Here is a 144,179-nt window from a genome sequence, read left to right on the forward strand (position 1 = left end):
CCTGAGGGACACTGAGTATCTATGTCTCCATGACACCATGTTTCCAGTAGGATTATGATGTCCTGTCCCTTGATGTTTTTAAGAAATTCTGGATTTGTTTTTTAATAACCAAAATAGGAAGAGTATAGGCCCTGGATATTCCAAGAGCTGATAGTTAATGATCTCAATTATAATAAGATATATAAACTGGTTTGAGTAAAGTACATTGAAAAAAAAAAAAATTCGTATACACACATATATATATATATATATTATATATATATATATTATTATTATAATACCAGTGCCAATAAAATAAAGAATAGTTGTAAACAAATTAATAAGAATGGAATAAGATTGCACAAAAAATAAGTGCAATGCAATCTGCAACCCTGTGTGTGTGTGTGTGTGTGTGTGTGTGTGTGTGTGTGTGTGTGTGTGTGTGTGTGTGTGTGTGTGTGTGTGTGAATTAAAGGGTCTGTCTAGCCCAGTAGTCTGCATATTACATGCACCTCTCCTATCTCTGATTATTCTAGGTGTCTTTTGCCAGAGGTTACCTCAGGCTGATGATCTGAATGATACATGGTGTGGACTGCATCATGTGGTGTACTTCTCTGAAGGACTTCTCTGAAGGTTTTGCAACTGGTAAGATCTGCAAACAGCCATTTATGGTTCTGTCCCATCAATAAACCTTTGAAACTTTTCTTAGCTTTCTCAGTTTGGAAGACTGGTGGGTAAACAATTTCCATAGCAACGCTACAATGTTGCAATAGAAGCGTTGTTTCTTGTATTATTGTCTCTTGTGTCTTTGGAGGACTGTTTTACTTTGATGTCAGCTAGCTAAGATAACTGTACAATTTTATGAAAAATAGTTACTTTTTAAAAGCATATCTTCTTTGTTTGTTGCTCATTTTGTCTCCTACTCAGTCTTGCAGTTTTCTTTAGCGTTTTTCCAATATAATTCATCTCTCTCTCTCTCTCTCTCTCTCGCTCGCTCGCTCTCTGTGCGGGTCTCTCTCTCACTCGCTCTTTGTGCGGGTCCCTCTCTCGCTCGCTCTCTGTGCGGGTCCTTCTCTCTCTCGCTCTCTGTGCGGGTCCCTCTCTCTCTCGCTCTCTGTGCGGGTCCCTCTCTCTCTCGCTCTCTGTGCGGGTCCCTCTCTCTCTCGCTCTCTGTGCGGGTCCCTCTCTCTCTCGCTCTCTGTGCGGGTCCCTCTCTCTCTCGCTCTCTGTGCGGGTCCCTCTCTGTCTCGCTCTCTGTGCGGGTCCCTCTCTGTCTCGCTCTCTGTGCGGGTCTCTCCCTCTGTGTGTGGCTCTGGGTGTGTGTGTGTGTGTGTGTGTGTGTGTGTGTGTGTGTGTGTGTGTGTGTGTGTGTGTGTGTGTGTGTGTGTGTGGGTGGGTGGGTGGGTGGCTCTCTCTCTCTGTGTGTGGGTGGCTCTCTCTCTGTGTGTGTGTGGGTGGCTCTGTTTGTGTGTGTGGCCCTCTCTCTGTGTGTTTGTGTGTATGTGGGTGGCACTCTCTCTCTGTGTGTGTGTGTGTGGCTCTCTCTCTCTGTGTGTGTGGCTCTCTTTCGTGTGTGTGTGTGTGTGTGTGTGTGTGTGTGTGTGTGTGTGTGTGTGTGTGTGTGTGTGTGTGTGTGTGTGTGTGTGGGTGGCTCTCTGTCTGTGTGTGTGTGTGGCCCTCTCTCTGTGTGTTTGTGTGTATGTGGGTGGCTCTCTCTCTCTCTGTGTGTGGGTGTGGGTGGCTCTCTCTGTGTGTGTGGCTCTCTCTGTGTGTGTGTGTGTGTGTGTGTGTGTGTGTGTGTGTGTGTGTGTGTGTGTGTGTGTGTGTGTGCTCTCTGTGTGTGTGTGTGTGTGGCTCTCTCTCTCTCTGTATGTGTGTGTGTGTGTGTGTGTGTGTGTGTGTGTGTGTGTGTGTGTGTGTGTGTGTGTGTGTGTGTGTGTGTGTGTGTGTGTGTGTGTGTGTGGGTGGCTCTGTGTGTGTGTGTGTGTGTGTGTGGCTCTCTCTCGCTCTCTCTCTAAATTCTCTGTGTGTTTGTGTGTATGTGGGTGGCTCTCTCTCTCTGTGTGTGTGGGTGTGGGTGGCTCTCTCTGTGTGTGTGTGTGTGTGTGTGTGTGTGTGTGTGTGTGTGTGTGTGTGTGTGTGTGTGTGTGTTGTGGCTGTGTGGCTCTCTCTCTGTATGTGTGTGTGTGTGTGTGTGTGTGTGTGTGTGTGTGTGTGTGTGTGTGTGTGTGTGTGTGTGTGTGGCTCTGTGTGTGTGTGTGGGTGGCTCTGTGTGTGTGTGTGAGTGGCTCTCTCTCGCTCTCTCTCTAAATTCAATTCAATTAGCTTTTTTGACATGACGTAACAATGTACATATTGCCAAAGCTTACTTTGGACATTTCAAATATTAACATAATTAATAATAATAATTCATGTGTGCTGCCAACCTACAGCTCTCTAAGTCCACCCCCAACAGGACGGGTAGCCTATCCTCATCAGAGAGGTCATAGAAACCTTGAATAAGGGTTTCAAATTTGGGGAAATGACACTCTAATTGTTTTATATTTTTGTCATTTTGTCAGGAAATGCAGCTCTGTCTCGGGTTCTGCTGTGGTGCAGTGGTTTCACATTCTTTCCTCTACAGGAATTCTTTCCATGTTTTCCTGTCTACCCTTCTCAATGGCAAGGCTGTGCTCACTGAGGCTGTACTTTGTCAAGGTTTTTCTAATGTTTTGATCAGTAATCATGGTCAAATAGTTTGCCACGGTGTACTGTCAATTTAGGGCCAGATAGCACTGCATTTAGCTTTGTGTTTGTGTTTCCCAATAAGTAATGTAGTTTTGTTTTGACTGTGTTGTAATTTGGTTTATTCTGATTGATTGGATGTTCTGGCCTTGAGGCTTCAGTGTGTTAGTAGAACAGGTTTGTGAACTCAGCCCCAGGACCAGCTGGATGAGCGGACTCTTGGTAATGCGGGGCTTGGTAATGATATGAGAGGGGTCACTGTATTTTAGATGTTTCCAAAACTTAATTGCTCTTTTTAAAAAAAGTATTATTAGTGGATATTGGCCTAATTCTGTACTGCATGCATTGTTTGTAGTTTTCCTCTGGACATGTAGGATAATCTTACAGAACTCTGCATGCAGGGTTTCAATGGGGTGTTTGGCCCACTGGGTGAAATCTTGTTTTGCAAGTGGACCCCACACCTCGCTGCCATAAAGTAGAATTGGTTCAATGACACATTCAATTAGTTTTATCCAAATCTTTATAGGTATTTCAATTTGAATTAGTTTTTTAATGGCGTAGAATGCCCTGCGTGCTTTCTCTCTCAGTTCATTCACTGCATTATGAAGGTGTCCAGTTGAGCTTATTTTTAAAAGTAATTATAGTGTGTGCAGTACTCTATATATTTTGTACCAATTGAGAACTTGGGTATAATTCCCTGAGATCTGGATCTTCTCTGAAAAATCATTATTTTAGTCTTTTTGGGGTTTACTGCCAGGGCCCAGGTCTGGCAGTACTGCTCTAGCAGGTCCAGGCTCTGCTGTAGGCCATGTGCAGTGGGTGACATCAGGCATAGGTAATCTGCAAAGAGCAGGCATTTCATCTCTGAATTGTGGAGAGGGGGCTGAGGATGTTTCTAGAATAGTGGCCAATTCGTTGTAAATATTGTAAATATTGAAGAGTGCAGGGCTCAGATTGCAACCCTGGCGAAGGCCCCACCCCTAGTTAAAGAATTCTGTTATTTTCTTGCAAATTTTGATGCTGCACGTATTGCCAGTATACATTGATTTCATTATGTCATAAGTTTTACCCCCTACACCACTTTCAATAACTTTGTAGAACAGTCCTGTATGCCAAATATACTGCTCAAAAAAATAAAGGGAACACTTAAACAACACAATGTAACTCCAAGTCAATCACACTTCTGTGAAATCAAACTGTCCACTTTGGAAGCAACACTGATTGACAATACATTTCACATGCTGTTGTGCAAATGGAGTAGACAACAGGTGGAAATTATAGGCAATAAGCAAGACACCCCCAATAAAGGAGTGGTTCTGCAGGTGGAGACCACAGACCACTTCTCAGTTCCTATGCTTCCTGGCTGATGTTTTGGTCACTTTTGAATGCTGGCGGTGCTTTCACTCTAGTGGTAGCATGAGACGGAGTCTACAACCCACACAAGTGGCTCAGGTAGTGCAGCTCATCCAGGATGGCACATCAATGCGAGCTGTGGCAAGAAGGTTTGCTGTGTCTGTCAGCGTAGTGTCCAGAGCATGGAGGCGCTACCAGGAGACAGGCCAGTACATCAGGAGACGTGGAGGAGGTCGTAGGAGGGCAACAACCCAGCAGCAGGACCGCTACCTCCGCCTTTGTGCAAGGAGGAGCAGGAGGAGCACTGCCAGAGCCCTGCAAAATGACCTCCAGCAGGCCACAAATGTGCATGTGTCTGCTCAAACGGTCAGAAACAGACTCCATGAGGGTGGTATGAGGGCCCGACGTCCACAGGTGGGGGTTGTGCTTACAGCCCAACACCGTGCAGGACGTTTGGCATTTGCCAGAGAACACCAAGATTGGCAAATTCGCCACTGGCGCCCTGTGCTCTTCACAGATGAAAGCAGGTTCACACTGAGCACGTGACAGACGTGACAGAGTCTGGAGATGCCGTGGAGAACGTTCTGCTGCCTGCAACATCCTCCAGCATGACCGGTTTGGCAGTGGGTCAGTCATGGTGTGGGGTGGCATTTCTTTGGGGGGCCACACAGCCCTCCATGTGCTCGCCAGATGTAGCCTGACTGCCATTAGGTACCGAGATGAGATCCTCAGACCCCTTGTGAGACCATATGCTGGTGCGGTTGGCCCTGGGTTCCTCCTAATGCAAGACAATGCTAGACCTCATGTGGCTGAAGTGTGTCAGCAGTTCCTGCAAGAGGAAGGCATTGATGCTATGGACTGGCCCGCCCGTTCCCCAGACCTGAATCCAATTGAGCACATCTGGGACATCATGTCTCGCTCCATCCACCAATGCCACGTTGCACCACAAACTGTCCAGGAGTTGGTGGATGCTTTAGTCCAGGTCTGGGGGAGACCATTCGCCACCTCATCAGGAGCATGCCCAGGCGTTGTAGGGAGGTCATACAGGCACGTGGAGGCCACACACACACTACTGAGCCTCATTTTGACTTGTTTTAAGGACATTACATCAAAGTTGGATCAGCCTGTAGTGTGGTTTTCCACTTTAATTTTGAGTGTGACTCCAAATCCAGACCTCCATGGGTTGATAAATTGGATTTCCATTGATTACTTTTGTGTGATTTTGTTGTCAGCACATTCAACTATGTAAAGAAAAAAGTATTTTTGAGCAGTGTAGAATCAATGCTTTTTGGAAGTCGAAAAAGCAAGCATATATTTTGGTATTCTTTTGGAGGACATGTTTATCTACCAGGGTGTGTAGGGTGTAAATTTTTTAAATTTTTTATTTCACCTTTATTTAACCAGGTAGGCTAGTTGAGAACAAGTTCTCATTTACAACTGCGACCTGGCCAAGATAAAGCAAAGTGACACAAACAACACAGAGTTACACATGGAATAAACAAACATACAGTCAATAACACAATAGAAAAAAAGTATATATACAGTATACAGTATATATACAAATAGGCCATAGTGGCGAAATAATTACAATTTAGCAATTAAACACTGGAGTGATAGATATGCAGAAGATGAATGTGCAAGTAGAGACACTGGGGTGCAAAGGAGCAAAAATAAATAACAGTATGGGGATGAGGTAGTTGGATGGGCCATTTACAGATGGGCTATGTACAGGTGCAGTGATCTGTGAGCTGCTCTGACAGCTGATGTGTAAAGTTAGTGAGGGAGATATGAGTCTCTAGCTTCAGTGATTTTTGCAATTTGTTCCAGTCATTGGCAGCAGAGAACTGGAAGGAAAGGCGGCCAAAGGAGGAATTGGCTTTGGGGGTGACCAGTGAAATATACCTGCTGGAGTGCGTGCTACGGTTGGGTGCTGCTATGGTGACCAGTGAGCTGAGATAAGGCGGGGCTTTACCTAGCAAAGACTTATAGATGACCTGGAGCCAGTGGTTTTGGCGACGAATATGAAGTGAGGGCCAGCTAACGAGAGCATACAGGTCGCAGTGGTGGGTAGTATATGGGGCTTTGGTGACAAAACGGATGGCACTGTGATAGACTGCATCCAATTTGCTGAGTAGAGTGTTGGAGGCTATTTTGTAAATGACATCGCCGAAGTCAAGGATCGGCAGGATAGTCAGTTTTACGAGGGTATGTTTGGCAGCATGAGTGAAGGATGCTTTGTTGCGAAATAGGAAGCCGATTCTAGATTTAATTTTGGATTGGAGATGCTTAATGTGAGTCTGGAAGGAGAGTTTACAGTCTAACCAGACACTTAGGTATTTGTAGTTGTCCACATATTCTAAGTCAGAACCGTCCAGAGTGGTGATGCTGGACGGGCGGGCAGGTGCGGGCAGCGATCGGTTGAAGAGCATGCATTTAGTTTTACTTGCATTTAAGAGCAGTTGGAGGCCACGGGAGGAGAGTTGAATGGCATTGAAGCTCGTCTGGAGGTTAGTTAATACAATGTCCAAAGAAGGGCCAGAAGTATAGCCTTCCCTGTGGCTCAGTTGGTAGAGCATGGTGTTTGCAATGCCAGGGTTGTGGGTTCGATTCCCACGGGGGGCCAGTATGGAAAAAAAAAGAAATGTATGAAATAAAATGTATGCATTCACTACTGTAAGTTGCTCTAGATAAGAGTGTCTGCTAAATGATGTAAATGTAAGTATACAGAATGGTGTTGTTTGCGTAGAGGTGGATCAGAGAATCACCAGCAGCAAGAGTGACATCATTGATGTATACAGAGAAAAGAGTCGGCCTGAGAATTGAACCACGTGGCACTGCCAGAGGTCCTCTGATTTTACACACTGAACTTTATCTGAGAAGTAGTTGGTGAACCAGGCAAGGCAGTCATTTGAGAAACAGAGTCTGCTGATAAGAATGTGGTGATTGACAGAGTCGAAAGCCTTGGCCAGGTCGATGAATACAGCTGCACAGTATTGTCTCTTATCGATGGCGGTTATGATATCGTTTAGGACCTTGAGCGTGGCTGAGGTGCACCCATGACCAGCTCGGAAACCAGATTGCATAGCGGAGAAGGTACGGTGGGATTCAAAATAGTCAGTGATCTGTTTGTTAACTTGGCTTTCGAAGACCTTAGAAAGGCAGGGTAGGATATAGGTCTGTGGCAGTTTGGGTCTAGAGTGTCTCCCCCTTTGAAGAGGGGGATGACCGTGGCAGCTTTCCAATCTTTGTGGATTTCAGACGATATGAAAGAGAGAAAGATGATCGCTCGTTAAATGTTTTGGTATGAATTCAATTTGGCTTTTGCTCTCTCTCAAATATTTCTGATATTTCCTGATGGAGAAAGGGTGTTGTCATGCCCTCAACCTGCTCCATTTCTGCCCCATCAAAGTTAATGGGGGCCTGTTTGGCCCTCCTTTTCCTATAGTCCAATATCAGCTCCTTTGTCTTGCTCACATTGAGGGAGAGGTTGTTGTCCTGGCACCACACTGCCAGGTCTCTGACCTCCCTATAGGCTGTCTCATCGTCGTCGGTGATCAGGCCTACCAATTGGAGTCGTGCTTGGCCACACAGTCATGGGTGAACAGGGAGTACAGGAGGGGACTAAGCACGCACCCCTGAAGGGCCCCAGTGTTGAGGATCAGCGTGGCAGGTGTTGTTGCCTACCCTTAGCACCTGAGGGCGGCCCATCAGGAAGTCCAGGTTCCAGTTGCAGAGGGAGGTGTTTACTCCCAGGGTCCTTAGCTTAGTGATGAGCTTCATGGACTCTATGGTGTTGAACGCTGAGCTGTAGTCAATTAACAGCATTCTCACAAAGGTGTTCCTTTTGTCCAGGTGGGAATGGGCAGTGTGGAGTGCAATAGATATTGCATCATCTGTGGATCTGTTTGGGCGGTATGCAAATTGGACTGGGTCTAGGGTTTCTGGGATAATGGTATTGATGTGAGCCATTATCAACCTTTCAAAGCACTTCATGGCTATGGACGTGAGTGCTACGGGTCCGTAGTCATTTAGGCAGGTTGCCTTTGTGTTCTTGGACACAGGGACTAAATATAGTGGTCTGCTTCAAACATGTTGGTATTACAGACTCAATCAGGGACATGTTTAAAATGTCAGTGAAGACACCTGCCAGTTGGTCAGCACATGCCCGGAGCACACGTCCTGGTAATTCGTCTGGCCCCGCAGCCTTGTGTATGTTGACCTGTTTAAAGGTCTTATGTCGGCTATGGAGAGCGTGATCATACAGTCATCCGGAACAGCTGATGCTCTCATGCATGCCTCATTGTTGCTTGCCTTGAAGCGAGCATAGAAGTGATTTAGCCCGTCTGGTAGGCTCGTGTCACTGGGCAGCTCGCGGCTGTGCTTCCCTTTTTAGTCTGTAATAGTTTGCAAGCCCTGCCACATAAGACGAGCGTCGGAGCCGGTGTAGTATGATTCAATCTTAGCCCTGTATTGTCGCTTGTTTGATGGTTCGTCGCAGGGCATAGCGGGATTTCTTGATAGCTTCCGGGTTAGAGTCCCGCACCTTGAAAGCGGCAGCTCTACCCTTTAGCTCAGTGCAAATGTTGCCTGTAATCCATGGCTTCTGGTTGGGGTATGTACGTACAGTCACTGTGGGGATGACGTCCTCGATGCACTTATTGATAAAGCCAGTGACTGATGTGGTGTACTCCTCAATGCCATCGGAAGAATCCCGGAACATGTTCCAGTCTGTGATAGCAAAACTGTCCTGTAGTTTATCATCTGCTTCATTTGACCACTTTGGATTCAAGGCCTAGAAGCTAGAAGCTTCACTTACAGTGCCTTCGGAAAGTATTCAGATGCTTTTATTTTTTCAACATTTGTTAGGGTACAGCCTTATTCTAAAACTGATTAAATAGTTTTTTCCCCCTCATAAATCTACACATAATAAAATATCACATTTATATATGTATTCAGAAACTTTACTCAATATTTTGTTGAAGCACCTTTGGCAGCAATTACAGCCTCAAGTCTTTTTGGGTATGCAAGCTTGGCACGCCTGTATTTGGGGAGTTTCTCTCATTCTCTGCAGATCCTCTCAAGCTCTGTCAGGTTGGATGGGGAATGTTGCGGCACAGCTAGTTTCAGGTCTCTCCAGAGATGTTCAATCGGGTTCAAATCCTGGCTCTGTCTGAGCCACTCAACGACATTGAGATTTGTCCCAAAGCCACACCTGTGTTGTCCTTGCTGTGTGCTTAGGGTCATTGTCCTGTTGGAAGGTGAACCTTTGCCCCAGTCTGAGGTCCTGAGCGCCGCTGAAAACACCCCACAGCATGATGCCACCACCATGCTTTACCGTAGGGATGGTGCCAGGTTTCCTCCAGACGTGACGCTTTGCATTCAGGCCAAAGAGTTCAATCTTGGTTATCAGACCAGAGAATCTTGTTTCTCATGGTCTGAGAGTCTTTAGGTGCCTTTTGGCAAACTCCAAGCGGGCTGTCATGTGCCTTTTACTGAGGAGTGGCTTCAATCTATCCACTCTACCATAAAGGCCTGATTGGTGGAGTGATGCAGAGATGGTTGTCCTTCTGGAAGGTTCTTCCATCTCCACAGAGGAACTCTAGAGCTCGGTCAGAGTGACCGTCGGGTTCTTGGTCACCTCCCTGACCAAGGCCTTTCTCCCCCGATTGCTCAGTTTAGCTGGGCGGCCAGCTCTAGGAAGTCTTGCTTTCGAAATTTCTTCCATTAAAGAATGATAGAGGCCACTGTGTTCTTGGGGACCTTCAATATATAAGGAATGTTTTGGTACCCTTCCCCAGATCTGTGCCCGACACAATCCTGTCTCAGAGCTCTACAGACAATTTCTTCAACCTGATGGCTCGTGTTTTGCTCTGACATGCACTGTCAACTGTGGGACCTTATATAGACAGGTGTGTGCCTTTCCAATCAATTTAATTTACCATAGGTGGACTCCAATCAAGTTGTAGAAACATCTCAAGGATGATCAATGGAAACAGGATACACCTGCAAATTTCGAGTCTCATAGCAAAGGGTCTGAATACTTACGTAAATAAGGTATATCTGTTTTTTTAATACATTTGCAAACATTTCTAAAAAACAGTTTTTGCTTTGTCATTATGGGGTATTGTATGTAGATTGCTGAGAGAAATGTTTTATTTAATCAATTTTAGGCTGTAACATAACAAAATGTGGAAGAAGTCAAGGGGTCTGAATACTTTACGAAGACATTGATTTCTCCAGATGCTGACAGTTTGCACTTGGTGGCCTATAGCAGCACCCTAAAATAAGACGCTTCAGATGAGACAGGTGAACCTGCAACCGCATCACTTCTACTTCATTTGTCATGAGATCCTCTCTGAGCTTTACAGCAATATGCCTCTGAATATATACAGCAACACCTCCCCGTAGACATTCCTGTCTTTTCTATAGATGTTATATCCTTGTATTCCTACTGCTGTATCAAATGTGCTGTCTAAGTGAGTCTCAGAAATGACTAATACATTAATATTAACTAAGATTAGCACATTACTAATTTCATAAACTGTGTTTCTGAGGCTTCATATATTTATGTAAGCTAACTTGAACCGTTTCCTAGGTAGCTTACATAAAACTGGTCATAATTAGGTTGTATTTCTAATAATTCTATTTCTGATAATAACAAAGAAGGAATTCATGGATTTATGAGCAGCTTATGTTCAGCAGATGCCTTATCTGGTTTAACTTGGCTGCACCAGGGTGCTCTACTCTTCATTCCACTTCTGCATAGCTGTCTTGCTGGACTGTTGGGTCTCTTCTGATTGTGGTGTTGTCCTGTTAGTATGGGGGGGGTAGTGGGGTGGGGGGTGATGCTGCCACCACCATGCTTCACTGTGGGGATGATGTTCTCAGGGTGATGAGAGGTGTTGGTTTTGCACCAGACATAGTGTTTTCCTTGATGGCCAAAAAAACTCAATTTTAGTCTCATCTAACCAGAGAACCTTCTTCCATATGTTTGGGGAGTCTCCCACGTGCTTTTTGGCAAACACCAAACGTGTTTGCTTATTTTCTTTCTTTAAGCAATGGCTTTTTTCTGGCCACTCTTCTGTAAAGCCCAGCTCTGTGGAGTGTACGGCTTAAAGTGGTCCTATGGACAGATACTCCAACTCCAATCTCCACTGTGGAGCTTTGCAGCTCCTTCAGGGTTATCTTTGGTCTCTTTGTTGCCTCTCTGATTAATGCTCTCCTTGCCTGGTCCGTGAGTTTTGGTGGGCGGCCCTCTCTTAGCAGGTTTGTCGTGGGGCCATATTCTTTCAATTTTTTTATAATGGATTTAAATGGTGCTCCGTGGGCTGTTCAAAGTTTTGGCAATTTTTTTATAACCCAACCTTGATCTGTACTTCTCCACAACTTTGTCCCTGACCTGTTTGGAGAGCTCCTTGGTCTTCATGGTGCCGCTTACTTGGTGGTGCTCCTTCCTTAATGGTGTTGCAGACTCTGGGGCCTTTCAGAACAGGTGTATGTGTACACTGAGATCATGTGAAACCTAAATGAAGTCCACCTGTGTGCAATCTAACTAATTGTGTGACTTCTGAAGGTAATTGGTTGCACCAGATCTTATTTAGGGGCTTCTTAGCAAAGGGGTGAATACATATGCACACACCACTTTATTGTTTTTTATTATTTAGAATTTTTATAGTCATTTTTTAAATTTCACTACACCAATTTGGACTATTTTGTGTATGTCCATTACATGAAATCCAAGCAACGAAATAGGAAAAATGCCAGGGGGGTGAATACTTTTGCAAGACACTGTAGGGTGGTGCTGGTCTCTCTGGGTGGTGGCTGGTGGTCATGATCTTGGAGGATGTATGGCAGAATTCCTGGTTTTTGCTTTGTCCCAGAGCAGTTTCTTTCAGTTACATGACAAACACCTTGACGCCCTGTTTGTTCAAGTGTACTAGGTCGTACATCAGCTGGGGTTGAACGTCACTGTGGATCGCTAGGCAAACATTGTCCAAGTGAGCACAGCCTCTAGACAGCTCAGTGTTGTTGCTCTGAATAATGTTGAAGGACACGTTGCCACATGGCAACAGGGTGGACATAGTGATTTTGGCATTAGGAAATCTTTCTGCAGCTCTGACTGTCACTTGCTGCATTGCAGTAGTTACATGTCCTCTCATTGCCATCAAATCATTAGTACCTGTGTGAATTATAATATGTTTGGACCAATTTAATTTGTTGCTTGACAGACTTTTGAAGACACTTGCTGTTGTTGGGCACCATATCTTTCTGACTGACATGCCACTGTCCTTCTCTCAGCACATATCAAAGCTGCAGGCTAAGGTTAAATCTAATCTGGTTTCCACTATCGCAGAGTTTCCCAATCCTGGTCCTGGAGTACCCCCACCAGTACACAGTTTCGTTGTAACCCTTGACAAAAAAAACTCAACTAATTTAGGGCTTGATGATTAGTTGACAAGGTGTGCTTGTCCAGGGTTACAATAAAAATGTGTACTGTTTGGGGTACTCCAGGACTAGGGTTGGGACAATCTGCTCTATCGTGATCGCTCCTCATTCACCCCAGCTGCCAAACTAACCCTGATTCAGATGACAATCCTACCCATGCTAGATTACGGAGACATAATTTATAGATCGGCAGGTAAGGGTGCTCTCCAGTGGCTAGATGTTCTTTACCATTCGGCCATCAGATTTGCCACCAATGCTCCTTATAGGACACGTCACCGCACTCTATACTCCTCAGTAAACTGGTCATCTCTGTATACGCGTTGCAAGACCCACTGGTTGATGCTTATTTATAAAATCCTCTTAGGCCCAACTCCGCCCTATCGGAGATACCTACTGCAGCCCTCATCCTCCACATACAGCACCCGTTCTTGCCAGTCACATTCTGTTAAAGGGGAAAAAGGGGGGGGAACAAACAAGATAATTGACAGAAAAAGCAATGGGGAAAGACTTTGGAGCACCTTAAATTATATTATGGGCAGAAAACCCAATTAATCTCCATCGTTCATTGAAGTTGATCAAATCAAATTACACATATTTAGCAGATGTTATTGTGTGTGTTGAAATGCTTGTGTTCTTAGCTCCAACAGTGCAGTAGTATCTAACAATTAAGAACAATACACACAAATCTAAAAGTAAAAGAATGGAATTAAGAAATATATAAATATTAAATATTGTCGGAGTGGCATTGACTAGAATAGAATACAGTATATACATATGAAGTGAGTAAAATAGTATGTAAACATTACTAAAGTGACCAGTGTTCCATAAATTTGTTCAAAACTGTTAAACTATTGTTCTTTTCTCGCTTTGAGTCAACTACTCACCACATTTTATGCACTGCAGTGCTAGCTAGCTGTAGCATAAAATAATTTATTTTTTGTCTCTGTGTTTCATAATTTTCCTTCAATTTGTCCCTTTCCTAAATTAGCCATGTATGGAGATAGGGATTTGAACTTGTAGTTTTACTTAATTCTCCATACTGGCCAGTGATTATAACGGCGATTCTGATCCAACCCTAAATTCATACATCCTGCCCCTGGCCCGAGAGGATGGAAGTTCAATATGTAGCTAAATGTAGATGGCTAATGGTAACTAGCTGACTCATCGTTGCCCGTGAAAAGAAGTTAGGCTAGTGAGCAAGCATTTTAGCCAGCTAGCTAAAATGCTAAGACAACAAAAACAAAAGTGTGTACTGTATGACAGTCATAGACCATTTCGTCAACATGAAAGAGGTTGAATGGCATTGGTGTTTCTCTACAAGTAGGTATTAGACTAAGTATTTGTGAACTAATGAAGTTGAAATGGTGCTGGAATAGTGGAGGCAGCTCCTGTTTTCCTTGTGACTTGCTGTGGTTCTAAATCAATAGTTGTTTAGTAGTACTAAAATGTCAGAAACATTAAGTTGCTTGACCATGCTGTAGGTCAACGTAACAGCAATATGCTTAGTGGACTTCACCGGACAGAGGTTGCTCTCCGGTTTTGTGATGAAACAAAACGGTGTGGTTGAATTTATTTGAATTTATGTTTTATTCCATTCTTAAATGGTTGGTGCCATTTAAGATGAGGGATGACAATTTTTCATTTTTATGAATATGGCCTTATTTCTATTACAGCATATTGAATGACTGTCATTCATATTCCATTCACCCAGTTTAACATCGATAGGTCTAGGCTACCACATGATACTAAAGATTTCCCTATACCCATCATGAGGTTGCTACAACCTAGCCAATTAATTCAATGTAGGTGCACACAGGTTGTGAGAAAGACTTGAGGGGACAGACAGTGACACATTCAATACCTCCTTGTTCACTCTTGCCTGCATCTAGCTGACCTAGGGTGTAATCACTAGTCCAATAGTTGCAAATGAGAGTTTCTATTGGACAAATTCAGGTATGTTTATCCCATGTTTCATTCCATTTAAGAAACATTTTTCAACAGAATCGTCAGAATGACTACACCCTGATCACACGCAAACAGTTCACTTTCATAGCCACATACAAACAGCTCGTCGTATTCCTTCTCGCGCTCTCCTCCTCTCACCTTTTCCTTTCGCTTGTGGACTTCAATGCACAACACCTCAGCTGTCTGTGACCAGGCAAAAAAACCTTTCCAAGCCAAACCTTCATATCATAACCGCTGCTAGCTCACCATATTAGCTAAAGTAATGTCATAGTCAACATAGTTAATAGAACTAACGCGTTAGTAAACCCGCTACAGTTATGCAGTACAGTGTAGCAAGCAGTTTAGCAGTTACACCGGCAGGCCCCGGTGGCAATAAATTAGTAAAACCAAAAGCTTGGTGTGTTGTGTTGGATAGTCATAGCCAGCTAGCTAAAATAGCATCCCCTGTGTTTGAGCCGGGTGTTTGAGTAGGCCAAACTAGCTAGCTGCATTTGCTAGCTAGCTAAGTAAGTGAAAAAAATATGAAATATAGCTAGCTCTCTCTTGCTCCTCCATTTTTTAAGAAATGAATTTGTTCAAAACTGTTCAACTATTGGCTTTCTCTCTGAGTCAACTACTCACCACATTTTATACACTGCAGTGCTAGCTGTAGCTTATGCTTTTAATACTAGATTCCTTCGCTGATCCTTTGACTGGGTGGACAACATGTCAGTTCATGCTGCAAGAGATCTGATAAGTTGGAGGACATCCCCATAATTACTGTGTAAGTCTATGGGAGGGTGTGAGAACCATGAGACTCCTAGGTTTGGTATTGAAGTTTTATGTAAAAACGCTAACTTTTTAAAATGTTTCACCATGTTTATTTTCATGAAAATTCAATGAGGAGGATGGTCCTCCCCGTCCTTCTCTGATGATCCTCCACTGGTGGCAAGGCATAAGAACAGGTTATAGAGCAAACAAAGCAATTATCACAAAACATAGGGGGAAAAGGCCATATTACAACCTGTCTTGGCTTCCCCAGTGATTTTACCCACGCATCGCTACTGTACTCAGGCAAAAACAAGTTTAGCTTCTTTCTAAAGATCGAATTTAAATGTATTGTATATAAGAATATGAATCTTTATTTTTTTATGTTGTTCTTGCCTATTAATGTTCTGTACTTTGTCATGTATTTGTACTTTTTATGTGGACCCCAGGAAGAGTAGCTGCTGCATGTGCAGTAGCTAATAGGGATCCTAATAAACTAAACTCTCTCTCTTCTCCCCCACCCTCTCTGTTTGTCCACAGGCCTTCAGGCCTCTACTTGTACAGAGCAGGGAAAAAGAGCAGGGAAAAACAGCAGGGTGACTTGTATCGAGGGTGTATCATAGTCAACAACACCATGCCAAGTTGCCAACCTAACCGCAGGTGGAAAGAAAAACATGAAAACTTGGTCATGGCGCCAGAATCTGAGGTACTTGTTGAGACAAGTTCTTATATAGTAATCTTTACTGTGCACTTAGTATATGAGGTGTAAAGCCATTTCTATGTATTTCAGAGGTGCAAAACTCCTGTGTTGTGCTGGTTTTCTTTTGTCCTTGGCAATTAATTAGAGTTATGGCAGTTCACATAACTGGCTACCCATCCCGCAATCTGATTATTAGGCAGTAACAAACAAACACAGGCCTACACTCTGGCCCTAGAGAACCAAAGTTATGCACCCTATGCTATATCTAACAATTGTATCACAGACCTTACAGACTTAAAATTCATGATGTGCAAATTTAAGAGATTCTTTTTAACGGAGGTTAAATTATGTAAGACTAGCTCCATCAGACCAATAGATCGTTAGTGTTGATTTTGAAAAGGATCCTTCAGACACTTGGCACAACAAACAGGATTGCTTCAGGATAGCCCACCTAACCTACTACTCAGGTTTCCTCCAAACATATCATGATAACCTTGTTTGGAAGCCAGACAGCGGAGTATTAAGCTTCAACAATGCTAAAATGGGATCCTGTGCCAATATTTCACACCCTATCAATGTTAAAATTGGAGTCTGTGTCACTGGATAAATTATATCCCCCATTGCATATAGAGGACATTTGGGAAAAGGCATCTTTGGAACTTGGCAGAGCCTTTGTCACTCTCATGCTGTGTAGCAGGACATGCTGTGGTGGGGTCAGGGAACCTCCTGGGGAACCGTGGCCTCTGATTTACTGCCCTTGACCCGGACAGTGACCCCAGTCATGGTGCTCATATTTACTAATGGGGCCCTTAGGACAGAGGGAGGCCTTCAGACAACCGCATCTGGGTAACTAGCGGACATTCACTGGTTCTCTGAACTGCAGTGCAACCTTAAGCACAGAGAATCCATTTCCTGCCATTAATTGCAGCACAAGCAGGTTTAATTAAGCTCCAAGATGGAGGCCAAGTTCCCACAGCTTGGGGGCATGAAAGCAAAGCACATTAAATAAGTTAAAAGACAAGAGAAACACAAAAAAAAGGCACAAATACTCTAATTTGCATTGACGCCATGTTGTTCATTAAGATGTTCTGAACTTGTGCTAGCCCAATAACCAGTAAACAACCTGCCTAAAGCTGCCGACTTCCATCCTGTGCAGTAGATGATCAACTGTGTGTGATCATGAGAAGGACATGAAGAATGGGGAATTGAGTGTATATGTCCTCAACATGTGTGTGACCATGAAAGACACAGTGGGAATGAGAAAGGAGCGCTACGGGACTTCAGCCCTAAAAAAAACAATTTCAGACTTTTTGCTTTTCACCAGCTCATACAAATAGCACTGGGGATTGGTCAATGAAATCTAGAACTATTTATTTTCAAAGGTGCAGTTCCCCACGTCGCATATCGGTTGTTGTATATCAGTTTTCCACAATTCCCACTACTCAGCAAAGTGGCAGTGCAAATAGCAGGTGCAAAGAGCGACTGCATGCTGGAGCCACGAGGCAGGGTCAGACATGTTGCTGCTGTTAGGCCCGTTTTTGAGTGATGGGGGGGTGGGGGGTGGGGGTAAAAAAAGAGTTATGACCTCCCTTCTTTAGTAAACACTCCTGTGATGAAGCTGATTAACTGTGTACTCTAGGCTGCCGAAGACAACGCCACTCAATCGCCATAACAGGGAGTTTGGAGCTGAACAACAAACTTTGTTTGGCATTCCAGCAACTGGGCGCAGCGCTTTACCCTGTTATCAGCCACATTGCGGTCGTACTTGGTCTGAGAAGAAATTATCATGTTTATCAGAACTCCCAAAATGCTTGTTTTGCTTTCAGTTGTTGTGTTGGCAGTCAAAATGGGTCACTGCAAAATAAAGCAAGAGAAAGTGGTCACTGGAAGAAATGTAATTTTTTTAATTAAATATTAGGTGCATTATGTTCATAATCAATTTTGGACTTAGGTATGAAATAATCGGATGATTGTATGTTTGGTCAAATAGCCAAGAGAGTTCATGTAGGGATTGACAAACAATGCTGTAATTTCATGACCGTAAAAAAATATATCAAAAATACTACAATAAAACAGCCCACTGACACACCTACGAAGAGAATATGACAACATGTGCAACTCAATATTACGAAGATGTTCCTAATGTTTGGTATACTCAGGGTAGCTGTATATTATTATATCATCGCTGTTGGATGAAATCCTCAACTCCAAATTTTGTCAATTTCATTTTTGTTCATAAATCGATACTATTGGTTCCCCTTTACGTCAGTGTGAAAGTTTCACGACCCCTTGACCAATGAAATGTACTCAAAATAGCTTGTCATCAAAACTCTTAAATCCATTAGCTCTCCGTCAAACCCTGTATCTCCACCAAGGCTCTTGAAGTGAAGGATGTCTTCACTCCTGAGGATATTTTTGTTTGTGGGGTAGTAGCCAGATGTGATCAGAGGTAAGTTGCCAGGGGTGGACTGGGACAAAAATTCAGCCTAGGCATTTCAGCCACCAACCCACATCACCTCCCCCCTCACTTTGTCTTTGCTTCTCCTTGTCTCTCTGTCTGTCCCTCCTGTTATTTGCTATTACATATAGAGCCAACATATTAAGGAATTGGCAGTACATCTGTGTCTCTATTTTCTTCCTTCCTCCACTGCACTCACCTCACACATTTAGCAGCGTCGGCCTCTAGCCCTTTTTTGGTATCTAACTTTTTCGGCACCACCCTTCCGTTTTTTTGTTTTGAGTGAGTGACTCAGAGTCAGAGCGGGTCTCACTCTCTTTGATGATGTGAGTTTGACTTTGAATGTAAATTTCCGCCACCTCAGCTCAGCCAATCAGAAAACCAGGCCAGCCATTGCCCACTGGTCAGCCAAATTATCAATATAGACAATTATGACAGAGAAATAGCGCCCAGCTGTTTTGACCGGCCCACCCTAATAAAAAATGGTCTGGCCCTTCTAGAATTTGCCAGAATTGCCAGACGGCCAATCCGCCCATGTAAATTGCACTTTAATTACCTTCTGCTTTTGTAATATTATATATTTCTGGAGTAAGCTAAGTATTTCTCAGATATAATTCTGCTGTTGAAATTGTGTTTTGAGGGCGAGTTAGCTTTGTCTATCACTCCGTGTGTTGCGAGTAGTGACGGGTTGTTCGCAAACGAACAGCTCTTTTTGAACTGCTCTTTTTGGTGAACATCGGGAACCGAATCACATATGTGAATGAGCCGTTCATTTGGCTCCCTGATTTGCATACTTTTAATATTGCTGTTTGGAGCTCCAGACATAGATTATCTGCAGATCGATTATAAAAAAACACTCTCTGAAGATGGTAATTGCTCAGTGCAGGAACAATCTAGTGAGGAGAGAGCCTCATTCTGGTCTGCACACAGTTTTTTTCAGTGTGTTACATTTTTTCTTAATTTTTTTTGCTTGCCATCTAATAATTTGGTCATGTAAAAATGTTTTTGAACTCACATGTCATTATCTGACATTTCCTGCTTGCAACCAAATACTTTCGAGATATGTTTGCCCTCTGGTTGGTATTGTCATTGGAACACCTTAGTCCTTTTTTAATGGACTAAGGGCGATTTATCTATCTATTTGACAAGCATTCCGCACAATAGAAATAGAGTATTTCCTTGTTTACCATGGCAAATCTACTGTGGCAATTTACCTGACACTGTAAGAATGGAAACTAATGTTGGCCTAATGTTATAATTTTATTCATTTCCTATTTATGCTATTCAAAAATGTCTGGTATGGTCATTTCTTATCAAGATCGTAGGTAAAATATCTTTGGACTGTCCATATTTGAAATGTGAAACTAAAATCAAGTCAAAACGGGGTGGATTGAGTCATTTGTGCCAGAAGGGAGTGGGCCAGAATCTAACCCACGGCAACACAGTAGGCCTTTATGTGCGCACTGAGGATTGCAGCCATAAACGCTAGACCACACCAGGCCACGATTGAACAACATTTTGACAGTTAATTTGTCATCTTAGAATATAATCCACACTGGTATGTAGTAGCATAGTGGAGAACAATATCTTGTGTTATTAAACTATATAAAACAACGGTTGTTGATGTGTATGGCTGCATTCCAGATTGATTTTTGTACATTTGAATGTTGCAGTAATAGGACCTAGGCCTAGCGTTTGAGTGAGAGAGAGGATGATTTTGATAGCAAGTCCTGATCCCAATGACTCGACTGCCCCTACATGGAGAGAAAGAGAACTGCTCATTTTCAAGTAATCACAAGGCTCATTTGAATTTCCTGATGCAACAGGAAAATGATCTGCTACAAAAGATTGATCATGTTAAGATCTGACATCTGTAGGCATAACGTTGCTGTTTTCCTGTTTGAGATGGTCATTTTCTTTCCATTAGAGATTAAGGGTCATATCTGGCAGTGCAAAAGGTTGCACCTGTTATTTACAAAGAAAAAGGTCATCTTTCTTTCACTTTCCATTTTTGCTTGTTATGTTTTCTTCCATCTGGCAAGTGTTCCAGGTGCCGACTTTTAACTAGTGCAAACCCTTTGCAAATATGGTCAAGGGTCTCACAGTAGAACTGAAGGCATCTAAATAGAGACCTTAGACGAGGGCTTTCATATAATCCTAAATAGGTCTTGAGCAGAACAACTCCTCAACGTTAACCACTCATGAGGAATTCTCAGTGCTTGAGGAGAGAGCACAGCAGCTGTGGTAGGGTCAGTTCTCCGGCAAATGAGGAGGAACACTGTGTAACCAATATTATTTTCCCAGTGTCTTATTGCTAGCACTTAACAGTTAGCCACTGACAGCTAGGCTGCCTGCTTAGAACTGTTGCGATTATGTTTCAAAGGGTAGGGATTTGTCACAGTTATGAGATTGTATCTCCATACCGGTCATACAATTATAAATATACTGTAGATGCCGGAAAATGGAGCTGCATGAACATATAAATGGGAAAGAGTTTTCAATATACATAGCATTCCAGATGATATTTCCACAGGCTCGGATTTGTAGTTTACGCTCAAGCTAGACAAAACAACCCTTCCATAATATGTTTCAGACCACAGAAATGTAAAAAGATTTGGGTCTGGACTTCTCAGTTATGCCTAATTGCTTCCCAAATGAACTGAATTCCCAGACAATTAGAACACATGCTCTTTATTTACAGTTAGCTAATGGATTTAGTAGGAGCCCAGTTGAACTCCATCCTTGACCCTGGATCTGAAGTAAACAAAATACTTATTGTAGTTGTGGAGCCGTTCATAGAGTAACCCGTACATAATGTTGATGATACCTGAGTCTTCAGTGCATTTATGGGGTGTATCATGTCCCCCCCACCCCGATTTTTACACATTTTGATATTGTAAGGTATCTCTGGAATGTTTCATGAGATAAATTCACATCTAAACCCTATACTGTATGTTTACACATTTTGCTGACCACAAATATCTTTGTCTAGTACATGTAGTACAAACTATTTTTTTAAATCGATAGTACACAGTGGTAAATTCTTTGCTTTATTTATTTGCTGAAAAGAGGGGCAGGCCAGTCAACACTAAATAGGACAAAAGGGATATGCTGTTGTCAAAAGATGAATGAACCAAAACCTTGTTGGCTATTTCCAATACATCGCGCCAATGAAAGTAACTACAAGCTATCAAATAAACAGCGTATCTACATTACAGTCGTCACTGTAGTGCATTCTCCATACTTATCATACACATGAATCCTAGAAGGATGAATGAATCACATCATTTAGTTAAAGGAATTTGTTTTTGCCAGCTTTGCAACGGTTAAAAATCGACATATGGACTCCATTTGGTTGTCTCGAAAAGAATGCACAAAGTCCACAGCTTCGGAGGTCAAATTAACGTGGAAATATTTCCCAAATTGGGTTGTGTGTACATTCTGTACTTTTCCATCCTTTAACGTTTCCTGCAAGCTGGGACTCTCATTTGGAAAAGCTGTGAGAACTAACTGAACCCCAGATGCAGCATCTGTGTAAGTTGAGATATCTATTGGTCTTCTCTGTAACCTCGCATGACAGAGGTTGGAACCCTACGGTATAGCACTTCTCAGCTGGCAAACAACTGATCCACCTTAGAAAACGCAAGAGCATACTCGTGTCTATGTATGTTGTACCGTATGTGTACATCTGAGAGAGAGAGATCAGATATATGGAGAGAAACAGATACAAACACTAGTAGCAGAATATTTGGAATATCTTAATGGCAGGCCTGGCAGCCAGCAGTAGCCTGGCTGACACGACTCGTGTGGCTCACAGCGCGGGGAGAGCTGTGACCACACTGGTATGGAAAAGGAGGCTGTTTGTTAATGCAATATTCGCTTAGAAATTGTGTGATGGGTTTGATTGGTTCTGTGAAGTTTTTATTTTTGTATTTATTATTTTTTTCCCCTCGAGGGTTGAGACCTCTCCTTGTTTGGATTTGAAAATTCAAACGTTGTAAATGGAAGGGGGCAGCGCTTGTGGGCTGTGTGTGGCTGTACATGTAGGTGTTTGAACGAGAAAGACAGAGGAGAGCATACCAGTAAAAGCACAGCCCCCTTCGTTATCCACGCATTGTGCCGACCACATCAAAGGAGCCATTCTGAAGTCAGAAGGACTATGAGAGTTAGGTGTTAGCCAGACTACAGTATCAGGCCCTTTCCTCCTCTCCTCTTTCCAAGAAGCTGACAAACATGAAAAGATGCCTACTGTATTTGCAGAACTTCTGTTAAAAAACACACACACGCACGCTGTCTACCCTCACTTTATCCAGTGGGCATGTTTTCCAGTAAGCATGCCAGTAAACTCCGGCCTAACTGACACAACCGAGCTGAAGAACAGCTGTCGCCCATGCTTACTGGGGGTACCTCGGAGCATGCAGAGTGCATGATGCGTTGGCCCCTGTGCCAAGTTCAGGCATGCTCAGGCCGTGTCCTCCCTTCATGAATCAGCCAGTGACATTAGAGGTGATCCTGGGACAGTGTGCTGCTGCTGTGCACACAGCAATGCAAACCATTTGGCAGCTAAACATGACCTGAGCAAATAACACAAAGGGTCACAGGGCGGACATCCATCCTCGTGGGCACGTTTGAGGTGAAGTGACGCGAGATCGAAAAGGGGTGGCAGCTTATTTTCCGAAATTCTTTATTTTATAGACTGCTATTTAGCTGGTATATACACTTAGAAATTACGTGGTTAAAAACATTTTACATGATAATTACTTTGAGGTATCATTAAATTATTCACAAACAGGCTCCACTATCAGAAAGTTAATTCATTGAAGTACAGTACCAGAAAATGCATTCCTTAAATTCTTTGACCTTTGAGAATGTAACGGCTGTCTGTGGAAGTAGACCAAGGTGCAGCGGAGTTAGTGTTCATCTTGGGTTTAAATTTACGAACGAACACTATACAACAAAACAAGAACACCGACAGCCAAACAGTACTGTCAGGTGCAAGACACTAAACAGAAACAATCCCCCCACAAAACCCAAAGGCAAAACAGGCTCCTTATGTGTGATTCCCAATCAGCAACAACGAACTACAGCTGTGCCTGATTGGGAGCCACACACACGGCCCAAAACAAAGAAATACAAAAACATAGAAAAATTAACATAGAACGCCCACCCAATGTAACACCCTGGCCTAACCAAAATAAAGAACAAAACCCCCTCTCTATGGCCAGGGCGTTACAGAGAATCAAAAGCTAAAGTTGGGGTTAGCGGTCTTTGGTGCTACTACTGTTGATATTTTGTGAGTCAACATTCAGGAGTCAGAGGTGACTCGTGCACTTTTTGGAATGATTTCAACTTTTATGCAAAGAGTTGTAATCATTATTATGAATAATCATTATTCTCAGCTAAGGTGTGTGTGAGTGTGTGGACTAATGAGGGCAGGCTGACTGGAACCTTTTCTGATGAGGCACATGGCATAGTAAGCTGTGTGAATGTTGCACAGTTTTGGTATTTGCAATGTTATAAGAATCGTTGCGTTTCTTTTTACATACAGTGCCTTCAGAAAGTATTCACGCGCCTTGACTTTTTCCACATTTTGTTGTGTTACAGCCTGAAATTAAAATGAATTACATTTAGATTTGTTATCACTGGCCTACGCAATACCATCATGTCAAAGTGGAATTATGTTTTTAGAATTCTTAAAAAATAAAAAAAATAAAATGAATGCTAAAATGTACAGTCAATCTATTCAACCCCTTTGTTATGGCAACCCTAAATAAGTTCAGGAGTAAAAGTCCCATAAGTTGCATGGACTGACATGATTTTTGAATGACCACCACATCTCTGTACCCCAGACATACAATTATCTGTTAGGTCCCTCAGTCGAGCAGAGTATTTCAAACACATATTCAACCACACAGACCAGGGAGGTTTTCCAATGCCTTGCAAAGGGCACCTATTGGTAGATGGGTGAAAAAAAAAAAAAAAAAATAAAATAAATATATATATATATATATATAGTACATTTCAATATATCTTTTTTTTTCAGCAGACACTGAATATCCCTTTGAGCATGGTGAAGTTAATAATTACACTTTGGATGGTGTATCCATACACCCAGTTACTACAAAGATACAGGCGTCCTTCCTAACTCAGTCACCGGAAAGGAAGGAAACCGCTCAGGGATTTCACCATGAGGCCAATGGTGACTTTAAAACAGTTACAGAGTTTAATAGCTGTGATAGGAGAAAACTGAGGATGGGTCCACAACATTGTAGTTACTCCACAATACTAATCTAATTGACAGGGTGAAAAGTAGGAAGTCTGTACAGGTAAAAAATATTCCAAAACATGCATCCTGTTTGCAACAAGACACTAAAGTAATACTGCAAAACATGTCCTGAATATTAAGTGTTATATTTGGGACAAATCCAATAGAACACATTACTGAGAACCACTCTCCATATTTTCATGCATAGTGTGTGGCTGCATCATGTTATGGTTATGCTTGTAATCGTTAAGGACTGGGGAGTTTTTCAGGATAAAAAGGAAATGGAATGGAGCTAAGCACAGGCAAAATCCTAGAGGAAAACCTGGATCAGTCTGCTTTCCACCAGACACTGGGAGATGAATTTACCTTTCAGCAGGACAATAACCTGAAAACACAAATCTACACTGCAGTTGCTTACCAAGAAGACAGTGAATGTTCCTGAGTGGCCTAATTACATTGTTGACATATATCTCCTTGAAATGGTTGTTTACAATCCAGGTGTGGAAAGTTAGAGACCCAGAAAGACTCACAGCTGCAATTGCTCACAAAAGGTGATTCTAACATGTATTGACTCGGGGGGTTGAATAGTTACCCAATGAAGATATATTAGTGTTTTATTTTTCATGAATTTTCTACAAATGTTCGAATATGTCTTCCACTTTGACAGAGTATTTTGTGTAGATCGTTGACAAAAAAAAAATGACAATGAAATCCATTTTAATCCCACTTTGTAACACATCAAAATATGGAAAAAGTCAAGGGGTATGAATACTTTATGAAGGTACTGTAATTCAATCATCCCTAGAGTTTTGTCAAGTATTGCAAGCATAAATTAACTATACTCCTCAAATTTCCAATGATAAAACCCCCCCTAAAATCCTATATGGTCTAGATATTCTGTCCTATTCTATATTCTTATGTTAGAATTATTCTGTTACATCGCCCACTCCTAGGTTTTAAAAGATCGTTATATGCCTCACATATGAATTTTAAGAGTAGGAGGTGCACAAATGTATACAAAAACAAATGTGAGAAGAAGTTTGGCACAATGGACTCAAAGAAGCATTTATATTTACATTTTACATTTTAGTCATTTAGCAGACGCTCTTATCCAGAGCGACTTACAGTAGAGTGCATACATTTTATTACATTTTTAAATACTGCAGAGGTCATACATTGAAGAGCGAGCCTCTGAGGTGGGTTCCTACACACTGGAGACCGTTCCCGTTCAAGATAGACAGCATCTGCTAAGCCCTCACAGGAATCCTCTCCCTCACCACTTCTGCTTGGGAGGTGCTGAGTATGCAGCGGTGAAATGAAATAGTCTCGTCTCTTGGGATGAGAGGGGGAAAAGTCCTGGCTTCGATTCGCTTCGGTGTGGTATTTAGACTGAGGACAGAGAAGTAGGGCAATCGCTGATGGGGCTCATCTGCCTATTCCGAATTTGAGCATAAGTTGTCATGCAATTGCACCACAAGAGGGCAGGAGTGAGTTTTTCCATGTATGACTCTCCAACTTGGCTTACACTACTAAGCATAACACAAATCATCAAATTACCGGTAGTCACATATCCACGTGAATCTCTGCACGTTTTCAGACACCTTCACATCCGCACGTTTGAGAGAGTGTGTGGGAGATTTTTTTTTTTAATAGTGATGACTAAGTGGTGTATTTTTGTGTTCCCCACACCACAAAGAGATGCAAGGTCATCATGAAATCCAATTTTTGTGTCACGTGTTCCGTTAACAACAGGTGTAGACTAACAGTGAAAGGCTTACTTACAGGCCCTTATCCAACAACGCAGAGTTAGAGATCATTTGTTTAATACTAAATAGAAATAGTGACAGGTGGAATAAATACACAGTGAATACCAAATAACAATAACATGGCTATATACAGGGAGTACCAGTACTGAGTCGTTGTGCAGCGGTAGAGTTAATTGAGGTAGCTATGTAGGGGTAAAGTGACTAGGCAACAGGATAGTTAAGATAGAAGCAGCAGCATATGTGGTGAGTGTCAAAGTATACGTGTGTGTGTGTGGCAGGTCAAATGACATTTTATGTCACATGCGCCGAATACAACAGGTGTAGACCTTACAGTGAAATGCTGACTTACAAGCCCTTAACCAACAATGCCGTCAAGAAAAATACCTAAAGAAATAAAAATAACAAATAATTAAAGAGCAGCAGTAAAATAACAATAGCGAGGCTATATACAGAGGGTACCGGTACAGATTCAAATGTGCGGGGGCACCGGTGTCGAGGTAATATGTACATGTAGGTAGAGTTATTAAAGTGACTATGCATAGATGATAAACAGAGAGTAGCAGCAGCATAAAAGAGGGGGGGGGGGGCAATGCAAATAGTCTGGGTGGTCATTTGATTAGATGTTCAGGAGTCTTATGGCTTGGGGTAGAAGATGTTTAGAAGCCTCTTGGACCTAGACTTGGCGCTCTAGTACCGCTTGCCATAAGGTAGTAGAGAGAACAGTCTATGACTAGGGTGGCTGGAGTCTGACAATTTTTAGGGCCTTCCTCTGACACGGCCTGTTATAGAGGTCCTGGATGGCAGGAAGCTTGGCCCCAGTGATGTACTGGGCCGTACCCACTACCCTCTGTAGTGCCTTGTGGTCGGAGGCCAAGCAATTGCCATACCAGGCAGTGATGCAACCAGTCAGGATGCTCTCGATGGTGCAGCTGTAGAACCTTTTGAGGATCTGAGGACCCATGCCAAATCTTTGCAGTCTCCTGAGGGGGAATATGTTTTGTCGTGCCCTCTTCACGACTGTCTTGGTGTGCTTGGACCATGTTAGTTTGTTGGTGATGTGGACACCAAGGAACTTGAAACTCTCAACCTCTTCCACTACAGCCTGTCGATAAGAATGAGGGCGTGCTCAGTCCTCCTTTTACTGTTGTCCACAATCATCTCCTTTGTCTTGATCACGTTGAGGGAGAGGTTGTTGTCCTGGCACCACACGGCCAGGTCTCTGACCACCTCCCTATAGGCTGTCTCATCGTTGTCGGTGATCCGGCCTACCACTGTTGTGTCATCGGCAAACTTAATGATGGTGTTGGAGTTGTGCCTGGCCATGCAGTCATGAGTGAACAGGGAGTATAGGAGGGGGCTGAGCACGCACCCGCGATGGGCGCCCGTGTTGAGGATCAGGGTGGCGGATGTGTTACCTACCCTTACCACCTGGGGGCGGCCCGTCAGTTGGTAGTGAGTGGAAATGCCAACCGGATGCTTCAGATTTATACATCCAGTGAAACATCAGGCTCATTGTTCTATCTGTGGTAGTACTAGCTAGCGCCGCTAGCTGCTCGCTAGCCACTAAGCTACTAGCTAGCTAGTCAGTTAAGCCAATTTATCAAGGTGACAGCTAAAGCACAACAGTGATTGCTTGCTTGTAGTGATTTTTGGTGTTAACATTGTGTCCAAACATTATCCAAACTAAATTCATCCTGAACACATAGCTAGCTAGATAGCTAGCTAGCTTTCCCACTTCATATATACAGTCATTGTTCTCCCAACTTTGACCACTACAATACTAAACGCACTAATATAACATCCTGTAGCGGAGCTAGTGCGCCAACTGGTACGTGCGTAGCACACGGCCGCCCTGGAAGACGTTGCGAGTTCAGGTTGTGCGCACACACCAAACATACCAACTAACACAAGAGATCCACATAGCATAGCACGTTGAGGGCGATGAAACAATGGAAGCCAATTCATTTTCAATGAAGGAAGCAAAGTGGGCGGGCGACCATTGGGCGATTCAAGCATGAGTGAGGGACGTGAACAGGACGGGGCCAAAGCTGGGGAAAGCTGAACTTCCTGCAAATACTCTGCGACAAGCACTACCTAGCCTGCTTGCTAACATGACGGCAGTTGCAGACTTACCATTAGGCAGAAGAGGAAATTGCCTCAGGCCTCAATTAATTTCCCCGCTTGAGGCCCCCCCAACACATTTCTTCCATAAAAGAATAGGTGGTACTCTTAATACTGCCATCGCTGTCAAGGCAGAGGACATGTATGTGTAGCCCATGTATCTGATGCTGTCTGGCCAGAAAGAGTATGACATGTCACTTTTTGGCCAGACAGCACCAGATAAATGGGCTACATATAGTAAGACAGAGGGGCACTGTTTCGCTCACTCAGATGCTTTCTCCGGTGAAATAGTTTTTCAAAACAGAAATTTGCATCCTGCAGCACTAATTCCAAAAGGTTTTGGGACACTGTAAAGTCCATGGAGAATAAGAGCACCTTCTCCCAGCTGCTAGGAAACACTGTCACCACAATAATCGAGAATTTCAATAAGCATTTCTCTACGGCTGACCATGCTTCCCACCTGGCTACCCCAACCCCGGTCAACAGCTCTGCACCCCCCGCAGCAACTGGCCCAAGCCCCCCCCCCCCACTTCTCCTTCACCCAAATCCAGACAGCTGATGTTCTGATAGAGCTGCAAAATCTGGATCCCTACAAATCAGCTGAGCTAGACAATCTGGACCCTCTCTTCCTAAAATTATCCGCCGCCATTGTTGCAACCCCTATTACTAGCCTGTTCAACCTCTCTTTTCGTATCGTCTGAGGTTCCTAAAGATTGGAAAGCGGCCGCGGTCATCCCCCTCTTCAAAGGGGGAGACACTCTAGACCCAAACTGTTACAGACCTATATCCATCCTGCCCTACCTTTCTAAAGTCTTCGAAAGCCAAGTTAAAACTCTTTAGGGATAACAGAACTCATATGGCAGGCGAAAACCTGAGAAAAATCCAACCAGGAAGTGGGAATTCTGAGGTTTGTAGTTTTCAAGTGAACGCCTATCGAATATCCAGTGTCTGTGGGGTCAGATTGCACTTCCTAAGGCTTCCACTAGATGTCAACAGTCTTTAGAAGTTGTTTCAGGCTTCTATCGTGAAAGGAGAGCGAATAAGAGCACTCTAAGCAGATGGCCCAGGTGAAAGCCTTTAGTTTAGTCACGCGCGTGGCCGTGTACGCGAGCTCCGTTCCCTTTCCTTTCTAATGAAAACAGTATTGTCCAATTGAAACATTATTGAATATTTATGATAAAAACACCCTAAGGATTGACTAGAAACATCATTTGACATGCTTCTACGAACTCAAATGGAACTTTTTTTACTTTTCGTCTAGACTTTGTGCTTTTGGATTACTGGACTAAACGCGCGAACAAAAAGGAGGTATTTGGACATAAAGATGAACTTTATCGAACAAAACTAACATTAATTGTCTAACATGGAGACCTGGGAGTGCCATCAGATGAAGATCATCAAAGGTAAGTGATTAATTTTAATGCTATTTCTGACTTTTGTGACACCTCTCCTTGGTTGGAAAATGGCTGTATGGTTTTTGTGGCTAGGCGCTGACCTAACATAATCGCATGGTGTGCTTTCACCATAAAGCCTTTTTGAAATCGGACACAGCGGCTGGATTAACAAGAAGTGTATCTTTAATCGTATGTATAACACTTGTATCTTATATCAATGTTTATGATGAGTATTTCTGTAATTTGATGTGGCTCTCTGCATTTTCACTGGATGTTTGTTTGAGACAATGCATTTCTGAACATAACACGCCAATTTCAAATGAGGTTTTTGGACATAAAGATTAACTTTATCGAACAAAACAAACATTTATTGTCTAACATGGAATCCTGGGAGTGCCACCAGATGAAGATCATCAAAGGTTAGTGATTAATTTTAACGCTATTTCTGACTTTTGTGACACCTCTCCTTCTTTGGAAAATGGCTGTATGGTTTTTTGTGGCTAGGCGCTGACCTAACATAATCACATGGTGTTCTTTCACCGTAAAGCCTTTTTGAAATCGGACACTGTGGTTGGATTAACGAGAAGTTTATCTTTAAAATGGTGTATAATACTTGTATGTTTGAGGAATTTTTATTATGTGTCACGTCCTGACCAGTAAAGGGGTCTTTTGTCATTGTAGTCTGGTCAGGGCGTGGCAGGGGTTGTTTATTTTGGGGGTTTTTGTCTAGGGGATTTTGGTTCTAGTTTTCATTTTCTATGTTCCGTTTTCCAGGTTTGGCCGAGTGTGGTTTCCAATCAGAGGCAGGTTTCTTTCCTTGTCTCTGATTGGAAGCCATACTTAGGCAGCCTGTTTTCCTTTGGGTTTTGTGGGTGGTTGTTTTTCGTATAGTGCTTGTGTCCCTACGGACCTGTTGTTTGGCGTTAGTTTATGTTTGTTTAAGTGTTAAGTGTTCTCTTTTAATAAAATAAGAAGATGAGCATGATACCCGCAGCGCCTTGGTCTAGCTTTTACGACGCACCTGACATTACAAGATTTCTGTTGTTTGAATTTAGCGCCCTGCAATTTCACTGGCTGTAGGCCAGGTGTTCCGCTAGCGGAACCCCCTTCCCAGAAAGGTTAACAAACAGATCACCGACCATTTCAAATCCCACCGTACCTTCTCCCCTATGCAATCTGGTTTCCGAGCTGGTTACGGGTGCACCTCAGCCACACTCAAGGTCCTAAACGATATCATAACCGCCATCGATAAGAGACAGTACTGTGCAGCCGTCTTCATCGACCTGGCCAAGGCTTTCGACTCTGTCAATCACCGTATTCTTATCGGCAGACTCAAAAGCCTTGGTTTCTCTAATGACTGCCTCGCCTGGTTCACTAACTACTTCTCAGATAGAGTTCAGTGTGTCAAATCGGAGGGCCTGTTGTCCGGACCTCTGGCAGTCTCTCTATGGGTGTGCCATAGGGTTCAATTCTCGGGCCGACTCTTTTCTCTGTATATATCAATGATGTTGCTCTTGCTGCGGGTGGTTCTCTGATCCACCTCTACGCAGACAACACCATTTTGTATACATCTGGCCCTTCTTTAGACACTGTGTTAACAAACCTCCAAACGAGCTTCAATGCTCAAACGAGCTTCAATGTCTGGCTAGACTGTAAACTCTCCTTCCAGACTCACATTAAGCATCTCCAATCCAAAATTAAATCTAGAATCAGCTTCCTATTTCGCAACAAAGCCTCCTTCACTCATGCTGCCAAACATACCCTCAGAAAACTGACTATCCTACCAATCCTTGACTTCAGCGATGTCATTTACAAAATAGCCTCCAACACTCTACTCAGCAAATTGGATGCAGTCTATCACAGTGCCATCCGTTTTGTCACCAAAGCCCCATATACTACCCACCACTGCGACCTGTATGCTCTCGTTGGCTGGTCCTCACTACATATTTGTCGACAAACCCACTGGCTCCAGGTCATCTATAAGTCTTTGCTAGGTAAAGCTCCGCCTTATCTCAGCTCACTGGTCACCATAGCAACACCCACCCATAGCATGCGCTCCAGCAGGTATATTCCACTGGTCAGCCCCAAAGCCAACACCTCCTTTGGCCACCTTTCCTTCCAATTCTCTGCAGCCAATGACTGGAACGAATTGCAAAAATCACTGAAGTTGGAGACTTATATCTCCCTCACTAACTTTAACCTGTTTGGGATAGGGGGCAGTATTTTCACGGCCGGATAAAAAAACGTACCCGATTTAATCTGGTTACTACTCCTGTCCAGAAACTAGAATATGCATATAATTAGTAGATTTGGATAGAAAACACTCTAAAGTTTTTAAAACTGTTTGAATGGTGTGGCAGGCCAAAACCTGAGAAGATTCCATACAGGAAGTGCCCTGTCTGACAATTTGTTCTCCTTCTGTGGCATCTCTATCAAAAATACAGCATCTCTGCTGTAACGTGACATTTTCTAAGGCTTCCATTGGCTCTCAGAAGGCGCCAGAAAGTGGAATGACGTCTCTGCAGTCTCTGGGCGAAAAACAGCAGGAGTTTTTGTGAGTGGTCAGGCAGGGAACAATGACACTGGAGATGCGTGTCCACGAGACGACTCCATTTTTTTCTTTCAGCCTTTGAATGAATACAACATCGCCTGGTTGGAATATTATCGCTATTTTACGAGAAAAATAGCATAAAAATTGATTTTAAACAGCGTTTGACATGCTTCGAAGTACGGTAATAGAATATTTAGACATTTTTTGTCACGAAATGCGCTTCGGATAGTGACTTGAACGCACGAACAAAACGGAGGTATTTGAATATAACTATGGATTATTTGGAACCAAAACAACATTTATGGTTGGAGTAGAAGTCCTGGGAGTGCATTCTGACGAAGAACAGCAAAGGTAATCAAATTTTTCTTATAGTAAATCTGAGTTTGGTGAGGGCCAAACTTGGTGGGTGTCAAAGTAGCTAGCCATGATGGCCGGGCTATGTACTCAGAATATTGCAAAATGTGCTTTCGCCGAAAAGCTATTTTAAAATCTGACACCACGATTGCATAAAGGAGTTCTGTATCTATAATTCTTAAAATAATTGTTATGTTTTTTGTCAACGTTTATCGTGAGTAATTTAGTAAATTCACTGGAAGTTTGCAGTGGGTATGCTAGTTCTGAACATCACATGCTAATGTAAAAAGCTGTTTTTTGATATAAATATGAACTTGATTGAACAAAACATGCATGTATTGTATAACATAATGTCCTAGGAGTGTCATCTGATGAAGATCATCAAAGGTTAGTGCTGCATTTAGCTGTGGTTTTGGTTTTTGTGACATATATGCTTGCTTTGAAAATGGCTGTGTGATTATTTTTGGCAGGGTACTCTCCTGACATAATCTAATGTTTTGCTTTCGCTGTAAAGCCTTTTTGAAATCGGACAATGTGGTTAGATTAACGAGAGTCTTGTCTTTAAAATGGTGTAAAATAGTCATATGTTTGAGAAATTGAAGTTATAGCATTTGAGGTATTTGTATTTCGCGCCACGCTCTACCATTGGATATTGGTGAGGCATTCCGCTAGTGGAACATCTGTCCCTAACAGGTTTTAAGCATCAGCTGTCAGAGCAGCTTTACGATCGCTGCAGCTGTACACAGCCCATCCATCCAACCAACTACCTACCTCATCCCATATTTGTTTTTGTTTTTGTTTTTCTGCTCTTTTGCACACCAGTATTTCCACTTGCACATCCTCATCTGCACATCTATCACTCCAGTGTTAACTGCTAAAGTGTAATTACTTCGCCACTATGGCCTATTTTATTGCCTTACCTCCTTACTTCATTTGCACACACTGTATACAGATTTTTCTATTGTGTTATTGACTGTATGTTTGTTTATCCCATGTGTAACTCTGTGTTGTTTTTGGCGCACTGCTTTGCTTTTATCTTGGCCAGGTCCCAGTTGTAAATGAGAACTTGTTCTCAACTGGCCCACCTGGTTAAATAAAAGGTGAAATAAAATTTTTTTAACATTTAAAAAAGTTTCAGACACTTGCGAATTGAAGGAACGTTGGCGGATGCACAGTACACTGTTCGGATGCTGGAATTATTTTTGATGAACGTGAGAAGATATCACTTTAAAAAGCAGGTTTCGTTTGACAAATCAGATGAAAATATAATGACTGGTTGTGTTCATGGCACATTAAAAAGGTAATATGTTTTTACAGTTTTATAATAATACCTTTTAACCCATTAAAAACTGGCCTCTGCCTGGGGCCGCCAAACCACTAAGTCCTGAGGGTGAAGCAAGCATGGCTATCTGAATTTACACTTTAAAAGGATCTCTGCTGTGAGATGCAAAAATACCATCTGAGAAGCACGCACATGCGTTTTCCTTTTAGCAGACCAGGCAGCGTCAGCACACATAATCTGCAGCTGGATGCTTCTCCTTCAGTTGGCTGTACAAATGTTCTGCATTTGGAATCTAGGTTAAAGGTTGTCAAGCTGGAGGAACGTCCATTTTGAAATGGAATAAGCAGCTGTAGTTGTGGTCCCAGTGATCAGTCACAGACGGCTGGAATGCGTCATATTCCCGTAGCCTCCAGCATCCTTGACTTTGCTTAGTTAAACTCCTGTTTAGTCTGTTCTAGGAATGTGCTGCTTATAACTATTGACGGAGACTATTGATTGCTTCCTTCACTGGTTTGTATTTTGTATGCTGGTTCTCTTCCATAATGTAATTAAGACTCAAATCAAAAGGATCTTGTTTTGTTATGGAGGACCATCTTAAAGAGTATGGTGATTCTTCCTGGAAACAACTTAAGCATGATAGAGATAAGGCTTGAGGTATTAATCTACTGTACATGTTTATTTGTGGAATGGCAATTACATCCCCTAAGGTATCATTCCTCTCTCAATCACTGCTCAAAATATATTGGACCCATGGGGGATAAACATCCCCAAATAAGAAACCAACTAAATATCAACAATCACCAGCAACAAGGGAAAACGTCTATACAGTTGAAGTCGGAAGTTTACATACACCTTAACCAAATACATTTCAATTCAGTTTCACAATTCCTGAAATTTATCCTAGTCAAAATTCCATATTAGGTCAGTTAGGATCACCACTTTATTTTAAGAATGTGAAATGTCAGAATAATAGTGAAGAGAATGATTTATTTAATATTTTATTTCCTTCATTACATTCCCAGTGGGTCAGAAGTTTACATGAACCAAATACTAATTGAATGTATTGCCTTTAAATTGTTTACTTGGGTCAAATGTTTTGGGTAGCCTTCCACAAGCTTCCCACAATAAGTTGGGTGAATTTTTTATAAAAAGAATTTACCCCCCTTTTTCGTGGTATCCAATTGTTAGTAGTTACTGTCTTGTCTTATCGCTGCAACTCCCGTATGGACTCGGGAGAGGTGAAGGTCGAGAGGCATGCGCCCTCCGAAACACAACCCAACCAAGCCGCACTGCTTCTTAACACAGCGCGCATCCAACCCGGAAGCCAGCTGCCCCAATGTGTCAGAGGAAACACCATACACCTAGCGACCTGGTCAGCGTGCACTGCGCCCGGCCCGCCACAGGAGTCGCTAGTGCGCGATGAGACAAGAATATCCCTGCTGGCCAAACCCTCGCTAGGCTAATTGTGCGCCGCCCCATGGGCCTCCCCGTCGCGGCCGGCCACGACAGAGCCTGGGCTCGAACCCAGAGTCTCTGGAGGCACAGCTAGCACTGCGATGCAGTGCCTTAGACCACTGCGCCACGCGGAAGGCCCTAGTTGGGTGAATTTTGGCCCATTCCTCCTTACAGCGCTGAGTCAGGTTTGTAGGCCTCCTTGCTCGAACACACTTTTTCAGTTCTGCCCACAGATTTTCTATAAGATTGAGGTCGGGGCTTTGTGATGGCCACTCCAATACCTTGACTTTGTCATTGTCCATTTGAAAGACCCATTTGCGACCAAGCTTTAACTTCCTGACTGATGTCTTGAGATGTTGCTTCAATATATCCACATAATTTTCCATCCTCATGATGCCATCTATTTTGTGAAGTGCACCAGTCCCTCCTGCAGCAAAGCACCCCCACAACATAATGCTGCCACCCCTGTGCTTCACGGTTGGGATGGTGTTCTTCGGCTTGCAAGCCTCCCCCTTTTTCCTCCAAACATAACGATTGTCATGATGGCCAAACAGTTCTGTTTTTGTTTCATCAGACCAGAGGACATTTCTCTAAAAAGTAAAATGTTTGTCCCCATTTGCAAACCACATTCTGGCTTTTTGATGGTGGTTTTGGAGCAGTGGCTTCTTCCTTGCTGAGCGGCCTTTCAGGTTATGTCAATGTAAGACTGCTTTCACTGTGGATATAGATACTTTGGTACCTGTTTCCTCATCTTCACAAGGTCCTTTGCTGTTGTTCTGGGATTGATTTGCACTTTGACAGAACAAGTTTCCTTCCTGATCAGTATTTATTTTACCTTTATTTAACTAGGCAAGTCAATTTAGAACAAATTCTTATTTTAAATTACAGCCTAGGAACAGTGGGTTAACTGCCTTGTTCAGGGGCAGAACAACAGATTTTTACCTTGTCAGCTCTGGGATTTTATCTTGCAACCTTTCGGTTACTAGTCCAACGCTCTAACCACTAGGCTACCTGCCACCCCAATGACAGCTGCATGGTCCCATGGTGTTTATACTTGCATACTATTGTTTGTACAGATGAACGTGGTACCTTCAGGCGTTTGGAAATTGCTCCCAAGCATGAACCAGACTTGTGGCGGTCTACAATTTTTTTTCTGAGGTCTTGGCTGATGTCTTTTGATTTGCCCATGATATCAAGCAAAGAGGCACTGAGTTTGAAGGTAGGCCTTGAAATACATCCACAGGTACACCTCCAATTGACTCAAATTATATCAATTAGCCTATCAGAAGCTTCTAAAGCCATGATAACATTTTCTGGAATTTTCCAAGCTGTTTAAAGGCACAGTCAACTTACTGTATGTAAACTTCTGACCCACTGGAATTGTGATACAGTGAATTATAAGTGAAATAATCTGTCTGTAAACAATTGTTAGAAAACTTACTTGTGTCATGCACAAAGTAGATGTCCTAACCGACTTGCCAAAACTATAGTTTGTTAACAAGAAATTTGTGGAGTGGTTGAAAAACGAGTTTTAATGACTCCAACCTAAGTGTATGTAAACTTCTGACTTCAACTGTATAAACATATTTAATGCCAACTTCTAACACTGACTAAATGACGCTTCCGTGGTTAGAACAGTCTGTGGTCCGTGACACAGTCCATCAGTCACATTACCGGTGAAACTACTTGTATTTGAAATAACCTTTTGACTTGCAGAACCACATTAGTACAGAATGCAGTGGGTCACTTCCTCTGGCTTCCAAAAAAACTGCTGTGTCTCAGACGTCAGCAGGCCCAGGCACGACGTGCGGTGCGTGCACCAGCAAAAAGGCAGTAGAAGGCTAGGGGAACCTTCCAGTCCCCAAATGCAGAACTCTGTTCTAGCCCTTTACACCCGTCAATTCCCTTCTCTCAATCTGTAATGAAGTACATGCATATTCTTTCATATAAAAATCAGTAACCAGTGAGTATTTGTGTTCGCAACATTATTTCGATATTTCTAGTCTTGAGATACGACCACACGTTTGTGGTTAGGCTACAATGTTATTGCATGTTCCTGCCAGAAACAAAACAGTTCTCAACTTTTCTTTTTTTTTATTTTTTCTCTCGCTTTTCTAAAGCTTTCAGCAACACATCTGTTTCCTTTCAAATAGTCTGTCAGTTTCTCTGACCGTATAAATCATATTAGATAACTTTTAGCGCATAGGCGTGGGCACGGTCATGCCTGGGTCGGCCCAGGCACACCCACTGGGGATACAGGCCCACCAAATGAGTTATGTTCCAAATAGGAAATTGTGTTTTTAATTAAACATGCAAACACCATCAGATAGAATTCATAGCAAGCAGTGCACTGGGTTAGTCAGATTTGATGAAATATAACAACATGACACATGAACTTGACAGGAATTCACTAAGAAAAACTAACTGAAAGTCACACCCCTAATAAACCATGAATATGATTGCATTTAGGCATATGTCACTGTGCTTCTAAAGCTATATGCACCAAAACGAGAGGTTGGGGCTATAAGGTTCTATCAGCATTATTTTGAACTTGAATAGGGATATGGATATTTATAGTACTATATATACACTAGAGGACATTGAACATAAGGCTGTCAATAAAAAAAAGTTTTATGCAGATAGAACCAAGCTCTCGGCATGTCACTGCATACTTCATTTAGCAAACAAGACCGCTCATAATCCAGTGCCTTTATCACAGTCAACAACACACCTATAATTGAAATATAAAACATGTTTCTCTTTGCCCAACAAATTGTGTTTGTGTGGGTGGTGGGGGTGGGGGTGGGAGGGGGGGTGCATCCACATTTCTGCAGGCCCACCCACCAACAAATTTCTGGCTACGCCACTAATTTTGCATAAGCAAATGATACCAAAGCAAACTGTTTGCATTCTTGCTCTTGTTTACAGTAAGTCTATATCCTTCCTAAAATTGGACTACAAAAGCCTTTTTTTTTTTTTTTTCCTGAAACAAAAAGTTATTTGACCGTCTTCATAAAGTCCCCGAGCCTTTATCAAACCAATGGATGTTTGGTCCAGGATGTACAGTTCAGTTGAAGTGAGTTTCACTGCCAAGCACTGTAGGAAGTCTCCCAGTTACCTTTCACCTACTTAGCCTCCACCACGGACATGAGAGGGTTAACTCCTTTTCTTTGTGGTCTGGCCCCAGCTCATGAATTGCCTACTTGCTCCCCAGCAGTTAAATCTGGGCCTTGGGAATTACCATATAATGTAGGCATTCTCTGGCGGTGAACTTTCCCCTAATTCTCACACTGCTCCTGCCTCACAGCAGGCCTAAAGAGGAGCACTCCAGGCCAAATTATGCAGCACGTTCCCCCTGACGTCCAACATATTGCCAATGACTTCACACAACCGCAATCGGCTTCATTCTATCCCAGCCACATGATTAAGCTGGCTCAGGTAACACTGTCGTAGAAAAAAAACTCTCGCTGTTTTCTAATAAGCGCTAATATCTACAATCTACGCTGAGTTTGTTAAGAAGTGCTTCAGTAAATGAAGTACAAATCAGTCCATTTTTCTTTATGGAGGAAGCAAGACAATGTTTATTCCCAAACTGCATATACCCTCCCAAATTCTTAACTACGCAAATTAATATGCAATGTAACATTGAGTTGTTTAAAAGCACCGATTTATCTAAATCCCTTTTCTTTTCTTATGGGAAATAATGGTAACTTGTGTGATTGTTATATTACGGTCAAGTCACCCCATAACACATGATCAACAACAAATAAATCGATGTCAGTGTCAATCACAGGTGACAGGTTTAATACGCATCGCTGCATCCTTTATTAGAAGGTCGGCTGGACCTCTCTTAATTCCCGTGGATCACGTCACTTCTCCCTTTTTGTTGACAAAGCTCTTGTGCACAAACTTGCAACATATCTCACTTCTCTGTTAAAGTAGAAAAACACTGGGCACCAAACCCGCTCACAGTGTTGGTTAGCTCGAGGTCCCTCTCGTCTCTATCAACCTAGGTAGAGCAGCCTTTAGTAAAGGCCAACCATTAAATGTTGAATCCTTGGTGCCGTTTAGAACACTGATGAGGGATGAATTCACTGAGGTTTTGCTTTGATTGTGGTGTTTTATTTGTGTTGTTGAGATGTGGTGTGTCTGTATCTGCTGTGTCCTGTAGTTCATTTTTTCCTGTTTTATTGATTTATATTGTAAGTTGTTTGTCTCAATTGGTTCCCCTGAATATACACTGAACAAAAAGTAAAAAAAACGCAACATGTAAAGTGTTGGTCCCATGAGCTGAAATAAAAAAAATCCCAGAAATGTTCCATTTGCACAAATAGCTTCTCTCTTAAATGTTGTAAACAAATTTGTTTATATCCTGGTTAGTGAGCATTTCTCCTTTGCCAAGATAATCCATCTACCTGACATGTGTGGCATATCAAGAATCTGATTAAACAGCATGATCCTTACACAGGTGCACCTTGTGCTGGGGGCAAGAAAAGACCACTTTAAAATGTGCCGTTTTGTCACACAACACAATGCCACAGATGTCGTGAAATTGGCATGCTGACTGGAGGAATGTCCACCAGAGCTGTTGAATGTTGAATGTTCATTTTAAGCTGCCTCCAACGTCATTTTAGAGAATTTGGCAGTACATCCAACCGGCCTCACAACCGCAGACCACGTGTAACCACAGCAGCCCAGGACCTCCACATTCAGCTTCTTCACCTGAGGGTGTGTGTGTGTGGGGGAGGGGGGGACAAACTCATTGTGATTAGCTGGGCCTGTCTGCCAAGTGGGTGGGCCTATGCCCCCCAAGGCTCACCCATGGCTGCACCACTGCCCAGTCATGTGAAATCAATAGATTTGGGCCTAAAATGTATTTCAATTCACTGATTTCCTTATTTGAACTGTAACTCAGTAAAATCTGAAATTGTTGCATTTATATTTTTGTTTAGTATACATATTCTTAAATGAGGCTATATGGCTTTCCTATCTTGTTTGATGTGAACCACTTTCTTTGTTACATCATTATGTTCATCATGATGTGTTCAAAGTGAGTCAATCCATCTTTTGTCATACAGCAGACTAATTGTCAATTTCTAGTGTACTGACAAGTCTGAACCCCCTTTCTGGGTACTGAATGATAGAAACATTATAGTGACAGTAGCTTTCTGTTAAACATCCTTATGATCATCAATACATCCTAATGTGTTTGCCCAAAAAGCTGTCTTTATCATACAGCTGTGCATGGCAATGTGCAAGGGTTTTCCCGGAAATCTCTTTCTTTACTGTATTCTAAGGGTACTGATGGAAACCAGCTTCATTGTTACATCATGTGCTCCCCTCCCAGTCCTCCTCTAGACATAAAGAGTGGGGGAGAAACCAGAGAGCAGATCTCCCCCCTCTGCTCGGCCAGCCAATCAGATCAGCCAGCTGGCTGGAGTTGAAAGGCTCTGAAAGTATAAAACCGAAGTGCTCTGCACAGAGAAGTAGGAGCTTGAGATCTAGTAACCAACTGGAAAGAGAAGGGTGCACACTTTGCGTGCCTCTGCAAACCACCGGAGGATAAAACCAACCAAAGAAACCGAGTCAACGAACAAAGGAAAGCAAGCAACAATGAAGACAACACTAGTAACTGTGACTCTGAGCCTGGTCATTCTGATGGCCAACGGCAACCCCTTCGACAGGAGAGGAGGCTCGGCCGCTGGCGGGAAGGAGAAGAGGGTGCAATATGCGGCGTGGGACGATGTGAACGTGATCGCCCACGGCCTGCTCCAGCTGGGTCAGGGGCTCAAGGAGCATGTGGACAAGACCAAGGGCCAGATGAGGGATATCACTGCCAAGCTGAAGGCCTTCAACGGTACCGTGGCAGACCTGGGCAAGGAGGGTCAGAGGCTGCAGGCAGAGGGTGATGCACTGAAGGCCCGGGCCCGGGGGCTGGAGGACAGGGAAGTCCGGGTGCTCAACGTGACGGCCGAGCTGAGGGAGAGGACAGAGGAGATGCAGCAGGAGAGGAAGAGGGTGGATGAGCGGATGAACCAGCTGGAGGAGAAGCTGGACGGCATGCTGCAGGGAGAGGGGCTGCCCGACATGAATGCAGGCAACTACAGCGATGCCCGCATCATTCAGGTAAGGAGGGAATCCATGACTATTTGGTGATACTTTGTTTTTCTGTTTGAAAAAGCTACAATACAAATTGTGCATTTGATGTGAAAGGAGAGCAAATGACCTGAGAGAAAGTTTTTACTGACAAGACAGACAGCTGATTTGCTGCATGTCTCCCCCTTTTGTAAGCTTACTTCTCTGCAGTTGCCATTGTATCCAATCACTTCTGATTGCTTCAATTGCATGAAGGCATTACCAATGTTTTTTGACAGTAAACAGCCTGGCCTATTCATTCACTGTGCTACCATGACAAAACATCACAGCAAATAGATGAATTGATTAACATCAAGTCATGCTTAATACAGTAGGTTACTAGTATTATACATCAGTCCTGCATAATAGTTTGACAAATTGCCTATTCAGTACCACTACCGTGTGATGCACTTTGATGGACAAGAACAGTTGGTCTGGGGTTATTTCCATTGACCCAAAGATATTCAGATTACAGTAAAGAAGGATTTCCAGCAAACCCTTGAGTTACTGGGAATGTACAGAAGGCACGCCAGCGGGTGTGTTACTATTGTACTGAAGAGCTTGGACTACGTGCAGAGAACGCAAAATCTTGCCAGACAAAGGAACTGCACGCCTAATTTTTAAACCGTGATATTTGGAACATGGTCCAATTTACAAAAATGTCACGCTTGATTTTATAAATGGTTTACAGCTGCAATAGCACCTGAACTCGAGAGATCATTTCTTGTTCTGACCGTTTTTGTGGGATGGAAAACCCCGCGTTATGTAACCAAACCACTCGGCTGGAAAATACAAATGCCAGCGTTGATTTTGGACATGTGCTCAGAAGGATATGAGTTCTGTTTTCTGGATGTAGTCTAGTAGTTCAATGTCGGCTTTGTGGTTGGATAGTCATGTTATAAGTAACCTAGGCTACTTAAAATTAAGTCACAGGAGAAAGACTTACAGGGTACCCTTTCTGTTTTCTTTCAGTGGATGCTGGAAGCTCAGAATAAACGTATTGATGACCTGGTCAACAGAATCCGACTCCAGCAAGATAAACTTGACAAGCAGAACGTGCGCATCAGAACCCTGCAAAACCAGGTATGGAACACAGTCAATTTTAACATTATCATGATTTACACTATTGTTTTGTATGACTTATTTAAAGCTTTGTTTTCTTGCTCACTCAGATTCAGCTGACAAAAGAGAGACCAGCTTTCAGGCGTAAACCAGAGGAGGCCGTTCACAATGGTAGCATTGAGCAGCGCGACTCACCCATCGGTAAGTAAAACCAAGCTTCGTGTCGAATCCGTTGACTCAATTTACTTTTATTAAGACACCCAGACAAAGACTGACCTCCCGTCCCATGCCATCTGCTTAGGGACAGTAGGATGCTTAAAACGTCAACTTTAACTGGAGTTGCCCCTACATTACGTGAAGTATAGGCCTATTAATTTTAATTATCAGATTATTGTATGCGCGCATTTTACTGCCCAAAGCGCACGAGACATTATGCACTGGTGATTGATTACTTGTCTGATCGAATCGCAATCTGATGAATCCCAGTCGGAGCTTGTTTTTAAACAAGTTTCCAGTTGTCTTGAACGCAATGAAGACAGAATTCGGAGATGTCTTATTTCCCAGTTGTTTTGAACGCGACGTTAGGGACGTTTTTCCCACGTAAATTCAACCAAAAAATGTGATGTGATAAAGTTGAATCAATGTGGAAAACTGATTGGATTTGCAAAAAGTCATCAACATAAGAACATTTTGTATTTTTATCACCCAACTTTTAACCTAAATCCAATTACATTGTGACATTATTTGGCTGATTTCACGTTGAATTCATGTTAGTTGACAACTAAAACAAATGTAAAACAGAATTAGAAGTTGAACTGACATCACAGAAAATAGCATATATTCACAGTATAAAGAAAACATCAGGAAGTGTACATTGGGGTGGCAGTGTAGCCTAGTGGTTAGAGTGTTGGACTAGTAAATCCCTGAGCTGACAAGGTACAAAATCTGTCTTTCTTCCTCCTGAACAAGGCAGTTAAGAATTTGTTCTTAACTGACTTGCCTAGTAAAATAGAGTTAGGCTACAGCCTGTCTTACTCACTACTGCACTACAGTAATTGTAAAGGTGATCATGATCTCCTACAGTACACCCATGTCAGGCAGCTGTTCCCATCTGAAATATACTACAGTGGCCTACTCATGTGGGCTTTCATCAGGGTGGTATAGAGTTGGATCATGGTTTCTGGCAATGGACCAGTTGTCTTGAACACACTAAAAATTCAGCATGAAGGGATATGAATGAATGAATCAATATATATGTATATGTCACTTTATGGATGTTGGTCAGATACGTGATTGACCTACTCAAGAGTTGATTGAAAAAGAAAGTACCATTTCAATATACAACAACAACATTTATACCATTTCAATATATTGCCTGTTAAAACAAGCTCTCTCAAGCACAAGCAACATCATTCGTGGTTATATAAAAATATTTCCCACTGTCTGATAGCCACTAAAGTAGTTGAAAAGTGAACCCGGAGCTTGGAGATGCAGTCGCTCAGAACACAATGAGTCCTCTCACAGCAAGTTCTGACAGCAGGATTTTAGGAATGTTATAAATGAAAAAAGTCCTATGGCTGGACTTCAATTGAGGGAGAGTTCAGCAGTCTCGGACAGTGTTATCTCAGGGTCACAATAGACCCCGATCAGAGGGATTACAAATCTGACAGAGCTCAGGGAGGGGAAGTGGTGAATTTCCAAATCAAGTATGCTATGTTCTTCAGATTAGGTCCTCTGGGCCAGAGCCAGAAAAAAGTCAGAAAAGAAAGTGGAGGTGGTCTAATTTCGTCTGGTGAACTTTGCACACACATCCTTTGTTGTTTTGATGACACCCAATGCCTTGCTCCACATCCTTCCAGCTCTCCACTTTGTACTCAGGCGTAGGTGAATGGAAGTGTGCCAAAGTTGAGGAGAACCTCTGACCGCAAGGCAAATCACAACCACCCATCGCTAATCAATAGAGCTCATGCCTCGCCTAGAAGGGTCATTCCAGAAGAGGGATGTGTTGCGGTCCCGTGGTCGGTGCTCATGTTTGGACAAATATCAACTAAGTCAAACCAATATTGATTGATTGGTCCCAATTAAATCTTGAATCATAGTTTAGGCGATTGGTGCAGCTGATAAACATATGCGGTATCTCTCAAGTCAGCATTATATTGTAACGACCCTGGGTGTTCCTTTATGATCTAGTCAGGTCATTACAATATAAACATGAACTATTTTCTGGAAAACACTAAGGTTGTGCAGTGCACCAACTCATGCCTTATCAGCCACATTACATCCAATGGGCCTCCCAGGCCTTTTGTTGACGCTGCCTGGCTGTCTCTATCCCATATAGCAGACAGCATGCTCCCAGCACTCTCTGAGCATTCCCTTTGCATGCAGTGGCCATATGTCACTGACTGGCTGCTGTGCATGTGAGGGAGGTGTGACAAACAGGAGGGGAGGGAGGACAGAAGGGGGTAGAGGAATGCGAGTTGAGTCGCCTGCAATCAATAGGCCAGGCAGCTGAGGTGGAAGTCTGCTTGAGAACTGGGAGAAAGGTCATGTTTACTACTAAGCAAGGAGCTGTCTTCCCCCCCAGGCAGTTTGGACTAGGGCACAACGCATTAACTCTTGCTGTTTGACTCCGTTCCTTTATCTCCATTTCAGCCATTACAATGCGCCCGTCCTCTATTAGCTCCTCCACTGGATCCCAGATAGGGAAACCAGATGGATCCTGATTCCTGAACATCTGACCTAGTTATTAAGTGAACGGTAGACAGACATGTTCTCCAATGTCCCTACACGTGTGAAGTCTCTCAGTAGAAAACAGTGCCCAGAGTTTTTTTATTTTCTAGTTGAATTAATAATTTAAAAATATATTCTATGTTTATTTATATTTATTCCAGTGTAGAGGAAAGGCCAAAGCACTGTTAGGACACAGACATTGATGACGTGCACTGATACTGAGTATTTGAGATACGGTGTGGATGAACTGTTTGTGAACCATGTTGTATTTCTGTCTTTGTTCTTTCAGAGATGGCCTCCGATTGCCATGAGCTGTTCCTGAAAGGTGAGACGGCCAGCGGCGTGTACACCATTCAGCCATTAAACTACCAATCCTTTGAAGTCTGCTGCGAAATGACAGCCGGTAAGTGGAGTTAGCCAGGGTTACAATTGTTAACTAATCTTTATGTTCAGGCAAAAGGATAGCTCAGAAGCCCTTATAGGGACAAGTCACTGTATAAGGTTTCCCTATAGCTTAGTTTGTAAACACATTGTATCACTACATGTATGACAATTGGCTGTAGTAAATTGCTCACGGTCAAGACTAATCCAACTACTCTTCCTCTTTCCTCTCTACAGAAGGTGGCTGGACTGTGATCCAGAGGCGCCAGAATGGCTCCGTTGACTTTGACCAGCTATGGCTGGCCTACCAGAGCGGCTTTGGCAGTCTGAGTGGTAAATAAATCCTCTTATCTTTTCTCATCTCCCTCACTAAATTCCACTGGCGCTAGCTAGCGAGGTCACAGTACCACCTGTAGCCACAGCATAGAACAGTACAGCGCAGCGCTCTTGACCCGAAACCTCCCAGTTCAGTTTGATTAACAAGTATTGATACTAACACTAATACAGGATTGTAGATGTCAAGATCGAGCGATCAGGTGGATCTTGATGTGGCAGGTTTGGCATAAACAACCGTCTAATCTGCAGCTTTAATGACACCGGTGGCTTTAGGTGCCAGAAGTGACCAAATCGCATGTTCTATTCCTTTTTAAATTCCATTAAGTGATTACCGGCCTTGTTACGATCAGATCTTTTAAATTAACGAAGACACTGAGATAGCTGGACACATGTATGCAGACTTTGCACACGCTGCCACAGCCACTGATTAGGTCTGAACCCTTGTTTTTTTTTTTGTTGATCTCTCTCTCACTAGGTGAGTTCTGGCTTGGTCTTGAGAAGATGCACGCCGTGGCCAAAGACACGGACTACATCCTCAAGGTCAGGTTTTCCGACTGGATGGACAATTCTGAGACGGTCCAGTACCCCATCCGTCTGGGCGGGGAAGAGAGCCACTACGCCCTCCACATCCAGGAGACCTCCATCGGTAACCTAGAGAGCTCCCTGGCCACCGACGCCTCCGGCCTGCCCTTCTCCACCCGCGACCAAGACAATGACCAGAAGAGCGACACCAACTGCGCCAAACACCTCTCTGGTACGCTCCTCTTTATCCAAGTTCAAAGTAACTTTTTGTCCGAATTTGATCTTGAGGTCTTAAGATGTATCTCTCAATAACTCAAATTGGGAATGTAGCACCAATGCCAATCTAACCAGATGTTTGCGCTCTTTCTCCAGGTGGCTGGTGGTTCAGCAACTGCGGACGCTCCAACCTGAACGGCCGCTACTTCATGAGCCCTCCTCCCAAGCAGAGGCATCAGAGGAAGCAGGGGGTCTTCTGGAAGACCTGGCGTGGCCGATACTATCCCCTGAAGACCACCGTCATGATGATCGCACCCATTGCGATCGAGAACAAGTCGTAGAGGAGAGACACAGCAGTCTTCCGACTTTTCTCTTCTTAAATTGAAACAACTTTAGAGGTGGTTGGCCGACGAGTTAGGTTAGCTACCTGCTCATCCCAGGCCTCACCCACTGAGACTTCCAACAGAGCCAAGGCCATCATAAAAGCCAAAATAACTCATAGTTGAATGGGCTCCATGTTTCCAAAGCTTTGTTTTTCGAAAGTCTTCAAGTCTCTCGGCTACAGACGCAACCGAACAATGCAGAAACGTCTGTTTAAGAAGTGAAGAAGTACATGTGCATCAGCCTTAGTAGAAATGATTGGAACAGAATGAGGCGAGTTCCAACATGTGTTCTGTGTTCCAAGAAACTACGCATTTCCTTCATGTGGAGACCCATCTGACAGCTGTTTTTAAATGCAAGCGATCTCCCAGATGTTGAGCAGTGACATCTAGCTAGAATACAGTATTGTCAGCATGAACACTGCCCTCCGCTGCAGTTGTACAAGTGGGGCAACTGGAGTTTTATTAATCCGATTGTATGGACCAAATGGTGACTGAAACAATCCGTTGTTTTCCACATGAACGTAACGGCATAAGCTATTCAAAGGCATTATGTAAATAAATAATCAATGTAAACTAGAATTACAGTATGTAATGAGACAGAAAGTGCGTTAAGTATTTTTCAACAGTGGTGGTTTCTTTGTCTACATTTCCCTGTTTCTCTATGGAGCAAACACAATTCCAGCCTTTTGTACAAAGTAACTATTTTATTTTATTTTTTTCTGCAGTTTTATTTTGAATCAAAGTAAGCTCCTGCTTCACTGTTGCGTTCTCGTGGAGACGTTTTATTCCTCAGTCATATTGACTGCATTTTAAAATGACCAGAGTCATTTCTTTCTGTATAGTGTATGATGAATGAATATTGACTGTCTCTTCAGAACCTGTTGTAACATTCTATAGTGTTCTTGTCGATGACTTTTAGTTTTTTCCCTTTATTTAAAAGCTTTAAAGAATCTTTATATATTTCTGGTATTGTCTGCTTTGTAATTTATATAGTCTATTTTATGTTTTTCAGTTGTAAAATTGTATTTTATTTTTTTTAAGAGAAAAGAAACTGATTTTTGGCTTCAACCAGCCAATAAAAAGGATTTAAAGAAAAATACTTGTCTGATCTCTGATCAAACACACTGATGCAGCTGTAAATACAAAACCAGAAGTGAGCCAATGGTCAGAATGAAGTAACATGTCAGAGAACTCAAAAACATTCAAATGAACATCCGTAGTCAACACAAACAGTCAAATGAATATGGTAGCCAACTTGACAACTAGTCAAATGAACATTGTAGCCCAGGGGTTTTCAAACTTTTCTTGCCCAGGGACCCCAACATATGTTAGCAAAAAATTAAAAGTAACGTCTTGGCTTATCATCAGGTGAATGATAAGGGCAAGTAGAAGTAAAACATTTTGAAATGAATAGATTTGGTAGATACTTTTCATTAAAATTTTAAACTAGAATAGTATCTTGGCAGGGGAGAGATTTTACTGTTGTAAAGCACACTTTCTGCAATTCTACACATATTTCCACTGAGCTGAGAGAAAATGTTGCAGTTTTAAAACTGATTACCTGCAATTTATGCATTTTGCCATGGCTAATGCTGTGCGCCTCTGCTCAAACATATCAAAATCAATGGGCATATGCCCTGAATGCTCGTTTCTCCCTTTTAATTGATTGTTAGTTCTCAAAGATGGAATTATTTTTAAAATATGTATAGTTCAATATCTTTTCTGCATGCTTTCTATCTGGTTTTGGTTGTTTAAGTTGACACTGAAATTGCCCACCTGAGACTTTTCTATAAATAAAAAAAACAATAATCAGCTCCAATGATTGCAAGTTCTTCCATATTAAGGAATTTTGAGATGTTGGCAATGACGCCATTTAAATGGGCTCCTGAGTGGTGCAGCGGTCTAAGGCACTGCATCGCAGTGGTAGAGGCGTCACTACAGACCCTGGTTTGATCCCAGGCTGTATCACAACTGGCCGTGATCTGGAGTCCCATAGGGCGCCGCACAATTGGCCCATCGTCGTCCGGGTTAGGGGAGGGTTTGGCCGGGGTAGGCCGTCAATAAGAATGTGTTCTTATCTGACTTGCCTAGTTAAATAAAGGTTAAATAAATAAAAAATCTAGTCGGATGAACAGGAACAGCTAGCGTGCTAAACTGTTCCTTTAGACTTCTAATTGTGCCAATGCTAGTTAAACAACTAACTTCCTTCATAAATGATATCCACAATGCTATTCTGCTGTAGCTAGCGAAATTCATAAAAATTATAATTTTTCACATAAATCCCACAAAATATTTTTCCCAAAGAAATAAGTAAGATCGCGGACCCGCTGCAGTACCTCCGCAGACTAGGGTAGCCAACTCGAAAACAGTCAAATGAACATAGTCTTAAACTTCCATCCAACACAGATGGTAGGTCAGAATGAGATACTTGATTGGAAAATGGATAAGCAGACTAGCTAACTAATCCATCCCATTCACACACAGAGGGTTAATCAGATCTTGGCATACTGCCTGGCTAGCAGGTGATAGAGGAATGTCCTGGCTGTGCTTAAGCTTGCCTTGCACTGCACCCCACAGCCAAGAGACAGGCCCTAACTCTACTAGCTGCGTCCCCCATCTCTACTAGCAAATGGTTCCCAATGTGAAGATTCCCCACAAACAAACTACAGAGGTAAACGTGTCATAGTGTTGAACAGGGACGGGCTGCTGTATGTTTGCTTTTACAAAGTAAGGCTGAGTAAGGGTTCTTCCAATTAGCGATATTGATATTGAGCTGACACAGAGCTGAGTTCAAACATGTTTATTATCAAATCAATATGGTATTTTTTTGCCTCAATTTCAATTATTTATTTGCATATTACCGGGCTTGATAATATTGCATTTTGTCAAGACTGCAGGACTGAAGCCATTCCATCATCGTAAAAGTAGTGAGAGCACACGCCCTGGCTCTTGGCTTGCAATTCCCATTTTTCCACCACAGTGAGGAAACAAAATATTTCACCAATTTGCCTTACATTGCAGCCACTCATAAAAACTGGATGGAATACCTGAGGGAAAGCAAACAACTTTCCCTAGGCAGGCTAGGGTTGAGACAGAGACACGTTTTAACAGTCTCAGGGCATAGTGTCTTAGAAGCACCATGCACGTGGACCTCTTGTATTCCCCAGAATTAACAGCTAAGTCATCTTAAAACAAGCTAGGTCCAGTAGCTTCCTTCTGTCAACTTCAATGTTTCTCACCTCTGATAACTCTGGTCAGGTGTCAGGCTTACTGCTAATGTGCTTTCTAACACCTTCAGTGAGAGTGAGTGACAGGAAGGGACATCCAATGCCCAATGTCCCGCTGTTCATGATTGACATCTCTATCAAATGCTAGCTCAGTGGCGTTTTCCTTACTCAATCTTGTTCTGAAGGCAGTTCTGCCTCGAGGACAGAACAAATGGCATTCTGCCTGGGTGCCGATGTGATTCTAGCCAATTGGTCATTTTCTTGCTGTGACAATCAGGCTATTATTCTGACTTTCAAGGGTCAAAACTCACTTTCCGGTAGGGATCATGCACACATGGCAAAGCAACTCTGAGATGCATTTTTCATATGTTGTAGTTTTCATCAATAAAAGGTAGCCAAAGGGTAAACCGTTACTTTGATTATCCATTTGCAATAATAAAAAAAATACAATTCAACTTCACTCAAAGGGTGAGGTCCTATTTCTAGCTGCAGTTGAATGTCTCACCATCTGAAACAGGTGCTCAAAATGGCTACCAAAGCTTCATGCAGTGGTCCACATGGACAGCGGAGTCTACTCAGTAACATCAAGGCATCTACAGCATCAATCACTTTCAAGCACTCTTGCTCCCAGCAAGCTCATCTACAAAACACAAGCATCAATCCCTGGTGACTATGGCAACTGTCCCCCTCCCAAAGGGAAGGTGCATGCATGAGTACTCAATGATTAAAAGGTGCTTACTGTTCCAAAGAGATGTCTTTCCCGCTCTGCAACAAACTAGGAGGGTCAAAGAAGAAAAGATCTATTCACATGGAAAGATGAATAGCCCTGAGATGGAGCGTAGTTTCACTGTGTTTAAGATATCAATCACATTGTAGTTGACCATGACACTCAGCTTGTTATCATGTACAATATGAGACATTGAAGCAGAAGCATGTCTATTTATCCATCCATCTTTGTTCATGTTCTTCTGTGATAAATGAAATAACAACAAAGAGAGGAGATTTCATTATACATTTATTCATAGTCATGTATAAATTTTAATTCAGGTGGTAAAAAGCTGTTTAAGACTCGGCTGCTCACACTTGCATCGTTATTGCAGTAAAAAAGAAAATAACAGCATGATCAGAAGTACTTTGGCAAATATTGTATCTTCAGAAAGCAAGCCGACACCTTGAGCAATGTAATGTGAGGCGAGATTAGAGAAAGGGCGCCAAAATGACTTTTTAGTCAATGAGTGACTTCGTTTGACACTCATTATAAAATAATAAGAATCCATACAAATATTTTATTTTAACAATACACACTTAAAATAGTTAATGAATGCAAGTAGAGGCAGGGTTTCTTCCTCTAGCCATTACACACCACCTCCAAGGCTTAAACTCACAGTAAGTATTATAGCTATAGTCTGTCTGTCTGTCTGTATAGATTCCATTTCATGTTTAAGGAAACCCACTCCTACTACTGACTTAAGTGAATAAAATGTAGGAAAAAGAAAAACATTTGGCAAAACAATCATGGTTCCAGAGAAGAGGAAAACAAGGGAGAGTGATTGCGGCTCAGCCTCCAGATAACGTTGTCCTCCTTTCATTCCACAGTGAAACTTGATAACACTGCCTTGGATCACCTTAGGTAACCTAACCATACCCCCACTCTAATGTAGGGGCCAGAGAATGGGAGAGAGAGAGAGAGCAAACAACAGAGAAAGAGAGAGGGAGAGAGCAAGCGACAAAGAGAGGGAGAGAGGTGGAGGTATAATTGAGTGAGATCTCCAGTTCACGGTAAATGTGGGGTGGGTAGGTGTGGCTGCAGAGTGCGAGGTCTCTATGCCAAGGTTGAGGGGTCATGGGGGGGAGACCGTTCACCCCGGTTTCAGAGGTATTGTTGTAGAAAGTGCAGCAGCATGATCTCATAGTGTTCTCCTGACTCTGGGCAGCGAATACTGTGTCGCTCGTTGGGGTAGACCTGCAAAACAACAGAGGAAAATCAAACACTAATTCCTGCTTCAGCACATACTGCTTCAGTACACGCTGTACAGCACATGCAGCTCCAGCTACAGGAGGCCCAACTTTCTGGTCTGCAGGCTTTCATTTTTAAGTGACAGTTTAGTCATAAATTAAGACATTGGCTTCATGCTATATAGGCGCATAGCAGTGTATGCTTCTGGGCCCCACTTTGACAGCACATGGAACAATGCAACAATGTTCAGGGAGAAAATATATAGGTAGCGTACAGATAGTTGATGCACAGTGTACAGTAGTTACCCAACTGTTGCATTCCATTGAGGCCCTACAGTGTTTTAAGCAAAGCTGTCCAATTTGACAGCTGCACTTGTGTTATTGCGCTGTCATTACGTCAACCAAAGTGATTAAGATTATATCCAGCAGAAGCTGCTATGCCTATGGCCCACAGTGACTATACGTTATCCATAACCTGCCTTTAACACTGATTCTAGAAATGTGAAAACCACATCAATAAATTGGAGAAAAAGTCAAATACTAGCCTGTAGCTGATATGGCTTCCCAGCGCGGATTATTTGTGACACCAGGAAGTTGGTGTGGAAAAAGTGCACATTCTCGTCGAGGAATCCGTGTAAAATCAGCAAGCGGTTTGGCCTGGAAGGACAAGGAGAGGGTTTCAAAGGGATGGAAATGGACATAAAAATAGGTTCAATTATCATGTTGCCCCCTTTTTTTAAATGTATACTATACAATAGTAAGTATATCCAGTTTTTTTTTAAATGTATACAGAGTGTGCAACTTTCACTGGGGACGAGGGGGACATGTCCCCCCCCACACATTCTGAAATTGCATTTTTGTCCCCCGCAGTTTTATCATTGGAATGTGATTTAAAAAACAAGGAGGCAACGGTGTGCTTTAGGACCGTGCGGACGCCTCCGAGCAGTCGGGGAGACTGTTTGGAGTGTTTATCCGACTGGATAAAAAAAAATAAACAAATATATGTGTGTCCCTCCCACTTCTAAAACCAAAGTTGCGCCCCTGTAGAAATGTCTATGGTGAAACTCAATTAACATCCCATCTGTCCTTGAAATCTGAGCAGAGATATTTTTTGCTCAAAACCCATGCCCGTTTTTAACCAACAATAATTAACAAAATGGAAAGTAAAACAGAATTGTGCGATCATGTTACAATACCTACATCTGACCTCGAGGGCCTACCATTATACCCAGACTACAAAAGTGTTATCTACAGTGTGTATGTACAGTGCCTTGCGAAAGTATTCGGCCCCCTTGAACTTTTCGACCTTTTGCCACATTTCAGGCTTCAAACATAAAGATATAAAACTGTAATTTTTTGTGTGAAGAATCAACAACAAGTGGGACACAATTATGAAGTGGAACGAAATTTATTGGATATTTCAAACTTTTTTAACAAATAAAAAACTGAAAAATTGGCCGTGCAAAATTATTCAGCCCCTTTACTTTCAGTGCAGCAAACTCTCTCCAGAAGTTCAGTGAGGATCTCTGAATGATCCAATGTTGACCTAAATGACTAATGATGATAAATAGAATCCACCTGTGTGTAATCAAGTCTCCGTATAAATGCACCTGCTCTGTGATAGTCTCAGAGGTCCATTTAAAGCGCAGAGAGCATCATGAAGAACAAGGAACACACCAGGCAGGTCCGAGATACTGTTGTGGAGAAGTTTAAAGCCGGATTTGGATACAAAAAGATTTCCCAAGCTTTAAACATCCCAAGGAGCACTGTGCAAGCGATAATATTGAAATGGAAGGAGTATCAGACCACTGCAAATCTACGAAGACCCGGCCGTCCCTCTAAACTTTCAGCTCATACAAGGAGAAGACTGATCAGAGATGCAGCCAAGAGGCCCATGATCACTCTGTATGAACTGCAGAGATCTACAGCTGAGGTGGGAGACTCTGTCCATAGGACAACAATCAGTCGTATACTGCACAAATCTGGCCTTTATGGAAGAGTGGCAAGAAGAAAGCCTTTTCTTAAAGATATCCATAAAAAGTGTCGTTTAAAGTTTGCCACTAGCCACCTGGGAGACACACCAAACATGTGGAAGAAGGTGCTCTGGTCAGATGAAACCAAAATCGAACTTTTTGGCAACAATGCAAAACGTTATGTTTGGCATAAAAGCAACACAGCTCATCACCCTGAACACACCATCCCCACTGTCAAACATGGTGGTGGCAGCATCATGGTTTGGGCCTGCTTTTCTTCAGCAGGGGCAGGGAAGATGGTTAAAATTGATGGGAAGATGGATGGAGCCAAATACAGGACCATTCTGGAAGAAAACCTGATGGAGTCTGCAAAAGACCTGAGACTGGGACGGAGATTTGTCTTCCAACAAGACAATGATCCAAAACATAAAGCAAAATCTACAATGGAATGGTTCACAAATAAACATATCCAGGTGTTAGAATGGCCAAGTCAAAGTCCAGACCTGAATCCAATCGAGAATCTGTGGAAAGAACTGAAAACTGCTGTTCACAAACGCTCTCCATCCAACCTCACTGAGCTCGAGCTGTTTTGCAAGGAGGAATGGGCAAAAATGTCAGTCTCTCGATGTGCAAAACTGATAGAGACATACCCCAAGCGACTTACAGCTGTAATCGCAGCAAAAGGTGGCGCTACAAAGTATTAACTTAAGGGGGCTGAATAATTTTGCACGCCCAATTTTTCAGTTTTTTATTTCTTAAAAAAATTTGAAATATCCAATAAATTTCGTTCCACTTCATGATTGTGTCCCACTTGTTGTTGATTCTTCACAAAAAATTACAGTTTTATATCTTTATGTTTGAAGCCTGAAATGTGGCAAAAGGTCGAAAAGTTCAAGGGGGCCGAATACTTTCGCAAGGCACTGTATATAGATAGATAGATAGATAAGTAGGCTATTCTTATTTCTGAGATTCGTTCAATTGTAGAGTGCAGTAAACCGGGACTGACTCGCTGGGCAGCTTGTCCACGTGCAGAGCCACGGAGCCCTCCTCGTAGCCCTGCGGGTTGTTCTCAGGAGTATCCATGTAGCGCTCCGTGTAGCCTGTGTCGTACGCCATCCACACGGTCACCGGGGCACCTGCTATGGCCACCTGAAAGGAACATCAATATTGCCATTTTTTTTCTCATTTATTTTCCTTGTTTATTTATTTTCAGTAGGGACAGCACAGAAACTCCCCAAATACAGGTGTGCCAAGCTTGTAGTGTCATACCCAAGAAGACTCGAGGCTGTAATTGCTGCCAAAGGTGCTTCAACAAAAGTACAGAGTAAAGGGTCTGAATACTTATGTAAATGTCATATTTAATATATATATTTTTTTTAAGTATACATTTGCAAACAAATTTTAAAACCTGTTTTTTCTGTGTCATTATGGAGTATTGTGTAGATTGATGAAGGGGAAAATATTATTTAATCCATTTTAGAAATGGGGCTGTAACGTAACAACATGTGGAAAAAGTCAAGGGTTTTCTTTGTCATTATAGGGTAGTGTGTAGATTGATGAAGGGGATTGTTTTTTTAGAATAGCCTGTCCTGCTATTTCTCCCTCCACTGGGAAAGACACAATTAAGACATTGAAACAACAAAATGTCACACTTCAGTTTGCGCTAATTTCCGGTTAGCGCAACACGACAGGTCGAACAGCGTTTGAGAAGATGGATGCCTGTGGGAATTTGTTCAGGTGGCATGCAGTGAGTTGTCACATGTCTAAACTTTTCTTCATTGCTGTTTCATGGTTCAATGAAGCTCGATTTCTGTCAAGCAGTAATGTACATATCGACAAGAACCTGAATAGGCCCCCTATTACCCCTGAAGTGGTGGTGAGAGAGATATACCCTTGTTGATCTTCGCCACCGTGATGTGTAGAGCAGTACCACTAAGGACAGGCACCGTGAGCTAAGACTACTGTGAGAGCTGCAGTGTGGAATGACGTGTAACCCACAGTGACACCATGAGGACAAACGGGGAAACTACATCTATCCAGAATACCACACTTAAATAAAACCTATCCCATCTATGGTTCAATCTATCCATAATCAATCCAGCCCACGCTGATTTTAAGGAGAAGGAAATAGTAGAGGGAAGGTAATGAAACTTTGTGGAATGAACCTCGGCCCAGTCAAGATCTAAGAGATTCTAGTGTTCTATTGTCTCAAGAGTGGTGCCTTTTACGGTGGCGCGTCTCACCTTGAAGACGTTGGGTCTCTGGATGAGGCCCATGAGGGAGAGGAAGCCGCCGTAGGACCAGCCGTGGATGGCCACGCGACTCAGGTCCACAAAGTTGAACCTCTCCGACACGTACTGCAGCCCCTCCACCTGGTCCTCGATCTCCACCTGGCCCTGGTAACACACAGAGACAGAGAGAGACAGAGAGAGAGAAAAGGGAGTTATAGTCACACCGATACATCCACATGCCCGGCTGACTTGGGTAGAATGAACATGGTTCTAAAATTCACTAAATGGTTGATAGTCTGGATGAAAGACGTGTGAGAGATATGAAGTGCACATCCCAAATAGTCACACTGGCGCAGCCCAATGAATAAATAGTATGAAGTATTATTAATAAATAAAGGAAGCCAGCATACGGTATATGCTGCACACGTGTGCTTTAATGAACATGCACAGCCGGAACAGCCTTGGTTGGCAAGGTGCAAATTTGCCATTGCTGTGTCTAAAGACGAACACGGGCACCTTTACGCTTAACCACAAAAAGACGTAACCATTTGTATTGAAACCATTTATAAACAAAAAAGAAAGATATGGGTTGGAAGGGAAATAGTTGCTTTCGAAAACCAATCCTACCATTTTGTTTTTCAGAGCCCCTTCAAACTCCAAGCCCCTCTGACAGGAGCCCCTCCCGTCGATGACCACCACAGCGTATCCCAGGGAGGCCAGGGTGTTGAGACGCAGGTATTTCATCCCCTTGAAGGAGTTGTTCACCAATTGGACCTGTGGATACAAACAGAAACCATTTTCACGCCACTGAGACAAACCAAGCAGAGCCGAGCCGAGCCGAGCCACACTAAGGTCGGCCTGATTCCGCATCCATCGTAGATTCTGGAACCATGCTGGAAAAGATCACTCGAAAAGAAAATATATCTTAGGAAGCGCAGTGAGTTTTGGGTCAGCCCTATCGAGAACACAGGACTTCAGCCTTGTACACGTCTTGCTACTGTATGTGAAAAGCAAGGTGACAGAGATTGGAATGGCTATTTCCTGGGTTAAACAGGAAAGCATTCACTATTATTGCTAGTTACAAGCAGGTCATAAAGGACCAGTTCCATTTGAGTCCATGGCTCCTTCCCTAGTTTCTACCTCGTCGGTGCTCACACAGATCTGACTGGATTTCTATAAGGAATCAGACATACAAGAAAAATTGTATGTCTGAGAGAAGCAACAAACCTGCGGGCCGCCATAGACAAAGAGGACTGTGGGATGCTTCTTGCCAGGCTGGAGGTTGTGAGGCTTGTACACCATTCCATAGAGCTGGAAGCCCGACTTTCCTGGGAAGTCAAAGATCTCCGGAGATTTGTAGTCTCCTGGGCAACCTGAAATACACACAGCGAAATAAGTACTGATGACATCAATAATTGACTGACATAAAATTGCCCACCTAGCTTAAAAAAACTACAATCTGGGATTAGTTTTGCAGCAAAACGACAGCCCTGCTACTTGTTTAAGTATATAGCTGAGGGATTGGGCTGGGGAAATGTATCCACTCTCAAATTCATGAATATATATAAATAACTGAATTGAACAAACAGATCTCAGATTGTAGCTTTAATAAATCTGTGGCCTTATGGCCTCACCTCTCCCCCGACACAACGACCAAGCTACTACCCCTTAGCTATTCTAGTGAAAGATTCCTGGTGATGCCACTGCCTTGAAATAATCAACGCTCGGCCTCAACTCTACTCTAAATATTTATACATTGATTGTTTTGTTCCTAAAATACAAAGATAGCTGACCTTCACATTTCCTCTTAATTATGCAACGTGTACTACGCACAAAGTATTACTCCAAAATAGACCAATGGGATTATTTAATCAAATCTGGATTTAGCTTGGTTTACCTATGGTGCAAAGGTCACTATGAAATACCCATGACCTCATTGTAATGACGTAGTAAGATATGTTGCTTTAAAGCAATGAAATAGTGGACTATTAGTGAGTCATACGGGTTGGGCCACTCAGAAATGACTAAGTAAAGGGCAGTCTAAATTCAAAGCATACTTTATTTATTTTTTCCGCCATCCCTCCGCACTTCGTTGAAGTAATCACAGATCTAACACAACTGGATAGGAGCAACTCAGAATCCCTTGGTAGAGTTTACACCTATCCAGTTAGATCAGTGATTGCCTCAAGGAACGGTAAGTCTTTAAAAGGGGTAATCTGCGATTGCGACATACATTTTTGGACTTTTAAAGTAATGATATATACCCATTGATTCTTGAAGAATATACAGTTCATTCTGATTCAGACCCCTTGACTTTTTCCACATTTTGTTACATTACAGCCTTATTTTTCCCTCAACAATCTACACAATACCCCATAACGACAAGGTGAAAACAGGTTCAGACATTTTTGCAAATGTATTGAAAATAAAAACTAAAATACTTTATTTACATTAGTATTTAGACCCTTTGCTATGAGACATCAAAATTGAGCTCAGGTACATCCTGTTTCCATTGATCATCTTTGAGATATTTCTACAACTTGATTGGAGTCCACCTGTGGTAAATTCAAATGATTGGACATGATTTGGAAAGGCACACACCTGTCTATATAAGGTTCCACAGTTGACAGTGCATGTCAGAGCAAAAACCAAGCCATGTCAAAGGAATTGTCCGTAGAGCTCCGAGACAGGATTGTGTCATGGCACAGATCTGGGGAAGGGTACCAAAAACCTTCTGCAGCATTGAAGGTCCCCAAGAACACAGTGGTCTCCATCATTCTTATATGGAGGAAGTTTGGAACCACCAAGATTCTTCCTAGAGCTGGCCGCCCGGCCAAACGGAGCAATCGGGGGAGAAGGGCCTTGGTCAGAGAGGTGACCAAGAACCCGATGGTCAGTCTGACAGAGATCTAGAGTTCCTCTGTGGAGATTGGATAACCTTCCAGAAGGACAACCATCTCTGCAGGACTCTACCAATCAGGCCATTATGGTAGAGTGGCCAGGCGGAAGCCACTCCTCAGTAAAAGGCAAATGACAGCCCACTTGGAGTTTGCCAAAAGGCACTTAAAGGACTTCGACCATGAGAAACAATATTCTCTGGTCTGATGAAACCAAGATTGAACTCTTTGGCCTGAATGCCAAGCGTCGCATCTGGAAGAAACCTGGCACCATTCCTATGGTGAAGCATGGTGGTGGCAGCATCATGCTGTGGGGATGTTTTTCAGTGGCAGGGACTGGGAGACTAGTCAGGATTGAGGTAAAGATGAAGAGAGCAAAGTACAGAGAGATCCTTGCTGAAAACCTGCCCCAGAGCGCTCAGGACCCCAGACTGGGGCTAAGGTTCACCTCCAACAGGACAACGACCCTAAGCACACAGCCAAGACAACACAGGAGCGGCTTTGGAAAAGTCTCAAAGTCCTTGAGTGGCCCAGCCAGAGCCCAGACTTGAACCCGATCGAACATCTCTGGAGAGACCTGAAAATAGCTGTGCAGCAATGCTCCCCATCCAACCTGACTTGGCTTGAAAAGATCTGCATAGAAGAATGGGAGAAACTTCCCAAATACAGGTGTGCCAAGCTTGTAGCGTTATACCCAAGAAGACTCAAGGCTGTAATCGCTGCCAAAGGTGCTTCAACAAAGTCCTGAGTAAAGGGTCTGAATACTTGTGTAAATGTGATATTTCCGGGTTTTTTTTTTAATACATTTGCAAACAAATTTTAAAACCAGTTTTTTCTTTGTCATTATTGGTTAGTGTGTAGATTGATGAAGGGGGAAAAAATAATTTAATCCATTTTAGAATAGGGCAGTAACATAACAACGTGGAAAAAGTAAAGCGGTCTGAATACTTTCAGAAAGCACTGTAACATAAATGCATGATGAGGTATTGGAATGAGGCCTAACCCCTCTCTTCCTAACCGGGGGCTTCCATCATGCTGGCCCAGAACTCAGGAAGGAAGGATGTTGATTAAAAAGTATTGTAACGAGGCCTAAACCCTCTCATCCGGTCACCCTTACCTGGGGCTTCCATCATGCTAGCCCAGAACTCAGGCACCATGTGGAGAGGGTCTCCCTCTGAGGCGGTCAGCTTGTAGACGTGGACGCAGGGGGGAGTGCTTACGTTACTGTAGTGGCTGACAAACATGTCAAAGTTCTGCCGAGAGAAGAGAGAGAGAGAAAGCGGGATGGGAGAGAGAGAGAGAGAGAGAGAGAGAGAGTGAAGAATAGCGACAGAGCACGTGGAGAGGGGGGGATACAGTGAAAGACAGAAGAAGAGGGGAGATACAGTGATAAGAAGGAGACAAAAGAGATGAGTAGCAGTGAATTAATCTTCTCATCTTCACATCGGAGACAGAACGTCACAGGGCCCTGATTTCAAGCCAGCTTTGCTGCTCATCTTATAAAGTTAGCGACACACCTGCAAAAAAAATCTAAAATAAATCACACAACTGATCTGAGACCAGCAGCTTCAGAACCAACTCCCTGTGTATTTCAACATGGGTCCAGATGCCCACACAACAGGCCACACCGACTGCACAGCATTGTCTACTCTGCCCAATCTGTTCACAGCCAGGGCAAATCCCTTACATTGTAGCAACATCCATCAATATCCTCTCTATGACACACACACACACACACACACACAGAATGACCAGATGGTTACACCGTATGACATGGGCAGTTCCACAACGCTCCCTGATGTAACCAGGCTTCTCATAGGGAAGGGATCAGCTGTCCCTCCCTAAGGTTCTTGTGTGGAATGATCTGATGAAGCGTGGGTAGAGGTTGATTAAGTGCAGTGTGTTAGAGGTCAGGGTTGTTACAGTACTACCTACTGCAGCGGTGTTGTTTGGCAAGATGGCGAGTGAATGCAATGCCAGGCGACAGAGGGCTCTAGTCCACCAAAACCTGTAGCCCGGTTTGAAGAATGCATTTTGAGATAAGAGTTGTAATTACTGGGGTGCTAGAGGGGTGGGCTTGGCACACAAAGGTTTCCAAATACCACTGCATGCCAGGCAGCCCATAAGGGTTACAAAAAAATCAAATGCTGAGCTAGCCTACTACTGTTAGGTCAGTCCCAAAGAGTAAACGTATACTCCCTACCCTGCATTATAAGGGGATAGGGGTCAGGGTAATGCTAACGTTAGCTAAATCATATTTGTCGCGTCCATACCTTACTTATGGAGCAGCTGTGGGAGAAGCCAGGCTTGGTGAGTCTGACCACGTCGCCAGGGGACTGATAGCTGACCACATAGAGGTGGTGCTCCAGGGGAGTGTCTCTAGTGCCCTGGAAGTACACCAGCTTAGAGGCCTCATTCACCCAGATCTAGAGGGACAGAGGGAGACAGAGATACAGAGTGAAAGAGAAGAGGAGAGAAGAGAAAGAGAAGAGGAGAGAGACAGGAGAGAAGGAGAGAGAGAGAAAGAGGTCCCGAGATTTATTTTGACTGCAGAAAGTGCATTATAACCGTACAATAGCGTGGGTACACACACACACAACACCTAACACATCAGATTATAAAAACACAGCGACAACAAGGGCTTTCATTTGATGAACTGAAGTTACTACCTTGGAGCCATGCCTGGCCAACACCTCCCACTCTCCACTGGTCAGAGTCACCTCCTCCTTGATTGCACATTTAAAGTCTCCTGCAGAGGAGGAAGAGACCATTGAGATTTGAGATGCTGTTTTGACGTCTTTCACTGGCATTACTTGAGCGACAGTGCGGCAATCTGACGCCCGGATGGCGATCGCAGATATTTCGTTGCCTTCAAGATCTCGCCATTCACTTAAACCGCGACACATGCAGATCAGCGATTAGCCCGGGGAAGGAAGGACAAAGCCCGAGTCCTGGATCTGTTTGTGCCGTGACATGACGATGACGATGACAGCAATGAAATTGGCAAGACGGCACAAACAGATCTGAGACTCAAGGCAATTTGACTTTGTTAAAGGTTCTTCATTCTAATGACTCACCCTCTGTATGCGTGTAGTTTCCTGACCATTGGTAGCAGCCTGGTCGCAAAGTTGATGTGATTTTGTACAGATGGCTGAAGCCCGTTTTGGATTCATTCACCCATATGAAAGAGAAGTCGTCCTCTGACGTTTGAACGAACGGATAGAAAATATCATGAACCTGGAGGCAACAGAAAATCATGGTTGTTATTCGTTTGTCGTGGCCCAAGTCTTCCATGCAAATATACACTGAGTGTACAAAACATTAGGGACACCTGCTCTTTTCATGATGCAGACTGACCAGGTGAATCCAGGTGAAAGCTATGATCCCTTATTGATGTCAATTGTTAAATCCACTTCAAATCAGTGTAGACAGGTTAAAGAAGGATTTTTAAGCCTTGAGACAATTGAGAAATGGATTGTGTATGTGTGCCATTCAGAGGGTGAATGGGCAAGACAATAGATTGAAGTGCCTTTGAACGGGGTATGGTAGTAGGTACCAGGCGCACCGGTTTGAGTGTGTCAAGAACTGCAACACTGCTGGGTTTTTCACGCTCAACAGTTTCCTGTGTTTATGAAAAATGGTCCACCACCTAAAGGACAACTTGACACAACTGTGGGAAGCATTGGCGTCAACATGGGGCAGCGTCCATGTGGAATGCTTTCGACACCTTGTAGAGTCCATGCCATGACGAATTGAGACTGTTCTGAGGGCAAAAGGGGTGTTCCTAATGCTTTGTACACTCAGTGAATATATGACAACATACACCCTCAATATATAGTGACTGTTTTACATGTAACGTTTTAGTCATTTAACAGATACGCTTATCAAGAACAACATACAGGAGCAATTGGAGTTAAGTGCTTAGCTCAAGGGCACACTGACAGATTTTTCACCAAGTCGGCTCGGGATTCGAACCATCAACCTTTCGGTTACTGGCCCAATGCTCTTAACCACTAGGCTACTTGCTAACTGTCAATTCAATAATCAAACTCAATAGGCAATTCAAATGTTCCAAGAGTAGTTCCCAACAAGCATCAAAGCTTTATTTTTGAAAGACCAAAAACCAAAAATAGAGTCTTATGATTCATTGTACACATAATACTAACCACATAATCTGGTAGCTACAATTCTCTCATATAGTACAAACGGATTTAAATTGAGGGGCCCCTCCATTACCAACCCTTATTCATGTTCCATCTTAACAAAATGTTTATTTTCCCTGTTCATGCTCAAAACAATGACTGAGATGTGCCCAGCCTCTTATGAAGTGCCATCCCCAGAAACTCTCTCTCTCTCTCACATTGATCCAGATGTCGGTGGTCTCCTCGTAGACAATGTAAGGGTGGACGTCCTCGGGCACGGCCTCCAGGCTCTCCTGTCTCTGGGCCGGGTCGTCTGTGATGGGGATGAAGAGGGCCGGGGGAAGCAGGACCAGCTGGAGCCTCTTCTGACTGCGGTCCAGCAGCGCTGCCCAACCACTGAAGAGGGAGACAGAGAGACACTTTACCTCACTGACTGGATCCTATACAGTACACCAGGCAAATGCAAATTTGAGCCATGCGTCCTCAGGGATCGAACCCGGGTCTGTAGTGACGCCTCAAGCACTGCGATGCAGTGCCTTAGACCACTGCGCCATTCGGGAGGCCCTACGCAGCCAAAGTTTTCTGAGCAAAAAATAAATAATGGAACTGGGAACTAAGGGGCCTAGTCCAAACCATAAAAATCAGCCCCAGATCATTACTCCTCCTCCACCAAACTTTACACTATTGGGGAAGCTAGAGTTCTCGTCCGTCGGACTGACAGATGGTGAAGCGTCAGTCATCACTCCAGAGAACGCATTTCCACTGCTCCAGAGTCCAATGGCGGCGAGCTTTACACCACTCCTGCCAACGGCTCGGCATTGTGCATGGTGATCTTAGGCTTGCGTGCAGCTGCTCGGCCATGGAAACCCATTTCATGAAGCTCCCGACAAACAGTTATTGTGCTGACGTTGCTTCCAGAAGCAGTTTGGAACTCGGTAGTGAGTGTTGCAACTGAGGACAGACGATTTTTATGCTTTACGCGCTTCAGCACTCGGCGGTCTCGTTCTGTGAGCTTGTGTGGCCTACCACTTACGGCTGAGCTGTTGTTGCTCCTAGACGTTTCAACTTCACAATAACAGCACTTTCAGCTGACCGGGGCAACTCTAGCAGGGCAGACATTTGACAAACTGACTTGTTGGAAAGGTGGCACCCTATGATGGTGCCACGTTGAAAGTAACTGAGCTCTTCATTAAGGCCATTCTACTCCCAATGTTTGTCTATGGAGATTGCATGGCGGTGTGCTCAATTTTATATACCTGTCAGCAACGGGTGTGGCTGAAATAGCCAAATCCACTAATTTGAAGGGGTGTCCACATAATTTTGTCTATATAGTGTATATGTCTACTGGAACAATGTGGTCACATCCTCGGACGACTGCATTAGAGTAATCGTAGTAGCCACCTCCATTAGCACAGCTGATTGATGGAGAGAAAATGATGAAATGATTTTACATACCCAACTTATCAATCGGCAGATTTCTTTCATGATAAATCATGTACAAATATAGTGTATATTTATTTATTTTTATTAAATGTTTTATTGTTGGACATAAGACTGTAAAAACACCAGCAAATAAGATCCAAGTTATTTCAATTTTGGAAATCTGTTCCAAAGTATTCCCACGCATAATAGAGAGAAAAAAAACATTAGGAACACCTTCCTAATATTGAGTTGCACCCCCCTTTGTCCTCAGAACAGCCTCAACTCGTCGGGGCATGGACTCTACAAGGTGTTGAAAGCGTTCCACAGGGATGCTGGCTCCATTGCTTCCCACAGTTGTGTCAAGTTGGCTGGATGTCCTTTGGGTGGTGACCATTCTTGATACACACGGGAAACTGTTGAGCGTTGAAAAACCCAGCAGTGTTGCATTTCTTGACACACTCAAATATTATCTGTTTGGGCTTCTTGCGGTCAAATTTGCAATTATGTTCCGGCCCCCTGACCATCCACTCAAGAAGATATCGTCCCGCGGCTGAATCTAGTTGATGATCCCTGGTGTACAGGCATGCGTTTGAGCTCAACACTAACACAACTGATTAAACTAATCAACTAACACCTACACCACTCTAGTAGCTTCCCTCCAGTTGGGAATCAGTTGTACATCCCCCCAGCTCTAACCAATATAAGCCAACAAAGAAACAGAGAGAGGTCAAGACTAACGCGTTCCCTGGGGAAACACTATGCCGTAACACTCACTATTTGCCGTCACTCGTCCATCCTGCCCGGGCGATGTACTCCGCCCCGGGGAATAGGGAGGTGAAGGGGAGAACCAGCTCCTTGTCTTGGATGCTCATGATCTGGAGAAAGACAAGACAAGACAGACAGACACTTAATTAGTCTGCTCATAAACACAATGCAGGGAGCAGAGAGAGAAATCAGAGAATGAAAGAGAGAGAAGTTGAAAGTAGGCAACTTACTTTGCCTTGGTTGTTAGTCTTTATCTCTGCCAGTTTGAGGGTGGTTTGTGGATTTTTACTGCCTAGAAAAATAGAAACATTCAGATTATAGATGGAGAGAAAAGAAAACTCAGGAGCTCTACTCTTGAAATGATTTGATCAGGTCATTACTAATGTGTGTTACCACATACACATAATGTACAATCCTACATGAGTAGGCCTCAACCTGCGCGGGGGACGGGGACGGGGACGGGGACGACTCAACCTGCGCCAGGGGGGGCTCACCTGTGCGGGGGTATCTGTAGGCATCGGCCTTCCGCTCCTCCAGGGCTGGAGAGGGAACATGAATGATCTCTACCTCCGTCTCATCCACCTCTTCATACAGCAGATGCAGGATTTTCCCCCCATCTGAGTCTAACAGAAGGGAAAAGCAGGCTGAAAATGCATACAGATACAGCTGGTGTTTATGACAGACATCTTCATGATGACAGTGTCTGGGGCAGGTTGAAGCCTGTACAATGTTCATCAAAGCATCACTGATCTGACAAGACTACTTGATTACAGAAGAGCCCAATTTCTCTCGCATGAAAGTGAGTAGTGCTCTACTCGTATGGAAGGAGCGATAGATGGTGACCCTACTCACCCTCTACGGCAGATGGACTCCACCAGTAGCCGGTGAAGCGATCAAACTCCTCCTGGATCACAAACGTGGCCACGCCCGCAGACTTGGGGTCCTCCTTCACATTATCCAGACCTGACCCAGGGAGAAGGGATTCATTAATTTGATTAAATCTATGCAGCGTCAGCAGCATGGCATAGAGAACATTTACAATTCCGTACGACTACAGTACAACAAACGTCCAAAAGTTGCGGACCCCCCCTGACCTTTGTGACAGAAGGTGAGTCTCCTCTCCTCCCCAGACTTGATGTTAGCCAGCCACAGGTCGTTGTTGTTGATAAATGCAATGAAGTTGGGCTCTCCTGGGGAGATCTTGGGGTCCATGCGGGTCCCTGAGCACTGTGTCTTAATCTCAACTGGCTTCATGGGGGCAGACTGCTTTTAAAACGAGGAAACACACTGTCAGTGTACAGGGTCGTATTCATTAGGCACCAAACGGCACAAAACAGACTGAAACAGGGAAGACCTAGACTTGACCAATACAACAGCTTGTTTTCGTTTGCCATTGAAAACCAATTTTTTCGTCGTTCAACAATGTGCACTTATCAATACAAACCTGAAGACAACCATATATACACAGCAACAGTCATTCATTGGAGTGGCGTTGGGTGCTGTGCAATTCGTAACATTAATGATTATCTCATGCACTAATGCTTATCTCTACTACAGGATTTTTAAATTCCACTTAACGACGCAGATACCAATCCCAGGATGGTCATAATTGAACCACAACAGGAAATAATCAAAGACTGCTTGCAATGATTCAGTCTCAGACAGATATTTTAACAAGTGTGAACACCGAGGCAGGCCATGTACAGTGAGGGAAAAAAGTATTTGATCCCCTGCTGATTTTGTATGTTTGCCCACTGACAAAGAAATGATCAGTCTATAATTTTAATGGTAGGTTTATTTGAACAGTGAGAGACAGAATAACAACAAAAAAATCCAGAAAAACGCATGTCAAAAATGTTATAAAATGATTTGCATTTTAAATGAGGGAAATAAGTATTTGACCCCTCTGCAAAACATGACTTAGTACTTGGTATCAACAACCTTGTTGGCAATCACAGAGGTCAGACGTTTCTTGTAGTTGGCCACCAGTTTTGCACACATCTCAGGAGGGATTTTGTCCCACTCCTCTTTGCAGATCTTCTCCAAGTCATTAAGGTTTCGAGGCTGACGTTTGGCAACTCGAACTTCAGCTCCCTCCACAGATTTTCTATGGGATTAAGGTCTGGAGACTCGCTAGGCCACTCCAGGACCTTAATGTGCTTCTTCTTGAGCCACTCCTTTGTTGCCTTGGCCGTGTGTTTTGGGTCATTGTCATGCTGAAATACCTATCCACGACCCATTTTCAATGCCCTGGCTAAGAGAAGGAGGTTCTCACCCAAGATTTGACGGTACATGGCCCCGTCCATCGTCCCTTTGATGCGGTGAAGTAGTCCTGTCCCCTTAGCAGAAAAACACCCCCAAAGCATAATGTTTCCACCTCCACGTTTGACGGTGTTCTTGGGGTCATAGGCAGCATTCCTCCTCCTCCAAACACAGCGAGTTGAGTTGATGCCAAAGAGCTCCATTTTGGTCTCATCTGACCACAACACTTTCACCAGTTGTCCTCTGGGTCATTCAGATGTTCATTGGCAAACTTCAGACGGGCATGTATATGTATTCTTGAGCAGGGGGACCTTGCGGGCGCTGCAGGATTTCAGTCCTTCACGGCGTAGTGTGTTACCAATTGTTTTCTTGGTGACTATGGTCCCAGCTGCCTTGAGATCATTGACAAGATCCTCCTGTGTAGTTCTGGGCTGATTCCTCACCGTTCTCATGATCATTGCAACTCCACGAGGTGAGATCTTGCATGGAGCCCCAGGCCGAGGGAGATTGACAGTTCTTTTGTGTTTCTTCCATTTGCGAATAATCGCACCAATTGTTGTCACCTTCTCACCAAGCTGCTTGGCGATGGTCTTGTAGCCCATTCCAGCCTTGTGTAGGTCTACAATCTTGTCCCTGACATCCTTGGAGAGCTCTTTGGTCTTGGCCATGGTGGAGAGTTTGGAATCTAATTGATTGATTGCTTCTGTGGACAGGTGTCTTTTATACAGGTAACAAACTGAGATTAGGAGCACTCCCTTTAAGAGTGTGCTCCTAATCTCAGCTCGTTACCTGTATAAAAGACACCTGGGAGCCAGAAATCTTTCTGACTGAGAGGGAGTCAACTACTTATTTCCCTCATTAAAATGCAAATCAATTTATAACATTTTTGACGTGCGTTTTTCTGGATTTTTTTGTTGTTATTTTGTCTCTCACTGTTCAAATAAACCTACCATTAAAATTATAGACTGATAATTTCTTTGTCGGTGGGCAAACGTACAAAATCAGCAGGGGATCAAATACTTTTTTCCCCTCACTGTATAGAAAACAACATAACGGTAGGTATGGTGTCAAATCGAGCCCATATATCCAACCTATTCTCTAGAATCTATAAACTAACCACAACCTGAGAGAACTAATGGAAGAAGTGAGTGTAAAGCTCTAGAAAGCACTATAAAAAAGATACACTAGCACACTTACAGTGCCTGGTAAAAGAAATCAGACCCCTTGGATTTCTACACATTTTATTGTGTTGCAAAGTGGGGTAAAAATGTATTTAATTGTCTTTTTCTTTTTGCCAACAATCTACACAAAATACTCTGTAATGTCAAAGTGGAAGATTTATTTTTAAAGATATATTTAAAAAAGGAATAACTAAAATATAGTTGTTGCTTAAGTATTCAGTCCCTTTGCTTAGGCAAGCCTAAATTAGTTCAGGGGTAACATTTGGCATAATAAATCACATAATAAAGTTACATAGACTCACTCTGTATGAAATAATAGGTGTTAACTACACCTTCCTCTGTTCCCCATAGTTACAACATCTATCTATAAGGTCCCACAGTCAAGTATTCAATATCAAGCAAAGGTTAAACTACATAGACCAGGGAGCTTTCCTTCATAAAGAAGGACAGTGATTGATAGATGGGTAACAATAACAAATCAGATATTGAATATCTCCTTAAGCATGGTCAAGTTAATAATTATGCTGTGGATGATGTATTAAACCACCCAGAAACATCAAAGATACAGTCCTCCTTCTGAACTGAGCTGCAAGACAGGAATGAAACTGCTCAGGGATGTTACCATGATGCCATTGGTGATTTTAAAATAGCTACCAAGTTCAATAGTTGTGATGGGAGAAAACTGAGGATGGATCAACAACACTGTAGTGACTCCACAATAATTACTTAAATGACAGAGTGAAAAGATGAATACAAATATGCAGAATAAAAAAAAATCCAAAACATGCAACAAGCCACTAAAGTAATACTGCAACAAAAACACAGTAAAGGAATACCCGTTTTGGCCTAAATGCAAAGCCTTGTGTTGTGTTGGATTTGCCCCAAACATATCACTGAGTAAATGTCTCCTTAATTTCAAGCATGGTGGTGGCTGCATCATGGTATGGGTGTGCTTGACATTGGCAAATACTGGGGAGTTTTTCAGGATGAAATAAACGAGATGGAGCTAAGCACAGGCAAAATCCTAGAGGAAAACCTGTTTTAGTCTGCTTTACACCATATACTGAGAGAGGAATTCACCTTTCAGCAAGACAATAACCTACAACACAAGGCAAAAATCTACACTGGAGTTGCTTACCAAGAAGACAGTGAATGTTCCTGCAGTTTTGACTTAAATTGATGTCGAGCCATGATCGCCAACATTTTGACAGAGCTTGAAGAAGTTTTTAAATAATAAAAACGGGCAAATATTGCACAATCCAGGTGTGCAAAGCTCTTAGACTTACCCAAGAAGACTCACAGCTGTAATCGATCCCAAATGAGTGTTCTTAAAGTTAGAATTTTACTTCCACTTTGACAGAGTATTTTGTGATAGATTGATTTAATTGTCATTTTTTTGTAAACAATCTCACATCAATTTGAATCCTCAAGGGGGTTTGAATACTTATGCAAGCCGGCAACTTTTTGCAGCCTTTTCTTTATATCTGAAAGGTATTGCCGGCAACAAAGCCTGTACTTTTATTTCCATCAGCCGACCTACTCAGGATTGCTGTAATGTATTTAAAAGTCCCACCAACTTACCATCTTTGGCACGCATTAAATCATTAACATTATATTGTCGTCCAACATTAAACTTGTCCTTGTCAAGTTTGGGGCGGCAGGTAGCCTAGTGGTTAGAGCGTTGGACTAGTAACTGAATGGTTGCAAGTTCGAATCCCCGAGCTGACAAGGTAAAAAATAATCTGTCATTCTGTCCCTGAACAAGGCAGTTGTTCCTAGGCCGTCATTGAAAATAAGAATATGTTCTTAACTGACCTAGTTAAACAAAAAGGTAAAACATTTTTTTATTTTTTTATATATTCACAGAAATAATTTTAATGCATTTCTTTTCTCCATTTAAATGTATGTAGTTACGTCCTTGAGCGGTTCTTGTCTATTGTCACAGTAATGCTTTGTCATTTAGCCTGGGGGAATGCACACTGCCATTTCATATTTTTTTATTGACTTTGACAGGTAAATATTTAAAGGCCCTTAGAAATGTGTGCATATTAACCTAACTTAAAACAACAAATCGCTAGTAGGCTATATCTCTGTCTACAGACAAAATAAACATTGGGGCATTTGAAATAAGAGAAAGCGCACGATGATGTGATCACATCCAAAGTGGGTCAAAAAAGCTACTTTCTGAAATCACCCTACAGAAGTCAGATTGTTATATGACAGCGGATCCACACGTTAGAGACACTCAAGTTGTGTGGGAAAAATAGGATTTATTCTGTTATATTCCATTACATTAATTCTTACTATAAAATATGTGTGTTGATTGATCAGGGCAGGGGAATGTAAGCTAAGTATGTCTCTTCAATGAACAAAATTAAATAATAATTTGCACAGACCAGTAATATAATTAAACTCAAAATATACTATTCTATTCTTTTGAAAATAAATTGTATTAGTTGTATGTTTCTTAGGACCTACATACACAAATGAATAGTGGATTTCTTTGTCTAGCCAGCTCATATACAGTTGAAGTCAGAAGTTTACATACACTTAGGTTGGAGTCATTAAAACTTGTTTTTCAATCACTCCACAAATTTCTTGTTAACAAACTATAGTTTTAACAAGTCGGTTAGGACATCTACTTTGTGCATGACACAAGTCATTTTTCCAACAATTGTTTACAGACAGATTATTTCACTTATAATTCACTGTATCACAATTCCAGTGGGTCAGAAGTTTACATACACTAAGTTGACTGTGCCTTTAAACAGCTTGGAAAAATCCAGAAAATGATGTCTTGGCTTTAGAAGCTTCTGATAGGCTAATTGACATAATTTGAGTCAATTGGAGGTGTACCTGTGGATGTATTTCAAGGCCTACCTTCAAACTCAGTGCCTCTTTGGTTGATATCATGGGAAAACCAAAAGAAATCAGCCAAGACCTCAGAGAAAATATTGTAGACGTCCACAAGTCTGGTTCATCCTTGGGAGCAATTTCCAAATGCCTGAAGGTACCAAGCTCATCTGTACAAACAATAGCACGCAAATATAAACACCATGGGACCACACAGCCATCATACCGCTCAGGAAGGAGACGCGTTCTGTCTCCTAGAGATGAGCGTACTTTGGTGCAAGAAGTGCAAATCAATCCCAGAACAGCAGCAAAGGACCTTGTGAAGATGCTGGAGGAAACAGGTACAAAAATATCTATATCCACAGTAAAACGAGTCCTAATATCGACAAAACCAGAAAGGCCGCTCAGCAAGGAAGAAGCCACTGCTCCAAAACCTCCATAAAAAAGCCAGACTACGGTTTGCAACTGCACATGGGGACAAAGACCGTACTTTTTGGAGAAATGTCCTCTGGTCTGATGAAACAAAAATGGAACTGTTTGGCCATAATGACCATTGTTAGGTTTGGAGGAAAAAGGGAGAGGCTTGCAAGCCGAAGAACACCATCCCAACCGTGAAGCACGGGGGTGGCAGCACCACGTTGTGGGGGTGCTTTGCTGCAGGAGGGACTGGTGTACTTCACAAAATAGATGGCATCATGAGGAAAGAAAATATTGAAGCAATATCTCAAGACATCAGTCAGGAAGTTAAAGCTTGGTCACAAATGGGTCTTCCAAATGGACAATAACCCCAAGCATACTTCTAAAGTTGTGGCAAAATGGCTTAAGGACAACAAAGTCAAGGTATTAGAATGGCCATCACAAAGCCCTGACCTCAATCCTATTGAAAATTTGTGGGCAGAACTGAAAAAGCGTGTGTGAGCAAGGAGGCCTACAAACCTGACTCAGTTACACAAGCTCTGTCAGGAGGAATGGGCCAAAATTCCCCCAACTTATTGTGGGAAGCATGTGGAAGGCTACCCAAAACGTTTGACCCAAGTTAAACAATTTAAAGGCAATGCTACCAAATACTAATTGAGTGTATGTAAACTTCTGACCCACTGGGAATGTGATGAAAGAAACAAAAGCTGAAATAAATCATTCTTTCTACTATTATTCTGACATTTCACATTCTTAAAATCAAGTGGTGATCCTAACTGACCTAAGACAGGGAATTGTTACTAGGATTAAATGTCAGGAATTGTGAAACATTGAGTTTAAATGTATTTGGCTAAGGTGTATGTACATTTCTGACTTCAAATGTAAGTACCAGAACATATCTGCCAACTTTTTGAGTTGCCAACTTTTTATTCACCATACACAAAAACAGCTATGATAAGCTGCTAACTTACTGTTGTGAAAGTGAAGAAATTAAAGCAGTGGATGGTCTAAATTTAAACGGAGGAATTTAGAACCGCTGATGTAGAAAGGGCTTTATAAATACACTTGATTGATGATAAAGGGGGGTAAAACTCACAATGAAGCCGTTGTTGCCCCCGTCCTGACAATAGAAGAGGCTGTTGCTGGCCTGGAAGAGGAACAGGCCGGTCTGGGCATGGTAGTCGTAGGAGGTGATCCCAAATGCTCCCAGACGCTTACGCTCCCTAAGCAGCTCCTCTTCCCGGGAATAGGCACCCTGGTGCGGGGTGGCCTGGAAGTGTTGGAAAGATGGGAAAGTAATTTGTATGAGTGTTTGTGTATGTATGTATCCCACAACTGTTGCTAGTGAGTAAAGATGTTAGGGACAATATAGGATGAATCCCAATAACTGTTTGCTAAAATAATAATTGCTTGCCAAAAATGTAATGTTTGTAATGGCAATCCTGGTTAGAGGTAACAATCCTTTGCATGAACTGCCTACATTATTACAAATAAATAAATAAATAAATAAATAAATATACACAGTGCATTCAGAAAGTATTCAGACCCCTTGACTTTTTCCACATTTTGTTACGTTCCAGCCTTATTCTAAAATGTATTAAATATGGTTTTTTCTCATCAATCTACACACAATACCACATAATGATGCAAATGTATAAAAAACAAATACTTAAAAAATACCTTATTTAAATAAGTATTCAGAACCTTTGCTATGAGGCTGGAAATTGAGCTCAGGTACATCCTGTTTCCATTGATCATCCTTGAGATGTTGTTACAACTTGGAGTCCACCTGTGGTAAATTCAATTGATTGGACATGATTTGGAAAAGCACACACCTGTCTGTCTATATAAGGTCCCACAGTTGACAGTGCATGTCAGAGCATAAACCAAGCCATGAGGTCGAAGGAATTGTCCCTAGAGCTCCGAGACAGGATTGTGTCGAGGCACAGATGTGAGGAAGGGTTCCAAAACATTTCTGATGAAACCAAGATTGAACACTTTAGCCTGAATGCCAAGTGTCATGTCTGGAGGAAACCTGGCACCATCCCTACGGTGAAGCATGGTGGTGGCAGCATCATGCTGTGGGGACGTTTTCAGTGGCAGGGGGAAAGATGAACGGAGCAAAGTACAGAGAGATTCTTGATGAAAACCTGCTCCACAGTGCTCAGGACCTCAGACTGGGGCGAAGGTTCAATGACCCAAAGCACACAGCCAAGACAACGCAGGAGTGGCTTCGGGACAAGTCTCTGAATGTCCTTGAGTGGCCCAGCCAGAGCCCGGACTTGAGCCCGATGGAACATCTCTGGAGAGACCTGAAAATAGCTGTGCAGTGACGCTCCATTCCAACCTGACAGAGCTTGAGAGGATCTGCAGAGAAGAAATGGGAGAAACTCCCAAAATACAGGTGTGCCAAGCTTATAGCGTCATACCCAAGAAGACTTGAGACTAATCGCTGCCAAAGGTGCTTCAACAAAGTACTGAGTAAAAGGTCTGAATTTGCTCAAATTTCTAAAAGCCAGTTGTTGCTCTGTCTTTATGGCGTATTGTCTGTAGATTGATGAGGGAAAAATCTATTAAATACATTTTAGAATAAGGCTGTAACGTAACAAAATGTGGAAGAAGTCAAGGGCTCTGAATACTTTCCGAATGCATTTTATATTTTTTAATAGCTATATATAATGCAAAAAGAGGTGAGGGCAATGGAAATGCTTTTGGCGGTTGATCTGCTTCCGTTCGAAGCGTGGCACTATGTGTTCTTTTCAAAGGATGGGTCCCGGTCTCTCGGGGGCCCTGGGATCCGGGGGGACAGGGGTGGTCTGCCGATCACGGGGATGACAACCCAACTTGGGAAGGGGAGGGGTTTTAGCGGGTGGAATAGTGGGGAACAATTGGGGGTTTACTTAGTAGCAATGCAAATATGGTACAGCTAGATGGACACTCAATCACTATGGTACTTTTTAAATGGTGAGTTTACAAACATATATTAATGATAAATAGATTTGAAACTTGTATCTCATTATGGTAAATGGTGAAATAAGTATAGCCAGTTATTATCTGCTAAGCCATTACAGTTATAAGACAAAGACAATCAGTATTTACCTGGCTAAAAGAGAAGGAATATAATATCTATTGTTTACAGGAAACTCATTCAACAATTTTAGATGAAGTTGTGTGGAAAAAGGAGTGGGGAGGGGGTGAAATATACACTGCTCAAAAAAATAAAGGGAACACTTTAACAACACAATGTAACTCCAAGTCAATCACACTTATGTGAAATCAAACTGTCCACTTAGGAAGCAACACTGATTGACAATACATTTCACATGCTGTTGTGCAAATGGAATAGACAACAGGTGGAAATTATAGGCAATTAGCAAGACACCCCCAATAAAGGAGTGGTTCAGCAGGTGGTGACCACAGACCACTTCTCAGTTCCTATGCTTCCTGGCTGATGTTTTTGTCACTTTTGAATGCTGGCTGTGCTTTCACTCTAGTGGTAGCATGAGACGGAGTCTACAACCCACACAAGTGGCTCAGGTAGTGCAGCTCATCCAGGATGGCACATCAATGCGAGCTGTGGCAAGAAGGTTTGCAGTGTCTGTCAGCGTAGTGTCCAGAGCATGGAGGCGCTACCAGGAGACAGGCCAGTACACCAGGAGACGTGGAGGAGGCCGTAGGAGGGCAACAACCCAGCAGCAGGACTGCTACCTCCGCCTTTGTGCAAGGAGGAGCAGGAGGAGCACTGCCAGAGCCCTGCAAAATGACCTCCGGCATGCCACAAATGTGCATGTGTCTGCTCAAACGGTCAGAAACAGACTCCATGAGGGTGGTATGAGGGCCCGACTTCCACAGGTGGGGGTTGTGCTTACAGCCCAACACCATGCAGGACGTTTGGCATTTGCCAGAGAACACCAAGATTGGCAAATTCGCCACTGACGCCCTGTGCTCAACACAGATGAAAGCAGGTTCACACTGAGCACGTGACAGAGTCTGGAGACGCCGTGGAGAACGTTCTGCTGCTTGCAACATCCTCCAGCATGACCGGTTTGGCGGTGGGTCAGTCATGGTGTGGGGTGGCATTTCTTTGGGGGGCCGCACAGCCCTCCATGTGCTCGACAGAGGTAGCCTGACTGCCATTAGGTACCGAGATGAGATCCTCAGACCCCTTGTGAGACCATATGCTGGTGCGGTTGGCCCTGGGTTCATCCTAATGCAAGACAATGCTAGACCTCATGTGGCTGGAGTGTGTCAGCAGTTCCTGCAAGAGGAAGGCATTGATGCTATGGACTGGCCCGCCCGTTCCCCAGACCTGAATCCAATTGAGCACATCATGTCTCGCTCCATCCACCAACGCCACGTTGCACCACAGACTGTCCAGGAGTTGGCGGATGCTTTAGTCCAGGTCTGGGAGGAGATCCCTCAGGAGACCATCCGCCACCTCATCAGGAGCATGCCCAGGCATTGTAAGGAGGTCATACAGGCACGTGGAGGCCACACACACTACTGAGCCTCATTTTGACTTGTTTTAAGGACATTACATCAAAGTTGAATCAGCCTGTAGTGTGGTTTTCCACTTTAATTTTGAGTGTGACTCCAAATCCAGACCTCCATGGGTTGATAAATTGGATTTCCATTGATTATTTTTGTGTGATTTTGTTGTCAGCACATTCAACTATGTAAAGAAAAAAGTATTTAATAAGATTATTTCTTTCATTCAGATCTAGGATGTGTTGTTTAAGTGTTCCCTTTATTTTTTTTGAGCAGTATATTTATCCCATGGGCAAAGAAATTCAAAGGGGGTGATGATATCAATTAACAGTAATTTTGATCCGAATGTGTAAATTGTCCAAGCAGATCCTCAAGGTAGATGGATGATTTTAAATATGTTATTGGACCATAAACAGATATGGCTCATTAACCTATATGGTCCAAATAATGATGATCCACTCTTCTTTGAAAATATATATAATAATTTATTAACCCTACAGGCAAAACAAGACTATATTATTATGGTGGGAGATTATAAGACGGTTTTAAATACCTCTATGGACCGTAAAGGAAATCACACTACAAACTATTACAAATGTCATGGATATATTGGAACTAATGGATATATGGAGGCTTACATATCCTGACCTAGTGAGATATATATATGGCGGAGGCTCAATCAAGCTAGTCGTCTTGATTACTTTGTCATTCTCTCTGGCACCAAAAGTTTTTAAAAAAAAGAAGAAAAAAAAAAAGAAAATGTAAGTGTTGATAGGGGACAGAATGCGTTCAGACCATCACATAATTGGCATATATATTACTCTTACATAAGAGACTTGATTGGACCAAGAAACACGGGCAATGGACATTAGACCGGTGTAAATCTTTCCTTTGGGCTGTCGAGTACAAATTTGAGATTTTTGGTTCCAACCGCCGTGTCTTTGTGAGACGCAGAGTAGGTGAACGGATGATCCTCCGCATGTGTGGTTCCCACCGTGAAGCATGGAGGAAGAGGTGTGATGGTGTGGGGCTGCTTTGCTGGTGACACTGTCAGTGATTTATTTAAGGCACACTTAACCAGCATGGCTACCACAGCATTCTGCAGCAATACGCCATCCCATCTGGTTTGCGCTTAGAGGGACTATTATTTGTTTTTCAACAGGACAATGACCCAACACACCTCCAGGCTTTGTAAGGGCTATTTGACCAAGGAGAGTGATGGAGTGCTGCATCAGACCACCTGTCCTCCATAATCACCCGACCTCAACCCAATTGAGATGGTTTGGGATGAGTTGGACAGCAGAGTGTTGAAAAAGCAGCCAACAAGTGCTCAGCATATGTGGGAACTCCTTCAAGACTGTTAGAAAAACATTACAGGTGAAGCTGGTTGAGAGAATGTGCAAAGCCGTCATCAAGGCAAAGGGTGGCTACTTTGAAAAATATGAAATATATGTGGATTTGTTTAACACTTTTTTGGTTACTACATGATTCCATACGTGTTATTTCATAGTTTTGATGTCTTCACTATTATTCTACAATGCAGAAAACAGTAAAAATAAAGAAAAACCCTGGAATGAGGTGTGTCCAAACATTTGGTTTTAGGATATAGATATATATATATATATAACACAGCTGGGCCCACTAATTGTTTTGTGTCTTCCTCTATATAGGTGTGCCAGGAGAGGAGCTAGGGGAGGATTGGGAGTAGGGACGGGGACCTGTGAGGACGTTGGTTTTTCCTACCTCAGAGAAAGCTTCTGTGACTGGGCACCTTGTCTCTCTGTTAACCTAGGCAGGCTTTAGGTAGCCAGAAGCGTTCCTCCTGTAACTGTTACGTGTAGACGACAGTCTAAGACAGGAGTAGCCGTCTGTTGTTTTGCTTTCAATTTTTGCCACGGCCTTTTGGTCAACGGCTTAGTTCATGTTTATTTGTTTCGTTACGCTGGTGTTTCAGCGTTGGATGTTCCCTGTACTGGAGTTATCTTGTCGGGGCGAAAGAAGACCAGTTTAGTAAACGATACAAAAGAAAAGGAACCACAACCACTGCCTCTCGTCTGTTCATTTTATGCCTCCCGCCTGTGTTAGGATGCTTCGGACAAGCTGATCCGTTCGCAACTGGTGGAGAATGCAGGCAATTTGAGGCAAGACCACAACCTTTCCCCTTTCCGGTGGCTGTGATTTATAATATACATTTTTTTCCCCCGGAAGCACACTGATGTAGAAATTCTTCGCTCATGCCTGTCAGCTAACGGCCTGCGCCATCGCCCAACAGGAGACCTTAGACCTCCTCTGGTCCGAAATAGCAGACCGCCTGTCTCCCAGGGACCGTAGGATGCCTTCTACCCCCAAGCCATAAGTCTGCTACTTGCTGTTTGTTATCTATGCATAGTCACTTTACCCCCTACCTACATGTACATCATACCTCAACTACCTCATACCCCCGCACATTGGCCCTGTATATAGCCTCGTTATTGTTATTTTATTGTTGCTATTTTCACTTTTTCACAGTTTATTTGGAAAATATTTTTCTTAACTCTTTCTCTTAAACTGCATTGTTGGTTAAATTAAGGGCTCGTAAGTAAGTATTTCACGTTATGGTCTACACCCGTTTTATTCGGCGCAGGTGACAAATACAATTTGATAAATGTAGCTGTGTGGCACTAGCAGAGGCTCTAAAATGGAAACTGCTGCACCTAAACTATACCGCAATGAAATGACCATATAATAGATATATTACATTTACATTTAAGTCATTTAGCAGACGCTCTTATCCAGAGCGACTTACAAATTGGTGCATTCACCTTATGATATCCAGTGAATAAAACCAATATTAAATTGACAATAGTCTGATAGGTGACAAATTGTGAATGAAGAGGCTAACAAACAGTGCAGGGTTTGTAGGCTTATTGACACAGAAGCAGGGAATGGAGCTAATGTTTATTCTTACCAACAAGTGACTTTTTGAAATCCTCCTAATGAGACGCATGCAAGAGAGCACGGGCCCAAGACTATATGGCCCGGGCTTGACTAGTTAGATTTGCGGATTTAATTGATCAACCGCAGCGCTCTCCATGGTGCTGAATCTCCGCTTTTTGCTGCTATTGCGTATCGGTTTATTTAGCGCAGCATCGGATATGCCACAATAAGTAGGTAGGCTAAAACAAACAGAATTTTCACTAGGCTGTAATAACCTCATTACCAGTCGGCAAACAACGCTTCATAGGCCTACATTAAAACTAGGCTACATCAACGAAATAGCCTAGTGTGGTGACAGAGAACTTTGAGTTGATTCAATTGCAGCAAATACCACAAGAAACCTGTGTTCCTGTGTATATTTACCAATTTACAGTGGTATAATCATGTCAGATTTTTTGGAGGGGGTGGTATTATACGCTTTATAGCATTTCCGGTTTGAACGGGAATACCGGGATGCAAGGGAGGGCTTGAAATTTTCTTGGGAAATGTGTCAATTTTGGGAAAATATTCAGCCCTAGTTTGGATGTCATTAGGTTTCAGTGGAACAAATTAGATAAGTGATATTCACCTGGAAGTGATCCAGCATCTGTTTCCACGACAACACCAAGAGGGCCTCTTTCCGGATCTTCTTGGGGATTTCTGAGTAGAGCAGTGAGTTCTCTCTACTTCCATAAGACATCCCTGACAGAGAGATACATTGGAATCGAAAACGAGTTAGGTGACCAAGGTACAACTTGCAACACGGTGCAGTTAATTGTAAAAACATAAGCGTAACTCAAATGAACCGCTGATTGAGCAATAGCGTGACGATATTTAGTGGCAGGTGGTTTTGGCCTCACCGAGGTAGTACAGTCGATGGGAGTGGGGGCCTGACTCATCGTTTTTCTGCACAAACTGGAAGTCATGGGGCGCTTTGTTGGCGATCATTCCCGAGTACTTCCTGCTGCTGTGGATGATGTCACGCAGGCCGTCCCATGAGTGCTTCTCCACGTAGAACTGAGACGGGACGTCCTCCATCTCCACCACCTCTGTGCTGTCTGTTAGCCCGTCCACCGCCGTCATATTCACTTCTAAACAACTGAGAGGGGGGGGGACAACCCAGAGACAACCCAGAGACAACCCACTGGTAATTTACATGCTCACAAACAAATGGCACTTGCATCTGGTATGGAAACGCACACAGACAGAGACTCACACAAATGTATCGGCCTACACAACGGGTTATCTAGCACAGCGTTTCCCCTACCCTGGTCCTCCAGTAACCCCAACAGTTCCGTTGTAGCCCTTGACAAACACCTCACTCAACTCATTGAGGGCTCGATGATTAGTTGACAAGATGAATCATGTGTGCTTGTCCAGGGTAACAATATAATGAGTACTGTTGGGGGTACTGGAGGACCAGGGTTTGGAAAGAAAATACTGATCTAGCACTGCTATTTGCACAGGTCATTTGAACATACTAGGACACCATACCTTTTCCAGTAACCTTCTGTTTTGTTCCCACGTTTCACTTTCTTCACTCTGTGCATTCACCGGCCAACCAGCCTCGACCAGACTCTGCAACCTAAAGTTAAACATTCAAATACAATGGGGGAAATCAGTCTTATAGACATTGAGCGACACCTACCTATTGAATAGCTCTCCCTCATTCTAAATCCAGGTGTCATAATCAACGTGACAATCCGGCATGCAGTAAAGGTTTGGTATCTCGGGAGTGGTTGAAGGTAGCAGAGGCATAAGGGATGTCCCACATTCCATTGCTCGTATAGTTGGATGTTACAGGAATACATGACACTTTAGCTAACATACTGTATAGTGAAAGTAAAAACATTGACGGCATTATTAAATACATGTGGTCTGTATGGAGAGTAGACCTAACAGTAAAGGTAAGGTGGCCATACTTGCGAACATTCAAAAAACGTTTTCCTCGTTTGTGTTGCTCAACTGGAGACGTAGTGGCCTTGACGTGCCATGTAAACTGAGATTCAATTAGCACAAGCGCATTCGTGTTGCGCAACACAAATGAGGAAAAAGTCAATGGCTGTATTCGATAAAAGTTTTTATTAAAAGTATGCATTTCGGGCCTGTGGCGCAGCGCTCTAAGGCACTGCATTGCTAGAGGCATCACTACAGAACTTGGTTCGATCCCGGGCTGTATCACAACCGGCCGTGTTCGGGAGTCCCATAGGGCGGCGCACAATTGGCCCAGCATCGTCAGGGTTTGGGGAGGCTTTACTTGGCTCATCGCCAAAAGGGGGTAAAATTATATATATATATATATATATTTTTTTTAAGTATGAATTTCAGCACCCCGGCAGAAGGACTGCATTTGTACAGGACAAACACAGGTATGTTTTTCAGAACTACATTTTTTTTACAAGTATCGACTGATTGTGACTCGCGCGACCAGTTACTATCAATACTCAACTCCTCCTCGATGTAAGAGAACGAAGATGAGCGCTCCTCCGCTATCCTGCCGTGAGGATGATAAGCGCAACATCGTTCACGAATTGCAGCACCCCAGCGATTCGTTCTCAAGTTACGTTTGTTGAGCAGACGCTGTGTATGTTTTGGTTCTACAAAGCTCTGTTCATCATAGCATTCGATAATCAATTAATTGCATTCATTTATCACTTCTTAACATGTATTTTTCGGTCTCTATGATGCCCGCGGCATGATCTATTTTGCCTGTGCGCATAGGCCTACATGTATGACAGAAAGTTGTTGGTCGGAGCACGTATCTTGGGTCACCAAGCAGCTCAAACGAACCGCTAAAATGAACGAGTCACTCAGGAAAAACTCATCATGACTCTTGAGTCAGTAAAAAACGAGTGGTTCAAAAAGAACGAATTGTTCGCAAACTGCACATGACTAATTTTGAGACAAATGTTAGCAAGTGTGGCCCCAAGGTGTGCATGGGGCTATCAGAATTGACATGGGCCTTGACATTTGACTCTATTTCCCACTGGGTACAAACTGGTTGAATCAATGTTGTTTCCACGTCATTTTAATGAGATTACGTTGGAATAGATGTTGAATTGAAGGCTTTTCCTAGTGGGTTGTATTGATGGGATTTCAGAGTACTTGCTATTCATCTATCATTCCCTTTCAGATGATGTAAAAGAGAAAACATTCAAGTACTGGATGTGAAGGGAATCTGAACACCAATTGCTATAGAATGCTCGGTGTCAATTACACAAACTGACCCGCCTGGCCTGTACAATTTCACATTGCAGGTCCAGAAGGAGCTGATGGGTCTGTAAACAATATGACAATTGCTCAAAATAGCCATCTGGTAAATTAGTCCAAATTGGTCCTAGATCCGCAAGGGAAAAATCAAGGGGAAAGGAAAATATGGGCAGGCTCGTGGAGTTGGATTAGGAATGGGTAGACCTAAACTGCACCTTACAGAAGAGGTACAAAGAAGAATCACTTTTGCATTTGGAAAGCAGGAAGTGATAGCTGACAAGCTGTTGTCATCCACACATTGCCTGTCTTGGGAGCCTCATATTTGGAGCATAGACCATGTACACTGAGTATGCCAAACATTAGGAACACCTGCAGGGCCTGGACTCTACAAGGTGTTGGAAGCATTCCACAGGGATGCTGGCCCATGTGGAATGTTGTCTTTATGTCCTTTGGGCAGTGGACCATTCTTGATACACAGGAAACTGTTAAGTGAAAAACCCAGCAGTGTTGTAGATCTTGACACAAACTGGTGCGCCCGGCAACTACTACCACACCATGTCCAAAGGCACTTAAATATTTTCTTGCCCATTCACCCTCTGAATGGCACACATACAAAATCCATGTCTCAAGACTTAAAAATCCTTCTTGAACCTGTCTCCTCCCCTTCATCTACACTGTCTGTGATGGAAAGAGCAGGTGTTCTTTTGTATACTCATTTGTATATAAATGGAGTGATGACTACAAAAATCTGAGTCACTGTAATTTCCTCTCCCGTTCATAACCCTTTGTTAAAGGAGATCCAAGATTTGAAGTCAAATGTCTACCATTCTAAATATCAGATAGGTTTGGTAGCTAAAATGGGGAAAGGAAAACAGGGAGGGGGAAATCATTTAATGACCAGCACGACATAGCTTCCAACTAGCCTATCTTTGTTCTCATCAAGTGCCGAGGTCACACAAAAACTAACTGTTTACTGTTGCTAGCTATAGTACAAGTTGGCAACAATCTCGTGATTAGCTACATTGTATATCTAAATAGAACGTACGTGTTACAGAAAAACCGCAAGCTAGTTAGCTACATAATACCGCAACGTTTCCTAGCTAGGCAGGAAACATTGTAACATGACAGCTCTCATGACAGTTCTCGGGTTTACCAGCTATGAGTTAGCTGGTTCCATAGCAAGCCTGTCACTCTAGCTACATCCTCCTGTCGGAAACGAGATTAGAAGCGAATACTTACCAATCCGGCTAATACTTATTTCCCAAACTATCCTTGGCTTTATTAGCTAGCTATTAAAAAACAAATATTACTAGTGCTAAAGGTTGCGTCCATGGCCCAGAATGTATAATAAAGTGAATAGCGGCTCGTCAGCAACACTAAAGAAGTACTTCCGGGTTACGGAATTTCGAAAATGTTAAAAAATAAAAGTCCCGATGTAAAAGTAGAATAACCTGAATAAGTGTCATTAAATTGTATTTATTCATGGTATATGAAAAATAATTGTCTAAACATTAACAATGATTCAGATTTGTTCATATTTAAGTGACATTTGCATTACATTTGGGGTTTAAATGCCCCCAATGAGAATCACTGTATATGGAATACATATTGGCTTATAGAGCAAAAACTATTCCAGGGGCAGCAGTAAAATTATTGTAGGGAATACTCAGTAGGGTCTGTGGAATGTATATATGGTGTCATTTCATAGGGTTCTGAATAATACGGAGTGTTGCTGGCCTTTTACTGTGGTCAAAAAGTTTAAATGGTGTGCCTGGACACTATACGGTACAAATATAGCACTGTACAGGAAAATAATTATTTGTGCCGATGTACAAGTGGGGTGGGGAGTACTTAGTAGCGTCTGTAGAATCTGTATATGGTGTCATTTCATGGGGGACTGAGGTCTTTATGCCCAGCAACACTTTCTACTCCACCCATTCTATTGCCCCAATGCAATACACTGTAGGCCTATAAATTACATATTGGCTTATAGAGAAATAAACTATTCTATGTGCAGAAGTAAAAGTGTGGTTGGGAGTACTCAGTACGGTCTGTAGAAAAGCACTTTTCAATGACCCGGTGGTATTCATGTTCCTGAAGTAAATGCCTATATACATACTAAACTATCAACACTCAAAAAACAAGCACAATAAGGTAACCTTTTCAGTCAAAACAAAAAAAAGAATTTATTTACAATTTTAACATAATGAATATCAACCAGGCTATAGGTACACAGTCACTACAGTCACCAATTTAATAAAAAGTGTCCATTTAAAATGAATGGTTAAACACACTCTAGGATACATTCATTTGTTTCAGTGGAGTCCAGACAACTGCTTGTGGATTGCCCATTGGGCCAGCTGTGTTCTGGTGGTATGAACCTACTTAACCAGTTTAATAGAATGGGACGCCCATCCACAATTGATAGCCCATCAGCAGGCAATACAGCAGTACACTAGGCAGCCTGTTTTTGTTTTGATGTTTTTTTTTTAAACTATGCTAAGCAGCCTGTTTAGAAGGTCTGTGAGAGGGCTTTGCACATGCAGGAACAGTCGGGTATGGTTTTTTACAGAATAGTGTAGGTTAACAGGAAGAATAAACCAATATCACAACATGCCTTGCTCATATCGATATCAAACGGTATCAATATCATATCAAATTATCGATATTGGTGCCCACCACTATATAAAATAAATAACATATTTATATTTATATTTAAATATAGTTCAATTATTAAGCATATACAGAGCCTTCAGAAAGTATTCATACTCCTTGACTTATTCCACATTTTGTTGTGTTACAGTGTCACGTCCTGACCAGTATAAGGTTAATTGGTATTGTAGTTTGGTCAGGACGTGGCAGAGGGTATTCGTTTTATGTGGTTCGGAGTGGTGTGTTTTGTTGAAGGGGCATTTGGTTTAAGTATTCCGGGGTTTTTGGGCACTGTTTGGTTTTCAGGTATTCTATGATTTTGTCTAGTATGTCTGTTTCTATGTTTGGTTAATTGGGGTTGGGACTCTCAGTTGAAGGCAGGTGTTGTCTATCTGCCTTTGATTGAGAGTCCCATATATGAGGGTGTGTTTGTTATTTGTGGGTGATTGTTCTGAGTTTAGCCTTGTGCCTTACCAGACTGTCTGTATTTCATTCGGTCACTTGTTTTGTTATTTTGTACGTTCATTTTGGAAGTTAATAAATCTCAAGATGAGCATACACATACCTGCTGCGTTTTGGTCCTCCATTACCGACGACAAGCGTGACATACAGCCTGAATTGAAAATGGATTAAATGGATTTTGTTTTCACACCCATCTAAACACAATAACCCATAATCACAAAGTGAAAACATGTTTTTAAGACGTTTTTGCAGAGTTTATTGGAAATGAAATACAGAAATATCTCATTAACATAAGTATTCACACCCCTGAGTCAATACATGTTAGAATCACCATTGGCATCGATTACAGCTGTGAGTCTGTCTGGGAAAGTCTCTGAGCTTTGCACACCTGTATTGAACAATATTTGCACATTATTCTTTTTAAAATTCTTCAAGCTCTGTCAAGTCAGTTGTTGATAATTGCTAGACAGACATTTTCAAGTCTTGCCATAGATTTGTAAGCCAATTTAAGTCAAAACTGTAACTAGGTCACTCGGGAACATTCAATTTCATCTTGGTAAGCAAGTCCAGTGTATATTTGGCATTGTGTTTTAGGTTATTGTCCTGCTGAAAGGTGAATTTGTCAACCAGTGTCTGTTGGAAAGCAGACAACCAGGTTTTCCTCTCGGATTTGTCCTGTGCTTAGCTCTAGTCCGTTTCTTTTTATCCTAAAAAACTCCCTAGTGCTTGCCGATGACAAGCATACCCAAAACATGATGCAGCCACCACCATGCTTGAAAATATGAAGAGTGCCCCAAACATGACGCTTTGTATTCAGGACATAAAGTTAATTTCTTTGCCAATTTTTTTGCAGTATTACTTCATGCCTTTTGCAAACAGGATGCATGTTTTTGAATATTTTTATTCTCTACAGGCTTCTTTCTTTTCACTCTGTCATTTAAAGTTAGTATTGTGGAGTAATTACAATGTTGTTGATCCAGCCTCAGTTTTTGCCTATCACAGCCATTAAACTCTAACTGATTTTAAAGTCACCATTGGCTTCATAGTGAAATCCGCGAGCAGTTTCCTTCCTCTCCGGCAACTGAGTTAGGAAGGACACCTGTATATTTGTAGTGACTGGGTGTATACACCATCCAAAAGTGTAATGAATAACTTCACCATGCTCAAAGGGATATTCAATGTCTGTTTTTTTTTAACCCATCTACCAATAGGTGCCCTTATTTGTGAGGCGTTGGAAAACCTCCCTGGTCTTCGTGGTTGAATCTTTGTTTGAAATTCACTACTCAATTGACGGACCTACAGATAATTGAATGTGTGGGATGAAGAGATGAGGAAGTCATTCAAAAATCATGATAAACATTATTATTGCACACAGAGTGACTATGCAACTTATTATGTGACTTGCTAAGCAAATGTTTACTTCTGAACTTAGGCTTGCCATAACAAAGGGGTTGAATGCTTATTGACTCAAGATATTTCAGCTTTTCATGTTTTATTTTTTAGTAAAAATGTCTAAAAACATAATTCCACTTTGACTTTTTGGGGTATTGTGTGTAGGCCAGTGACACACAATCTCATTTAACTAAATCCATTTTAAATTCAGGCTGTAACACAACAAAATGTGGAAAAAGTCAAGGGGTGTGAATACTTTCTGAAAGCACTACTGCAGCTTAATTTCGCCAGTCTCCTCTATCATTCAAGCTTAAAATCTTAGCTTCTTTCAACTAAGTAATTTCCTCTCCGATAACTCACGTAAAACAGTCTTGCATGCCATTGTGAAAAAGCGTGTTCACATTGCCCTCTCATAAGACTGTTTTTGAGAACAAGCACACACATACACCACAACTGCGACTGTTTTTAAAAGGCAGAGGCTGCTGATCCAACTTTTCTCGACCTTGCTTCTCGGTGGTGCAAATATGCCTACCCATGAGAACTTTTCAAAATACTGTACCTACCTCTATTTTTTTAACCTTCCAAAATGTACCTCATCTGACAAAACACACTTCCTCGCTTATTTCGACGTCAACCTCTCCAGTTACATGCTGCTCATCTGATTCAGTTGTCATAGAGCTTACGATTTCCTCACCTGATAAACCTCTATCACAACTTTCTGCCTCTAAATGGTGGTATTCATTCCCAATATCTTAGGTGTCTGAGATTTGATTGGGCTCCACCACTGACACTCCATCATGTGGATACATCAGGTTGAAGATCGGAAGCAGGGTCTTTATCCTCAAAAAGGTGTATATTTTACATATTAAGTTGGCAGTCTGAGTGTCTTGTTTGAACAGTTGACATTCCTTCATTTAAACTCTCCACAGGCAATAGGTTTTGTACCTGAGCCTCATTTACAGTGCCTTCGGAAATTATTCAGAACCCTTGACTTTTTCCACATTTTGTTATGTCACAGCCTTATTCTAGAATTTATGAAATTGTTTTTTTCCTCCTCATCAATCTACACACAATAACCCATAATGACAAAGCAAAAACAGCTTTTTAGACATTTTTGCTAATTTATATATTTTTTTAAAGTGAAATATCACATTTATATAAGTATTCAGACCCTTTACTCAGTATTTTGTTGAAGCACCTTTTGGCAGCGATTACTGCATCGAGTGTTCTTGGGTATTATGCTACAAGCTTGGCACACCTGTTTTTGTGGAGTTTCTCCAATTCTTCTCTGCAGATCCTCTCAAGCTCTGTCAGGTTGGATGGGGAGCATTGCTGCACAGATATTTTCAGGTCTCTCCAGAGATGTTCGATCTGGTTCAAGTCCGGGCTCTGGCTGGGCCACTCAAGAACATTCAGAGACTTGTCCCGAAGCCACTCCTGCGTTGTCTTGGCTGTGTGCGTAGGGTCATTGTCCTGTTAGAAGGTGAACCTTCACCCCAGTCTGAGGTCCTGCGCTATCTGGAGCAGGTTTTCATCAAGGATCTCTCTGTACTTTACTCCATTCATCTTTGCCTCCATCCTGACTAGTCTCCCAGTCCCTGCCACTGAAAAACATCCCCACAGCATGATGCTGCCACCACCATGCTTCACAGTAGGGATGGTGCCAGGTTTCCTCCAGACGTGACGCTTGGCATTCAGGCCAAAGAGTTCAATCTTGGTTTCATCAGACCAGAGAATCTTGTTTGTCATGGTCTGAGAGTCCTTTAGGTGACTTTTAGCAAACTGCAAGCGGGCTGTCATGTGCCATTTACTGAGGAGTGGCTTCCGTCTGGCCACTCTACCATAAAGGCCTGATTGGTGTAATGCTGCAGAGATGGTTGTCCTTCTGGAAGGCTCTCCCATCTCCACAGAGGAACTCTAGAGCTCTGTCAGAGTGACCATCAGGTTCTTGGTCACCTCCCTGACCAAGGCCCTTCTCCCCCAATTGCTCAGTTTGGCTGGGCGACCAGCTCTAGGAAGAGTCTTGGTGGTTCCAAACATTTTCCATTTAAGAATGATGGAGGCCACTGTGTTCTTGAGGACCTTCAATGCTGCAGATATTTTTTGGTACCCTTTCCCAGATCTGTGCCTTGACACAATCCTGTCTGAGAGCTCTACAGACAATTCTTTCAACCCCATGTTTTTTTTTATTTTTATAAATTAGCAAAAAAATGTGAATATGTTTTTGCTTTGTCATTATGGGTTATTGTGTGTAGATTGATGAGGGGAAAAAACGATTTAATCAATTTTAGAATAAGGCTGTAACGTAACAAAGTATGGAAAAAGTCAAGGGGTTTGAATATTTCCAAAGGCACTGTACATTCTCTGTTTGTACCCTTTTGTTTAATTTGACCTTGTTGTCACCAGCATTAAAATGTATAAATGTTACCTCTATTCTTGTCCCACATATTCCTAAGATTTTTGACACTACATTTAATAAGAATGGGTTTTCCAATTGGCCATTGCAAAGTTTTGTCAACTTCCTACCAAAATTGTAAATAAAATGTTTCATGATGCTGCATAATAGAAGGTATTGCCAATGAAATAGAATGGTAATCCAAACATTTATTTTATTAAAAAAAGGTGATTCTTAACTTTCTGATCCTCCCCAACATCCCTGCCATACAATTTATATTTCAGATTTGGTGGTTCAACAGTATTATTTTCATTTATCATCTATTCTACCAAATCATTCTGATCTATGCATTTACAGTTAACTATCACCACAGACAACAGCGTACAAGAGTAAGGCAGGCAAGGGCTCATGATTGGGATATCCATTGCAGTGTGTAATGCAGTGTAGCCACACCATCCCAGCAGCGCAAAAACTCCGGAAGGAAGTTAGAAATATACAGTGGTGGAAAAAAGTATTTGATCCCCTGCTGACTTTGTACGTTTGCCCACTGACAAAGAAATAATCAGTCTATAATTTTAATGGTAGGTTTATTTGAACAGTGAGAGATAGAATAACAAAAAAATCCAGAAAAATCCATGTCAAAAATTTTATAAATTGATTTGCATTTTAATGAGGGAAATAAGTATTTGACCCCCTCTCAATCAGAAAGATTTCTGGCTCCCAGGTGTCTTTTATACAGGTAACGAGCTGAGATTAGGAGCACACTCTTAAAGGGAGCGCCGCCGGGGTAGGCCGTCATTGTAAATAAGAATTTGTTCTTAACTGACTTGCTGAGTTAACATTTTTATACACTGCTCAAAAAAATAGAGGGAACACTTAAACAACACATCCTAGATCTGAATGAAAGAAATAATCTTATTAAATACTTTTTTCTTTACATAGTTGAATGTGCTGACAACAAATTCACACAAAAATAATCAATGGAAATTCAATTTATCAACCCATGGATTTGGCGTCACACTCAAAATTAAAGTGGAAAACCACACTACAGGCTGATCCAACTTTGATGTAATGTCCTTAAAACAAGTCAAAATGAGGCTCAGTAGTGTGTGTGGCCTCCACGTGCCTGTATGACCTCCTTACAATGCCTGGGCATGCTCCTGATGAGGTGGCGGATGGTCTCCTGAGGGATCTCCAGACCTGGACTAAAGCATCCGCCAACTCCTGGACAGTCTGTGGTGCAACGTGGCGTTGGTGGATGGAGCGAGACATGATGTCCCAGATGTGCTCAATTGGATTCAGGTCTGGGGAACGGGCGGGCCAGTCCATAGCATCAATGCCTTCCTCTTGCAGGAACTGCTGACACACTCCAGCCACATGAGGTCTAGCATTGTCTTGCATTAGGAGGAACCCAGGGCCAACCGCACCAGCATATGGTCTCACAAGGGGTCTGAGGATCTCATCTCGGTACCTAATAGCAGTCAGGCTACCTCTGTCGAGCACATGGAGGGCTGTGCGGCCCCCCAAAGAAATGCCACCCCACACCATGACTGACCCACCGCCAAACCGGTCATGCAGGCAGCAGAACGTTCTCCACGGCGTCTCCAGACTCTGTCACGTCTGTCACGTGCTCAGTGTGAACCTGCTTTCATCTGTGTAGAGCACAGGGCGTCAGTGGCGAATTTGCCAATCTTGGTGTTCTCTGGCAAATGCCAAACGTCCTGCACGGTGTTGGGCTGTAAGCACAACCCCCACCTGTGGAAGTCGGGCCCTCATACCACTCTCATGGAGTCTGTTTCTGACCGTTTGAGCAGACACATGCACATTTGTGGCCTGCCGGAGGTCATTTTGCAGGGCTCTGGCAGTGCTCCTCCTGCTCCTCCTTGCACAAAGGCGGAGGTAGCGGTCCTGCTGCTGGGTTGTTGCCCTCCTACGGCCTCCTCCACGTCTCCTGGTGTACTGGCCTGTCTCCTGGTAGCGCCTCCATGCTCTGGACACTACGCTGACAGACACTGCAAACCTTCTTGCCACAGCTCGCATTGATGTGCCATCCTGGATGAGCTGCACTACCTGAGCCACTTGTGTGGGTTGTAGACTCCGTCTCATGCTACCACTAGAGTGAAAGCACAGCCAGCATTCAAAGGTGACCAAAATATCAGCCAGGAAGCATAGGAATTGAGAAGTGGTCTGTGGTCACCACCTGCTGAACCACTCCTTTATTGGGGGTGTCTTGCTAATTGCCTATAATTTCCACCTGTTGTCTATTCCATTTGCACAACAGCATGTGAAATTTATTGTCAATCAGTGTTGCTTCCTAAGTGGACAGTTTGATTTCACAGAAGTGTGATTGACTTGGAGTTACATTGTGTTGTTTAAGTGTTCCCTTTATTTTTTTGAGCCGTTTATATACATATTGCACGCCCAGCACATACATCGGCATACATACTTTTTACTTCGGCATCTAGAATAGTTTTCTCTCTATAAGCCGATATGTAATTTATAGGCTTATAGTGCATTGCATTGGGACCAACAGAATCGGTAGAGTAGAAAGTGTTGCAGGGCATAAAGACCTCAGTCCCCCATGAAATGACACCATATACAGATTCTACAGACCCTACTAAGTACTCCCCACCCCACTTTTACATCTGCACAAATAATAGTTTTTCCTGTACAGTGCTATATTTGTACCGTATATAGATTCTACAGCAGTGGGGGCTGCTGAGGGTAGAACGGCTCATAATGGAATGGGATCCATGCACACTCTAAAATGTGCAGTTTTGTCACAGATATCTCAAGTTTTGAGGGAGCGTGCAATTGGCATGCTGACTGCAGGAATGTCCACCAGAGCTGTTGCCACAAAATTGAACGATAATTTCTCTGACATAAGCTTCTTCACTTGCAGGATCGTCTGAGACTAGCAACCCAGACAGCTGATGAAACTTTGGGTTTGCACAACTGAAGAATTTCTGCACAAACTGTCCGAAGTCTTCTCAGGGAAGCTCATCTGCATGCTCATCATCCTCACCAGGGTCTTGACTTGACTGCAGTTCGGTATTGTTACCGACCTCAATGGGCAAATGCTCACTTTCAATGGCCACTGGCACGCTAGAGAAGAGTGCTCTTCATGGATGAATCCCAGTTTCTCACTGTACTGGGCAGATGGCAGATATGTGGGCGAGCGGTTTGCTGATGTCAACGTTGTGAACAGAGTGCCTCATGGTGGTGGTGGTAGGGTTATGGTATGGGCAGGCATAAGCTACAGACAACAAACACAATTACATTTTATCTATGGCAATTTGAATGCCCAGTGAGAAGATTCTGAGGCCCATTGTCTTGCTTTTCATTTGCCGCCATCACCTCATGTTTCAGCATGATGATGCACAGCGTCATGTTGCAACGATCTGTACACAGATCTGGAAGCTGAAAATGTCCCAGTTCTTCCATGGCCTACATACTTAGCAGACATGTCACCCATTGAGCATGTTTGGGATGCTCTGGATTGACGTGTACGACAGCATGTTCCAGTTCCTGCCAATATCCAGAAACTTCGCACAGCCATTGAATACGAGTGGGACAACATTCCACAGGCCACAATCAACAACCTGATCAACTCTACGTGAAGGAGATGTGTCGTGCAGCATTAGGTAAGTGGTGTTCACACCAGATACTGACTAGTTTTCTGATCCACGCCCCTACCTTTTTTTAAGGTATCTGTGACTCCCAGTCATGTGAAATCCATAGATTAGGGCCTAATGAATTTATTTCAATTGATTGATTTCCTTATATGAACTGTAACTCAGCAAAATCTTTCAAATTGTTGCATGTTGCGTTTATATTTGTGTTCAGTGTAGATCGCTAACTCTAAATATAATACCCAATGCTAGTACTATATGTATTCATGCAACAGTACATTTTATGTACTAAAAAAACTTTGCAGTTGTAGGGTACTACCCATGAGACCTATAGGCCTATGCCCTCGAAATGGCGGTGCGCATTTCGCGACGCGCTGCTCCATATCTCAAAGCCCTATCAAATATCTTGTTGGTAAAATAGTTGCAATTGAACTGAATATTGAGAGTTAAGAAATATAAATTATACCTACAGAAAGCTGAGACCCTCCTTTCTTCGACAAGGACGAGTGGATGAAGCTTCCAAAGCTGTGTTTCTCCTGCAATTGCATTTTGGAATGTTATACGATCAGAACACCTTTTTCTCTCTTTGGGGGAGAGAGGAGAGTGGCTCGCTCATCACAGCAGAAAGCCCCAGCGATGCCACAGGGGCTGGGCAGAAACTTTCATTACACAAATCATGAGGATAGGCCTTCTGAGTGGCACTGCATCGCAGTGCTTGAGGTGTCACTATAGAACCGGGTTCGATCACAGGCTGTGTCACAACTGGCCGTGACCGGGAGTCCCATAGGGCAGCGCACTATTGGCACAGCGTCGTCCGGGATAGGGGAGGGTTTGGCCAGGAGGGCTTTACTTGGCTCATTGCGCTCTAGTGACTCCTTGTGGAGTGCCGGGCGCCTGCAGGCAGACTTCGGTCGTCAGTTGAACGGTGTTTCCTCTGACACGACACATTGGTGCAGCTGGCTTCCGGGTTAAGTGGGCGGGTGTTAAGAAGCGCTGTTTGGCGAGTCATGTTTCGGAGGACGCATGACTTGACCTTCTCCCGAGCGTGTTGGGGAGTTGCAGAGATGAGACAAGATCACAATTGGGGATAAAAAGGGGGGGGGGGGGATCATGAGGATAATAATGCACTTTACTGTTTGACCAAATCATGATTTTAACAGCCCAAAAAATATGAAGTTTTGAGTGAGGTGACAATTTAGAATGTGCTCTTTCTACATTTTTAGGCACCCTTTCTGTTTTTTTACAATCCATGATCTTGGCTGTCTAATGACAGTCAGAGCAGGTCTTGTTGCTGATGCCGCGTATGACTTTGAATGTGAGTTTGCGTGACCTAAGCTGAGCCTATCAGAATTCCTGAGCCCATCTTGTTAGGGTGACCAGCCATTGTCCACTGATCAGCCAAAGTCTCATTATAGATGAGTAAACTGAGCAACAAAAAAAAAACATCACTTTTTCAGTACCTTGTTTTTCAAAGATAATTCATAAAAATCCAGTCGCGGTTTTGCCTCACCAGGGGTGATGGTCGGATTTGCGTTTATCATCGAAGGAATGAGCGTTACACTGAGGCCTGTACTCTGGAGCTGGATCAATTTGGAGGTGGAGGGTCCGTCATGGTCTGGGCCGGTGTGTCACAGCATCATCGGACTGAGCTTGTTGTCATTGCAGGCAATCTCAACGCTGTGCGTTACAGGGATGACATCCTCCTCCCTCATGTGGTACCCTTCCTGCAGGCTCCTCCTGACATGACCCTCCAGCTTGACAATGCTACCATCCATACTGCTCGTTCTGTGCGTGATTTCCTGCATGTCAGTGTTCTGCCATGGCCAGTAAAGAGCCCAGATCTCAATCCCATTGAGCGTGTCTGGGACCTGTTGGATCGGAGGGTGAGGGCAAGGGCCATTCCCCCCAGAAATGTCCGGGAACTTGCAGGTGCCTTGGTGGAAGAGTGGGGTAACATCTCACAGCAAGAACTGGCAAATCTGGTGCAGTCCATGAGGAGGAGATGCACTGTAGTACTAAATGCAGCTTGTGGCCACACCAGATACTGTTATTTTTGATTTTGTCCCCCCCTTTGTTTAGGGACACATTATTCCATTTCTGTTAGTCACATGTCTGTGGAACTTATTCAGTTTATGTCTCAGTTGTTGAATCTTATGTTCATACAAATATTTACATATGTTAAGTTTGCTGAAAATAAACGCAGTTGACAGTGAGGACGTTTCTTTTTTTGCTGAGTTTCTAACAGAAAAATTGCACAACAATCTTTACAAAAAAATCTTAACAGTTCCATGGAATGCCAGCACCTTTGTTTTTTCTTAAATATTTGTTTAAATTTCGACCAGCCCACCCACCTAAAACATGGTCCAGCCCATCTGTCGTTGCCAGATGGCCAATCCGCCCCTATTGTACACTATGAAAAGCTGCAAAAATTATTTCGTATCATACACATTGCGTTAAAACGCGGACTTTTATTTTGAAGGCAAAACGGAAGTCTTAAAGTTGCTGCCATGGCGCTAATCACAATGCGGCTAGACGTAAACGTAGATCACGAAGAACACCCAGCAACCTTTAACCTGGGCTCCTCTTCGCGAGCGAAGCCTGACCAGAAGTCTTTATCTGGTTGGACATGAGACAAGAATTATTCCTTGTTATAAATAACAAATTGTATGCACTCCAATGCAACCAGTAGGTATTGAATTGAGTTTCCCCAAGCAGTAAATTACTCGATTATTGCAGATATTTTAAAAAAATAAACTGTGCGAAGGCCCATATTGCCTTTATACAATTCAGTTTACTAGACATGCACCAGCCAGTGCAAGCTAGGGTTTTGTTGATTATGCATGTGAATGTTTGGCAGTCATGTTCTTTGAACCGAATACAACCAACAATAGACAACCTCACAGACCACCTCATTTTACCCTTTTACAGTGGTAGTCATTTTTATGCAAATTTAGCAAACAGGTGTTGGTGCCTGTGCCTCAACAGTTCAGCTCTGCCCATTAAACAAAAACCAGACCCAATTAATTTGACACATTGGCACAAGCACCAAGAGTAATTTTTAAAAATCTTTGGGCAGTTAAGTCCACATATTTCATGCATTTGCTTAACTCATAAGGCAATTTACAACCAAATTCCTTTAGGGTAATTCAAACCATGTCCAACGGAGACATTTTTTTATCATGTCACAATTCAAGCAAACATTTTTTAATTGAAAGCCAACAGACAAGTGTGTGGGGACTCAAATTTTATTTATACAAAGACCACAGCCATTCTACTTCAGTGGGATGAAACGGGAAGAATGTGTCGCTCCGATACCGGGACGACCGTGCTTGACTGGCTTGTAGGTGATGGAGAACTCCCCCAGGTAGTGGCCACACATCTCAGGCTGGAGAGAGAAATGTACAACGTTAGTGTTGAGTAGGACAATCCTTTTACTTGACATTTCAGCTAGAATACAACCTTGACTAAATAGTAACTACATTCTCTAACTATATAACACTTGAAGAATAAGTGTTACAGGACAAATCAGGGGTTGTTGCAAAAGGTGAGACTAATTTAGATTAATAGCGTGCACTTGAGGGGCAAGAGTTTGAGGAAACCAGCGAAAAGCAAACCATTTTTTACAATTACAATCTCAAGGGATGCCGGCCATGCTAGCTGCATTTAAATAAATACAAATTGAAACCTTTAATTAAACTAGGTAAGTCAGTTAAGAACAAATTCTTATTTACAATGTCGGCCTACCAAAAGGCCTCCTGCGGGGATGGGATTAAAAATATAGGACAACACACATCACGTAAAGAAACAACACAACATAAAGAGAGACCTAAGACAACATGGTAGCAGCACAAATCATGACAAAAACATTGGGCACAGACAACAGCACAAAGGGCAAGAAGGTAGAGACAACAATACATTGCCTAACGCAGCCACAACTGTCAGTAAGAGTGTCCATGATTGAGTGTGTGAGTCCAGTGATCTCCCCCAAACCTCACCTTGATTTCAACCTGGTTGAAGGTCTTGCCGTTGTACACTCCGACCATGGAGCCGACCATCTCAGGCAGGATGACCATGTCCCTGAGGTGAGTCTTCACCACCTCAGGCTTCTCCATGGGGGGAGCCTCCTTCTTGGCCTTACGCAGGCGCTTCAGGAGGGATTGCTGCTTGCGGCGAAGGCCACGGTTTAGCCTCCTCCTCTGGCGGGCGCAGTACAACTGCATTAGCTGCTCACTGGAGAGGGGGGTATGGTCATAATTCCACCAGGGACATTTTCAGATGTACATTAAACATCAGCTCCAAATAGCAGACTGAAGACTTACAGGGGAGTTGAATGAAAAATTACAATGAATCCGGACTGCCAGTCAGTGTTCCTTCACTAATTGTACTACTTTTTAACCCCAAACTGGTTGGCCTTAAGTGAACATATTTAGTCAAAGCCCAATTCATTATATAATGATTTGTATGAAATGCAAAATGTAGAAAACAAATGGAACACAGCCCATTCATAAATGTACCCAACTTTCGAAAGAGCGAGTGCCACTGCCACAGACTTTCACCCTTCTGCAAGATGGGGTTCATTTAGCATTGGTATGATGGATACACTCACAGTAAAAGCTGAGCTTTCACCGACATACCACAATGCAACCAATATGGACAAATACAGTGGTGGAGTAGTGAAATAATTGGTTTACTCACTAGGACATGTCCAGAAGCTGGTCCAGGTCAACACCCCTGTAGGTGAACTTCCTGAAGGTACGCTTCTTCTTGATCTCAACTTCCGCCTAAGGAAGCAACGTACATTACTTCAACGCAGTAGATATCGTGAGCCAACGACAACAGCTATATGTTGAACAAGGCATTTGCTGTGAAATACTATCGAACATTCCTAGCGACTGTGTTAGTCGGGATTTCGTGCCGAACTCATGTCTCTAAAAGAGATAACGTGACTCGGTGAAAAGCATTGGCACTTCAGGCTACCCTGTGTCATTAGCATACATCCCAAGCTTCATGGTGCGCCAATCTTGTTCCATCCTAAAATTTAGCAATGTACGGATTGACAAATGGTGATGAACCAAAATATATGACTTATTAAATAGGATGTTTTATAATTTTGCTGAGATGGACATAGATTGTCATACTCGGGTACTTGTAAATTTGGTCACCTACCATCTTGCCTGATGTTCCGGGGAAAAGAACATTCCGAATTCTCGTTGGTCCCAATATCGCGCGACTCACAGAGACATCCGGTTATCCATTTCCGGCCATACAAAATAGTTGTATTTTTCACTGGACCGGTAGGTGGTGGTACTGCACTCAATACTGTAACTCGCTCTGGAGTAGAGCGTCTGCTAAATGACAAATGTAAAATGTCATCCATTTTCATGAAAGTCCTCACAGAAAAATACATTGACATGCAATAGCACATATGCAGGAGATAAAATAAATTAGCATTTTATTATTTACCAACAAAGGCAGGTAGCCTAGCGGTTAGAGCGTTGGGATGGTATCTGAAAGGTCACTGGTTCAAATACCCGAGTCGACAAGGTGAAACATCTGTTGACGTGCCCTTGAGCAAGGCACTTAACCCTAATTTGCTCCAGCATATTTCACTGCACCGTATAATGTCAATCACCAGCTGTAAATACACCATGTAGAAACAGGTCCTCGTTTGCGGTACAAGGTCTGCTTGATCTTCTTCTGTTACTGCAATGTGCCTTACAACAGAGCTTCTGATGTGGCAGGACAGCCTAGAAACAAGAACAAGACAGTAAATGCCTGTATCAACTCTCCTTACCTGATACATACAAAACATGAGCAAAAGTATGTGGACACCTGCTCGTCGTTCTTCTCATTCCAAATCATGGGCATCAATATGGAGTTGGTCCCCCTTTGCTGATATAACAGCCTCCACTTTTCTGGGAAGGCTAGATCTTCAAACATTGCTGTGGGGACTTGCTTCCATTCAGCCACAAGAGCATTAGTGAGGTTGGGCACTGATGTTTGGCGATTAGGCCTGACTCACAGTCGGCGTTCCAGTTCATCCCAAAGGTGTTCGATGGTGTTGAGGTCAGGGCTCTGTGCAGGCCAGTCAAGTTCTTCCACACCGATCTCGACAAACCATTTCTGTATGGACCTCGCTTTCTACCCAGATTTGTCCGTCAGACTGCCAGATGGTGAATCGTTATTAATCACTCCAGAGAATGTGTTTCCACTGCTCCAGAGTCCAATGGCGGAGAGCTTTACACCACTCCAGCCGACACTTGGAATTGCGCATGGTGATTTTAGGCTTGTGTGTGGCTGCTCGGCCATGAAAACCCATTTCATGAAGCTCCCGGCGAACAGTTATTGTGCAGATGTTGCTTCCAGAGGAAATGTGGAACTCGGTAGTTAGTGTTGCAACCGAGGACAGACGATTTTCCATTTGGCGGTCTCGTTCTGTGAGCTTGTGTGGCCTACCACTTTGAGGTTGAGTCGTTGTTGCTCCGAGACATTTCCACTTCACTATAACAGCACTTATAGTTGACCGGGGCAGCTCTAGCAGGGCAGAAATGTTTCGAACCGACTCGTTAGACGTGCCACGTTGAAAGTCACAGAGCTCTTCAGTAAGGCCATTCTACTACCGGTGTTTGTCTATGGAGATCGCATGGCGGTGTGCTCGATATTATACACCTGTCATTAACGGGTGTGGCTGAAATAGCCAAATCCACTAATTTGAAGGAGTGTCCACATACTTTTGTATATATAGTGTATATGTCTACTGGAACAATGCGGTCATATCCTGCATTAGACTAATGGTAGTAGCCACCTCCATTAGCACAGCTGACGGTGAGAAAAATGATGACATATTCACATTAAATTACTTTACATACCCAACTCGTCAATCGCCAACTTTCTTTCATGATGCCTCATGTACAAATACACAACTCATCATCAATCAAAGTGCTGATTTGAACAACAGTAGCTTTCCCCTTTCTTGGTTTTGTACTGGGTCAGCACTGCTGTTGTAACTTTTGCAGGATTGAATGTTACAGAAAATCTCAACCATGACAATGGAGCGACACTTGACCTTCTGCAGTGGTGCAGCATCATGTTTAAAGAGAACGTCACAACTCAAACCAAGAGAGGCAGTGAGGGAAAAAAGTATTTGATCCCCTGCTGATTTTGTATGTTTGCCCACTGACAAAGAAATGATCAGTCTATAATTTTAATGGTAGGTTTATTTGAACAGTGAGAGACAGAATAACAACCAAAAAATCCAGAAAAACGCATGTCAAAAATGTTATAAATTGATTTGCTCCTAATCTCAGTTTGTTACCTGTATAAAAGACAAATGTTCACAGAAGCAATCAATCAATCAGATTCCAAACTCTCCACCATGGCCAAGAACAAAGAGCTCCCCAAGGATGTCAGGGACAAGATTGTAGACCTACACAAGGCTGGAATGGGCTACAAAACCATCGCCAAGCAGCTTGGTGAGAAGGTGACAACAGTTGGTGTGATTATTCGCAAATGGAAGAAACACAAAAGAACTCTCAATCTCCCTCAGCCTGGGGCTCCATGCAAGATCTCACCTCGTGGAGTTGCAATGATCATGAGAACGGTGAGGAATCAGCCCAGAACTACACGGGAGGATCTTGTCAATGATCTCAAGGCAGCTGGGACCATAGTCACCAAGAAAACAATTGGTAACACACTACTCCGTGAAGGACTGAAATCTTGCAGCGCCCGCAAGGTCCACCTGCTCAAGAAAGCACATATACATGCCCGTCTGAAGTTTGCCAATGAACATCTGAAGGATTCAGAGGACAACTGGGTGAAAGTGTTGTGGTCAGATGAGACCAAAATGGAGCTCTTTGGCATCAACTCAACTCGCCGTGTTTGGAGGAGGAGGAATGCTGCCTATGACCCCAAGAACACCATCTCCACCGTCAAACATGGAGGTGGAAACATTATGCTTTGGGGGTGTTTTTCTGCTAAGGGGACAGGACAACTTCACCGCATCAAAGGGACGATGGACGGGACCATGTACCGTCAAATCTTGGGTGAGAACCTCCTTCCCTCAGCCAGGGCATTGAAAATGGGTCATGGATAGGTATTCCAGCATGACAATGACCCAAAACACACGGCCAAGGCAACAAAGGAGTGGCTCAAGAAGAAGCACATTAAGGTCCTGGAGTGGCCTAGCCAGTCTCCAGACCTTAATCCCATAGAAAATATGTGGAGGGAGCTGAAGGTTCGACTTGCCAAACGTCAGCCTCGAAACCTTAATCCCTCCTGAGATGTGTGCAAACCTGGTGGCCAACTACAAGAAACGTCTGACCTCTGTGATTGCCAACAAGGGTTTTGCCACCAAGTACTAAGTCATGTTTTGCAGAGGGGTCAAATACTTATTTCCCTTATTAAAATGCAAATCATTTTATAATATTTTTGACATGTTTTTCTGGATTTTTTGTTGTTGTTATTCTGTCTCTCACTGTTCAAATAAACCTACCATTAAAATTATAGACTGATAATTTCTTTGTCAGTGGGCAAACGTACAAAATCAGCAGGGGATCAAATACTTTTTTCCCTCACTGTAGCTCTATGTGGTCAGAACATACTGAAGTATAGGTTATATTTAGTGGAATGCAAGGACAAGGTTAGTGCTAACAAACCACAAGCTTCTGTGAGATACTAAACGGAATGTTTAACACGGAAGTGTGACCGTCAGACATGATGCATGTGAGAAGGAAAAAACACATATGAAGATGGGTTTAATCAAACATTGAAATCACATATCTGGGTTCCAGCATTTAGTCATAAACCTGTTCGAAAAGGAAAGAGAGAGAATACTGGCCACTCAGAACAAGGACATCACAAGGAACTGATATTGTAGTCAAGACATTCACAAGGCATGAATCCAAATATGCTCACAGTTTCCATTCAACCCTTTGGAGGAAGAAATATTTTGTTACATAGAATGATCAGGATGATACCTTCCGGAGCACAGGTGCCATTTTGTTAGTGAGGGTCCAAGCTACTATAATGACGTCTGCTTGTCTTGGCCTGGCTCTGAACAACACCCTGAACCTGTCCATGTCATAACGAGATGTTGAAGAGAGAGGGAAGTGACAAGATGTGGTCAGGTGCCATTCAAGTCAAACGTTTAAAAAGCTGATCAGCTATTTTAGAAAATTAAACATCCACAAGGGGTCCCTCTCTCAATATTGTACTATATTACACAGTTATAACACTACCACAGTGACACAACGGCTACTCTTGTGGGGTAAGTTTCAGTAGAGGAGTCCTTACCCTGCTGCTTGGCACTGCTGACACCAAGGCTTTGGGTGCCAAAGCAGTGCTCTTCTCCCTGACCAGAACCAAGGGGCCTGACGGAAGGGGATTACAGCTCTAGGCACAATAGGCAGTGAGTGTGTTACCGAAAACGTACTGCACTTGAAACCGGTTTAGTTAATCCTACCTGCTTTGTTGTTAAACCTACAGGTGACCACCGCATGATGAGCTGCGTCTGAGCAAATAGACAAGCCATGCGTCAGTCCAAAAGGACTGTACAGCTGGCAACAAGGTCACATGCATTGAACAAGCCAATGTCCTTTAAAGTTGAGAATAACTTCAGTCATACATCTTGATATTTTCATTGGCCCACCACCTGGAAAGTATTCTAAATAATATTTCAACAGCCCTTTGTTTTCTGCCTACTTACCCAAGTTACATAAGAGTTGGCTTAGATATTTTGATAGTGCTCCCAGTTGCTGCGGTGTCAACGCATGTGCAGCTTCAACTGATTTGTAAATCATCTGCACCAACTGCTAGTCAAGCAGAGCAAGGGCTACCAGTGCAGCTCCTTTGTAAATCAGATATCTAGCAGCACTGGGCTTGTTCAAGGGCGCTACGTTTTAGCTCACACACACACACACACACTTCTCTATTCCCTTAGGAGACCCAAATCCCCACGCCTACAGCACTGCATTTTTCACATACCATGAAATTAGTATGTCCGGCTATGGTATGCAGACATTGTTTAGACAATATTGCTTATGCTAGATAATCCACGAACTAAAGCCACATGAATTAATGATCCTAGCACAAGCTTTGCTAAACATGTAACTAATGAGACACTCTTTAATTGTAACATCAGTCTGGTTGGTATTCAATGTCCATCTTTATTTCACTTTAGTCATGTACACTTCCAAACGTTAACAGATGTTTCCATTCATATTAAAAAGACGGACCCGTAGCAGAGCACAAGGAATGTATATAATACCAAAGGTAGTAAAAGCAAATTCCTTCAGTCTAGGTAAAAAAAAAAAAATATTTAAATCAGAAATATAAAAAAAAAAAAAGTTCCCTTTGAATGGCAGAGATAAAAATCTAAAATAAGTCTGGTCCTCTTTTCAGTCAGTGAATCCAGTAAAACATTAAACAATGAAGAGACCTGACAAAATGAATCCAGTATCCAGCATGGAATGTTGAAAGCCTGAATGTTTTTTTTCCAAGATACTCTAACCCAAAGAAAACAAACCTTGGCTCCAGTTCTGATTTTGCAAACAAAATATTTCCTAAAATATATATTTTTTAAATGATTTGATCAGTACTCAGCATACATAAAAAGTGAACAGAATGGGAGATTAATGAGACGGTGGTATGTTCACAAAACACATTATTTTCTCGTTCTCAACAGATACTACAAAACATCTTGTCTTTTATATTACCAAGTAAAAGTACTGAAGGGATACAAACAGTTAACAAATTCACATCAGTTAAGGAAATGTAAATAGCTTACATTAACAATATGACTTTTAGGCATATAAATACAAGGATGGGTAAATTCCAAATATGGAACAATCCATTTTTTGAACTGAATTCTTTTTTAAAATCTACATTCCAATGAAAGTTTAAACGCTTTCTTTTTCCCGTCTCAACACAGATGATTTTTAAATCTTTGAAACCCATCTTAGATGGATTCTAGGCAATATTTGTATATGAAAATCCTTGGCATAAATACCACCCCTTTATAAAAATAAATAAAAGAAAAAAATGAACTAAAAAAAATAATAATCGACCTACTTACATTAGTATAGGGGGAAACTGGCAAGGGGGCTTTGGCACTTTACAAAATTCCCTGTGAGAAAAAAGCTAATCACAGCTCAGACACCAGCACTGGCTTTAGCAGTTACACTTTTAAAAAAAACATACGTATAGCCATTTCAACAGGTATATAAAAACCTACTAATATATAGTACATGTGGGATATGTGTATATTTGTCCTAACCAGCAATTAATGAGGGTAAGAGGGAACTATTGTCCAACACCAAAATGAGATCACCCAAAAGGTGGAAAATCATATGTTACTAATAACTTTGATAACACCTTCATTGAGGTTTCTACCATCTTCAACAAGCACAACCCACTTAATAATCCGTCCCCTCTTCTTGGTACACCGGCACCGTGTCATCTTTGTATTCTTGGTAACCCTCGTCTTGGTAGTCGGCAACATAGTCGGCCCCGGCCCCGTTCACCCCCTCCTCATTCTTGGGGCAGTACTTGGCGTCGTAGATCTGACGACCCAGGCCAAAGTTCTGCCCGCTCTGGTTGGCACCTGCGTTGGAGCCCATCTGCAGCGACATGGTGCTGTTGTCACACTTGTCTGTGCCCAGCTTCTGGTCGTAGATGGCACGGCGGGTTCCTGGAGCTGTCATGCCAGCCTGAAGAGTAGAGGAAGGGAAAGATGAATTAGTTGGCAGTGAATTAATATTTGTACTCATCTGAATAAACAAGACTCCATTAGAAACAGCCAAAGTCTACTGAAGCAGTTAGTTCCCCCCATTGACAATATTGATACAGTTTTAAGACATGGTGAGATGATTGAGTGAGAACTTGTATTTCCTTTTACCTGGCTGGCCCCCTTGTTGGTGCCCATTTGCAGACTGATGGTAGAGTTGTCCATGGGGGGCAGGATGTGAGCCTTGTGGTCGTAAAGGTGCCTCCTGGTGCCGTATGCGTTCATGCCCGCCTGGCTGGCACACTTATTCGTCCCCATCTGCGGAAAGAGACGTATCGGTTATTAAAGGGAAAACGGCAAAGAATGAGTAGAGAACTACAACACACACACCCCCACCCAGATGGAGAGACTTTCAGACAGACAGCTAATCCTTTTGAGTAGATGGCATTAAAACCAACAATATTATTCTTGGCTCAAATATAAGTTATACCAAAGGGCTTATAAATGTTAGGAATCATTGATGTAATCCGACATGCAACCCGTCTATAGGAAATATCCAAACTAAGTAGAAGTTAGGCCGAGATGCAATGAAATTAGGAGTTTCATAAGAACAATAACATGGAGGCCAGTCTGTCTCTGGGTTAGCCTGTTATATTGCTGACTGGCAACATCTTACTACTGCCATCTTGTTTGGCAAGATCGCAACAGAGCTGGCAACTGCAAAAAGAAAAACATGCTCCTCAGTGGCATCACTGTCAACACATTCCCTTATACATAGCTGCGAGAATGTATGTATAAATCAGAATAAATACAAATAAAAATTGGAAAAATGTTGAAGTCCACCAGGCCTTTATTACTCCTGTAGGGGTGGACCAAAACACCAGTGCGGGAGAAAAATTTCAAATAAATCTCAGCACCCAAAAAATAAGTTCTGTACACCCAGCCCTAAATATCTTCCCTCGACCATGCCCTCAGACCTGCAGTCCGATGACACAATGTCCGGCCTTCATCTTCTCCTCGTCGAATAGCCTCTCCTGTTTGTCTGCGTACTTCACCCCAATGTCCACTCGGGACTGGCAGCCCTTGGTCTTGGCCTGCAGGGGAAAGTGTACAGAAATCACAACACGGTTGGATGCGTCAAGATCCTACTGGACACAATATTAGGGGCTTGTTGTAGTCGGATCCCACTTCCTAAACCATATGTTGATAAAGACGGGACACCATTATGTTATCTTCATAAAGATGTTCCTGAAGCTAAAAACCATGTTGTACAGAGCATTAGTGCAAGGTCAGCCATTTAATCTGTACAATAAACGATTCATGCAAGTGGAAATTACAGAAGCGTCGGCTAAAATAAAATACAGAAGATGCTCTTCTCATGAGGGGTGCAAGCAACAACAAAAAAAATAATAATTAAGGTTTTAATACTGAAAGTCTTACCGTGCCAGCAAGAGACAACAGGGTGCTCTGGACCTGGGTCATGTTCCCACTCTCAAAGAGGTCATTGGCCTCAAAGATATCGTGGGGCTTCAGGCCATACGTTTGGATGGATTTGATGAAGTTGGTGATGTTCTCCAGCTAGAAACAGAAAAGCGCCATTGAGGACAAAATGAGTAAAGAGCTTCTCAATCATTTTGGGGTGTCATAACCACTTTATGGCTATCATAGCAAAGAATTAAGAAATGTAGTTAAACGGATAACTCTTGCACACCGAGTTCTCACTATATTCCACATTATAAACTGGGTGGTTCGAACACTGAATGCTGGTTGGCTGACAGATGAGGTATATCAGACTGTATTCCACGGGTATGAAAACATGTTTATTTTTACTGCTCTAATTACATTGGTAACCAGTTTATAATAGCAATGAAGCACCTCGGGGGTTTGTGGTATATGGCCAATATACCACAGCTAAGGGCTGTATCCAGGCACTCTGCGTTGCTTCCTGCATAAGAACAGCCCTTAGCCGTGGTATATTGGCCATATACACCACACCCCCTCAAACCTTATTCTAACCCATGTTCTACTTCAGTACAGTCTCTGGTCCAGAGAAAGTTGCATCTCTAATAATAATCTACCTCTGCTTTTATGTTAGTAAAAAAAAACAAAAAAACAGGCTTGGTCAGCACAACAGCTCAGATGTATTCTCTAACTGTAAAACCACCTGGCAAAGTACAGTACAAGTCTGTTGATGTACTGGCAAGTCTTATGTAGCGAGAACAATCCAAGCTGCTCACCTGATGCCAATTCATGGTGGACGAGTTGATCTTTTTCACAGAGCCAGGTTGAAGTTTGTTGATCAGTCTAGAGGAGGAAGAGAGAATTTGCTGACTTAGACTTCAGTACCTCATAGGCAACCGAAGGAATCAGAGGAGAAAATTGTCTGTAGAGCATAATCATTACAGTGTACAGTACAATACAGCTGACAACTATGAGGACAGTCAGGACATTCATGGATTGTATCATTTGGTTTATTATGCTGTATCTGGCTGAATGTTTATGATTTGTGTTGTCTTTGGTTAAAAGCACTGGCTGAACAATACAATGTGGCTCAATAAAGCCTCATCTTACATATTATGATTAGGGTGACACTACAAATAGGATGATGGATGCTGGCCCCATTTATAAGCTTACTCGCACAGGATGACACCATTTTTCAGGCCTTTCTGGAAGTCCTCCCCAATAACACATCCTGTCACATCCTCGATCCAGACCCTTAGCTCCTCCTCTCTCTGAGGGTCATACTTTCCAGCAATCTGGAAGGGGGGGTAAAAAGTTCATTATAGGAAGCCTTTAAGTTTCACCTAAAGTCTTGGAAAAGGTTGACACAACCAAAACATATGTAGGTAACATGTTGGTTCCACTTTATTTTACATGACTGTTTCCACTGGTATTTATGAGAACTACGTGCAATGCGTACTTCAAATAATTATACACAATTGGTGGCCAGCGGTGCCTGTTTGGTCTGGGTTAACCAAAACTAATTGAATAACACATTGAATCAAGGGCGGGAAAGACCAGAGCTCATGGACATCATTCTTTAGTGTGAGAAGAAACCAAAAGCTTTACATCCACTTGGCTACCAGTACGGTGTGTTCTGAGGGCCAATGGTAAACTGGAGGAATGGGACCCCTCACCCAGGACAGAGACCATAATGCATGTACAGTTTCCAAATATTAAGAAATGCTCTTTCCATGACATAGATTGACCAGGTGAAAGCCATGATCTCTTACTGATGTCACTTGTTAAATTCAGTTCAAATCAGTGTAGATGAAGGGGAGGAGACAGGTTAGAGAGGGATTTTTAAGCCTCGAGACAATTGAGACATGGATTGTGTATGTGTGCCATTTAGACGGTGACTGGGCAAGACAAAAGATTTAAGTGCCTTTGAACGGGGTATGGTAGTAGGTGCAACAAATTGTCTCAAGAACTGCAACACTGCTGGGTTTTTCACACTCAACAGACTCCTGTGTGTATCAAGAATGGTCCACCACCCAAAGCACAGCAAACAACTTGACACAAATGTGGGAAGCATTGGAGTCAACATGGGCCAGCATCCCTGTGGAACGCTTTCGATACCTTGTAGAGTCCAAGGTGGATTATGGTAGCAGCGTGGAGACCTGAGTATTCTTTTGTACAACATAACTTCGAACATGATGGGTTAAGTTAGTTGTTTATGAAAGATAAGGAGAAAATGGCATTATATTAGTCTTCTCTATTGACAAGTAAAGAGCCAGGTTGGGGGCTTTTGCAGAGAGTTTAGATTCCATTTATCCTATTACACTGAAAAAGTGTAACAAGTTTAGGCCTACACAATAAAAGAAATTAAGGACAAGAACAAAGGTTGCTCCAATTGTTCTTTTTAACAGTACATGTGGGATAGAAGTTATATTTGGCTTGAGGGAGTAGGTTAACTCCTGGTTGTGATATTGATGTTCTGGATGGAGGACACAGGCACGGTCTCCTGTTAAGGTTAACTTTTGAATATGCATATGTTATGAATGAGAACATATTTCTATTTGGACTGTTTTGTGGAGTCAATTGTCTAAACACGCATCACGTCGGCGCAGTGCAAATGACGTTCACCAAGGCCCCAACCTACAGCAGCGCAGGATGCAGGAGTTGCTATCACGATAGCATGTGTGACCTCTGGGTGGGTGATATCAAACTCAGGGACATTGATGAATGAAAGACATACAACTCTAGAGAGTACTGACCAGTTTCACTATGTAAGCTAATGATACGCATATTTCAACTTGCCACATTGCCAATATCATGGGCAACGCCCATGCTTTTTTAAGCGCTTCCCAAAACTAAACCAACTTAAAAAAAAGGTGTATTATCATTCTGTCATATTAATGAACAATATTTTCAGAAGTATATTCATAGCGCGGAGCTGGTAAAACTTTTGTAATTGTTGATAAAAGACCTGCGCTTTATTTAGGCAATTCCAAAAAGTCATTGCCCGTTCCATGTCAATACCGTTTCACATCGTAGCCTAAAATACCTAGGCATACACATTTTTCTATAAATAAAACAAGTATTCTATAATATACTTCACTGTATCAGTATAATAGCACAAGGCAAGTGATTCATTCGCACTTAACTCGACTCCGTGAACACTTACCTTGCTTTTGACTTCCGCAGAAAACCCATAGGCAGGACCTCTGTTAAATGATGAGCCAGACATGATTATAAAGGAGTACTTTGTTTTTCGTATGGCTCCTTTTGTATCAGTTTCCTTTCTTTTCGTTTCTCTTCCAGTTAACTCCAGAGTGAACTAAACACTTCCTTTTTTTTTGCAACCAATGAAAAACGTTTATACGAATTTGTTTCCTTCCATAATCGATTTTAGGCTCCACCTTTTCCTTTCTCTGGATTGTGATTGACATCAAAATGTCCTTATATGGAAGGAAAGTCCCAAATTCCTAGATGGTGGGAGTATCCTATGGCCCCAGCATGCCAGACGCGCAGTCGTCTTTTGAGTCTCCGTCGGGAAAAGTTTGAGGAACTACCAAAGTACAACGCGCTACTGAATGACGTAATGCCACTATTCTTGAGGCAAATTTCAGAGTGCAAAGGACCCCCTTTGCTCATTCAAGGGTTTTTACCCTTTTTGGAATACTGAGAATGTTAATAGCACTATGAGAACATGGTTAAAAATATCCACTCGAGCATCAAACAATTAACATAATATTTTAGTTCGGCCTACATAAGACAAATAATCATGACTCGAGTTAATACTTTGATATAAACCACAGTCTACAATAACATCAAATACAGATGAAAAAATAGTAACATCAATTCATTATCAAGTGTCCATTTGTATCACGTCAGTGACTGTTAGTGTGGTTGTCAATTCAATTAGGTTCAATAGTCTTTGTAATATTGTCTTGATGTTCCATGACATTACACTTAGTCTCAAATGAAAATGGCATACTGAACACATTTTGCAATTTACCAAAAACCTTTTCATACATATCATATTAAATCAAATGTATTTATATAGCCCTTCTTACATCAGCTGATATCTCAAAGTGCTGAACAGAAACCCAGACTAAAACCCCAAACAGCAAGCAATGCAGGTGTAGAAGCACGGTGGCTAGGAAAAGACGATCATTAAGAGTATCTCTACCGCTCCTGCTGTCTCTAGAGAGTTGAAAACAGCAGGTCTGGGACAGATAGCACGTCCGGTGAACAGGTCAGGGTTCCATAGCCGCAGGCAGAACAGTTGAAACTGGAGCAGCAGCATGGCCAGGTGGACTGGGGACAGCAAGGAGTCATCATGCCAGGTAGTCCTGAAGCATGGTCCTAGGGCTCAGGTCCTCCGAGAGAGAGAAAGAAAGAAAGAGAGAAATAGAGAGCATACTTGAATTCACACAGGACACCGGATAAGACAGGAGAAATACTCCAGATATAACAGACTGACCCTAGCCCCCTGACACATAAACTACTGCAGCATAAATACTGGAGGCTGAGACAGGGGGGGTCAGGAGACACTGTGGCCCCATCTGATGATACCCCCAGACAGGGCCAAACAGACAGGATATAACCCCACCCACTTTGCCAAAGCACAGCCCCCACACCACTAGAGGGATATCTTCAACCACCAACTTACCATCCTGAGACAAGGCCGAGTATAGCCCACAAAGATCTCCGCCAAGGCACAACCCAAGGGGGGGCGCCAACCCAGACAGGAAGACCATGTCAGTGACTCAACCCACTCAAGTGACACACCCCTCCTAGGGACGGCATAGAAGAGCACCAGTAAGCCAGTGACTCAGCCCCTGAAATAGGGTTAGAGGCTGAGAATCCCAGTGGAGAGAGGGGAACCGGCCAGGCAGAGACAGCAAGGGCAGAGATGAGTCTTCAGTAAAGACTTAAATGTTGAGACCGAGTCTGCATCTCTCACATGGGTAGGCAGACCATTCCATAAAAATGGAGCTCTATAGGAGAAAGCCCTGCCTCCAGCTGTTTGCTTAGAAATTCTAGGGACAATTAGGAGGCCTGCGTCTTGTGACCATGGCGTACGTGTAGATATGTAAGGCAGGACCAAATCGGAAAGATAGGTAGGAGCAAGCCCATGTAGTGCTTTGTAGGTTAGCAGTAAAACCTTGAAATAAGCCCTTGCCTTAACAGGAAGCCAGTGTAGGGAGGCTAGCACTGGAGTAATATGATACATTTTTTGGGTTCTAGTCAGGATTCTAGCAGCCGTATTTAGCACTAACTGAAGTTTATTTAGTGCTTTATCCGGGTTGCCGGAAAGTAGAGCATTGCAGTAGTCCAACCTAGAAGTAACAAAAGCATGGATGAATTTTTCTGCATCCTTTTTGGACAGAAAGTTTCAGATTTTTGCAATGTTACGTAGATGGAAAAAAGCTGTCCTTGAAACAGTCTTGATATGTTCTTCAAAAGAGAGATCAGGGTCCAGAGTAACGCCGAGGTCCTTCACAGTTTTATTTGAGACGACTGTACAACCATCAAGATTAATTGTCAGATTCAACAGAAGATCTCTTTGTTTCTTGGGACCTAGAACAAGCATCTCTGTTTTGTCCGAGTTTAAAAGTAGAACGTTTGCAGCCATCCACTTCCTTATGTCTGAAACACAGGCTTCTAACGAGGGCAATTTTGGGGCTTCACCATGATTCATTGAAATGTACAGCTGTGTGTCATCCGCATAGCAGTGAAATTTAACATTATGTTATCGAATGACATCCCCAAGAGGTAAAATATATAGTGAAAACAATAGGGGTCCTAAAACGGAACCTTGAGGAACACCGAAATTTACAGTTGATTTGTCAGAGGACAAACCATTCACAGAGACAAACTCATCATGATCATTAGAAAGCAAATTACGGACCCATCTTTAAATCTGCGTATTCCTCCAAAGCTCTGTTGTCCTGAGTCTGCACAACTCTGCCAGGACCTAGGATCAAGGGAAACACTAAAGTGTTTTAGTACTATATCTCTTGACACAATGATGAAAATAATCATGGCCTCTAAACCTTCAAGCTGCATACTGGACCCTATTCCAACTAAACTACTGAAAGAGCTGCTTCCTGTGCTTGGCCCTCCTATGTTGAACATAATAAACGGCTCTCTATCCACCGGATGTGTACCAAACTCACTAAAAGTGGCAGTAATAAAGATTCTCTTGAAAAAGCCAAACTTTCACCCGGGAAAATAAAAAAAAAAAAAATCGGTCTATATCGAATCTCCCATTCCTTAAAAAGAAAAACGTAAAAAGCTGTTGTATACGAAATGTTTCAGTCTGCTTTTAGACCCCATCATAGCACTGAGACTGCCATCGTGAAGGTGGTAAATTACTTTTTAATGGCGTCAGATCAAGGCTCTGCATCTGTCCTCGTGCTCGTAGACCTTAGTGCTGCTTTTGACACCATCGATCACCATTCTTTTGGAGAGATTATAAACCCTAAATGGTCTACACGGACAAGTTCTTGCCTGGTTTAGATCTTATCTGTTGGAATGATATCATTTCGTCTCTGTGGATGGTATGTTCTCTGACAAATCAATTGTACGTTTAGGCGTTCCTCAAGGTTCCGTTTTAGGACCACTATTGTTTTCACTATATATTCTACCTCTTGGTGATGTCATTCGGAAACACAATGTTAGTTTTCACTGCTATCAGGAATATTTCAAGGACAGCTTTTTCCCATCTTCGTAACATTGCAAAAATCTGCAACTTTTCATCAAAAAATTATGCAGAAAAACTAATCCATGCTTTTGTCACTTCTAGATTAGACTACTGCAATGCTCTACTCTCTGGCTACCCAGATAAAGCACTAAATAAACTTCAGTTAGTGATAAACACAGCTGCTAGAATCCTGACTAAAACCCCAAAATGTAATCATATTACTCCAGTGCTAGCCTCTCTACATTGGCTTCTTTTTAAGGCTAAGGCTGATTTCCAAGATGGCGTAGCAGTCAGGCGTCTTTGTCTTTGTCTTGTCGTGTCTTGTGTGTATATATATATATGTGTGTGTATATATATATATATTTTTTTTTTCTTTGCATGTATTTTGTATTTATCTTTTAACCTCAACTCCAACATACTCTCCTGCAACCCGCCTCACCCAATGTGGTATGGATCTGCTATTTTCTTTACTTTAGAACCGGAACCCCCAACAGAAGCTAGCCAGCTAACTAGCTAGTAGTCAGCTAGCCACTGCTAGCGGTCATCAGCTAACCTTTAGCCTGGACAACTCCTGCCTTTCTGCACAGCGCGATTCAACCCAGACTAATTTTCTCCACATCTCCGGATTCCTACTGCAAGCTCTGAACCTTTTCACCTAGATCATCGCAGCTAGCTAGCTGCTCTCCGAGTGGCTACTCCTGGCTAATGTCTCTGTCCCGAAGCAAGCACCAATTAGCCTGGAGCTAGCCTATCCTAGGCCCATCTCCCGGCTAGCTGAAGAGGTCCATCAGCCACTCATTGGGCTACAATACCTATTTTGCCAATTGGCTTGGACCCTTTGTACTGCTGATACGGAGCCCCGCCGATCCTTCACGACTGGTTTACCGACATAATCCGCCCGATGGGGTTCTCAACAGGCTCCTCCGTCACGACATCCCCTGAATGGCCATCTGCTAGCCGCGGCCCGCTAGCTGTCTACAGCGTATAGGACTGTTAGCTGAAGAGGTCCATCAGCCAATTTTCTTCGGCTACAATACCTATTTTGCCAATTGGCCTGGACCCTTTTACTAAACGGAGCCCTGCCGATCCATCACGACTGGTCTGCCAATGTAACCGACCGAGGGGGCTACAACTGACTCTTCCGTCGCGACGTCCCCCTACGGCCCTTCTGCTAGCCCCAGCCCGCTAGCTGTCTGAATCACCGTGTCTCCAACCCGCCTAGCTACTCACTTAGACCCCATGATCACTCGGCTGCGCATTCCTCTCCCTAATGTCAATATGCCTTGTCCATTGCTGTTTTGGTTAGTGATTGTCTTATTTCACTGTAGAGCCTCCAGCCCTGCTCAATATGCCTTAGCTAACCCTTTTGTTCCATCTCACACACATGCGGTGACCTCACCTGGTTTAAATGGTGTCTCTAGAGACAATACCTCTCTCATCATCACTCAATGCCTAGGTTTACCTCCACATTCACATCCTACCATACCCTTATCTGTACATTATGCCTTGAATCTATTCTTCTGTGCCCAGAAACCTGCTCCTTTTACTCTGTTCTGAACGCACTAGACGACCAGTTCTTATAGTCTTTAGTCGTACCCTTAACCTACTCCTCCTCTGTTCCTTTGGTGATGTAGAGGTTAATCCAGGCCCTGCAGTGCCTAGCTCCACTCCCATTCCCCAGGCGCTCTCATTTGTTGACTTCTGTAACCGTAAAAGCCTTGGTTTCATGCATGTTAACATTAGAAGCCTCCTCCCTAAGTTTGTTTTAGTCACTACTTTAGCACACTCTGCCAACCCAGATGTCTTAGCCGTGTCTGAATCCTGGCTTAGGAAGGCCACCAAAACCCCTGAAATGTCCATCCCTAACTATAACATTTTCTAACAAGATAGAACTGCCAAAGGTGGCGGAGTTAGCTTGCAGTTCTGTCATACTATCCAGGTCTGTGCCCAAACTATTTTAGCTGCTACTTTTAAAAATCCACCTTCCCAGAAACAAGTCTCTCACCATTGCCGCTTGCTATAGACCACCTTCTGCTCCCAGCTGTGCCCTGGACACCACATGTGAATTGATTGCCCCCCATCTATCGTCAGAGCTCGTACTGTTAGGTAACCTAAACTGGGAAATGTTTAACACCCTGGCCGTCCTACAATCTAAGCTAGATGCCCTCAATCTCACACAAATTATCAATGAACCTACCAGTACAACCCCAAATCCATAAACACGGGCACCCTCATAGATATCATCCTAACCAACCTGCCCTCCAAATACACCTCTGCTGTCTTCAAGCAGGATCTCAGCGATCACTGTTTCATTTCCTGTGTCCGTAATGGGTTTGCGGTCAAATGACCAAATCACTGTCAAATGTTCCCTAAAACACTTCAGCGAGCAGCGCTTTCTAATCAACCTGGCCCAGGTATCCTGGAAGGATATTGAACTCATCCCACCAGTAGAGGATGCCTGGTTATTCTTTAAAAGTGCCTTCCTCATCATCTTAAATAAGCATGCCCCATTCAAAAAAATTGTAGAACCAAGAACAGATTTAGCCGTTGGTTCACTCCAGACCTGACTGCCCTTGACCAGCACAAAAACATCCTGTGGCATACTGCATTAGTATCGAATAGCCCCCGCGATATGCAACTTTTCAGGGAAGTTAGGAACCAATATACACAGGCAGTTAGGAAAGCAAAGGCTAGCTTTTTCAAACAGAAATTTGCATCCTGTAGCACAAACTCCAAAAAGTTCTGGGACACTGTAAAGTCCATGGAGAATAAGAGCACCTCCTCCCAGCTGCGCACTGCACTGAGGCTAGGAAACACTGTCACCTCCGATAAATCCTAGATAATCGAGAATTTCAATAAGCATTTTTCTACGGCTGGCCATGCTTTCCACCTGGCTACCCCTACCCCGGTCAACAGCCCTGCACCCCCCACAGCAACTTGCCCAAGCCTCCCCCATTTCTCCTTCACCCAAATCCAGATAGCCGATGTTCTGAAAAAGCTGCAAAATCTGGACCCCTACAAATCAGCCAGGCTAGACAATCTAGACCCTCTCTTTCTAAAATTAACTGCCGCAATTGTTGCAACACCTATTACTAGCCTGTTCACCCTCTCTTTCGTATTGTCTGAGATCCCCAAAGATTGGAAAGCTGCCGCGGTCATCCCCCTCTTCAAAGGGGGAGACACTCTAGACCCAAACTGTTACAGACCTATATCTATCCTACCCTGCCTTTCTAAGGTCTTCAAAAGCCAAGTTAACAAACAGATCACTGACTATTTTGAATCCCACCGTACCTTCTCCGCTATGCAATCTGGTTTCCGAGCTGGTCATGGGTGCACCTCAGCCACGCTCAAGGTCCTAAACGATATCATAACTGCCATCGATAAGAGACAATACTGTGCAGCTGTATTCATCGACCTGGCCAAGGCTTTCGACTCAAACACCACATCGACTGTCAAACACCACATTCTTATCGGCAGACTCAACAGCCTTGGTTTCTCAAATGACTGTCTCACCTGGTTCACCAACTACTTCCCGTGTGTCAAATCGGAGGACCTGTTGTCCGGACCTCTGCCAGTCTCTGTGGGGTTCAATTCTCAGGCCGGCTTTTTTCTCTGTATACATCAATGATGTCGCTCTTGCTGCTGGTGATTTACTGATCCACCTCTACGCAGACAACACCATTCTGTATACTTCTGGCCCTTCTTTGGACACTGTGTTAACTGACCTCCAGACGAGCTTCAATGCCAAACAACTCTCCTTCCGTGGCCTCCAACTGCTCTTAAATGCAAGTAAAACTAAATGCATGCTTTTCAACCGATCGCTGCCCGCACCTGACCGCCCATCCAGCATCACTACTCTGGACGGTTCTGACTTAGAATATGTGGACAACTACAAATACCTAGGTGTCTGGTTAGATTGTAAACTTACCTTCCAGACTCACATTAAGCATCTCCAATCCAAAATGAAATCTAGAACCGGCTTCCTATTTCGCAGCAAAGCATCCTTCACTCATGTTGCCAAACACACCCTCGTAAAACTGACTATCCTACCTACTGATCATTGACTTCGGTGATGTCATTTACAAAATAGCCTCCAACACTCTACTCAGCAAATTGGATGCAGTCCATCACAGTGCCATCCATTTAGCACGCGCTCCAGCAGGTATATATCACTGGTCACCCCCAAAGCCAATTCCTACTTTGGCTGCCTGTCCTTCCAGTTTTCTGCTGCCAATGACTGGAACGAATTGCAAAAATCACTGAAGCTGGAGACTCATGTCTCCCTTTCTAACTTTAAGCACCAGCTCTCAGAGCAGCTCACAGATCACTGCACCTGTACATAGCCCATCTGTAAATCGCCCATCCAACTACCTCATCCCCATACTGTTTCTTTTCTTTCTCCTTTGCACCCCAGTATCTCTACTTGCACATTCATCTTCTGCACATCTTTCACTCCAGTGTTTAATTGCTAAATTGTAATTATTTCACCACTATGGCCCATTTATTGCCTTACCTCCCTTATCTTACCTCATTTGCACACACTGTATATAGACTTTTCTATTGTTATTGACTGTATGTTTGTTTATTCCATGTGTAACTCTGTTGTTGTTTGTGTCACACTGCTTTGCTTTATCTTGGCCAGGTTGCAGTTGTAAAGGAGAAATTGTTCTCAACGGGCCTGCCTGGTTAAATAAAGCTGAAATAAAAATAAATAAAATAAAAACATTTCAAGGTTTTACTGCTAACCAACAAAGCATTACATTGGCTTGTTCCTACCTATGAACGGCAAGGCACGGGAGCGACGAACCGCCCTTGCTGTCTCTGCCTGGCCGGCTCCCCTCTCTCCACTGGGATTCTCTGCCTCTGACCCTATTACGGGGGCTGAGTCACTGGCTTACTAGTGCTCTTCCATCCCTGCCATCCCTATGAGGGGTGCGTCACTTGAGTGGGTTGAGTCACAGACGTGATCTTCCTGTCCAGTTCTGCTCCCTCTCAGGCTTGTGCGGTGGAGGAGATCTTCATGGGCTATACTCAGCCTTGTCTCAGGGTAATAAGTTGTTGGACTGTTGATATCCCTCTAGTGGTGTGGGGGCTGTGCTTTGGCATAGTGGGTGGGGTTATATCCTTCCTGATCGTCCCTGTCCAGGAGTATCGTCGGACGGGGCCACAGGGTCCCTCGACCCACCCCGTCTCCAGTATCTATGCTGCAATTATCTTTGTGCCGGGGGGCTAGGGTCAGTCTGTTATATCTGGTGTCCTGTGTAAATTACAGTATGCTCCCTCTAATTCTCTCCCTCTCCCTCTCTCATTCCCCTCCCAGAAGACCTGAGCCCTAGGATCATGCCTCGGACTACCTGGCCTGATGACCCCTGCCTGTCCCCAGTCCAACTGGTCATTCTGCTGCTCTAGTTTCAACTGTTCTGTCTGCTGCTAGGGAATCCTGACCCTGATCTCTACCGCACCTGCTGTCTCGACCTCTGAATGCTCGGCTATGGAAAGCCAACTGATGTTTACTCCTGAGGTGCTGACCTGTTGCACCCTCTAGTCTACAACCACTGATTATTATTTGACCCTGCTGTTCATCTATGAATGTTTGAATATCTTGAACAATCTGGCCTTAAATGGCCATGTACTCTTATAATCTCCACCCTGCACAGCCAGAAGAGGACTGGCAACCCCTCAGAGCCTGGTTCTTCTCTAGGTTTCTTCCTGGGTTCCTGCCTTTCTAGGGAGTTTTTCCTAGCCACCGTGCTTCTACATCTGCATCGCTTGCTATTTGGGGTTGTAGGCTGAGTTTCTGTATAGCACTTTGTGACATCTGCTGATGTAAAAAGGGCTTTATAAATATATTTGATTGACTAAAGATCCGGGTTCGATCCCGGGCTGTGTTACAGCTTGCCGTGACCGGGAGACCCATGAGCCGGCGCACAATTGGCCCAGCGTCATCCGGGTTAGGGGAGGGTTTGGCTGGCCGGGATGTCCTTGTCCCATCGCGCTGTAGCGACTCCCGTGCGGGCCGGGTGCATGCACGCTGACACGTTGCCAGTTGGACAGTGTTTCCTCTGACACATTGTTGCGGCTGACTTCGGGGTTAAGAGAGCAGTGTGTCAAGAAGCAGTGCGGCTTGGCAGGGTCGTGTTTCTGAGGACGCATGGCTCTCAACCTTCACCTCTCCATACAGGAGTTGCCGCGATGGGACAAGACCGTAACTACCAATTGGATATCGTGAAATTGGAGTAAAAGGGGTAAAAAGAAATACAAAAAAAATACACGTATTTCAGTAGATTTCGTGCATTTTTGTGTGGCTTAATTTGTGTGGAAAGTCACACGTTTGCAACAGTAGGCCTACACAATTTTCTTCATAACGTATTTCATATTTTGTTGAGCCTACATTACACAATTTTATTTATAATGCATTTAATACAAGGCTTCACTTCACATTACCGGTTATAAAACGGAAATTGCTCTCCATAAAGAAATGGTGAGAAATTCTCAGTCGGAAGTCATTCGGCTATGGGTTTCACAGCCCTAAAATAATTAAACAAGTTATATTACCTTTAAAAGGGTTTATTTATTAGAGGTTGGAAATAGTGACATTAATTAAATACCCTAACCCTAAGCTATGTTCAAAGTCAGCAGCAATTTCCAGTGAGAAATGCTCAGTCTGAAGCCATTCAGCTATGGGTTTTAAATCAAATCAAATTGTATTGGTCACATACACGTGTTTAGCAGATGTTAGTGAAATGATTGTGTTTCTAGCTCCAACAGTGAAGTAACGTCTAACAATTAATATCTTACAATTTCACAACAATACACACAAATCTAAAGTAAAGGCATGGAACTAATATATAAATATTTGGACGAGCAACGTCGGAGCAGCATAGACTAAAATACAGTAGAATAGAATACAGTATATACATATGAAATGAGTAAAGCAAAATATGTGAACATTATTAAAGTGAGTATTGTTCCATTATTAAAGTGGCCAATGATTTGAAGTCTATGTATATAGGGCAGCAGCCTCTTTGTGTTAGTGATGGCTGTTTAACAGTCTGATGGCCTTGACATAAAAGCTGTTTTTCAGTCACTCGGTCCCAGCATTGATGTACCTGTACTGACAACGCCTTCTGGATGGTAGCGGTGTGAACAGGCAGTGGCTCAAGTGGTTGTTGTCCTTGATTATCTTTTTGGCCTTCCTGTGACATCAGGTGCTGTAATGTAGGTGTCCTGTAGGGCAGGTAGTTTGCCCCCGGTGATGCGTTGTGCAGACCGCACCACCATCTGGAGAGCCCTGCGGTTGTGGGCAATGCAGTTGCTGTACCAGGCGGTGAAACAGCCCGACAGGATGCTCTCAATTGTGCATCTGTAAAGATTGAGGGTTCACGGCCCTATAATAATGACAAGTTATATCACCTTAAAAAGGGTTAATTTACAACCTCTGGGGTATTTATTTATTTTACCTTTATTTTACTAGGCAAGTCAGTTAAGAACAAATTCTTATTTTCAATGACAGCCTAGGAACAGTGGGTTAACTGCCTTGTTCAGGGGCAGAACAACAGATTTGTACCTTGTCAGCTCGGGGATTCAAACTTTCGGTTACAAGTCCAAAGCTCTAACCACTAGGCTACGCTGCCGCCCCATAACATGTTGGGCAAAGTGGTATAGGAGATTCTGACATATATCCCCTAACTTGAGTTCAGTCTTCACCAATGAGAACCAAGAGGGGCATAGCTACATCCTTCATGACCGGGAAAGGCCTTGATTCTAGGCCGTAGAAAATCTTTCATCCATCTCATTAGATCAGAAAAAGGATAGTTGTGTTTTGCTGCATAACACACTTACATATGATGTGGACCATTGTCAGGTTATTCGATGTATAAGTTTCAGTAACGACAGAACACCATGGTTATAATAACACTTTAAACAGGTAGTTTGTAAATGTGTAGAATGTGTTTGTTTTGGGTCCACACTGGTAAGTTAACTTATGTAAATTACACAGTCACAGAGGATTTTCTTCTGAATAACTGATCAGGGCATAACACTTTTTCATTCAGCTTCAGGCAACTTTGATGTACTGTAAGGCTTGATCACAACTGTTGAGACTGCTTCTGTCACACCCATTGTTGCTTATCCATTGTACACTAGATATATCAATGTAATTACACCCAACACAGCGTTGAAGAACAGAATGCTTCACACCACTAGATCACCAAACTAGACGTGAGCCGGACGTGATCCTAACTGTTACGCACGCCTCTAGAAAGAGGGAACGCAACACCCTGCTACAACTTAACTCTCCGTGTTGTGAAAGAGGTATGGAAGTGTAGGTGTGAGCAAGGATGACACAAAGGCAGAGAATACCGTTAACAGGGAATTTATTCCTTCACGCGGTAAGGTTGGGGAAAAGGGGCTGGACGGAACCAAAGCAAAGAAACTAAATATCAAAACCCCCTCTCCTACCTTACCTGCCTACCCACTACTTACCTAACTAGCACCACCTGGTGCACTAACCAAAATACAGGGGATGGTCCGCCCAGGTCTTTCCTAGTGTGCATAGACAGTAAACTACTACGGGTATATGTATGCCCGCGGGCCTCTTGCCTAAGCACTCCCTAGGTGCCTTCCCCTTCCCCCCTGGGAACAAAGGAAACAGAATAACACAAATGTACAAACTACTTCACAACAAAACCTGAGAAAACACTAACCCAGGACATTAAAGAAGCTCTGAGCACTAAACACAGAACAATAAGCTTATTCAGCAACAACTAACTAAGTACATACCCAATTCTCTTTCTGAGAAACAACCAACATATATATATATATATATATATATCTCTCTGCCATCAACCTCCTCTCTCAGCAAAAATCTCTGTCTCTCCTCTCCCTGAGCAACAGCATACTGGCTTATATTGGGGTTGTTAATTGAGACAGCTGCGTCCTAACGAGGGGGCGGGGTCAGCTCTCCAATCAGCAATGGGGCCGACCAATCAGCTGCTTGGAGAACTTCAGGAAGCCATTACCTGAAACACACTAACAAATATACAAACTACAACACAGAAACTGGGGAACGTAACACGCCCACCACAAAATATGCAAACATACAGTTTGCAATAACAAAAATCAACGCATCCCCAGTTACTAAACCCGTGAGAGTGTCAGCAACCACATTTGCCGAGCCCTTCACATAGGCTATCTGTACATTATATCCTTGTACAATCAGAGCCCACCGCATAAGGCGGCGGTTCTGATTGTACATTTGCTTTAAGAACACCAAAGGATTATGGTCCGTGAAGACCATTACAGGCAAGGCACTGGAACCCACATATACCTCAAAGAACTGTAATGCTAGCAATAAAGCCAGCGTTTCCTGTTCAATTGTGGAGTACCTTGACTGACACGAGTTGAACTTACGGGAGAAGAAACTGACGGGTTGATCCACTCCATCTTCATCTTCCTGCAAGAGAACCGCACCCACCCCCACTATACTAGCGTCTACCTCCAACTTAAAAGGTTTGTCAAAGTTGGGGGCGGCAAGCACTGGGGCACTACAAAGTAGCGCTTTAGCGGACTCAAAAGCATAGTTACAGTCCTGGGACCACTTATATGGTACCTTCGGACTAAGCAGAGATGAAAGGGGAGCTACTACCGTCGAGAAATTCTTACAGAAAGTACGATAGTAACCTACCATCCCCAGGAATCTGTGCAACTGGCGGCGAGTCGTGGGAGCAGGAAAAGCAACAATTGCTTCCACTTTGCCAGTTACTGGGCGCACTTGACCTCGTCCTACTTGTTTCCCTAAGTAAGTCACTGTAGCCTTCCCAAACTCACACTTAGCCAAATTGAGGGTTAAAGAAGCATTCTCCAACCGCTGAAACACACTTTAAGGTGGCGAGATGATCAGACCAAGTAGACGAATGAATCACCACATCGTCAAGATAAGCAGTACAATTCGGTACATCCGCGAACACAATGTTAACTAAGCGCTGAAAAGTAGCAGGCGCATTACACATTCCAAAGGGCATCACAGTATATTGTACGAAGTTATCTGGCGTAACAAAAGCCGAGATGTCAGAAGCTCGAGAGGTCAGAGGCACCTGCCAATAACCTTTTAGCAAATCTAATTTACTAACGTAAGCAGCAGAGCCAATTCTATCAATGCAGTCATCTAAGCGAGGTAGAGGAAAAGAATCAGACTTTGTAACGGCATTTACTCGACGATAGTCCGTACATAAGCGAGACGTACCGTCAGGCTTAGGAACAAGAATACACGGGGAACTCCAGGAGCTGTTACTGGGTTTTGCCATGTCATTCTGTAATAAATAAGCTACCTCACTTTTCATTACCTCCCTTTTCTTTGCATTAACCCGGTACGGATGCTGACTTATAGGAACAGCGTTCCCCACATCCACGTCATGTTCCAAGATGGACGTGCGACTTGGAACATCCTGAAACACAGTGAGAAAACTGTTTATCTATAAGATAAGATCCTTAGTTTGATCTTTATCCAAATGTTCCATTTGAGAGGGTAACTTTTTCAGCATCTCTGAATTACATAATCGTTCACACTGCTGTAACGTATGGCGTAACTCCAACCCGTCCTGCTTATCCTCCTCTAGATCCCAGCCAGGCTTCAGCACCACCGCAGCCACACTGGAAACGGCGGGCTGGACCGGCTTACTTGAGGAGCTGTTGGGAGAATCACGCACATAATATGCTTTCAGCATGTTAACATGACACATTCATGAAGAACGCCTCCGATCTGGAGTCTTTATCACATAATTGGTGTTACTGAGTTTCTTTTCCACAAGATATGGTCCAGAAAAACGTGCTGACAGAGATGAGCCAGGGATTGGCAACAAAACTAAAACTTGATCACCTGGTGCAAAAGAACGGCCAACAGCCTTTTTGTCATAATGCAACTTCATGCGTTTTTGATTAGAGGAGAGAGACTTTTGGGCTAATGCACATGCAGTGTGCAGTCTCTCCCGCATCTTACTGACATAATCCAACACATTTTTAGGGGCGCTACTGGGTGTAGGAGATAAGATATGCTCCTTCAAAACTTTTAGCGGACCCCGCGGGGTGTGTCCAAACACAAGGTCAGCAGGGCTGAACCCTAAGGACTCTTGTATTGTTTCCCTAATAGCAAATAGGACAAAGGGCACCCCCTCATCCCAATCGGTACTGGTATCCATGCAATACTTGCGTAGCATTGCTTTCAGCGTCTGATGCCAGCGTTCGAGAGCCCCTTGACTCTCCGGATGATACGAACTGGAGACCTGATGGGAAATACACAGCGTCTTTAACACACTAGAGAACAGCTTTGACATAAAGTTGGATCCCTGATCAGTTTGGATTACTTTAGGGAGTCCAAACGTAGAGAAGAACTTCACAAGTGCCTTCACCACAGTCTTAGCCGTTATTGTACAGAGAGGAATAGCCTCTGGGTATCGAGTAGCACTGCACATTATTGTTAGTAAGAACTGGTTACCTGACCTGGTTTTCGGCAATGGACCTACACAATCAATTATCACTTTTTCAAACGGTTCCCCCACCACAGGAATCGGGCAGAGCGGCGCACGAGGAACTGTTTGATTCGCTTTCCCAGTGAGTTGACATACGTGGCATGTTTTACAAAATTGGACAAAATTGGACAACGTCAGACTTCAAACCTGGCCAAAAGAAATGTCGAAGGACTCGGTTATAAGTCTTCGTGATCCCTAAGTGTCCGGACCACGCCTGGTCATGGGCGAGTGACAACACCTGCTGTCGGAACGGTGTAGGAACAACCACTTGACACACTTCACTCCAGTCACTAACGGTGTCATGAGCTGCCCATTTACGCATCAAAACTCCTGCTTCCATAAAGTAGACAGTCTCTTTAATTTTAGCTTCCTCAATGGAAATTACCGAAGCAAACACTTGCGAAGACTGATGTCTCCCTTTTGACATTCAATCACCTTCTCGGGGGTGACAGACAAAAGAATGTCATGTAATTGGGGCGCGATTTCACTTTCCCCTGCCTTAGTTTTTACGGGGGTAAAAACTGTCGGCATTTCAGAAGGAATACTCGGTGCATTGTCTTCTACCTCAACCTTCTCAAAAATGGAACTAGCCAAATCCACCACATCTCCTAGCTTGCGAGATTGTGCCCTCGTTAACACAAGCTGGAAAAACATGTGGAAATGCTTGAACCAATTTCTCATCTGTAGTTCTGATTTCTGGGTTGTCTACTACCTCTAACACAGGAGTGACGTTACCACCAGCGATATCATTCCCTAGTAACAATGTGACTCCTTTTACTGGCAGTGTAGACACTACACCAACACGGAAACGTCCTGATACCAAGTCTGACACTAAGTGGACCCAGTGTAATGGTACAGGTACTGTTTTTGTGTCTATCCCCTGTAATATGACATGAGAGCCACAATACGTTTCAGAGGACCAGGGTAAAGCATCAGTAACGATTACTGACTGCGCCGCCCCGGTGTCTCGTAAGATTCGTATAGGCTTTCCATCAGCTTGTTCTCCAGTTAAGGAAACACAACCGGCAGATATAAACGGAGCATAGACAGGATCTGGTTTCTCAAATGCTGAATCAATATCTCGGTCCAACGGACGAGCCATAGACTTGATTAAACCCACACTTTTCATTTTTGGGGACGGTGACAGGGACTTTTTCGGTTTATTTTTCAAAACCGGGCAGTCCGCAATCACATGACCCGTTTGGTGACAGTAAAAACATTCACGGATTTCATGAAAAGACTTAGGGTTATCAGAGGAAAAGCGACCTGAACGAGGCACTGATGACGTAATCGTTCGGCCTTCAAAACGAGGTGCACCAAAGACAGTCTTGTGTGTCAAAGCGTACTCATCTGCCAACACTGCTGCCTGGGCCAACATCACCACTTTCTGTTCATTTAAATGAACTACAATTCTATCAGGGAGGTTGCTTTTAAAATCCTCCAACAGCATCAACTCCCGAATATCAGCAAAGGTGTTAGCTTTGCTGGCTGAACACCAGCGATTAAACAGAGACTCTTTGTCCCTTGCAAACTCAACAAAAGTACGTTGAGATGTTTTTTTGTGGTTCCTGAAGCGCTGTCTATAAGCTTCAGGCACTAACTCATAAGCCCGCAACACGGTAGTTTTAACTATATCATACTGTAAACTGTCTTCCAGGGAGAGAGCGGCTACTACTTCCTGGGCTTTCCCAGACAATTTACATTGTAGCAGGAGCGGCCAAATCTCGGGTGGCCAATGTAGCGCAGCGGCCACACGCTCAAAAGCAGAGAAATAGGAATCAACTGACTCTCGGAATGGAGGGACTAAAGCTCTATTTTTACTTACATCAAAGTGGGCTTGATGATAAGCAGCTTGTGGAGTCGCACTGGAGCCAGCGTCTAGCTCCAGTTGTCGGATCCTCACCTCCTTGTCAATTTCCATTCTCCTAATTTCAAGATCAAAATTCATCTGTCTCTCTTTATCTTTTTGCTCCATTTCTAACCGGGCCAGCCTCACCTTCAGCCTAGCGGTCCCACCTGAACGACCTGAAGCAGAAGATAAAGGATCGAATCGGGGCAATGTAAAGGGGTACGAGCAACCCCTTCCTCCGCCTTGTCCTCCGACTTGGCAACGGAAGGTCTACTCATCTCCTCTCCTGAAGCCTCCTTCTCATCATCTTTCAACGAGATAATGTGTTCTCTCACTAAACCCTTCCTGACTAGCACCAAAAGCTCAGCCTTTAGGGCTTTCTCAGGGATAACAAACCCATAATAGTCAGCTACAGCTAAAAGGTCTGCTTTCCGAAACCTCACCAAAGAATCAATAGAGGGCGCTTCAAAAAACTTGGAGATGGCTGAGGCAGCCATCTTGTACACAGAAGTCCACTGAACACACACAAACTAAACTAGTCACCCAAACTCACAACCTACCATCACACCTCAATCACAAATCACAGAGAGCTCAGTGCAGCAGGGTTCAGTGGGTTTAATGGAATCCCGGATGAGCCCCCATTATGTTACGCACGCCTCTAGAAAGAGGGAACGCAACACCCTGCTACAACTTAACTCTCCGTGTTGTGAAAGAGGTATGGAAGTGTAGGTGTGAGCAAGGATGACACAAAGGCAGAGAATACCGTTAACAGGGAATTTATTCCTTCACGCGGTAAGGTTGGGGAAAAGGGGCTGGACGGAACCAAAGCAAAGAAACTAAATATCAAAACCCCCTCTCCTACCTTACCTGCCTACCCACTACTTACCTAACTAGCACCACCTGGTGCACTAACCAAAATACAGGGGATGGTCCGCCCAGGTCTTTCCTAGTGTGCATAGACAGTAAACTACTACGGGTATATGTCTGCCCGCGGGCCTCTTGCCTAAGCACTCCCTAGGTGCCTTCCCCTTCCCCCCTGGGAACAAAGGAAACAGAATAACACAAATGTACAAACTACTTCACAACAAAACCTGAGAAAACACTAACCCAGGACATTAAAGAAACTCTGAGCACTAAACACAGAACAATAAGCTTATTCAGCAACAACTAACTAAGTACATACCCAATTCTCTTTCTGAGAAACAACCAACATACACATATACATATATACATACATATATATATATACATACATATATATATATATATATACATACATATATATATACATACATACATACATACATACATACATACATACATACATACATACATACATATATACACAATACACATATACATATACATATACATATACATATACATATACATATACCTCTGCCATCAACCTCCTCTCTCAGCAAAAATCTCTGTCTCTCCTCTCCCTGAGCAACAGCACACTGGCTTATATTGGGGTTGTTAATTGAGACAGCTGCGTCCTGACGAGGTGGCGGGGTCAGCTCTCCAATCAGCAATGGGGCCGACCAATCAGCTGCTTGGAGAACTTCAGGAAGCCATTACCTGAAACACACTTACAAATATACAAACTACAACACAGAAACTGGGGAACGTAACACCAACGCTGCCACCAATGTAGTGGAAGAAAGTGATAGCTGCAACAGGGACTTTAACCAGGGCTCATACGTGGCAAAGTGAGGTCTAACGGCCATTGCCTAGTAGGCCTCTGGGCAGAGGCAGTAGTCCTACAATGCTGGCATATGCCTTGCTACAATAACCTAAGTATATAACATGATTGACACGACTGTAATAATCATCATGAAACGGCCTTGGAAGTGCCATAAGTGGAAGCCAACCTAATTCATAATTTTACATTAACCTGTTACATCCATTGATATGGCTTAATTGATCATAGTCCAGAGTCCTTATAGATGCAAATACCATGTAGTTGCACCAGGGGAATTTAAACCAAACAGATATTTTTTTGCAGGCTTCCTTTTTCCCCACATTTATTGATGAATTAATTTCGCCTCATGAAAATGTATCATCATTTCCCAATCAAATTCCTTCATCGATACCACAAAAAAAAGACAACTTTTTACGCCAATCTGGCAACCTTCATACAACCCGACATAGCACAGTATTAACTGAAAACAAGCATATAAAAGAGCATTGGCATATACAAGTACCAGTCAAAAGTTTGGACACACCTACTCATTCCAGGGTTTTTCTTTATTTGTACCATTTTCTACATTGTAGAATAATAATGAAGACATGGGGCGGCAGGTAGCCTCGTGGTTAGAGTGTTGGGCCAGTAACCAAAAGGTTGCTAGATCGAATCCCCGAGCTGACAAGGTCAAAATATGTCATTCTGCCCCTGAACAAGGCAGTTAACCCACTGTTCCTAGGCCGTCATTGTAAATAAGTATTTGTTCTTAACTGACTTACCAAGTTAACAGCTACAATCACCGACACAGGATAAACTGTATCCATCAAGCTGGCCTTGACCAAACTGGTAACTTGCCCCTCACTATAGCTGCACATCTCTACATGGCCAGACTTATAGTGGTCTTCTCCCCTTCTGCCACCACCATGCTTCACCATAGGGATGGTGCCAGGTTTCCTCCAGACATGACACTTGGCATTCAAGCCAAATAGTTCAGTCTTGGTTTCATCAGACCAGAGAATCTTGTTTCTCATGGTCTGAGAGTCCTTTTGGCAAACTCCAAGCAGGCTGTCATACTTTTACTGATGAGTGTCTTCCGTCTGGCCACTCGACCATAAAGGCCTGATTGGTGGAGTGCTGCAGAGATGGTTGTCCTTCTGGAAGGTTCTCCCATCTCCACAGAGGAACTCTGGAGCTCTGTCAGAGTGATCATTGGGTTCTTGGTCACCTCCATGACCAAGGTCCTTCTCCCCCGATTGCTCAATTTGGCCAGGTGGCCAGCTCTAGGAAGAGTCTTGGTGGTTCCAAACTTCTTCCATTTAAGAATGATTGTGTTCTTGGGGACCTTCAATGAGGCTGAAATATTTTTGGTACCCTTCCCCAGATCTGTGCCTTGACACAATCCTGTCTCGGGAGCTCTACGAACAATTCCTTCAACCTCACTGCTTGGTTTTTGCTCTGACATGCACTGTCAACTGTGGGACCTTATACAGACAGGTGTGTGCTTTTCCAAATCATGTCCAATCAATTGAATTTACCACAGGTGGACTCTAATCAAGTTGAAGAAACATCTCAAGAATGATCAATGGAAACAGCATCCACCTGAGCTCAATTTCAAGTCTCATAGCAAAAGGTCTGAATACTTATGTAAATACAATTAGATTTGAATAAGGTATTTGTTTATTTATTTTTTGCAAAAAATTCAAAAACCAGTTTTTGCTTTGTCATTATGGGGTATTGTGTGCAGATTGATGAGGGAAATTTATTTAAATCAATTGTATAATAAAGGCTGTAACCTAACAAAATGTAGAAAAAGTCAAGGTGTCTGAATACTTTTCCGAATGCACTGTATGTGGTTAGCTGATACTTAAAAATACCTAACCAGGCATTGTAAGATTTGTCAGGCATCAGCAACATCTAAGCATAGGAACGCGCCCAATCCTTCAAATGTGCACACACATGGTCCAAAGTTTGCATTGAGTTAAGGCATAACTTTCCAAACTCGGTACCCCAAGGGGTGCACGTGATCATCAAGCTGAGTGGTGCTAGGGCAAAACCCAAAATGTGCACCCCTTGGGATCCTGACGACCAAGTTTTGGAAACGCTAAATTAAGGAGGAATCTCAATTGCATACTCCTCACATCCTCTCCTTGCCTCCTCAAAACCCTTTGGATGAGAAAGCCTGAGGTTCCGCCCCTCTGACCTTCTCCGCCAATGGGTCTTGAGGAGAGGATTAAAGGAGTATGCAATTGAGATTCTCCCACCAAGTTGTTTTTATATATGCCAACTTTTGTTTGGGTATATTTTGTACATACGCAACATTCATAAATGAGGCCCCAGGTGAGGTAAAAGTGCACTGAGCAGCTTAGTCATGTGTTGATGGGAAGGGTTCCGCACTGAGATGTTCTGAAACACATGTAGACTTGGTTATCTTATCAGGAAGGAAAAGGTTTGTTCATAGTTGTTGCGGTTTGACATAACAATGAAGAGAGAACCACTCAAGGAAGTGAAAGACACCCCTTTGCAATTCAAAGATACAAAGCAATTCTTACAAAAAAAGATTGCCGTTTTGAAACTGCAATTGACTGAGGTATCTTGGACACAGTAATTGCAGAATAATTACAGTGTACTGCATTTGAACTGCAGCTATACTGCATTTTGGACACAGTATTTGCAGCATACTACACTTTTTTGTAAGTGATGTTCAACACAGTTTAACTGCAGAACTTGTCATAACCCATTCAGCTCCATTTTTTGAAAATGTTGAATTTCTCTATTACTTCATAAACTGGCCAAGTGCTCCCCCATGAGGATTCACTGAGAACACAATGGAAACCAAAGGAGTAATGTACCTACATAGTGTAGACATACATCATTGTATGTACCATATTAAAGCCAACATTGACCTGTTAATAATCCCATCATGAATACAATACAAAAACATCTGGGTTTATATTGCGTAAGAATGAAGTCTTATCGCAAATGAGAAAACTGTGCATAGGGTTTAGATCACTTTATTTTTCAAACAAATGAGATGTTAAACACTGAACAAATAAAGATGTCCCAGTCAAACTGACCAGATCCACAATCAATCATCTTTAGCATTTCTTTATTGCGAGCTGTGTTTGAGTGATGCCTCATTGTATGCAATTTACCCATTCTGGATCAGAGTTCACTAAGGACCATTGCTTAGAAAAAAAAAAGATGGTGCATATTCCAGCATCATCGGACATGGAATTTGGAATTGCAACACACAAACCTAGTTCCAAGGACAGGAGTGTTATGCGAAAGCAAATCCAGATTTGACATCAAAAAGGCACATTGGTAGGGATGAATGTAGCGGCGCACAGTCTGACCTTACCCCATCTGAAGTCATGTCATATGTGGAGAACCGTGGCAATGCAAGATGAGAATAAGAAAAACAAAACAGTTCTCTGAATTGTCACATGGAAAACGTTAAGGCGGCGCTCTCTCTAAGTTTGTAGTTTTCAACAAAATAGCAAAAGAAACAACACTTGTTCATTTACCATCACGCACGCTTCTCAATGAGTAGAACATTCCTGCAATACAAACCCTTGAAAGATTGGAGGGAAATTGACTGTCAAAAATGTGGACCTTGCAGGTGTTTTGTTTGTATCTACACATACCTTAATGTAAATTATGAAATTACAGAAGATGCCTGCCTCTAAACTAAATAGAAAGGTTTCATTTCTGTATATTCATAAAGGCTGTTCAACTTTGAAAGTCTCGTGATTAAATTTCATAAGCCAAAACGATTGCTAAAGGAATGTTAACAAGTATAGTTCCAGCATACAAACAATTCCTTATTTTCTTGTCCTCACAGTTGTATTAGTCCCCTCTGTTTCAACATTTTCTGCCTGGGTGAGGATTGTTGGGGGAGAAGTAAATAGAAAAACAAAGATAACTTTTAAAATACTTTGTTGATTGAACAAAAGGAGGCACATTTTTGTTGAACTTCCTCCGGGAAGAAACGCATGATGGCATGTGTACATCAGAACAGAGTGGTGAGGAGAGAAGATGAGGGGTGGAGTATGGAATGTTGGATCGCTAACATGTATCGGCCAACCAAAAACAAAAGAATGTGTAAAACAATGTTATGCCTCTTTTGCATTGCAGAACAGGTCAACAGTATGTGACGCAAACAGAAAAGCTCTACAGGTTTTGTACATCGTTTCCATAAACCTCCCAAAAAAACTGAAAAGGTCAAATAAATAGATGCATACATGATAAGAAATTGTATAATTTATTTTTGTAGATGTCACATAAAGCTTCTTGTAACTCCCAAATAGGTGTCAGTATTCCACTCACTGGACACGTTCGGCTTTAACTGTGCTAGATAAACGCTTTCAACACCCTCTGAGCACGTAACTGGAAAGCTAAACTCCAGCCAACCCTACACTAGAACCCTAGTTTGCAATGAATTGTTAGTAGCAGCACTCTGCAAACGGGCACATCTTTCCTGCAACTTTTTATTTTTGAAAAACAGAACTGAAACAGCCCTTTGACAAACTTGGGACAGACACCCCATCTCAGTCTAGGCAAATATATGGCAGGATGTTCAGTTTGCTCTCATCCCCATGTGGGTCCAACGATATACACTCCGTCCAGTCGTACCAAGTGCCCTTGGTGTCGTAACAACCATTTACCCCTTGCCAGTGCTCCGTATGTACTCTGTGGAGGTCCTTGTCGGTCACCTCCCGGCTCACTCCAGGTGTGTCCGTTACCGAGCTATCCAGCTGCAAGACGTGGACTCCTCGCCTCGCCTCCCTGAGATCGCTCTCCTCCCGTTTCAGGTATTCTGACATGAAAAAGTGCGCGCCGGGGGCCTGGACCCTCGAGGATGTGAGCACGTTGCTCTGAAGGTTTAGGTAGGACTGGATGATCTCGTTTCGGGACAGCTCTTTCCAGTTAGTCTGTTGGAAGGGGCTTGGGGTGGGAGGCTGCTGCGGATGCAGATCAGTTCTCTGCTGGGGCTTAGGGGAAGGTGGCATTGGGGGTTCCTCCACCTGACAGGGTTCTTTATGTACCATGGACTTGATCTGTCCAGTCACAGGATCAAACGTTAGCCTGCGTTCTTTTAACCGCACAGGCTTTGTTTTGTCCTCCGTGTCCTGCCCCTGCAGGTTGACAGAGTAGTCCCTGGACCTGTACTTCTTCCTCTTTTTGCGGTCCGAGCTGGAGGCAGAGACTTCTGCCTCAGCCTTGACTACCATTACAGAGGAGGAGGGGGTGGGTCTGTGGAGTTCCGCGCTCTCAGAGTTTTGTGGGGCGGGATGGGTGGTGGGAAGGAAGACAGGCGGGGGTTCCAGTGTTGCAGTGCTGTGTGGGGGATTGGTGGTGGCCTCTGTGGAGCCAGGCCAGTGCAGTGAGGCCCTATGGGCAGGGGGTGGCGGCCCATTCACATGAGACACTTGGGCTGGGGACGTTAAAGGCTGGGACGAAGGCAAGCGAGGACTCCGCGCTGGGCTTGGGATAGTCCCTTTTGGTGCATATGTTGAAGAGTGCTTGGACATAGTCTCTTGCTTCATAGTCCGTGGACTTGAGGCACAGCGGGGGCTTTTGGTCAGATATTGCCCTCCTCCTTCGTCCAGCCTTGCTTGCTGCTGCAACACAGCAGTCTTGAGTAAAGAGGAAGTGCTAGGTAGTTTGGCGATGCCCGGGGAGCTGGGGTGAGGTTTGACAGCATTGACAGGGATTCTACTGTGTTTTTCATTCTCAATGTGCTCTGTCCGGGCCCTGTCCGGCGAAGGGGTAGCCTCTAGGTCTTGGGGAGCCTCAGGGTTACCTGCAATCCCATTTGTGGGAGGTGGCGGAGTGGAGTTGTGCATCTGCTCGTTGGGGGACATCTTGGAAGTTTTGGCCGGTAAGTGCACACTGTCCTTTTGCTCCCCTCTACGCTTCCTGCTGCTTGACTTCTCCGCTTTGGGCGAGTAGGTGTTGTGGACGTCATTTCTGGTTTTGACCTCTTGGACACCTTTGCCTGCCAGGGATACGTCAGGGGGTGGAACGTCAGTCCGACAGGGGTGGGCACTGCCATTGGCAGAGCCCGAGACACTTACTGCCCCCCGCGATGGAGTCTCATTTTGCCCTGGGTCGATCAATTTCTGCCAGCTCCGCAAAAGCTTCTTGGCACGCTTGGCAAGGTCTTTATCCTTGGTCTTCTTCCTCACGTCATTGATCAGTTTCCCCAATCGGGTTTCCTAAATTGGTAATTCAAATAAAAAGTTGTTAAAGGGGATACTTTGGGATTTTGGCCCAGAGTCAGATGAACTTGTGGATCCCATTTCTATGTCTATGTGTCCAGTATGAAGGAAGTTGGAGGTAGTTCACAAGCCAATAGTAGCAAAATAGATAAAAAGGGCTATGTTGCCAAAATCCCAAATTATCCTTTTAAGAATACTAAAATCATTGTCACAGGCAACAATCAAAGCACTTAAAAAGCTTTGGGTCTTACCTCAAGTGCTTCTTTGGTGATAGGGAATTTCTCCAAGTATGTGATAACTTCTAATACTGCCACCATATTGTGAATCTGCTGGAAGGAGCAAAAGAGATGATCAGAACACAGATTTTCAGCACAGAGTTACTAAGCTAGTTAGAAGTAACAGCTAAGTACACAACAGTTGGCTTGCTGGCTGGCCTACTACCTTGCTAGAGCTAAACGCTATGCTGGCTATTAACTGTCTAACAATCAGTCTAGCAATTATTATATTATTTCAACAGTGCGCACCAGACTTTTGAGTCAAGATCAGAGTCAAAATGCAAGCTGAGATTTATTTTTCAAACATGACTTAAACATAAGCCTGTGCAACATGAACCTATTCAAAAAAAACAGTTTTGTTGCAATGAGGTTTGGGCAGTAGGGTACAGGTCCAAAACATTCAGTGTATATTGGCTATGCTTGAATTGACCTGCCAATGTTGTTCTCAGACCATTTTTCAATTAACTAATTTGAGGTACATAAACTGGTAACAGATCATTTGCGCAGCTGAGCATAATAACTAGCATTTTAAAATTGTACTGGACTGATGGCCTTCATCTGATGGTCAGAGGGGGAGAGCACAGCAGCAACGCTGCCTCACCGTCCTGCCGCGCTCCCTCCCGCTGAGGAAAGGGGACATCGTATTCCAGCTAACGGCGAACCTCATATCTGCATTGTGCACCAATTCATGTTGTTACTCCTATGACCAGAGAAAGTGAAACATCCCTCGATATTAAATGACACAAGCCGTTAATAATAACGCAAGCTTAACGAAACACTTTGCTACTCAATCAATACAGCTGCAGTGCTGGTTGTAGAGTGAGTGGAAGTAGAGAGTATGTTCAATACTTTTATAAGCCCTAAAAATACACAAAGTGTTGACAGTGCTGAATAACAATTTAAACATGAGCTCACTCAAAACCATACTGTATTTGTTGATTCGCTCTAGTCATGGTTTTAAAAGTTTTGAAATCTCACTATCAACTTCGCTGTGCGCTCTCGTCTTCTTTCTAGAGTCTATGGCTCAAACAAACTGCAGACATGGTGATCTGAGCTGATTGGCCAGCGGTAGGCCTAAAGGTGCACTTGATTTTACCTCTGGGCCTGCCGGGTAGGTGGAGTTCTACCTTCAGACACATGAAATGGTTCAAAATAGGAAGACTTTGCCTCCATGGCACTAGTGCTTCTGAATCAGGTGCAAATACCACCCACGGCGTGAAACAAATGAGAAAAATAGGAACGTAAGGCTTTACCGTTGGGTTTTTTACAGAAATGTTTGGTGCTCGACAAGGAATGACGTGGAGATCGAAGTCGATCACCCAGTTGGTGACCACTGGTTTAAAACATGTTAGCTAGCTAGCCAGCCAGCCATGGACAGTAGCTTGTTGCATATATAAAACGTAGGTATCGGTATCCATAAGAAACAGTGAATAGGACACCCTGTGACAATACAATAATAACTACGCTCATAAGCAATAGAATGGTCAAAGTCTTAGACTTGATACATACAGGGTTTATTAAAAATAGACACTCAAACAAATACATGTTTCAGTTTAATACCATACACAAAAAAACAAGATATATCAATCATGGCTGTTGATGCAGAAAAGGCTTTAGACAGTCTTGAATGGCCTTTTCTATTCAAAACTTTGGAAGCTTATAACTTTCCAGCGGAACTAAATGTAAGAAAAATATTATAAATGTCCTAAAGCAAAAATATACAGAAATACATTGGATAAAATTGCTTCATAAAATGGGCACAAGAAATTTGCTGATTCAACTGTTCTGGAGAAATACGGTAAGCTTCATAATGTTAAATAATGTGACTGGTGAAAGAGCGCAATCTGCTTTATCTCCTAATGTATTGCACAAGTTGGCTGCAGGTATTTACTTAAGTAGCTACAAATAAATAGGTTTGAACGGTACAGAAATACCATCCTGTGGGCATTTCCAAATACCACGGTATACGATCGATCTCATATATATATATCTTTCTGTGACATTGGGATCAAAATGGTTTGATTTATTCATTTTTAAATTTTTATGCAGTTCCACATGTGTACTTAAAGGAATATATTCAAATTGGTCCATAACCCCACTTACAACATAGGCCTAGGACTATACATCCTTTAAGCAGGGTTCATCCAGGCATTGGCAAGTCAAATTCAGGGACATTTTCAAGTACTTAATTAGAATTTTCAAGGACCTCTATGTTATACAATTGTGCAGCAGGTAGTCAAGCGGTTAAGAGCATTGGGCCAGTAAACAAAAGGTTCCTGGTTCGAATTCCCATAGCCGACTATGTGAAAAATCTGTCAATGTGCCCTAAAATTAAAACAAACAAAAACATGTAACTACCACTAGCATTTCAGGCATTGTGAAAGCATTGATTTTCTCATTATTACGTTCTAAAACGTGAGAACCTAATACAGATGATAATAAGCGCAGAGCTGTTGACAGAGGTTCAGGTTTCTTCTTGTGGTGGTCGTCATCAAAGTGGTTTCCACGGGTCACAAAAAGAAACAATTGCATGTAAAAGTCTTGGAAAATAAAGCTTGGCATATTCTCAGTGCTTCATTGACATTTCAGAGATGTTCTTGTACTTGTGAGAAATCTTTGAAAAATGTATGATTTTGAATAACATGAAAAGCATATACTAAAATATTACATGTCATGTCTCAAATCGATATCCATCTTACCTCTATTGCTTTATGTCAAACCTCCAGACGAGCTTCAATACCATACAACACTCCTTCCGTAGCCTCTAACTGCTCTAAAATGCTAGTAAAACTAAATGCATGCTCTTCAACCGATCGCTGCCCGCACCCACCCGCTCGACTAGCATCACTACTCTGGACGGTTCTGAGTTAGAATATGTGGACAACTACAAATACCTAGGTGTCTGGTTAGACTGTAAACTCTCCTTCCAGACTCACATTAAGCATCTCCAATCCAAAATTACATCTAGAATTGGCTTCCTATTTTGCTACAAAGCATCCTTCACTCATGCTGCTAAACATAACCTCGTAAAACTGACTACCCTACCGATCCTTGACATCGGCGATGTCATTTACAAAATAGCCTCCTACACTCTACTCAGCAAATTAGATGTAGTCTATCACAGTGCCATCTGTTTTGTCACCAAAGCCCCATATACTACCCACCACTGCGACCTGTATGCTCTCGTTGGCTGGCCCTCACTTCATATTCGTCGCCAAACCCACTGGCTCCAGGTCACCTATAAGTCTTTGCTAGGTAAAGCCCAATCTTATCTCAGCTCACTGGTTACCATAGCAACAGCCACCCGTGGCACTCACTCCAGCAGGTATATTTCACTGGTCACCCCCAAAGCCTACTCCTCCTTTGGCCGCCTTTCCTTCCAGTTCTCTGCTGCCAATGACTGGAACAAATTGCAAAAATCACTAAAGCTGGAGACATATCTCCCTCACTAACTTTAAGCATCAGCTGTCAGAGCAGCTTACCAATCACTGCACCTGTACACATCCCATCCAACTACCTCATCCCCATATTGTTCTCTACTTGCACATCATCATCTGCACATCTATCACTCTGGTGTTAATGCTAAATTGTAATTATTTCACCACTATGGCCTGTTTATTGCCTTAACTCCCTAATCTTACTACATTTGCACACATTGTATATAGATTTTTCTATTGTGTTATTGACTGTACGTTTGTTTATCCCATGTGTAACTGTGTTGTTTGTGTCACACTGCTTTGCTTTATCTTGGCCAGGTCGCAGTTGTAAATGAGAACTTGTTCTCAACCGGCCTACCTGGTTAAATAAAGAAATGTCCTGCGGATTCGAGAAGAAAGATGACGAGTTCAACAGGCAAAGGAGCCTGTCAGGTAGCCAGTAGCCTTATTTCTTGCACAGAATCTAGCCTAGCTGACGCGATGCAATTTTCCAGATTTTTTACCACTTTTCTCTGGCCTCCATTGATTTAGTCACCCTATAAGGGGTAAAAATTCCAAAACATAAATATCTAGTACTAGTCAAAGAAGTTGACACCTACTCATTCCAGGGTTTTGTTTTATTTTTACTATTTTCTACATTGTAGAATAATAGTGAAGACATGAACTATGAAATAACACATATGGAATTATGTAGTAACCAAAAGTAGCCACCCTTTGCCTTAACAGCTTTGCACACAATCAACAATGTAGAAAATAGTAAAAATAAAACAAAACCCTGGAATGAGTAGGTGTTCAAACTTTTGACTGGTACACACTACCATTTAAAAGTTTGGGGTCACTTAGAAATGTCCTTGTTTATTTAAAAAAAAAAAAAAGGATTTAATTTTTTGTCCATTAAAATATCAAATTGATCAGAAATACAGTGTAGACATTGTTAATGTTGTAAATGACTATTGTAGCTGGAAACGGCTGTTTTTTTTTTATGGAATATCTACATAGGTGTACAGAGGCCCATTATCAGCAACCATCACTCTTGTGTTCCAATGGCACGTTGTGTTAACTAATCCAAGTTTATAATTTTAAAAGGATAATTGATCATTAGAAAACCCTTTTGCAGTTCCTCTGTCCAGTGTCTGTGTTCTTTTGCCCATCTTAATCTTTTATTGGCCAGTTTGAGATATGGCTTTTTCCTTGCAACTCTGCCTAGAAGGCCAGCACCACGGAGTCGCCTCTTCACTGTTGACATTGAGACTGGTGTTTTAGCGGGTACTATTTAATGAAGCTGCCAGTTGAGGACTTGAGGCGTATGTTTCTCAAACTAGAGACTAATGTACTTGTCCTCTTGCTCAGAGGACAAAGTGAACAGGTTTTTTGAAATTGTTAATTTATTAAAACTAAAAAAGGCAGAAATACCTTATTTACATAAGTAGTCAGACCCTTTGCTATGAGAATTGAAATTGAGCTCAGGTGGATCCTGTTCCATTGATCATCCTTGAAATGTTTCTACAACTTGATTGGAGCAACTGGGGTAAATTGAATTGATTGGACATGATTTGGAAAGGCACACACACCTGTCTATATAAGGTCCCACAGTTGACAGTGCTTGTTGGAGCAAAAACCAAGCCATGAAGTCGAAGGAATTGTCCTTAGAGCTCCGAGACAGGATTGTGTCACAGATCTGGGGAAGGGTACCAAAACAATTCTATAGCATTGAAGGTCCCCAAGAACACAGTGGCCTCCATCATTCTTAAATGGAACAAGTTTGGAACCACCAACACTCTTCCTAGAGCTGGCCGCCCAGCCAAACTGAGCAATCGGGGGAGAAGGGCCTTGATCAGGGAGGTGACCAAGAACCCGATGGTCACTCTGACAGAGCTCCTCTGGAGATGGGAGAACCTTCCAGAAGAACAACCCTCAGGCTTTTCTGGTACAGTGGCCAGATGGAAGTCCCAGGTCTCCTCAGTAAAAGGCACAAGACAGCCCACTTGCAGTTTGCCAAAAGGCACCTAAAGGACTCAGACCAAGAGAAACAAGATTCTCTGGTCTGATGAAACCAAGATTTTACTCTTTGGCCTGAATGCCAAGCGATATGTCTGGAGGAAACCTGGCACGATCAATGGCAATTTCAATACACAGTGACAAGATCCCGAGGCCCATTGTCGTGCCATTCATCCGCCGCCATCACCTCACGTTCCAGTATGATAATGTCGCAAGGATCTCTACACAATTCCTGGAAGCTGAAAAGTCCCAGGTCTCCCACACATGCTCAATGGGTGACATGTCTGGTGAGTATGGCCTGCATACTCAGACACGTCACCCATTGAGCATGTTTGGGAGGCGCTGGATCGACGTGTACGACAGCGTGTTCCAGTTCCCGCCAATATCCAGAAATTTTGCACAGCCATTGAAAATGAGCGGGACAACATTCCATAATCAACAGTCCAATCAAATCTATGCAAAGGTGGTGTGTTGCGCTGCATGAGGCAAATGGTGATGACTGGATTTCTGATCCACTCCCCAACTTTAACTTTATTCCAAGTAATATGATATACATAGATTAGGGCCTAATGATTTTATTACAAGAAACTGATTTCCTTATGAACTAACTCAAAATTAAATTTCTGCATTTATATTATTGTTCAGTGTTGTGTATTGTCACACTATGATACGAGACAAGTTTAATCGACAACATTTTACCCATTCGTCAAAATGTATTTTTTATTTTTTTAATTGGACACCCTAAAGTCTTCAATATTAATATTTTAGATTTTGTCTCAAATTCCCCAAGATATATTGATCAACCCTCCTGCCACCAGTGCACAGTAAGTTGAAATGGAATTGTATTTATCTTCTGGCTTCCCACTGACTTTTTGTGCAACCGAATACTAGAATTGAAAGCAACGGGTAGTGTATGTAACTAAATACACCCGCGTTGCTTAAAAGCACATAGATAGGTGGTAGCTACTAGCTTACTAACGTTAGCGAAGTTATGCAACAACGTATGACGGGCGAGGAATGCGAGAAAAGTTAAGTGTCAACTTGAAGTAAACTAGCTAGGCTAACGCTATTTCGTCTGTCATTCTTTACTAAAGTGTATCAAAAGTGAACTTGTTTTTACGTTTGCAGCTAGTTCGCCATCTGCCCAGTTAACGTTAACATATGGTATTGGTAGTTTGACCTGCGAGAGTTGTGACTGGCTAGCTAAGAGGCTGGCCAATGCTAAAACTAGCTGGCTAAACATTAACGTTATCCTGTTGGGCAGGTTAGCAACTTAGCTAACTTACTAGCTGACGCCCGGTAACGTTAGCGTAGCAAGCTTGCTAGCTAGCAAGCAAGGTGTCAACTCACAAGCCTGTATGATTAGCTATCATTTAACAATGGATAATTGGCATAGTTTTTTAAAAATGCGATAGCAAATATTCGTCCAGATAGCTAGTTACTCACATTGCTATGACTATCGATGGCCTGCAGCAGCCGGTCTCTCATCTGCTGCGGAGTTGCTGAGGCCGTTGTCATTGCCTGTTCGGTGCGATCCGGCAGACGGGGGAGGAATCCTCCAACAACGAATACTGTGGTACTTGTAGACACTCACAGGCCTTTAGGGAGATATGCAAGACACTTGAGCAGCATATTTATCTGATGCATTTACGCTTAAAGGTTCGTAAAATGTCACATGGATTCAGAGATGTGTCAGCCGCCTGCTACTGACTCTTGGGCGCTTTGGAAACTCACCACCAGCTGCTGGATCTCAACGGCCTCCTATTGCATTATGGGATGTAATACTTGGCCGTGTCAGAGAGGAAGAGGCGATGCGAGAGGTTTCACCACAGAACAATATTTGGTTTCACTCTGTCCAAAATAAACCCAGTGCGTTTCTAAGGGCGTATTTTGGACCTAAACTTGTCGCTTGCCTGCCTTCCCGCCTTTGGGGCACCGACTCCCATTGTTAGGGAGGAGACATGGGATCAATACCAAATGGACTCCTCAATCCTACACCCTATGCGCTTGTGGAGATCCGAGAGGATTTGACAGTGTAAGCAATATGGTAATTGTGCCCCACAGTCGACGCATCACAATACCCATAAAACCTATTGGTCAAACACGGAAATGGTTCCAATCGTTTTTCCACCATTCATTTGACCCATTGTGGATTTTAGAAGCACTTCAAATAAGGGCTGTGTTTCATGTAGGCTTACCCTGGCGTGACGTTTTTGATAACTGTAAAACTCTCTCGGACAGGGTGACTTTTATGAATATATTCGGCTCTATTTAGTCTCAGATTCGAAAATGCTAATTAGCATCAAGTAAGCATCACGCAAGACTACAAACCACCGCAAACTCTTCGTGGACCTCATCTCTAGCTGACACCTTTGCTCACGGACAGCCCACTTATTAGGCAGGATTAGGCGGCCACCTAGGGCAGCAGATTAACGAGGGTGGCATTTCCTGATGCAATGACACATAAAACCTCATAATTTTGCCCCCATAAAATGTCACATTTTCTCAACCAGTGGCATATGGGCGTTTTAAGTAAGCACTGATGCCACCCAGCGATAAACAGTGGCCACTTTGTCAAAGACAGGGGAGCAAAATAGCGCCTCTCCAGGGTGCTGTTGGAGAGACACATCCGTAAAAACAAATATATTGTTCATAAATCATGCAGCAAATCATGTAGTATATGGCCCTTTTCTGTAGCCTACAGGCTGGAAATAAAATGTATGACAATGTAAGGAGATGGACACATGCATGTTTCTCCGATCAAATAGCCTAACCTAAATGGCGCCCAATCAAATGAGAAAAACGCTGTCATGTTAAACATATCCTAAAACAGGACGAGTCAAGTACAATTGACAGTATGGAATGGACAATCACAGCAGATGTCCAGGAGTTTCACCTCATTGTCATGATCAGTGGTACACGTTTGTATCCGTAATTTTTTTTGACAAGTTGGTCATAGCGAAAAATAAAATGCTTCTGTATTTCCCGCTGTGTAACACACGACAACTCCTGATAATGTTGGGTAGCTGATATCAGGACTAATAAAGCCAACGCATCAGCCTGTTTTACAAATGATGGGCATTCATACAATTCCATTGCAGCCGACATGGTAGGCTACCCCCCTGTAAGCACGAGCCGACGTCTTTTGGAACTCTTTTTTGGGTCCTGTCCGGATGTTTCGTTTTGGTGTTTTACAAACTAAGGCTTAAAATAGTCGATCGCCAAATATTTCTGTAAAAAATGCAACAATAAAGCCACGTGTTCGTCACAGGTTGTTGGCGGTAGGTGCAACCGATTCAGATGCCTTGCTTGCCGGTTAGGTGAACTGTTGCCATTTTTATCCATTTCATGTATCTAAAGGTACACACTCTGCTTTCCCAGCGGGACCAGAGAGCAAATCAAGTGCACTATAAGATTACCGCTGGCCAATCGGATGGCTCAGATGACGGTGTCTTCAGTAACCTAGCAGGCATA

The 144,179-nt window shown here is 43.0% G+C and overlaps 5 protein-coding genes and 1 non-coding gene across 10 annotated transcripts; 1 reads left to right on the top strand and 5 right to left on the bottom strand.

Annotated features, from left to right (window-relative positions):
- The first annotated feature begins 41,034 nt into the window (after positions 1–41,034).
- Positions 41,035–49,143, top strand: LOC106568957 (angiopoietin-related protein 4). The gene is made up of 7 exons (XM_014139844.2): positions 41,035–41,685; positions 42,667–42,777; positions 42,867–42,957; positions 45,776–45,889; positions 46,105–46,200; positions 46,679–46,957; positions 47,098–49,143. Exons 1-7 carry the CDS (start codon positions 41,173–41,175, stop codon positions 47,280–47,282), a joined length of 1,389 nt encoding a protein of 462 aa, XP_013995319.2. The 5' UTR covers positions 41,035–41,172; the 3' UTR covers positions 47,283–49,143.
- A 2,406-nt stretch (positions 49,144–51,549) lies between these two features.
- On the bottom strand, positions 51,550–84,703 carry LOC106568956 (dipeptidyl peptidase 9). Of its 2 annotated transcripts, none has more exons than XM_014139842.2 (21): positions 84,543–84,703; positions 81,588–81,678; positions 80,954–81,192; positions 80,683–80,795; positions 73,747–73,920; positions 67,032–67,203; positions 66,790–66,900; positions 66,432–66,560; positions 66,168–66,229; positions 65,947–66,047; positions 63,969–64,146; positions 62,686–62,845; positions 62,278–62,357; positions 61,882–62,034; positions 60,726–60,861; positions 57,939–58,084; positions 57,339–57,485; positions 56,724–56,876; positions 55,487–55,629; positions 53,053–53,164; positions 51,550–52,514 (listed from the first exon to the last, which is right to left on the bottom strand). In XM_014139842.2, exons 2-21 carry the CDS (start codon positions 81,641–81,643, stop codon positions 52,422–52,424), a joined length of 2,658 nt encoding a protein of 885 aa, XP_013995317.2. In that variant the 5' UTR covers positions 81,644–81,678; positions 84,543–84,703; the 3' UTR covers positions 51,550–52,421. The 2 variants fall into 2 exon arrangements, with proteins under 2 accessions (XP_013995317.2, XP_013995318.2); XM_014139843.2 differs by having other exon boundaries at positions 67,032–67,200; positions 84,543–84,692.
- Positions 84,704–97,066: 12,363 nt separating this feature from the next.
- On the bottom strand, positions 97,067–99,030 carry rs15 (40S ribosomal protein S15). The gene is given in 4 exon segments (NM_001140743.1): positions 97,067–97,221; positions 97,832–98,066; positions 98,532–98,617; positions 99,003–99,030. Coding segments are annotated over 4 exon segments (438 nt in total). The 5' UTR covers positions 99,006–99,030; the 3' UTR covers positions 97,067–97,107.
- On the bottom strand, positions 98,343–98,480 carry LOC123726951 (small nucleolar RNA SNORA35). Its single transcript, XR_006759058.1, has one exon. It is a non-coding gene; the product is annotated as a small nucleolar RNA SNORA35 (small nucleolar RNA).
- Positions 99,031–103,974: 4,944 nt separating the features above from the next.
- cnn2 (calponin 2) lies at positions 103,975–110,313 on the bottom strand. Its single transcript, NM_001140401.1, is given in 7 exon segments — positions 103,975–105,541; positions 105,730–105,876; positions 106,536–106,652; positions 106,999–107,136; positions 107,796–107,862; positions 108,193–108,314; positions 110,186–110,313. Coding segments are annotated over 7 exon segments (948 nt in total). The 5' UTR covers positions 110,249–110,313; the 3' UTR covers positions 103,975–105,247.
- A 21,456-nt stretch (positions 110,314–131,769) lies between these two features.
- LOC106568954 (mediator of RNA polymerase II transcription subunit 26) lies at positions 131,770–144,010 on the bottom strand. 4 transcript variants are annotated; one of them, XM_014139838.2, is made up of 4 exons: positions 142,440–144,010; positions 142,152–142,303; positions 135,247–135,324; positions 131,770–134,992 (listed from the first exon to the last, which is right to left on the bottom strand). In XM_014139838.2, exons 2-4 carry the CDS (start codon positions 142,221–142,223, stop codon positions 133,322–133,324), a joined length of 1,821 nt encoding a protein of 606 aa, XP_013995313.2. In that variant the 5' UTR covers positions 142,224–142,303; positions 142,440–144,010; the 3' UTR covers positions 131,770–133,321. The 4 variants fall into 4 exon arrangements, with proteins under 4 accessions (XP_013995313.2, XP_013995315.2, XP_013995314.2 ...); XM_014139840.2 differs by having other exon boundaries at positions 135,247–135,321; positions 142,440–144,009; XM_014139839.2 differs by having other exon boundaries at positions 142,152–144,010.
- Between the last annotated feature and the right edge of the window lie 169 nt (positions 144,011–144,179).

The sequence above is a fragment of the Salmo salar genome, chromosome ssa14, assembly GCF_905237065.1.
Source record: "Salmo salar chromosome ssa14, Ssal_v3.1, whole genome shotgun sequence".
NCBI classification, from domain to species: Eukaryota; Metazoa; Chordata; class Actinopteri; order Salmoniformes; family Salmonidae; genus Salmo; species Salmo salar.

Bases quoted from the DNA above. Each gene is read 5' to 3' on its own strand.
- LOC106568957 (XM_014139844.2), top strand. From the start codon at position 41,173: ATGAAGACAACACTAGTAACTGTGACTCTGAGCCTGGTCATTCTGATG. The intron at 42,778-42,866 runs GTATGGAACACA...TTGCTCACTCAG, and splicing joins TCAGAACCCTGCAAAACCAG to ATTCAGCTGACAAAAGAGAG. The intron at 46,201-46,678 runs GTAAATAAATCC...CTCTCTCACTAG, and splicing joins CGGCTTTGGCAGTCTGAGTG to GTGAGTTCTGGCTTGGTCTT.
- LOC106568956 (XM_014139842.2), bottom strand. From the start codon at position 81,643: ATGCACAGAGTGAAGAAAGTGAAACGTGGGAACAAAACAGAAGGTTAC. The intron at 62,846-63,968 runs GTGAGAGAGAGA...TGTTGCCTCCAG, and splicing joins CCACCGACATCTGGATCAAT to GTTCATGATATTTTCTATCC. The intron at 62,035-62,277 runs GTAGTAACTTCA...CTGTCCCTCTAG, and splicing joins TGGCCAGGCATGGCTCCAAG to ATCTGGGTGAATGAGGCCTC.
- LOC106568954 (XM_014139838.2), bottom strand. From the start codon at position 142,223: ATGACAACGGCCTCAGCAACTCCGCAGCAGATGAGAGACCGGCTGCTG. The intron at 135,325-142,151 runs GTGAGTAACTAG...TGCTCCTTCCAG, and splicing joins CCATCGATAGTCATAGCAAT to CAGATTCACAATATGGTGGC. The intron at 134,993-135,246 runs GTAAGACCCAAA...TTACCAATTTAG, and splicing joins TCACCAAAGAAGCACTTGAG to GAAACCCGATTGGGGAAACT.